Below are 101,246 nucleotides of genomic sequence, written 5' to 3' on the forward strand. Positions count from 1 at the left end.
ATTCATGTGTGTATACATAGACACATATATATGTAGTCAATCCTAAGGGAAATAAACCCTGAATGCTCATTGTAAGGACTGATGCTGAAGCTGAATCTTCACTATTTTGACCACCTGATGTGAAGAGCCGACTCATTGGAAAAGATCCTGATGCTGGGAAAGGTTGAAGGCAAAAGGAGAAGAGGGCAACAGATGATGAAACAGTTGGATGGCAGCACCGATTCAGTGAACATGAATTTGGGTGAACTCCAGGAGATGGTGAGGGACAGAGAGGCCTGGTTTGCTGCAGTCTGCGGGGTTGCAAAGAGTCAGACACAACTTATCGACTGGATAACAACAACAACAACAATAGAAAGCACATTTTCTTAACCCAGTCATCTGTTGATGGGTTCTTGGGTTGCTTCCATATCTTGGCTGTTGTAAATAATGCTGCATGAATTTTCTGGAATTACTGTTTTTATTTTTTCTGGATCTATACCCAGGAGTGAAATCGCTGGATCATGTGGTAGTTCTGTTTTTCACTTATTAAGGAACCTCTATGCTGTTTTCCATAGTGCCCGCACAGTGGTCTCGTACTAGCCAGGTAAGTTACTGAACCAGCCTGTGCTTTAGTTTCCTCATTTGTGAAATGAAGGTAATAATAGTATGAGTAATGTTATCCACGTATAGGGATGTGGGAAGGATCTTATGAGTTAACATTTATGAAATGCAAGAACAACCCCCGGCACATGGTAAGACCTTGAGTGTGCTAGCTAAATCCCTGCTTGACTGGGTCTGTGAAAGCAGGAGGTGTAGATCTTCCTTTCTTTTGTAACCCAGACCCTGGCCTGGTGGCTCCCTGTGATCCTCGCTGAGTGCTGCTGAGCGAATAGCCTGCCCAGGCGAGGAAGCAGGCGCCACGCCGTTAGGGGACATGTGCACGGCCCCCGGCGTGTCACACGGGCCTTGAGAGCTCTTAGGCTGGTATTGACCTGGTCACTCGTGCATGTGAAGTAGGTGGTAAGCTCTTCTCTGTGTACCTGGAGCAAACAAGGCTCAGTGCATTTAAATTCAACTTTTCAGATTGCCTTTTATGATATCTATAGAGCAGCATTTGCAGTTACAGAACACGTAAAAAAAAAAGTGAATGTAAGTGTAAACTTCTGATATTCTGTGATTTAGGGAATAACGGGTGTTATTTTTTCTCAAGTTTTATGTAATGTGAATGCATGCTCTGGAATAATGTGAACAAAAGTTGTAAATAAGCCTGAAGAGTATTTATTTCTAGGATAAGGTGTGATGGCAGTGTGTACCTTATCTTTCAAATGCTGGCAAAATGTGTGGTATTTCTAACAGTGCAAGTGTGAGATATTTCCTCACAGTATTTATTGGCCTGAGATGGTGTGAAACAGACCCATACTCATATTTGGAGCCCCGATTTAGAATCTTCAGTCCTCAAAGATGCTGCTGGGAGCAGGAGGGAGGTCAAGGAAGGGTTTGACTTCTTACACTCACAGTTAAGACTGTTTTGTCCTCCACCTGGAGGTGTCCACCCTGCCCTGGCTCCGGGTCCAGTTCTGATTTGAGGGGGAAGTTAAGGAACCCAGGTCCATTGCAAGCTAGCTCTGCTTTTGGACTCACTCTGATCTGGGTTCTGATTCCAGGTAAGGAAGCCAACTTGCTGATTGCCCTATCTATGTCAGGCTTCTACATGTTTTATCCGGTTTACTCTTTATAAAAAACATCACGTGTGATGAAACAGGTGCCTAGAGCGATTAAGTGACTCGACTTAACCAGGATTCAAAACCTGGTTCATGGTGGAAACAACCCAAATGCCCATCCACTGGTGAATGGATAAACAAAACATGGTATATCCTTGCAATGTGATGGTAGTCAGTCATTTAAATAAATGAAGTACTGATCCATGTTATGTATTAGTCAGGATTCTCCAAAGAAACGGAACCAATAGGATATGTATAAAATATACATTATATAATTAAATATATTAATATTGGTATACCTATGTACCTACATATCATCTACCAGTAGGAGATATATAAAATATATTAATATATCAATATATACTTAGGTCAGACAGAGAAGGAGAAACATTGTATGGCATCCCTTATACGCGGGATCTAAAAAGAAGTGGTAGAAATGAACTTACTTACAAAACAGAAACAGACGCACAGACTTAGAGAATGAGCTTACGGCTGCCAAGGGGAAGGGATAGTTAGTGACTTTGAAAAGGTTGTGTACACACGGCTGTATTTAAAATGAATAACCAACAAGGATCTATGGTATAGCGCATGGAACTCTGGTCAGTATTATATGCTACCCTGGATGGGAGGTGGGTTTGGGAGTGAATGGATACATGTGTATGGATGGCTGAGTCCCTTCGGTGTTCATCTGAAACTACCACAACTTTATTAATTGGCTATACCCCAATCCAAAATAAAAAGTTTGGAGAAAATATATAAATATATAAAATATATTAATATGTTATATATTCATGCTATGTTATCCCTACAAAATGGGGAAATAACTCACACGGTGATGGAGGTTAACAAGACCCAAGATCTGCAACCTGCAAGCCGATGCTCAGTGGAACCAAAATGGTATGGTTTTAAGTCCAAGTCCAAAGGCATGAGAACTTGGACAATCAATGGTGTAAGTTCCAGTCTAAGTCCAAGTTCAAAGACCAGCCTCCCTGCTTGACATCAGTCAGGCAGAGAGAGAGAGAGAGAGAGGGCAAATTTTCCCTTGCTCAGCCTTTTTGTTCTATTCAGCTCTTCGGTGGATTGGATAAGGCCCACCCATACTCTGCAGGGAAAGGGGCATGACTCAGTTCAGCAATTCAAATGTTCATCTCATCCAGAAACACTTTCACAGACACGCCCAGAAATAATGTTTCACCAAATATCTGGACCTCTTATAGCCCAGTCAAGTTGACACACGAAATTAACCATCACGGACTACTCCACAGATGAACCTTGAAACCATTATGCTAAGTGAAAGAAGCCAGACACAAAAGGTTACCATTTAAATTGTGTGATTCCATTTAAATGAAATGTCCAGAGCAGGCAAATCCAGAGAAAGAAGAAGTGGATTAGTGGCAGCCCAGGAACTGGTGGGGAGGTGGAATGCCAGTGACTCATTCGTGGGTATGGCGTTTCTGTTTCGTGCTAAGTCTCTTCAGTCATGTCTGACTCTGTGCAACCCCAGGGACTGTAGCCCGCCAGCCTCCTCTGTCCCTGGGATTCTCTAGGCAAGAACACTGGAGTGGGTTGCCATTTCCTACTCCGGGGGATCTTCCCGACCCAGGGATCGAACTCGTGTGTCTTACATCTCTCTGCACTGGCAGGCAGGTTCTTTACCTCTAGCGCCACATGGGAAGCCTAGGGTTTCTGCTCAGGGTGATGAAAATGTTCTGTAGCTAGACAGTAGTGATGGTTGCGTGGCACTGTTAAGGTAACGAATACTATTGAATTGTACACTTTAAATCAGTTAAACTGATAAATTTTATCAGTTTATGGCAGGTGATGTGTATCCTGCCATAATTTTAAAAACCTGCACACCTTGTTTCTCTCATACAACAGTGCTTCTCCTGTGTCCCTGATTCACAGCGAGTTCTCTGTGGAAAAGCTGCTCAGCCTTCTAGTCCCCCCGCAGCACCGGCTGTACTCTTTAGTGCCAGCCCCCCCACGTCTCGCCCCTCCAGGCCTCGCCCCTCCCCGCAAGGGCTGGGTTGGAGCTTTGCCCTCCAACAGGGGCGGGGGTGGGCGGGCGCATGACGTCACTCATTCCGACTTCCTGCCTGCTCGTAGGCGGGCTGCTCCTCCTTCGCTCTGCGATCCCGCCCGAAACCTGCTCCCTTCTAAGCGCTCATCTTCAGCCTGTCCTTGCAGGGCAGAGTTTCCGTGGCCGGTGCTGCCTGTCCCAGGGAACTGCTCAGGCTGAGCCGATTCAGATGCTTCCTCTGCCCCTCTGCCCCTCGTCTCACGCCCTTTCCCGCACAGACGCTGCCTTCCTCTCCTACCGTACCCCTGACTGCCCGTACCTGTCAAAGTGTCCCCAGCGTGACGATCAATCCTGTGTGGAAACTGGGTGAAGCCTACTCATTCTGGGCTTTCTTGCCCTTTCCCAGCTGGACCCATCTTCCCAGAAAACACGTGTCATCATACCCACTCCGCCCGTAATTACCCTTCCCAACATGTGCGTCTAAGGCAAGACAGTGTAGAAGGGAAGAAGCCACATAATATAAAACAGAGAAAAACTGAACATGGTAGGAGATTTGAGCCCAGAAAGAAAGAAGAAGAAACCATCACAAGGTCAGAGGAAAGTGGTAGGAGCCCCATAGAGTCTTCCGCCTCGTGAAATTGCACGGTGCAGCAGCCCCCACCCAAGGCCAGTCCCCTCCTGTGGGTGCCTAATGCCACTGAACCCTTTCTTCTTGCTGGCATGATCCACATGATCTTGTGTGGCCTCAAATGTCTTGAAGCAGGATTTTGGTTCCCGCCCAGAGACTGAAGTCAGGCTATGGGAGTGCGAGTGCTGAATCCTAACTGCTGGACCACACCAGGTACCAGCGCCCAATGACAGGCTCCGGCCTTTCGACCTTGCAGAAATGAACTCCCACAAAGACGGAAAGTAGTAAAACACGTAAAGTGTTACGAAGAAAAAGAGGACAGTATGTGTGTATAGACACAGGCAGACTCAGTGTCGCGCCCTCGTGGAAGTTTAAATCACTTACATGGGGCGTTTCTTCCAGATTTCCTTGGGCCGATCATCTTCCCTTGTCTGGTTCCGAGTTTGTACTTGGTTGACCTCAGGATCCTCTTACGTGTGCGTTCCCATCTCTCAGCCAAGGTGGATTCCAGCAAAGAGGCTTATGGGGTTGGCATCATTCACCATTTGACCTCCAAGGAGTTTTTCTGTGCATGTGTAGTTGGAATGATCTCCTTGACATCAAGAATGAGAAGTATCTTGTCTCTATTATTATTTGGCAGGGCTCAGCCCCTCCTGTTATCCTCCTGTTATCTTTCTCTTAGAGCGTCTATCCTTAGACGACAAACTCCAGCAGCTGAACCCGGAGCCTCTCTATCCCTGCCTCACACATTCCACCCCCTTGGCAGCCCGCTGTCACCGAGACACAGGGCCCAGCCTGCTCCTTCTCCGAATAAGCAGCCATGTTTCACTTCTGTGAATCTCCCAATGTCCCTGCCAGAGAGGGACGATGCCATTGGACACGTAAAGGGAAAAAGAGCCCTTTCCATCGTCCAGCTGCAAAGGCAACAGGCCACATCTGGGAGAGGCCTTGCAGCGGGGACAAAACCCTGAGCTCAGCCGGCTCCCTTGTGTGGGGGGTGGCTTAGAGCAACTCGGAGCCCTGTCAGTCCTCCTGGGGCAGGGAAAGGGGCCAGGGAAACAGGCCCTAAGCTTCAGTCTGGAAAAAAATCCATCTCCTGCTGATGGAGAGAAGCAAGTGATTTCCATCTCTCAATCCTATCAGGTACTGCATGCAGTAAAGACAGAGGAAAAAGACACAGGCCCTGTCCTGAGTGAGGATTTTGCTCTGGGCGTGGTGTGGGGCAGGGCAGGGAGGCAAGACCCAGCGTGGCTGTGGGTGACCCCTGCTATGCTCCGTGTGTGCTGGTGTAAGAAGTGGATTCAGAGGAGGCCAGCACCCCAGGGGCTGAGAAAGCTTCCTGGAGAGGGGAAGCCACACTCTGAGGAATGAGGGGGTGAAAAGGGGAGAGACATTCTGGGTGAGGCCCCTGTGACACAGTCAGGGGCCAAGGAGGGGAAGCCCGGCTGAAGCTGAGCACAGGAACGGCAGCAGGAGGATGGAAGGGAGGTGGTAGGACGTGGGGAGAGCTTGACGAGTGCGACCCAAGCCTAGTCTCTGCATCTCCAAACGACCGTGAGAAAACCGTGTTGTTCACAAGCATCGCTGAAGACACCGGTTTGGAAACCTAACCCAGCAACCAGCACTGTCTGGGACCTCCTGAAACGACAGTTCTGGGCTCGAAACAGGAAGAGAGGAGACAGGGCACAACCTTGGAAGCCTGAGGGCACAATGAACACTGCTGCTGCTGCTGCTGCTAAGTCGCTTCAGTCGTGTCCCACTCTGTGAGACCCCATAGACGGCAGCCCACCGGGCTCCCCTGTCCCTGGGATTCTCCAGGCAAGAACACTGGAGTGGGTTGCTATTTCCTTCTCCAATGCGTGAAAGTGAAAAGTGAAAGGGAAGTCGCTCAGTCGTGTCCAACTCTTCATGACCCCATGGACTGCAGCCTACCAGGCTCCTCTGTCCATGGGATTTTCCAGGCAAGAGTACTGGAGTGGGGTGCCATTGCCTTCTCCAACAACGTACAGTAGTTAGAATCAAATGGGTCCAAAATGGCAGACAAGTCAGCTTCCACTAGACCTTGACCCTCAGTATATACTCGTTGTGACACATCGGCAAGCTGAATGTCTTGACACCAGAGGTGCCATGACAGTTCCAAGACCATCAAAGACCAAAAAGTGGGCAGTGGCCCAGTTCCTAGTCATATCCATCCCTTCCCCAAAATAGTTGGAATAATTTGCCACTCATGAACCTATGAAATTACCCAGCCCATATGGCACAGTGGTAAAGAATCCACCCGCAATGCAAGAGACCCAGGAGGAGTGAGTTCAATCCCTGGTCCAGGAAGATCCCATGGAGTAGGAAATAGCAGCCCACTGCAGTATTTTCCAGTATTCTCCAGGCTGCAGTCCATGGGGTCGCACAGAGGCGGTCACGACTGAAGCAACTTAGCAGCAGTAGCAGCAGCCAGTATTCTTGCCTGGGAAATCCCATGGACAGAAGAGCCTGGTGGGCTACAACCCATGGGGTCGCAAAAGTCGGACACGACTTAATGACTAAACAACAATAACATGAAAACTAACCACACCACATTCTGAGGTTGTACTCGCCCTCTGCAACAGCCTCTGCAACACATTCTGTGGAGTGTGTTTCTCTCTGAATAAAACCACTCCTTACCTTTCACTTTGTCTCTCACTGAATTCTTTCTGCCACAAGATAGTAAGAACCTGAGCCTCACTGGGTCCTGAAAGCAGGTCTGTGACCTCAGTTGGAGGACCATGGGTTTGGACTGGGTTCCTGTCTTGGTCTTGTGAGTTCGAGTCCCAATCTGAGGTAAACGGTTTCAACCTGAGATACTTGGGCATTATCCCACAGGCTGTGTGGAGTCACAAGAGCTGGTGAACAGGAAAAGGATTTCAAAGCCCAGGCAGAAAGGGAATTATGAAGGATGTGAGAGGGGCTTGTGGAAGGTTAATCCTAGCCTTCTCTGACGGAGGCCACCGAGGACTGAGAACCCTGGTGGGAGACGCTGAAGTCCTAGAGCTACCGGGATGGGAAGCCTTCCAGTAACCTCTCAGATCCTGCTTGAGGCTATCAGATCACGCTGGAAACCTTCCCTGAAAACTCTCTCGAGCTCTCAGGAGGTAGGGGCTGCCAATCCCTAGTTCCTCAAAGTGAAAGCAGAATGCGTGGGTAGGATGGGAGAGACCCTCTCCTCCCTTCTCAGTCATCACTGTCAGCCGTTTTTCACTCCAGTGAAAATTTAGTAGGTATATTAAAATGCATCCAGGCACAATAAAACCTTGTTTGAAGTTTAAAATATAGCTTGTCAGATGAGTATTTAGTGGTGTGTTTTAATGTGCATAAGTGCAGACCAGAATTTCCTGTGTAGCCTAGGGTATACATTAGCGATTTCACGAGTGATCTACAGTCGCAGTGTCCATGGGCTGCTCAGGGGGCGGGACAGGGAGGAGAGGGGGCAAAAGAGCATGAAACTTTGGGACCTTTTTTCTTTATTCCCCTAAGTAGGGCCTTGAATTCCCAGGTGACTTTATAATGGAGTTTCCTCGTACTTATTGATTATTTTATCTTAAATTTTATTGAGAGAGAATTCATATAACATAAAATTAGCCCTTTTATGGTGGGTAATACAACGGCATTTAGCACAGGCACAGGGCTGTGCTCTCCGACCATCATCTGTTCCTAGCTCTGTAATGTTTTCATTACCCAGAAGGAAGCCCTGCATCCATTAAGCAGTCACCCCTCCTCTCCTCCTCCTTTCAGCCCCTGGCAACCAACCACTCAACTGCTTTCTGTCTCCATGGATTTACCTATTCCAGACCCTTCTATTTTTAAAATTTCTTATTAATTTTTGGCTTTTGTTTCTGTCATGATTCATAGAAGTGTTCATGTGTTTCTCTGGACCACAGGCTGTTTTGGAGGGATTCAGAGATTGCAGAATGGTAGCCAAGACATCAGGTTGTTGAAAGGAGAGGGACTGCAGGGAGGCTGCTACACAGGTAACGCTGTAGAAGCCAGTACAGGCAAGGCGGGAGGCAGTCCTACTGTCCTGCCAAACTTTTCCCAAGCGAGGCTATTAACCTTTTCGTGTGACCAGTGACTAACCCCTTGGCAGTCTGATGAAGCTCTTGGACTTCCTCTCAGGATGGTGATTTGGATAAAATAGAGCATAGAGGATTACAAAGGAAGCTAATTATACTGAGATTGTTATAAAATATTAAAGTATTTGGTGATCGTGTTTGTTTTTTTTTTTCCTCTCTCTGAATTTTTTTTTTAATTTTATTTTATTTTTAAATTTTACATAATTGTATTAGTTTTGCCAAATATCAAAATGAATCTGCCACAGGTATACATGTGTTCCCCATCCTGAACCCTCCTCCCTCCTCCCTCCCCATACCATCCCTCTGGGTCGTCCCAGTGCACTAGCCCCAAGCATCCAGTATCGAGTATCGAACCTGGACTGGCAACTCGTTTCTTACATGATATTTTACATGTTTCAATGTCATTCTCCCAAATCTTCCCACCCTCTCCCTCTCCCACAGAGTCCATAAGACTGTTCTATACATCAGTGTCTCTTTTGTTGTCTCGTACATCGGGTTATTGTTACCATCTTTCTAAATTCCATATATATGCATTAGTATACTGTATTGATGTTTTTCCTTCTGGCTTACTTCACTCTGTATAATAGGCTCCAGTTTCATCCACCTCATTAGAACTGATTCAAATGTATTCTTTTTAATGGCTGAGTAATACTCCATTGTGTATATGTACCACAGCTTTCTTATCCATTCATCTGCTGATGGACATCTAGGTTGCTTCCATGTCCTGGCTATTATAAACAGTGCTGCGATGAACATTGGGGTACACGTGTCTCTTTCCCTTCTGGTTTCCTCAGTGTGTATGCCCAGCAGTGGGATTGCTGGATCATAAGGCAGATCGTGTTTTATTTAATGCTTCTTTATTAACGTATTGAATAGGAGACCTAGTTGTGGGTCTAACCCACTCCAGTGTTCTTGAATGGAGAATCCGATGGATGGAGAAGCCTGGTAGGCTGCAGTCCATGGGGTCGCACAGAGTCGGACACGACTGAAGCGACTTAGCAGCAGCAGCAGCAGTGTGGGTCTAATAATACTGTAATCTTAAAGTAGGGAGAGGTGTAAATTATATTTGGAGATATCTGTAACACTATAAAGTGGTATGAAAATATATTGGTGGCGAAGTCACAGATATTGCTAATATTACTGTGATTTGTCACTTATATTCATAATGGAAAAGAACACGCATGGAAGCTAGGGGAAACAAAGTTATCATTTTTCCCCAACCAAGTTCATCCACTGATGTTGCTTAAGAATCCTTATTCTGGAGTCAACGGTTTCTAATCTATTTTCAGCCAGGGATGTCTTTGAGAATCTAACAAAAGCTATCTGTATGCCATCTCACCCTCCTGCAAATGCATTTATTAGTACAAAATTTACATCATGTACAAGTACATGTGCAAAAATTACATCATGTCTATGGACCTCCTGACACCCGTCCGTGGACCATTTCCAAGCCCGTGGACCCCAGGTTAAGATCGCCAGTTTTACATGCACCAACAGTTAAGGGCGCTGTATGACTTAGCATTTCCTGGCTGTAGATAACAGAAAGTGCCTGGAGCCAGGCAGTTCTAGAGGATGGCTGTAGCAGAAGCTTCTAGACAGTCTTATCTGCATTCCATATCTAGAATAAGTAGGTTCCATCTGGGGCCAGGCTTTTGACCCTCAATCATCATTCCAATGTCTGAGTGTCCTCGGCTGGGTTAGGAGCCCATTCCTGCGCTAGAGGAGAACTGGATACCTTGATCAAATACCTCAGCAGGCTGTCTCTGATGAGGAAGAAGCATTTCTCAGAAGGAATTTGAGGCACACACACACGAAAAAAAAAGAACAGAAAAAAAAAATTGCTGTGGATATGAGGCAGAAAAAAGAGAAAATAATTTTTTAAGTTCCATGAAAACCATAGACAGGTACTATTTTATTATTATAAGATACTTTCTGGGAACATTTTAATATTTCTGCAATCAGGATATAACTCTCAATATAAACACACATTGAAAGCACCCCAACTCTCCTCCCCACGCCCAGACAAGTAAACTGCTATTATATCAAATCTGTTTTGTGTCTTACAGCTGAGTCTTAGAACTGTGGCCTCACAGAGTCTTACAAGCTACATTTCCGGAAGCTTCAGAAAGTGCTCTTCATGATATTTTCTTTTAATCTCAGCTCTTCTAAAGCATACTTTATTTGTCTAGTTTGGCTCCTTTTTCATATCAGATGTTTACCATATGACTAAATGCCGAGATGAAGCCTGATTCAATTAAGCAGGTGTCCTCTGAAGAGCAGCTACGAGTCCAGCTCTTTTCTGGGCATTGTGAGCATCAGACAGGGAGAATAAAGCAGAGTCACCTGCTCTCTGAGAGCTTACAGCATAGGTGTGGAGGCTGCACACACACAGGAACCAGGTACAGCACTCATCTGGACTGCTAGCCTAAGTGATGCACACTTTGGTGTGCAGGTGCTCAGTCGTGTCCCCATGTTGCTCTGCGACCCCATGGACTAGAGCACACCAGGCCTCCCTGTCCTTCACCATCTCCTAGAGCTTACTCAAATTCAGGTCCATTGAGTTGGTGATGCCATCCAACCTTCTCATCCTCTGTTGTCCCCTTCTCCTCCTGCCTTCAGTCTTTCCCAGCATCAGGGTCTTTTCCAAGGAGTCAGCTCTTCACATCAGGTGGCTGAAGTATTGGAGTTTCAGCTTCAGCATCAATCCTTCCAATGAACACTCAGAATTGATCTCTTTTAGGATGAACTGGTTTGATTGCTTAGCAGTCCAAGGGACTCTCAAGAGTCTTTTCCAGCACCACAGTTTGAAACCATCAATTCTTTGGCTCTCAGCCTTCTTTATGGTTAGGTGAGCCTTTACGAGCTGCTGCTGGGAGTCAGGAGTTGAGAGAGCGGGGTACGGGTTGAGTAGCAAAGCACGACCCTGGGCATCCTGTCCTGGGTTTGTGCCTGTGTGCACACGGGGCTCTCTGGACTTCTCTCTGAAAGCAACGAGTCTTTGAGAAGTCACACTCCTTGTCTTGGTCATGATCCAAGAAACACAGAATCTTTGAGTAAGGAGGACCATGTGGCCCCTGGGCCCCTCACAGGCCCAACCCCCCATTTACCTCCCAGGTCTCTGCTTTAAGGTCACTTCCAGAAAGTTCCTCTCCACCCTCTCAATTTAGAGCTAAATTCTGTTATGAAATTTTCTCATAGTACCTTGTTCTTTTTCTTCAAAACACTTAAGATCATTTGTAATTACATGTTTATTTTTTTTTCTACTGGTCTGCAAGGTTTTCTAGGTAGGCAAAGGACTGTGTCTTTTTCCCTTGCCTCTCCATTCACAAAACTCAGTGCAGTGCCTGCACCTTTGAAGTGCTCAGGAAATACGTGCAGAGTAATTAGAGATTTAAGTATAGGCTACAAGCTTCCCTGGTGGCTCCGGTGATAAAGAATCCACCTGCAATGCAGGAGACCCAGGTTCAACCCCTTGGTGGGAAAGATCCCCCGAAGAAGGGAATGGCAACCTCCTCCAGTGTTCTTGCCTGGAGAATTCCATGGACACAGAAGGCTACAATCCACAAGGTCACATAGAATTGGACATGACTGAGTGATTTACACTTCAGAAACCATGTCAGTGTTTTCTGATAATGATGAGGTTCAGTTGAGGACAAGGGCACCGTTGACAAGAAACACCGTTTGATGTTAAAATTGTGCCAGACCAAAGGGACAGCTGGTATATGTGTCATTGATGCAGATCTTAAGGGTTATGAATCTGAGAGTTAAGGTAATTAAGAAACACTGCTTTCCGGTTTGGAATTGAAAACCTGTAGTGAGATACGACCTATATAAAGTGGAGAGGCTCCTGCTCTGTTGCATCTATGCCAACTGTTTCAACTGTTCTGCCTTTAACGGGACTCTGGGGAGTTGTGTGTTACTGTGGTCTTATTTTCCCGAGTAAAAAATTTAAAAAATGCCATGAAACCCTGAAAGGAATTAGACGACTACAGAGACAGGCAAGTTAATGAAACTCATTTCTCTTCAAACAGAAACTTAACATTTGCCAGCAGGGAGAAAGTTGTGAAGAAATGAAGTTGAGAGAATCGACTGGCATTCCCGGCTTGAGAGTTTGCTTTGGTTGTTGGCAGTGGGGTGGAGCAGGGATTCCTTTCCATTTTTTAGCTGAAGACTTAAACTTCAATAATCAGAGGCAGTGCGCATAAAGGTCTTGGTTGAACTTTTCATTACTGCTCCAATGTGTGTGTTAGTTACTCACGTCTGACTCTCTGCGACTGGATGTAGCCTGCCAGGCTCCTCTGTCCATGGGGATTTTCCAGGCAAAGATACTGGAGTGGGTTGCCATTTCCTCTTCCAGGGGATCTCCCCGACCCAGCCGGATCTCCTGCCTTGCAGGCAGATTCTTTACTGTCTGAGCCACCAGGGAGGCCCAATGTCTTTGTGCAAATGAAAGCAGAGATCCTGAAAGTTCCCTTTTATGGGATTTTACAGCTTTATAAAAATGAGCAAGCCTTCCTTTACTGTAGAATTGAGTAGGTATAATTTGGCTCAAAGTCTTTTTTTTTTAAATTTTAAAAAACTATGTATGTCTGATATTACTATCAGTGAGAAAAAAGACATTTTTATTGTAATACTTGATACTTGTACAGCAGTCTTCTCTGAGGGATTCAAATTCCAGCTAAGTGTATGACATGGGTAGGCTTGCTCCTGGTGGGAATGTGAATGTTTGGGACTTTATGCTACCCTTGAAAACACAAGAAGTTGGATATTTTCCTCTCGCAGCTTAGGGAAGATAAATTTCAGCCCCTTTTTAGTTCCAGAAGAGTCTTTCTGGATTGTCAGCTTCTGGGGATTTAATTTTGGATTTAATATTGGATTTAATTATAACACCAGTTGAGTCCCTGCAGAAGGAAGCATTGTTGAAGGTGTTAAGTGTTTGACCTCTGTATTCAGCTGGGCTTGGTCTCAAACGTGCTAGGTCTCAGTTTTCCTCTTTGTATGTGTGGGTTTTAAGTTGCTTCAGTCATGTCGCACTCTTTGTGACCCCATGGACTGCAACCTACCAGGCTCCTCTGTCCATGGGATTCTCCTGGCAAGAATACTGGATTGAGTTGCCATGCCTTCCTCCAAGGGATCTTCTCAACCCAGGGATCGAACCTGCATCTCTTGTGGCTCCTGCATTGCAGGTGGATTCTTTACTGCTGAGCCGCCTGGGAAGTACCCCCTTTGTAAGATTAAAACAACATCTTCTCTTAGGGTCAAGTAGCTTCCCTCTGGTGAACAGTGTTGGTGGCCTAAGAAGGACTCCCCCTGCCACAAGCACACACTTATGTGCGTGCACGCATATGTGTGGGCACACACATGTACACACACATACTCTGTCACTGACCAAACCCCAAGCCCAAAGTCTCAATCCTGAGTCACCCCCAGTTTCTTCCCGACCCACAGCCACAGACACAGTCCCTGGAGGGATGCCTCTTTAGGCTCCATATTCTAACCTGCTAATGTGTCTGCCACGTAGGTGAGAGAAAAGGAAGCAGAGGCGTGATTCAAACAGTAGCAGTTGAACGACTAATGGTGTATTGAGTCTGCTGAGCCTTTGCAGGGGTCACCCAGATCTCTGAGATTGTAAGGCAGTCACGTGCAAGGCTTTCAGATGGCATAGGCCTGTAACATTATGAAAATATTTAAGGGGAAAACTGAGACTGTCAACGTTCTGTTTTGCTAAAAAAAAAAAAACCCTAAGCCATCACGAGTATAATATTCACTGATATAAAAATGGGATGCATTTAGCTTTACATTGCTCTAACAAGATCTCATTTTGCTTCTGAGTAGCAGAAACCTCTCCACGGGTCTGCAGCCGTCAGCAATGAGCCTGGGATCCTGCTGTAGAGACGACACAGCTGGGCAGGGCCAGGCCCGAGGGAGCAGGTTTGTGACCAGGTGCTGAGCTGTGCTCCGGCGGCTGCAGCCAGGGCGCGCCCAGTCTTAGTTTTGAGGACTCGTGTCTGCAAGCACCCAGGCCTGCTGCTTTCCCCATACCTGCCCTTTCTTACTTCTCGGCTTTTAGCACTCATTCCCCAAGACTGACACAGGACTGCCCTGGTGGTCCAGGGGGTAGGAGTTCGCCTGCCATTTCACAGGGCATGGATTCAATCCCTGGTCTGGGAAGACCCCACATGCCGCGGACAGCTAAGCCTGTGAGCCCCAAATCCCGAGGCCTGGACACCCAGGGCCCATGCCCCAAAATGAGAGGAGCCCCCATGCTAAGGAGCCCGCACATTGCTTGATGCAACTAGAGAAAACCATCCATAGCAACTAAGACCCAGCATGGCCCAAAATAAAGAAATACAACTAAAAAAATAAAGACCGGCATAGTCCAGCACAACACAGCCCATCTCGGATGTGCAAGGTATCATTTCTTCCTTAACCCTGAGTGTGAATACGTGTCCTCCTCACAGGATCATGGACGGACCCAGCATGGTGTGTCTTCCACAAACCTACACCCACCACATTGTCTTTGTTTTTTTTTTCACCATTCCTATAAAACTAATGTCATATGGAATGAGTCAGAAGGGTCAAAGGCCTATATTATTCATTCACTGATTCGTTCATTTAATAAATTTTGACAGCCGATCATGCAGCAGGCTCTATGTCAAGTTACAGGGATACAGCAGTGGGCAAACAGCACAGTCCCTTCTCTCATGGGGGGAGAACATGACAAACAAACAAATATGTAATCATAAAATGTGATGAGCACAGTGAAATGTCAGGAGTGTCATGACAGAGTGTAAGAGATGCAGGAGGTAAGAGAAGCTTTCCTGAGAAAACAACAGCTGAGCCGAGGCCTGAGATAATGTAGTGGATGTCCACTGGTTTTGGTCACCTTTGGTTCACTTTCTCTTCTTTTGATGACAACACATGATGATTGTCTTTGGGGGCTTTCTTTATGGGAGTCCCATTCTTCTTGGGTTGGTGCTGGGATCAAGCTAGGTCATGTGACCAAGCCAGGTCAAGCTGGCTTTCATTCAGGGCTTGGACTCTGAGTGGAGTGACACAGGATGGAAGACAACGGGAGAGGGCAGGGCGTGCCGAGTGACAGCAGGGGCCAAAACGATGCCTCCGGAGGGCTGGCTGCACCAGGCTTCATGGGGCCAGGTGAAGGCTTTGGATTTTATCCTAAATGCAAAGGAAAGTTGTAAAGCTATTTTGAGCACAGGGAGGATATTTTTGGGAGCAACCAGTGTCACAGAGGAAAAACAACCCAACAAACAATCCAGTCCAGTAAACAGTGTTGAAGATCTTTGGTCTTCTCAGTTCTTCCCTAAGCTAGCTCCAGGACCCTGAGAATTTGTCAGGCTCTTCTCATCTCTAATCTCTCTGCGCCCCAGTGCCTTCATCTGCAAAATGAGGTAGGGGATTAGCTGATCTTTAATTTCCCTTCCTTCTCGAATGTTTCATGATCTACAGAGAAACCCTGTCAAATAGAATGAAGTGCTCATCATCAAGAAGTTTATAATCAAACGGGAGATACGAACACCCAACCTCTATAACCCCTGCTGTGTGCCAAGGAGCTATGTTTAAAGTGGTTTTTAAGCTGGTTTTGCCAGCTCATTGTCTTGTTGGCTGCAAAAGGATTTTAACCAGGCTCAGTAGTCATTCAATGCAGAACTTTGAGAGAAGGCATTACTTGAAGTGTGATACTCTGTTAAGCTGAGACATATTAACTTCAACTGAGTCCTCCATGACAGAAAACACCAGTGAGAGTATTGACTCTTGGCTGAATTTTGCCAAGACCTTGGAATTGTGGAAATGGCTGCGTGTGATATGTCTGCTGCTGCTCCGTAACTAAGTCACATCCAACTCTGCGGCTCCATGGACTGCAGCACGCCAGGCTTCCCTGATTTCACCGACTCCCGGAGCTTGCTAACTCATGTCCATTGGGTCGGTGATGCCACCTGACCATCTCGTCCTCTGTCACCCCCTTCTCCTCCTGTGTCATCTAGCAGTTTATCTATTGCTGCCAACACTCAGTGGCTTAAAGCAGCCACCATTTATTTCTCACAACTCTTCGGATGGCTGGGTCATTTTGGCTAGACTTGCCTGGGCTCAGTCATATGGCGGCATTCAGCGGGTGGGTTGGCTGGGGAACTGCTACAGCTGGGATGACAAGCCTTTCTCTGCCTTAGGCTTTCATTTTTGAGGAGGTTGGACCAGATTTTTTCACGTTCTTCACAGCATTTCAAGAAGACAAGGAGCGAGGCGCAAGTGCTCGTCAAACACCCCTCGTTTGCCGTGTCTGTGGATGTCCCAGGGGCCAAGCCCAGGCTTAACAGAGGAGGCTCAACACCAAGGACATGCATAAGGAGGTGAGAGTCATCAGAGGCCATTAGGGTGACTGTGTGAACTGTCCCTGTTAGATATGCATTGCAAGACGTACAAGTTTAACCTATATGGTGCTTTCACAAAGACACAGTGTTCATGTTATTACCAGTATAAGGAAGCATTTGGAGTCACCTTATTAAGGGACTGAATCCTACATCAAGTGGTTCTGCTTGCCTCATAAAATTATTCATTAATTTTTGCAGTGGCCTTGGAAAGTTATGTACATATTTAGAGGAAAATACCATTTACAATTATAATGAATTAAAGCAATCTTTACTGCAGTACCACTGCCTCAGTTGGGAACTAAGGCTTTCTAATTTCATATTAGCAGCATCTATGTCCTCCTAACCCCTCTGCCCATGGATGTGGGTGCCCTTCTTGTCAAGCAGACCTCAATCTCTTTTGAGGACAGGAATCCTACCTCACCTATGTTTCTTTCCGTCACTCTCCCAGAATGTATGACACTCAGTGGATGCTCCCTGAGCTGTGCTATGCTAGGCTCAGATGCTGAGTTGTGTCCAACTCTCTGCCACCCCATGGACTGTAGCCCACCAGGCTCCTCTGTCCATGGGATTCTCCAGGTAAGAATACTGGAGTGGGTTGCCATTTCCTGTCCTGACCCAGGGATTGAACCTGCGTCTCCTGCACTAGTAGGTAGATTCTTTACCACCAGCACCACCTAGGATGCTCCCTAAACGCTGGTTAAATAAACAAATCAACAGTTGCCTTTTAGTAAACACCTTTATGTTCCAGGCACTTCACTCAAAGATTGGATCACCCATCTCTCAATGCCACAGATGGGTCATTCTCCACAGTTTACAACTCAGGGGACTGAGGTACAGAAAACCCAAGGTGGACAGGCTGGGATTCCAGCCCAGTCTTGTCTGATGCAACTTCATTGCACCCGCTGCTGTTTTCCATGCAGAGCAGGAAGGAGACTGTCAAAAGTGCAAAGATGGCCTCCAGGTGTTGAGAGAGGGGCAATGAGGAAACAGTAGATGCTGTAGATTGCAGAAACCCTTAAGCATTCGCTGCCTTTACAAGAAAATAAACACTGTTCATTAAGAGACTGGCCACTAAAACCCAGGTGGAAAACCAGTAGGAGAGCCAGTTCTACAGGTCTTAAAAAAACCCAGTACCAATTAGTTAATTCTTGGGGGTGGGGAAGAGGAGAGACTGGAGAGGCCCTGTTGGGTAGGTGACAATTCCACACTCACAAGGGGTGTCCTCAGATGAAAAGGTGGCCGTTTACATTTTGCATATAGTTTTTATTACCTACTGGATCAGTAATAATAGTAACAGTAGCTACCTGTTAATGATCATAATAAGGGCTTCTACCACTTAGCTCTGCAGCATAGGTGGGTGGAGGGGCCGAGCAAGGCACTTCACATACAATGCAAGGTCTCAATGCTCACAACAGCCCTGGGAAGTAGGTTTTACTATTCTCAGTGTATAGACGAGGTAACCGCTCAGAGAGATTAGCTTTCCCAAGAGCTCCCAGCTTTTAAGTGGAAGATCTAAATCCTAAATCTGTTCGACTAAAAGCCGGGAGTAACTGGGCGGTGGGCCTTGTGCCGCTCCGTGCTGGTCTGAGGTCGGGAACTGTGAATCTTATTTATTTATGCAACGCTGAGCACGTGTCTGTGTGTGTAATTCACAAACGAAAAAACAAATCCAGGTCCGGGTATCTGTTCTCTGGAAGTTTAGAAGCCTGCGTGGTGGAGAGCTGCCAAAGTCTGCCCTCATTCATTCGCTCCTTGGATCCCGTAAGAAGTGTTTGTGGCGCACTTGGGTATTCCGGGCGGGGCGCTAAACTAGGAGAGGGGACGGCGAGCCGGCTGCTCCCCAGCCTGACTTGACTTTCTCCGGGGCAAGGGTTAGGGTTAAGGGAAGCAGAAACGGTATGGAGCCGGCTGGGGCGCGAGCCGCACCGGCGGCGGGGAGCGGGGGGGTCGGCGAGCGGCGGCTGGCCGGGGCGGGCGGGCGCCCGGAGGCGGGCTCCCCGAGGCGAGCCCGGGGCCTCCGGCGGAGCGTCTCGGAGCAGCGGCGGTGGAGAGCGGGGCGAGGGGCCGCGGCACGCGGGCGGGCGGCCGGGCCGGGCGGGCGCGTTAGGGTTAGGGAGGGAGGATTCGGCTTCCCGGCGGCAGAGGGCGCCTGGCGCTGCCGGCCGGGGCCGCGCGCCCGGGCGCCGGGAGGCGAGGCGGGGAGCGTGAGCGGCGGCCACCGCCACGTCTTCCCGGCAGCGGCAGCGCAGGCGGAGGTGAGCGGCGGCGCGGGCCGGGCCAGGCCGGGCGGGGGGCGGCGGCCCCGTGGTTCCCGCCGCGCCCGCCCCGCGCAGAGCCGGGCGGCTGCCGAGGCCCGGGCCCGGAGCGCGTCCCGAGCGCAACTCGTGCCGGCCGCGGGCGGGGGCCGCGGGGCCGCGCGTCTCTGCGCGGGGCCGGGGTCTCCGCGCTGCGGGCTGGAGCCGCGGCCGGGAAAGTTGGGGCAGACCGCGAGCCCCCGGGCCGGGCGGGAAGTGCGGGCGCGCGGCGGCCCCGGGGGACTGGGGCACGCGGGGCGCCGGAGGCGGCGGGCGCGGGTGTTCGGCGCGCGGAAAGGAAGGGGCGCGATCGGGGTCCCCGGCTGGAGTCCGCAGGTACCCGACGGGGCCCGTGGTGAGCAGGGGGAAGACAGGCCCGCGGGGGGCGCCGGGGGGGCGGGGGGCGGAGTGGAGCGGCGGTGGGCTTGCCCCCTCCCCCTTGCCGGGCGGACGCGGGGGAGGGGTCGGGCTCAGAGTTGGGGACGCCTCTGGGCGCCCGGAGACCCGGTGGGGAGTTCCTGGAACTGCTGGAGGAGGCGGCCGAGCCGCGCTTCCTCTACAGCCTGGGCCAAGTACCTCCCCTCCCCGTCTGCCAGACTCGCCTCCCCTACTGCGGCGCTGCTGTCTGGGAAGTTAACGAGGGACCCCCTGAGTGGATGGGATATTTAGGGGTCCCGTGGGCAGTAGGATTGGGCTGCATGCAATCATTAACCGTTGCCAGGAGAAGACGCAGCTCTGACCCCCTCTGACACCCACGCACCCACCCCCATTGCCCTCTCCAGCACCAGCCACGTCGGTATTCCTTGGGTTCGGCTACTGATCCGCAAAGCCTAGCAGCCTCTCTGTTCGCAGAGTCGTGGTCATCCTGAAGGGGCGTAAGACATGGCCTTTGATTCTCGGGCTGAGGCTGGCTATTTCAGAAACAAGTGGTTCTGCAGATGCTTTATTGGAATAATCTGTGTGGTGCCCCTTGACAGTGGAGATGACTCATGCTAGGTTTTTTTTTTCCTCCCCTTCAAATAAAATTTGTATTCAAGACACAAGCGCACTAGGTAATTTGCAACAGTGGTAGAGCTGGAGACCCACACTGTAGGCCTTGAGACCTTGTCCTAGTCCTAAATGTATTAGCAAGGATTATGGTCTCCAGTAATGGCATCACCAACTTGATGGGCCTGAGTTTGAGTAAGCTCAGGGAGTTGGTGATGGACAGGGAAGCCTGGTGTGCTGCAGTCCATGGGGTCGCAAAGAGTCGGACATGACTGAGGGACTGAACTGATGGCCTCCAACGCATCACTTCCCCTCTTTGGAACTCAGTTTCTTTATGTGTGAAATTCAGTATACAGAATGAGTTAGACAGTCTTAGGTGGCAGGAGTAGGTGTTTGAGGGACATCTTTTTCCTTGTGAACCTTGATCAGCCACACAAAGTCCACCTCAGCCTATTATAAAGAAATTAGGGTGGACTTAACACAGCTCAGAAGCAAGAGAGGCTGCATAAGGTAAAACAAAACCAACAACTAGTAATAATTGCTACTGGATTTGCCGTCAGGATACTGTTCTTATGCAGACAATTAGTGTATTGCCTGTTCAGCTATCATTATCATAAAGTTGTTAACTGTGCTTTAAAAAGTTATGTATGTCTCATCTGTGGACCTGAATTTTTTCTTTTGTTTGAATCTTCAAGCCTGGAGTGGATGAGCAGTGGATCCACTTGGAGCAGCCTTGCTCGAAGAATACCCCCAGGATCTCTCCTTGCTGTGGGTGAGTGCTCAGTCATGCCCGACTCTGTGACCCCATTCCGTACGAGAGGACCCCACCAGCCTCCTTGGTCCATAGGATTTTCTGGCAAGAATCCTGGAGTGGATTGCCATACCCTCCTCCAGGGGATCTTCCCGATCCAGAGATTGAACCTGGGTCCCATGCGCTGCAGGCTGATGCTTTACCGCTGAGCTCCCCGGAAGCCCCTCTCATTGCCATAGGACCGTAGGTTTCCTTCTGTCTGACTGATGCTGCCGTCTTTATGCCTCCACGCTTCTGTCATCTTTTCCGTTCTGACTTGAGAAATGGGGAACTGATTCCTGTTACATGTGGCATTTCTGAACCTCCCAGGTTTCAAGTGAGTAAAATTAATAGGCAAATAGTGCATTAGATACATTAAAAATAGCTCAAGGTAATAATGTGTCTGCTCCACCCCTATTCCCTAGACTCTGGACAATCTCTCAGTAGAAGTTCAGAGGCTCTTCCTGCCCATCCTGTTTTGGATGCTGAGAAGTTGGAATGCCATGGCTGGCATGGTGCTGGTGAGCGGGGAGGGGTGTGTGTGTGTGTGTGTGTGTGTGTTTTATCCTAACTGTCTTTCTGCTCTCTTCCATTAATAGCTTTCAAGTCCATATTGGGTTTGACCACGTCATTTTCAGTAATCCTTTTCTGTCAGTTTCTTGTATAAATTTTTACTTTAACTGAGAGCTATTAAATTAATAAAAATCCTGGTGCTAATAATAGTTGTCATTTGAGCCCCCACCATGTATCAGGCAGGACAAGATATGGTGGCTCAGCAGTAAAGAATCTGCCTGTGATGCAGGAGATGCAGCAGGGGTCGTGGGTTCGATCCCTGGTGGGGAAGATGCCCTGGAGGAGGGAATGACACCCACTCCAGTGCTCCTGCCTGGAGAATCCATGGACAGAGGGGCCTGTCAGGCTGCCGTCCGTGGGGTCACGAAGAGTCGGACACGACAGCATGCACGCATGCAATGTTCTATGATAGTGGAACAGTAATTCTTTTTTTTTAAACGTTTTATTTTGTTTTGGGATGTAGTGATTAACAACGTGGTGTAGTGTCAGGTGAACAGCAGAGGCGCTCAGCCGTGCGTATGCACGTACCCCTTCTCCCCCAGGCTCCTCGCCCATGGAAAAGTAATTCTTAACTGTTACTTACAGGATTGAGATATTAAATGAGATCTTATATGTGAAAAGCAACGTGTAAACTGTACAGTGCCCTCCAACCCGGGGCAGGTCGAGGACTCTGGAAGCATATGAGTCCATGACTCAGGAACCCAGTGTCTGATGGGCCTGGTGTACATGGTGAGCCTAATCCCTCTGAGCCTGATTTCCATGTGTGTAAAATGAAGATGATAATATCTGCCTTGCACTAAATGAGATGCACTTGTGAGTTGCAGCAGGTACTCAGTGATGGTTAGCATTCACCCCTTCCTCTCCCCTTGCCCATGGGCACTTGGAATAATGGGATTGATTAAGTCTTCCAGTAGGAACTGTCCTCCAGGGAAAAAGGCTTTAAAGTATGTTTTTGTACTTATAAATAATTCTTTTAGCTTTTGGCTTCCCACTGCACCCTCAACACACACAGTGAATATTCGGGGTCTTAGCATCATCTGAAAGGAGGGCATTGCTGGGACTGGCTCAGCCTTGTGAATCAACTATACTTCAAGTGAGAATTAAAAGAAAGGCGGGGCTTGAAGCAAACTAGAAGCCAGAAGGAACAGGTCTTTGGTAGGGGCTAAAGATGGATGTGGCTAGTTACCTTTTGTCCGTTTTGTGCAAAAAGGGAAAGAGACTGAATTTGGGGACTTCTGGCTGGAAGGAGGCATTGTTAGAGCTGTAGTATATGGTGGGAGGGGAAGGAAGCTATGGGCTGCGAGTGGATGGAAGAGGTGATTTTGATGGTAAAATCTGGACAGTTTGTCATGGGGGAATTCTCCGTTAGATGAGGATTTGGCTAAATATGGGACCAATTTCCATCAAGTCCTAAAGGAATCTCTTGTGGCACTTTGAAGTTTTTATGTTCCAGGCAGATTTTGACTGGTGGTGGTATCATCATAAATGAGTTTCCATAGTAAGTTGTATGTGGAAAATGAAATTAAATTCCAAGAGGGTGTTTGTTGTGACTGATGCCAGAATTTCTCTGAGAATTTTATTAAGATTCAGTCAGTCTATAAAAGTACTTCTTAGTTCTCTGAAGATATTAATTAAGAAACAATTTAAAAAAAAACCCAGAAATGTCTCCTTTGTGAGCTTTTGAAATGTAATCTTCCTAAATCTTTGGAAAAAATGAAGTCTAAGAAAAAGTCAAAAAGCTATATATTTTGAAAGCAGTTCCTCTGAAGTGATGTTTTTCTTCTTTTCCTGTCTGTTCCCTCCTCTCACATTATTTTGATAATGAGTTAATTTTGGTATCTTTCACATCTTGGGAGCCTAATTTTTATGTTTATGATCCTTCACCTTTAGATCTCGAATATGCCTTTTTTCTGACCTTGCCCATGTTCATTCGTTGTGAGGAAGCAGCACAGCGAGGTCGTGAAGAGAGGAGACTCTGGAGCCAGGTTGGGGACAGGGAGAGTCGTGGTCCTTCTTGGAGAGCTGGGGTGTCCTTTGCTGAATTCACAGAGGCTCTGGAGGTCAGTCGTGTTATCCCCCTGCTCAGATGAGGAGACGGCTCAGAAGCGCCTGCGTTCCTAGAGCTGGGGTGGGATGTTCGCCTGCGTGGCAGCCCAGATGTCTGTGAGTCCAGAGCCTGGAAGGCGGGGGTCAGGCCGCCCTGCCGGTGCTGGACTCCATCCTGGAGACGGGGCTGGGTTGGGGCTGTGTGGAGTCCGCAAGGGGCAGCAGAGGATTGAGGCCGTCAGGATAACTTGCCTGAGAGAGCGTGAGGGTTGGACTCACGGCGTTGAGGCTGGCAGGTGGTGGGGCATGGGGGGCGCTGGCCGTGGATGGTGTTCTGTCCTTAGACCGGGGCTTGAGATATGAGGGGCCAAGTCTCCGCTCTCCCCTCTGCCCCTCACGGCCAGTCTTGTGCCATAGGCGGGGTATTGATGCCATGTGCAGACTGAGGGCCTGAAACCACGGTGGCCTCCTGTGGTCTCTCAAGCTGGAGGAAGGTGCCGGGATAAGCCCCAACCCCTCCCTGTCTTCGCCCACCCCCCTGGCCTCCATTGCCACCTTTCCTGGAGCAGCTCGGGATGGAATTCATGTTCTCAGAGCCCAGTCCATGAGGGATGTGCAGGCTTGCATGTTCACACTTCAGGTGAAAGGATCACAGGGGAGAAGCCCCGTGGAGGCCGCCTCCCAGGGTGGGGTCCGCATCCTCCTGCTCCCGGGGGACCCAGCGGACTGTGCTGGCTGTGGGCCTCGCCTCTGACGGGTCCACCAGGGCTGACCCGTCTCTAGACGCGGGTGGCGGGTGGTCACCACACATCCGGGGCTGGTTGGTGGGCGGCAGTGGTGGGCAAGTTCTCAGGGTGGCCGGCCCTGCCCGGAGGTGAGCCCACCCCGCAAAGGGTGCAGCGCGGTGGGGAGCCGGGCCGTGCCTGGGGGAAACAGTGCCAAAGCCCAGGGGCGCGCGCCATGCCTGTGCTCTCGGGGCCTGCGTGTCCTCATCGTGCGGGGCCTGCCACCACGTCAGGAGTGCGCTGGCCCCGGGCCGTTCCCTTCGCCAGTGCCGGCATCCGTGCAAACTTGCCCAGGCTTCCCATTTTCCTTGCGTAAACACTTGGACTCTTCAGGTAGCTCCTGCTGAGCTCTTGCCTGTTGGCCAGGTCCTGGCTTTTCTTGGGTTGCATCCTCACTGTGAGGGGGCCGAGGGTCCTTGCTGGGCCTGCCTGCTCCTGGCTTCTGCAGGCAAGGTCTCGCCCTGGTGAGTCACGCACGGGACTCCACTGCCCCGCTGTGCGGGGGGCACCCCTTACCCCCAAGACGGGGCTTCTGTTCCTTGTCCTGAGGGTGGTCCCCTAGCCGTGGGCTGTTACAGTGCCCTGAGTGTTTAGTGCACTAACGGGGTACCTGTTCTAATGGGAGGGAAGCACCTGACCTGGGGGTGTCAGCTGTCAGCCTGCCTTCTGAACATCATGTCCTAAGCAAAGCCCCTCTCTTTTTCTTTTTGCTCTGTTTAGCTGTGTAATTGTGTGTTTGTTTTAGTTATTATTAGGAAGCAAACAAGGTCTTTATCAAATCTTTAAATTTACAGACATGTTACTAAGGACAAGCAGAAAGAGTAACTGTCTTTACCCAGCATATCACTGATTGATCTCTCCTTGTACCACATTGTTCTTGTTCTGTTGGCAGAACCCTCTGATGTGTGTTCCGGTTCAGTTTCAGTGTTGAATGTGAAGGGAGGCTTGACTGGTTGTTTGGAGGGAGTTGAATATGTGGACGCTGGGCTGCCAGCCTGGCTGTCCTTGGAGCTTCAGGAGCCTGGCAGGAAAGTGGCTCAGACGGTAAAGAATCCACCTGCAGTGCAGGAGACCTGGGTTTGATCCTGGGTTGGGAAGGTCCCCTGAGAAAGGAATGGCAGTGTGCTGGCCTGGAGAATCCCATGGACAGGAGCCTGGCGGGGCTATAGTCCGTGGGGCCGCAGAGTGTGACGCGACTTAATGACTGATACGTTCCCTGCTTTCCCTTTTTCTCCAGCTTCACTTGGGAGCAGCTCTGTTGCTGACAGTGGGTGACCGCCCCTCTGCTGTGGGAAAAGGAACTCTCCTTCACCCTGGTTCTCACTTTCTTCTTATCCCGTGGGGTTAGAGGGAGGCGAGTCTCAGAACAGTGGCTCCTGGAGCCCAGCGGCTTCCGGGGGGCAGCTGCAGCTCCCACAGCACTGCCGTCCACCCTGCCCTTCCTCCCCGTCGACCCTGATCCCATCTGTCTCTGTGGCTTAGAGATTGCACTTGAACTTCATTATTCATTCTTGGGAAAACCTTGGAGTATGGCCCCAAACTTGTTCAAATTGCAGAGGCAGCTTCACGCCAGAACACAAAACAACCCTGTTTTGGTGGTGGTGGTATTTTTCAATCAGATTGTTGCCTTTTTTCTAAGCGATACATGAATTTGTTACACTCTTGCACTCCACCCTCCCAATCACTTAGTGAAGTCCACAGCAGCAGATACAGAGTTCTCCTTCCCCTGGGACCCCCTCTTTCAAGGGCCCCTCCCTGCTAACTCCTCAGCCCTGACGATTGGAACGTCCATCAGCCTGTCCAGACCCAGAAACATACCGCTTTGTTTCTTCTGTAGGCATTAATTGGATTGCATCATATATATTGTTTCACCATTTTATCTTTTCGTATAATGGATCTTACAGATCTGTTCATGCATTCTTCTCTCTTTTACTTTGTCTAGAAAATGTTTGTAGATGTATCATAATTTATGAGTCAGTCCCCCGTTGATAGACATAATCTAACTCATTAGTTTTGCTATTATATCTTCATACATGCATACTGTTGTACACATGTGTGTATTTCTCTAGGAGTGGAATCAGTATGCCACAGGTTCTACATGTTTGAACTGTTACAGCGAATCCCCACGCTGCACTTTTGAGGGCTGGGCTGGTTTAAAGTACCAATAGATAATGAGGCCACCCCTTCCCCCTGGACTGCCATTCTGCTAGATGATAGAAATGGATAGTGTTTAGTAGGCATTTCACCATCGCTGGTGTGGCTATGAGACTCACTTGGCTTTCGGATCTTACTTTTGGGGGAGGCATCATAGTCCTGGAGGATGGGGACGCTGAGCCCCCAGGACCACGGCTCTGCTCAGGGTGCCCTGCAGACAGGGGTGGGGATGTGGCAGTGGGAGCAAGTGCTCCTGGTTTCACGTTCTGTCCACTTTGCCCAGAGGCTGGGCACTGTAATGGATCATTTTAATTCTGGCGTGACCTGCCAGAGTCTTTCTGCGAGCCTCTCCCCAAGGGGGCAAGTGCTTGTAAGCAGCGCGTTGATAGCAGTTCTGTTCTGCATAGCTGAGGCAGAGGTGCCAGGCCTGGGAGCTGAGCTAGGGAAGTGCACGCCAGAAAGTCAGGACAGCCTCTGTTCTGGGTGTGAAGCAGCACCCCGGCGTGAAGCAGCACCCCGCGGCGGGGCTGTCCCTGCAGCAGGCGGTGCCCCTCTGGCCCCTCCCGGCTCGCTTGGGAAGATAGTGATGGGTGGTCCCTGAGCAGCCTGGGTGGACAGAGGGCATGTCCTGAGGCCTCACCTGGCCTTTCCCTGTGGGCTGAGCTGCACAGTGGGCTCTGGGACGCTCTGACTTAATGACAGCATCCTGCACCTGCCGTTCAAAGAAGGCCAGGAGGCAGGAGTGATGGAGGTGCGGGTGGGGTGGGAGGAGGCTCCACTTCCAGCTCTCACTCTGTCGTCTATGGCTGTGTGATGTAAGTGAGGTTGTCTTTTCTCCTGGCCTCGATTTCCTCATCTATAAACCAGGAGTTATATCAGCACCCACCCACAGGGCTGTTGCGGGGATTCAGAGAGTCGTGTTTGTGAAGATCAGCACACTACTAGCATGCACTCAGCAACAGTAAGCAGCTACCACGTTCATTTGTGTTCTCCTTTCCTTAATGGTGGTTTAATCACTAGGTTGTGTCTGACTCTGCGACCCCATGGACTATATAGCCCACCAGGCTTCTCTATCTGTGGCAATTCTCCAGGCCAGAATACTGGGGTGGGTTGCCATTCCCTTCTCCAGGGGATCTTCCTGACCCAGGGGTCAAACCCAGGTCTCCCGCATTGCAGGCAGATTCTTTGCCAGCTGAGCCACCAGTGAAGCCCAAGAATACTGGAGTGGGTTGCCATTCCCTTCTCCAGGGGATCTTCCTGACCCAGGGGTCAAACCCAGGTCTCCTGCATTGCAAGCAGATTCTTTACATCTGAGCCACCTGGGAAGCCCCTTTCCTTAATAAGTGTTTCTAAATGAACAAACGAGTGTTGCCTTTGGTAAATATAGCAGTGCACATCGTCTGGTAATGTCGAGGAAGATACAGGCAGATCCAGGTCAGGCAGGGCTGTGGGAATGCTGTGGGGTGGAGGGTTCGGGGCTCTTTTCCTGCGCCAGCCCTGCCGTGAGGTGTCAGAGCAGAGGCCCCCCTGCTTAGGGTGACTGGGTCCTGCGGATCCTCTTACAGCCTCTCCGCTTTGTTTCAGAGGCTGAGCCCGGCTGTGAGAGGGGACATGCAGCTGTGAGCCTGGTGGCTCAGCGTGCAGGTGGGACGGGGCTCCGGGCTCGAGGCTTGGGGCTCTTTACCCTGTTCTCCATGCTGGGTAAATGGGCCACGTGCTGCCTCTTCTAGCTGCAGGAAAACAGAACCATGCAGTGTTCGGGGTGCCCTGCAGAGTCTGCCGTCTGCTGCTCCGGGCCCCTGTGAGCTGAGGTCGCTGCAGGGAGGGCCGGGAAGTGCAGCCCGCAGGTGGGGGGCTCTCGCTTCACCCCCTGCCTGGTTGCGCTCCCAACAGTGCTGGCCCTGGGGTGCCGTTTCCACGGGTCTCCTGCCCTGACCACGTGTGTGTGCAGTGCATGCGGGTGCGATGGCACGCTCTTCTGAAGTCCCTGCTATGTTTTCTGATGGTTTCTCCCAAACCAGAGAGGCCTGCCGGCTGCGTGTGGGCAGAGCTGTGCCCAGGGTTCCAGAGGACCCTGGCTGCCTGGGTCCAGGGGGCAGAAGGGAACCTTGGTCCTGAAAGCAGAACGTGCTGGGGGAGCCCCGTGTTTGCGGGGGAGGAACAGAGCCGCCTGCCCGGCAGGGACACAGGTGGGCTCGCAGACTGTGGGGCTTGCAGAACTCTGGGTACCGTGAGTCCAGGCGCTTGTGCGTGTGACAGGGTGTGATTATGGGGCGTGCAAGCACGAGTGCCCTGAGGTGTGAGCCGGACTTCAGAGCAGCACTGGGAGAGTGCCAGAGGCACCGCCCTGCATCAGCCGCTGGACGGCCATCCTCTGGCCCCTGGGCCTGAGAGGGCCTCGCGGAGGCAGCGTGGGAAGAGGGGCCTCACTTGCGTCTTCACCAGCAGGCCGGCTGGCTGCCCTCACTCTGCAGGCGAGGACACGGCCCTGGGGTGGCCTGGGCCAGGTTGTGGCCCTGCCCAGGGGACGCCTGGAGCCTGCGCTTCCTGCATTCCACTCCATGCGCGTGCTCACCAAGGGCTCGCGTGGCAGTGGCTTGCTCGGCGCCCGGAGGAGCTGAAGGTTGCTTCTCAAAGGAATGAGCGAGGTCTCGATTCAGTTCTGGTTCTGGCTCTTCTGTCTCTGAGTGGAGCTTGGACACCAGCCCCTCAGTTGTGCCCTCTGTAGGGTGGGTGCAGCACCCCACCCCCCTTCTAGGCTTATCTTCATTCACTCAGAACCTGTCCAGCAAATACATTTTTTCAGGTGGATGCTATTCCATGCGTTGGGTGTTTTACATCGAGCAAAAGACATCAAAATTCTTTTCTCTTGGGGCTTATTTTCTCGTGAGGGGCAGCAGACCATAAATAGCTGGTCACAGCCCATGGTCATCCCAGTTTCCTAGTGTGCTGCAGCAAAGGGCCGCAAACCAGATGGCTTAAACACCAGGCCTTGTTCTCTCGCTGTCCTGGGGCTCCCTTGCTTCCCCCGTTCCTGGGGGTGCCTGCGTCCTCTGCTCCCTGCCTCCGTCACCGCACGGCATCTTCCCTGTGTCTGTGGCCCCTCTTTCTTTGTGGGCCCCCTCCACGTGACCTCGCCTTAACCGTGTACATCCGAAGGCCCTCTCTCCAGAAGGGGTCACATGGTTTCAGGTGGCTGTGGGTTTGTGGGGACAGTGGTGGACCCAGAACAGTGTGTGAGGTGGGGATAGTTGCTGAAACATCACGGGAGCGCCTGGGGCAGGGGGTGGTGAGGCGCTGAAAGCGGGTCCAGGCAGGCCTTGCTGAGCAGTCGTGTCTGAGGGGCGTTGTAGTGTGGCGGGGACGTGGTCCGGCCAGGGGGCAGCTGCCACAGAGGCCTCGAGGTGGACACGTGCGCCTGCCAGGCTGGTGTGGGGGCGCGGAGGTGGAAGTCGTGTGTGTGTGTGTTTGGGGTGGGGGCCTTTTGCCCCCTTTGGGATAGGAGCCAGTGATGAGTCCACAAGCACAGCGAGAGCATCGCTGGCAGGTGGGCAGCCGGTTGAGGCTTTTCCGGGTTTAGGTGCCGCTGCAGCGCCGTGTTCAGGCACCAGGGTGTTTTGTGGCAGTTGTCTCTCTCTGCTCTATTGACCCTCGACCCACCGCCCTCTCCTGTGTGTCCTGCCTCCTCATAGATGCCTGTACATCACCCGCTCCCCACGCGGAAATCACAGGCAAGAAGAGAGAGCAGAGGAGGCCGGGGCGCGTCTTGCCGCCAGCCCGGCTCGGGGGGTGCCACCTGGCACGGTGCCCGCGCCCCAGCAGGCGTAGAAACTGCCGACTGAGGCTGGCGCGCCCAGGGCACTCAGGGCCCACATCCTTCCGTGGACCCCGTCACCATGAGAAGAGTGGAGTCAGCGCCTCAGGCCGCCTCCCTTGGCCTGCAGAGCGCCGGGCCGGGGACCCGGGTGGCGTCAGGGCACCCAGGCCCTCCCTGCCCCCAGCTCGTCGCTGGCACGCAGAGCTGTGCGCTGTCGTTCCTATTTGCTGTGAAAGCACTCGGGCCTGCATCCGAGCCCCGTCGTTGTTGGAAGGAAAGTGCCCCGGGCATGGCTGGCCGGCCTGGGCTGGTTTGGCCCGCGTGGCCCCTGGGGACTCATAACTATGGATTGCTTGGCGTCGGAGCTCCTTATCTGGCTCCCGTTTGATTTCCTCTCTGCGTCACCAGAGGAAAGGGCCTGGCACTGCTGCAATCCGGGCCTGGGAGGAGTGGGCCGCGGGTGGCCCTGCTTTGGGCTGTCTTCCAGGCCTCCTTCTGTGATGCTGGTGCAGGAGCAGCCGGTCCAGGAGGTGACCTGGGGCCACTGGCACTGCCAGCCCTCCGGGGAGCACCGCTTTAGGAGATAATTACGTGTAAGCAGAGATGGAAATAGAACTCCCCAGTGCCTGGAGCAGCTGCTCCTCTGTTGGATTTCAGGAATTGCCTTGGGGGTGCTGCTCGCTCCCTGCCCCTGCTTCCCAACAGAATACTCACCCGTCCAAAAGAAAGTGGGGGAAGGCCATGCCTCGCCCGGGACAGAACCTTTAAGTGTGTTTTGTGGGGTCATGGTTCCTTCTCTGGAGTTGGTCCTGGGGCTGCTTCCCCAGCCCAGCAGAAGAGCTTCCTTCTTTGCCGGGCGCTCCGGGAAGTTTTGGCCCACGTGGCGTCCCCAGGAGTTGGTGGAGTCTGGCCTCATTTCCGCATTTGAGGCAGAGAGGCCTTGCCCACGGACGGGAGCCAGGCAGAGCCCCAGGGTCTGGGTAAAACAAGCTCCTTGTCCTGTGCCCAGGCGCCACTGTCTCTGTGCTGACATGCTCCCAGTGTGTGCCTGCCTGGTTGTCTCTGGCTCTTTGTGACCTCGTGGACTGTAGCCTGCCAGGCTCCTCTGTCCATGGGATTCTCCAGGCAAGACTACTGGAGCGGGTTGCCATTTCCTTCTCTAGGGGATCTTTACCACCCAGGGATCGAACCTGCGCCTTCTGCGTCTCCTGCATTGGCAGGAGGATTCTTTAATGCTGAGCCACTGGGGATGTGCCCTAAGCACCTAGTAAATAAGGACTTGTTCGTACATACTGGATATTGGCCTTGATGGTTTCTTTTTGTTTTTTTTTTTCGTGTGTGTTTTTTTTAAACTGGGCATCTGTGAGCTACCTCAGGACCCTGAGAGCTCAGCCTTCTGGCCCGAAGTCGGGACTGGTCTCATCCCTGCAGCCTTGGGGCTGTCACTTGTCTCATGGGCCTGGGTGACTTCCTCTTTACCGGGGGCTGGATGGGATGGCTGTCATGCGTGTCTCCTTCCTGTGCCCCCGCAGCCTGCGGCACAGGCCCCAGGGTGACTTGCCTGCACGGCTCTCCTGTTACTGCAGGAGCTCCCGAGGGCGGGGACATGGTGCGCAGAGCTCCCATGGGCTCCCCCATGGCCCTTGTCTTGCTTGGCCAGACCCCGGGGTCTTGCTCTCTGGGTGAGCGTCGATGGGGAGGGAGGAACAGGTGGCCGGGTTTGACGGATACCTCCCTCCTGGCTTTGGGGGCAGGTGTCCCCAGCTGTTCAGCGTGAGCTCTGTGTTCCTGCCTCAAGTTTCATGCAACTTTTGATCCTTGCCCTGAACAAAGTCCCTTTATTTCTGGATGTAGAGAGAGTTGTTTCTGCAGTTTTTCAGAAAAGAATGGATCATGATGACAAAGTTGACTATATATTATATTCCAAATTTACAAAATATCTATGCTTTGGAGAAATACCATAAAGAATTTTATTTCAGTGGTTGCTTCTGGATTTTAGTATTAAAGGAGATTCTTTTTATCTTTTTGTTTTCAGCATTTTCCATGTTGAGCACATATTGCCCAGATAATAAAAGCTATTAATATTAAAATTACTATAAATAATAAATAGCTATTTATTATGCTTTAGTATGTGCTACACACATAAGAATTGCCATTAAACTTTTATTTAATCCTTGTTATGAACCTGTGAGGTTCTCTAACAATATAAATGCTAGCCCATTTTATTTTATTGTGGTGAAATATACAAAACTTACCTTTTTAACCATTTTTCAGTTCTGTGGCATGAAATATATTCACTGTGAGATCCTTTTTTTAAATTCCTTATTTTAGAAATGAGGAAGCTGAGATTTAGAGAAACAAAGATGCTTAAGGTCACAGAGAGTAAGGAGTCCCGGAAACAGGATGTAGACCCAGGGTGCTGGTACTCGGAGGTCTAGGATCTCTGGTTTGTGGCTGCTGGGTCTGCGATTACCTACCCTGCCCCGAGATCACCATTTGATTGCAGAAAGCAGTGTGTGTGTGTCTCTCCTTTGAAAGCTCTGGAGTTGGGTTTAGTGTGTTTACAGGCAGGTGGGCGGTCACCTGGCTTGGGGCACGAGTGGCTGACATAAGGGACACCGCGGTCGAGGATTTCTCTGCACCTGTTTGTAAAGCAGGTGGAAGTGTGTGTGTGGCCTGTGTGTCAGAGTTCTGTCTCCAGAAGGTTCTCAGTCGTAGGGGCTAGTGGGCTTGAGACCAGAGGGCTGGAGCTCAGATAGCTGGCTTTCCCAGGCCTGGGCATACTGTGCGAGTGATTTTAGAGAAAAGGCATTGAACTTGGAGTTAGAAGGTCTGTGCAGTAGACCTGGTTTTTACCATGGGGTAGACATGCTATGGCCTCAATTTCCTCATTTCTAAGCGGGCAATGAAAATGCTTGTTCTGCTTGCCTCGTGATCACAGAGGATTAAATGTCATGATGGGGTCAAAGTGCTAAACAAACTAAAGGGCTACCAAGTAAATTTCTGGGATGGGTATTTGAGAGCTCAGTCTGGGAGAGGAGTCTATGCTGCTGATGCTGGAGACCTGGGGAGGGTGGATTTGGAGGTGAAGACTAGCAGCTTTGCTTTGACTTGTTCTCTTTGGTTTTGGCCCTCAGCTTGCTTCCTCCACCGTTCCCTAGTTGGTTAAAGACAGTGTTCCATTGTCTGCCTCGTACTGTATGTTGGAATGCTCTGGGATTTTACTGGCTTCGACTCTGCCAAGGCCCTTGGATTCACTTCCCCGGTTCCCTGGTCTCCTGCCCCAAGGGTCACACGGCCCTAGTGAAATGAATTATAATAGAGGAGGTCTGTTTGGTAGCTACCTGGTGGTTGAAACTATGTAGCAGCTTTCCCTGGTCTTCTGTGCCTTTCTCATCTTTATAGCCAGCAAAGTCTGTCTCTTTGTAGTCCCTAATCTTGAGGAGCCAAGCGTGGGAGTGGGTGGGACCTGGAAGACTTGCTGGTGAGGCAGTGGTGGTGAATGCGGTGCTTGCTTCTCGCTGCACCAAGATGCTGTGAAATATCACGATAAAGAAGACAGGGTCTCAAGGAGCCCATTGTGTCCTGGAGAAGGTATCGATACTCTAGAAACAACTGTGAGGGTGATGGATAGGTAGCTTGAAAATGGACTGTCAAGAGAGATGGTAGCCTTTGTTTAAATGAATTAAAATTCATCATGGGAGCTGGTCAGAGGGGTGCATTGTCGTCATGACTTTGAGACTCTTTGCTTTTTAACAACTGTTTCAATCAGCTGTTTCTAAGCTAAGGTTTCTTTCTGGCCCCTTCCAAGATAATTTCTTGAGCCATCACTGTTTCAGTGCACGTTTTGAATTACAGGAAAGCTGGGGTGCTGTGCAGGGCCCTGCGGAAGTCAGCGGACCCGCCCGCCCCCCTGGGTCTGGCGTTGGGAATGGTACTGGAAGACTAAGTAGGTCACAGAGATCTATTTTGAACTGAGTGTGGCTGGGCTGCCTGGACGTTTAATTTCCGGATCAAATATTGTTGGGCTTGTTTGCCCAGGAGGTTGGCAGCGAGCACTCTCTGGTGGGTCGTGTGGTATATTTATAAAGTGTGAAGAGTCTGGAGGTAAGGAGACCTGCCAGCCACTTCTCCGTCTGGTAGGGGCGCCGGTGGTGGAGAGGTTTCAGAATCCTTCCAGAAGGCGAGGGAGTGTAGTTTTCCCCACCCCACAGCCTTGATTTTTCTGAAAATGGTCAGTCCTCATTAACTTCCTGAAATCTTTTTCTTTTAAAGAATGAGATCTAGTTATTACCCAGGGCTGGGTGGCTTCTGCTTATGTTAGTAAGAGCGGCTGGTTGACGATCAAGGCTTTTAGGTGTGTTGTTTCATTTACTCCTCACAACAACTTTGGAAATGGGGAATTACTGTCCCTGTTTTGTAAGGCGAGAATCAGGTGATGCCAACAGACCCGGTGTGTGAGTAGCAGCGCCAGAGATTTGAACCCAGGTCTTTCTGTTTTAGTTTCGTTAAAACCTTTAATTTTGTATTGGAGCATAGCTGATTAGCAGTGCTGTGATATTTTCAGGTGCACAGCAGCCCAGCTACAGTTGTACAAGTATCCGTTCTCCCCCAGGCTTCCTCCCGTTCCTGCTGCCGCATAACACTGAGTAGAGGAACCCAGGTCCGTCTGCCCAGTGTGGCCTCTTGCCTCACTCTACATGCTTTTGGGAGCCCATCTGGGAGCGGGGAGTCGGGTAGCAGCTCCTGGGCCTGTTCAGAGGCAGGAGTGACCTCTCCCCAGAGGGGAACAGGTGTGGGCGCTGGGGCGCCGGCCTCCCGACTCAGAGGTTCTGTGTGCAAATGGAGCCATGTTTCAGGCCAGCTCTCTGATCTGATGGACCACAGAATTGTGGGAATTTTGCTCTTTGTTCGCATTTTCTCCCCTTTCCCTCTTTTTTCTCTGGGTGTTCTTGCCTAAGGCCTTGGGTGAGTGCGGTGGGGTGGTGAGGTCTATGAAGAGACGCAGGTGGTGATGGAGTCATCTCCACCCATTCCTTGGGATGCAGGGCCTGTCCGCTTGGACATCCTTCTGTCCTCGGGACTCTGCTTTCCCTGCGTTTTTGGGGAGTAAACACAAGCTTTCGGGTGTGTGTTTGCCCGTCTCTCTCTGCAGTTCTTCTGCCTGAGCCTCTTGCAGAGCCCTGGCAGGCAGCCTGCTGCTTGAAGTGTCTGCGTCGCGGGCGTGTCGCACTTCTCAGGCGCTGTGCACAGGCTTGCCTCACAGTGAGCCACTGTTGACCCCCGCTCACAGACCGGTTCTTTTTCTTTTCTTTTTTTACAAATTTTATTTGTTTATTTACTGAGTGTACTCAGCCTCTGTTGCTGCGTGTGGCCTTCCTCGAGCTGCAGAGCTCTGGGGCTGCTCTCCAGGTGCAGCAGCCGTGGCTTCTCTTCTCTGGTTGCAGAGCATGGGCTCAATAGTTGAGGCATGCGGCTTAGGTGCTCTGCAGCATGAAGAATCTTCCCAGACCGGGGATCAAACACGAGTCAGCTGTATTGGCAGGCAGATTCTTAACCGCTGAATCACCAGGGATGTCCCTGGATGGGTTCTCAAGGGATGTCACAAACCTGAGACTTTAGGTTGCATACTGCATAGGCTTCTCTGATGTTTCAGACAAAACATCAGCAGGGGTATTAACTAAAACTCAGTTGTCTTCTGAGAGTGAACATGTGCCCCCTTCACGTGCTGCCCCCGCTGGCAAGGATTCTGTGGGGCCTGGGGGCCACGTCTGGGCCCATCTGAGTGTCCCTCCCAGTCACCTCCTGGCTTTTTACTCAACCTCTGCATCTGTGTTCCCTAAGCCGGGCATCATCATAATATCTGAAGGAGCTGAGCAGATGTAAACGAGACAGCGTACATGAAATCTCCCGGAACTCAACGAACAGGTTACTACTTTCTGTCTTTATTTTAAGCCAGCACGACTTGGAGAGATCACAGACCTTTAACTCGGGTGCAGAGGCCTGAGACGCTCCCACCGTCCCGAGAGCCTTAGTAACTGACCTTCCTGGTACACTCCCTTCTCCAAAGCGAGAGAGAGAGGATGGAGCATAAAGAGTCCTGCTTTAGCCAGGTATTTTCTAAGGTTTTTGGTTTGGGAGCTGGGTAGCTGACATTTGCTTCATTTGCTGGGACCAGAGCTCTCAGGGTATCCTTGTTAACCACATGGCCACTCTCAAGCGCCCAAGCCCAGTAGTTTAAAAAAATTAAGAAATGCCAAAATAGGATGTTGGAAACAGGTTTTTTGTTTTTTTTTTTAATTGAAGTGTGATATTTTGGGCTTCCCTGGTGGCTCAGACGGTAAAGCATCTGCCTGCAGTGCGGGAGACCTGGTTTCGATCCCTGGGTTGGGAAGAGCTCCTAGAGAAGGGCATGGCAACACCTCCAGTATTCTTGCCTGGAGAATCCCTGTGGACAGAGGAGCCTGGCGGCTGCAGTCCATGGGGTTGCAGAGTCAGACGCAACCAAGCACCTAAGCATATCACACACACCAGAGATTTACAATGTTGTTTTAGTTTCAGGTGTGCAGCCAAGTGATTCAGTTATATACATACACACATACATACAGCTTAAGATACTGAATGCAGTTCCTGTGATATACAGTCCTTGTGGGTTATCTATTTTATATATAGTAGTCTATATGTGTTCATCACAAGTTCCTAATTTATCTCTTCCTCCTCACCTTTCCTCTTTAGTAACCATAAGTTTTATTTGCAGTGTCTGTTTCTGTTTTGTAAATAAATTTATTTGTGTGATTTTTTAGATTCTGCATATAAGTGCTATCATATGGTATTTGTCCTTCTTTGTATGACTTACTTCGCTTAGGGTAATCTCTAGGCTCATCCATGTTGCTGCAAATGACATTATTTCATTCTTCTTTATGGCTGAGTAATATTCCACTGTGTATATATAACACGTCTTCTTATCCCTTCATCTGTCACGTTGCTCCCATGTCTTGGCTGTTGTCAACAGTGCCACTATGAATAGTGGGGTGCATGTATCTTTACAGTTTCCCTCTTTTCTGGATCTATGCCCAGCAGTGGGATTGCTGGGCCATGTGGTAACCCTCTTTTTAGATTTTTAATGAATCTTCATACTGAGAAACACGTATTTCAAGTATGCACATTGGACACATGAATACTTTTAGTACACACTTATACAGTGACTTATAATCTTAAGATGACTTTTAAAGTCTAACTTTGAGGCCTCTGGCCTCACCTTTCAGAAGACCTACTTAAGCATCCAGCAGATTCAGTCTTATTTTTGACCACCTCATAGGAGGCCTTTCATCCTACCCACCCTTCCTTCCTTTTGTAATTTTGATTCTGGACAAATATAGAGCAACTTCCAGAGGAACTGGAAAGGCAATCAGCGATTTTCCATCTTTTGAGATTCCAGTCTTATGATATTTGTCATGTGATGTTGAACAGGTGACCTTACTTCCAGCCTCAGGGAGCATACAGTCACATCAGGGAGGCAGCGCTGGAGTCATGACAGTCCTGCTTGCTGTTGCTGTGGGTATATCCAAGGATGGGCTTCCCCGGTGGCTTGGTAAAGAATCTGCCTGCAATGCCAGAGATGTGGGTTCGGCCCCTGGGTCAGGAAGATCCCCTGGAACAGGAAATGGCAACCAACTCCAGTATTCTTGCCTGGGAAATCCCATGGGCAGAGGAGCCTGGTGGGCTACAGTCCATGGGGTCACAAAGAGTTGCACACAACTTAGTGACTAAACAACAAGAGCAGACAAGGATGCTTTTCTTCCGGGCTTGAGACTTGGCTTGGAGGCGGTAGTTTCTGATTCTTAATACATTAGCAATTTGTGAGCTGTGGCTTTTTTCCTACTAAAAAAAGTCAGCTAGGATTAAGGAGTGGGCCTTCCAGCATGAGCTGCGCTCTCCCTGGATGCCTGGGTTTCAGTTACACCGCCTGGCCCAGTGGGTTATATGGTCACCTGTTTACCTGTCCATCTGCCCAGCTTGAGGGCGTGCTCCGAGGGCAGGGGCCTGGCCGAGGCCCCGTCATAGCTTAGGCACCTCATGTGTCATGCTTCCTATAGAAAACAGACCTTTCCTCCCTGAGAGGTGAGGTCTGAAGGCGGCCCTTGGCGTGGTGGAGGGGCCACAGGCCGGTCTGCAGCCGCAGAGCTGTCCGCGACCACCGGGGGGCGTCAGGCGCTGCGGGGCGGAGGCCAGGGTTGGGATTCGGGCCTGTCCCACAGGCTAAGCTTGGCCCCCTCCTGCCCGTGTCCTAGGCCTCCCGAGCAGCGGGGAGCAGCGGGGACCAGCTTCCGGGCAGGTGGCCTGCGACAAGCTCGGGGGTGAGTGGCGTTGGCTCCCAGTTTACAGGCCAGAATCTGGAGGACTCGGGCAGCGCGTGGGTGCGGGTCAGAGGACTCCAGGTGCAGGCCCTCAGCCACCCTGGTCACTGCTGTGTCCGTCCAGGGACGTGTGCAGCCGTGCGCATTGGAGTGACCTGGCAGCCTAAGAAACTTAAGCTAGATGTCAGGGCCAGCTTCCTGATTGTTTTTATTTATTTTTAAAGTTAGAGCTAAAATAGGGCATTCTGGAGCAGGGCTTTTCAAGCTACCATCCAGAATCTACAGTCACAGAGTCAAGTTAGTAGGTTGACACACTGAAAAAAAAAAAAGGGCTTCCCTGGCAGTGTAGTGGTTAAGACTGCACTCCCAATGCAGGGGGCACAGGTTTGATCCCTGGTTACGGAAGTAAGATCCCACATAAACCGTGTGTGTGGTACAACAACAACAAAAAAAGCCAAGGGACCTAAGAGCATGGCATTAAGAGATACAGACTACTATGTATAAAATTAATAAGCAACAAGGGTATATTGTGGAGTTTTCCTGATAGCTTAGCGGTAAAGAATCCACCTGCAGTGCCTGAGACACACGAGACAGGAGTTGGATCACTGGGTCGGGAAGACCCCCTGGAGGAGGGCATGGCAACCCACTCCAGTGTTCCTGCCTGGAGAATCCTGTGGACAGAGGAGCCTGGTGGGCAACAATCCATAGGATTGTAAAGGGTCCCACACAGCTGAGTGACTGAGCACACAAGGATATATTGTACAGCACAGAAAATATACCCAATATTTTATAATAATTTTCAATGGAATATAATTTATAAAAGTATTGAATCATTATGTTGTACACCTGAAATGACTGTAATATTGTAAACCAACTATACTCGAATTAAAAGAAAAGGAAAGAAGGTTAGGAAGTGTCAGCGCGTCACACGCAGTCAGGCTCCGTGTGTGTGCATGTGTCCCAGATGACAATGGAAATACACTGCTGACCGGAAATGCCCTAGAGATACAGGGATTTGTTTAGAGCCCTCTAGCTTAGACGGTCGAGTTCTTAAGGGCAGAGATGTTTTCTCTTCCTTTTATGCTCCCTTTATCCAGCTGGTTTGTCTGGGAGAACCGCTAGCATTTTCCCTTCAGACTGGAAGGGAGAACCTGCCCTGCGCTGTCTGAGGAGATGGCAGGGGGGCCTTCCTGGGCTTTGTGCACGAGGGAAGGGAGAGCCCCGCGGGGCGAGGGGGCCGAGGGCTGGGCGCTCACATCTGAGGGGAGGGAGAGCCCCACGGGGTGAGGGGGCCGAGGGCTGGGCGCTCACGTCTGAGGGACCTGGGTTGTGTGCGTGTGTGCGGCCCAGGGCAGCTCCCTTAGCCCTGCTGAGCTTCAGTGCCTCAGTCTTTAAAGCTGGCGGTAAGAGGGGCACCTCCTGCCGAGTGTGGGGGCATGAGAGGAGAGAGCTTGAGCCAGGGCCTTCACACAGCACTGGGCCTCTGATCGTGTGCAGGAAGCCTTCTCTGCTGCCCTCGTCTTTGTGATGCACATTGAGGATTGTGATTCACGGGGCCTGCAGCAGGTGGCCCTCCTGGAGCTGCAGTTCTGGGACGGGTGTAGATCGTGGAGGGACTGGAAGCCCGAGCCTGCGGTTTGGTTGTGCGGGGAAAGGTTGTGGTGTGGCGCTGGGGCAGGTGTCTGCAGGGAGACATTCTGGTTCTGCAGCTTACAGAGCAAAGCATCTCCATGTACGATGAGATGGCACTCTCACTGTGGTATCTGAGAAGATAAATGGCATTTCTTACAAAAGTCAGATGCTTTTTATTTAATCAAAAAGCATCAGTTTCATTTAATGTCATTTTTTACATTTTGACAATTTTCAAAAATAACTGTTTTCTAAAACTAAACGTAGCCACGCTTATGATTAAACTGGTGATTCTGTGATGTTTTTAGTGGAAGTGCCAAGATCTGGTAAACACTGATTTCTGAAATCACCAACCGGGCCTGGCAGCAACACTATCCAGTCAGAATTAGCTCTGTGAAAATAAATATGGAACTTGTTGAAAGTGCAAGATGCCAGACAAAATCCCAAAGGGACGTGTTTTGGCTCCAGCCTCTAATTTTTCAGGTCTGAGTCTAATCAGTTCTGTTGTCTGGGCTGGAGAGTCTTAAGCCTTCTCACCAAAGTTAAAATATTTTTGTTCTTTATATCCCTTAGTACAGATTGTTTTTTTGTTTGTTTGTTTTTAATCTTGAATGGCAAGGTGATAAGACAATAAAAACTACCCAGTGATAAGAAGTTTCTGGTGTACATTTTAGTTAAAAATGTGACTTCCTCCCTTGTTTGGAGGCAGTCAAATATTAATATAAGTGTCAAGAGCATGGATTTCAGCTAGACCTAGGTTTCCATCCTTCATGTGCTGCTTTTTTCCCTCTTATTTACTTTTCCTAGCTGTACTGAGGCATAATTAACAAATAAAAAGTGTATATTTTTAAGGAGTACCACGAGATGATTTGATGTACATACACATTGTGAAATGATTATCGCAATCAAGTAAATTAACACATGCGTCACCTCACACAGTCACCACTTCTGTTGTGTGTGGTGAGAACACTGAGGGTCTACCTCGTAGCAAATTAGGCATTCGGTATTATTAACTGTCGTCTCCATGTTGCACATTACACCCTAGAATGTATTCATCTCATGACTGAATGTTTGTTCTCTCTGACCATCATCTCCCTGACCCCCACCCCAGCCTCCACCATTCTGTTCTGCGCTTCTCCATGGGTTTTGACTTTTTTAGATTCCACGTATCAGTGAGATCCTGCTGTGATTTATCCGTTTTTCTGTGTCAGGTTTCTTTCACTTAGCGTAATGCTTTCCAGGTTCATCCATGCTGTTGCACATCTCCCTTTGCTTCTACCAGTAGCTGTGTGACTTTGGGCCAGTAGCTTAACCTCTCTGCACCTCACGTGTGAAATGGGCTAATAATAGTACTGCACGTGCGCTAAGTCACTTCAGTCCTGTCCCAACTCTTTGTGGCCCTGTGGACCGTAACCCTCTAGGCTCCTCTGTCATGGGATTCTCCAGGCAAGAACCCTGGAGTGGGTTGCCATTTCCTCCTCCAGGGGATCTTCACGACCCAGGGATTGCACTAGGGTCTCTTATGTCTCCTGTCTTGGCAGGCATGTTCTTTGCCACTGGCACCACCTAAGTACTGCTGCTGCTGCTGCTAAGTCACTTCAGTCGTGTCCGACTCTGTACAGCCCCAGAGATGGCAGCCCACCAGGCTCCCCTGTCCCTGGGATTCTCCAGGCAAGTACACTGGAGTGGGTTGCCATTTCCTTCTCCAATGCATGAAAGTGAAAAGTGAAAGTGAAGTCGCTCAGTTGTGTCTGATTCTTGGTGACCCCATGGACTGCAGCCTACCAGGCTCCTCCATCCATGGGATTTTCCAGGCAAGAACACTGGAGTGGGTTGCCATGTCCTCCTCCAGGGGGTCTTCACGACCCAGGGATCGTACCGGGGTCTCTTATGTCTCCTGTCTTGGCAGGCATGTTCTTTGCCACTGGCACCACCTAAGTACTGCTACTGTCCTATAAGTTTGTTGAGGATTGATTGAATGGGATAATATATGTAAAGCCCTCATTGTAATGTTTGCTTGTAAGTTCTTCAGCACCAGCACCAGCACCACCATCATCAATACTGTTTAGTGGAAGGCCTTCCAGGAGACCAGGCCTGGCTTTGCCGTTGTTAACAGTCAGTCCTGGATATGTTGCTGAATCTCTCCAAACCTCAGTATTGTTTTCTCTAAAACAAAGGAGGGGCACAGACGTCATACACTTCTAGGTCTAATACTCCGCTTTGCAGCCAGGCGTTCTGTTTTTTCTCGGGCCTGAGTGACGTGATGCTGGGTGCCAGGAGAATCCCACTTTATCAAGGACCTGTAGCTCTCTGTCCTGATAACCTTTGTTTTTTTTTCACCTAGATTTTATATTATTCTCAGTGTATGTCTGTTTCCCTCTCCTCTGTCAAATGAGTCCTTGTGCTTTTCTATACTCTTTCCCACGTATTCAGACCGTAGGTCTGCCTGGTAGGTGGGAGTTAAGTCTCGACCTTCCAGAAGCTCACACATAAGGGATGTTACAGGTAAGGGCATGTGTGTGCGTTTGTGTGTGTGTGCTGGCATGCGTGCTCAGTCATGTCCAACACTTTGGGACCCTAAGGACTGTAGCCACAAGGCTTGTCTGTCCCTGGAATATTCCAGGCAAGAATCAAACCCGTGTCTCTTGCTTCTCCTGCATTGGCAGGAGGATTCTTTACCACTAGCGCCACCCGGGAAGCCCACTTTGCTGTTGGCTTTTAAGTCACGTCTGTATTTGTCTTTATCACGTTCCCCAGTCCAAGCACCGGGCCTGTCTGTATCTGAAGCGACCAGGCAGAGCCACTCGTGAGAAAGGAATGACTTTTTTTGATTCATAATAAGCTCCCTTTCGCTTTGTTTCCTTCCTGGCCTTGGTTCTGGTTTGAACTTTAAAGGGCTTGCTAGAGCTAATCTGGGAGTACTTCTGCCTTTGGCACATGCATCTTTGCTAGACTCTGCTTTGGCCCCCCGCTGGTGTTTCAGGTGTGTCTGTGGGGAGCCACGCACAGCGAGCTGACTGGGTTGCGGTTTATGGACCCCCTGCCCCCGAGCGCCGCTGGCGCCCCTGCCTGTCTCCTGGCTCGCCGCCGTCCCCGTCACGCTGGAGTTTTGCTTGTGTCAGAAGAGTCGGTTTCTCATTTGTGGTTAGCTCACTCTGCCTTCAGCGAGCTATTTTCTTCTTCACTTAATTTAAAGGTGTCGACGTGGCCTCTTCTGGTGCAGCCCCTCCACGTTTCCGTCTTGCCACTGGCCATCCTGCTAAAGCGTTGGTGGTGATCAGCTGCATGAAAGCCGGTGAGGCAGGTGCAGAGAGGCTGCGTCTGTGCCCTGGGCCGCTCGCGGCTCGCTCTGAACAACAAGAATTACATATCTTAGCTTTCTCCTGCTAGTGTTCTTAGCCTTTTAAGAAGAAGTATACTGTTTCGGTTCCTTGTGCCCAGACTTCAGCTTATTGAAAGAAGGGGTGAGACTAGATAAACTTTTTTTTTTTAACTTCTTTGATCTCACTGAGGTTTTGCATTTTGCTTTCAGTATCCTTCTGGCTTTTCTTTGTAGCATTTCCTATTTTCAAGACATGTTAAAGAGATCCTTAAAAGTTAAACATAGCATTACCATGTTGTTGTTTAATCACTAAGTTGTGTTTGACTCTTGCGACCCCATGGACTGTAGCCCACCAGGCTCCTCTGTCCATGGGATTCTCCAGGCAAGAGTACTGGAGTGGGTTTCCATTTCCTTCTCCAGGGGATCTTCCTGACCCAGGGGTCAAACTCGCATCTCCTGCACTGCAGGCAGATTCCTTCTCATCTGAGCCACCAGGGAAGCGCCCAGTAAATACCAGCGTTTGTCTCTGGTCTGTGGAGAGAGACAATGAAGTGGCCATAGCTTAGGAAGAGAAGCAAGATGCTGGAAGCAGAGAAGTGGGGGTGATTCCAGTGATCCAGGTTTAGGTTAGACCACTGAGAAAAGGATCAAAAGCTCCCACTTCTTGGATTGCTTTTAGAAGTCATCATAACCCCGTGCAGCCAGTGGAACCAGCTACAGCAAAGAATATTTATGAAGCAGCATTGAGGGTGAGAGCTGTGTTTAATGAAGAAGAAGGAAACCCCCGGCGGGCTGCAGGGCCCCCGCCCCTCCACTTCCTTCCCTCCCACGGGCCCTGCCTTCTGTGTTGGCCCTTTAGTCTCTTCAGAGAGTTGGGCCCTTGCCTTCATCTTGGTTGACTTCTGATTTCTGCTTCCTTCCTGAGAAGCAGGGCCTTTAGTTGTCACCTGAGCAGAGAGGAGTGAAAAGTCGTAGACCCAAGGAGAGACCTTTCACTCAGCTGTAGGGAGTCAGAAGGGAGCTGGGAGGCAGGCCTGGCTCTCGTTGATGAAGAAACATGGTTTCTGTTTCATCCTAGTACAAAACTGTGGTGTGGAGATCTCTCAGTTCAGTTCAGTTCAGCCACTCAGTCGTGTCCAACTCTGTGACCCCATGAACCGCAGCATGCCAGGCCTCCCTGTCCATCACCAACTGCCGGAGTCCACCCAAACCCATGTCCATTGAGTCGGTGATGCCATCCAACCATCTCATCCTCTTCTCGTCCCCTTCTCTTCCCACCTTCAATCTTATCCAGCATCAGGGTCTTTTCAAATGAGTTTCAGTTCTTCACATCAGGTGGCCACACACTGTTGGAGTTTCAGCTTCAACATCAGTCCTTCTAGTGAACACTCAGGACTGATCTCCCTTAGGATGGACTGGTTAAATCTCCTTGCAGTCCAAGGGACTCTCAAAAGTCTTCTCCAATACCACAGTTCAGAAGTGTCAATTCTTCGGAGATGTCTAGTTTTAGAATATTCCGTGGATGTAAAAGGGTGCATTGATTTATCTGAATTCTGTTTGCACTAAGCATCTTTACTGCACAATTAGCGCCTTATTCTACACTGGCTGTTCTTTACTGTTATTGCTTTACAATTTAGTGCCCAAATAATGTCAGCTGTGGTGTAGAATGAGTGGGATTACTGGACTTGGGATCTGAAGGGCAGTGGCTTAGCAGTTGTGTGTGCAGGGTCTCTGAATACTTATGTTTATGCTGTTATTTCGTCTGCCTTAAACAAGCCTTCCTCCTTTGTTGGAGACTGGTGGACCCTTCCTGTTTTTCTGGGGAAGCACCTTTCCTCTGTCTGAACTTGGGACCTGCCAGGAGTGGTTCTTGATCTGTCCCTGTGCTGTAAGTAGACCCTTGACCTACTTGGGCCAGGCAGGGCTCCCCTTGAATCTTTTTTTTTTTTTTTTTAGTAAAAGGGAAGAATTTATTATGAAGCCCCAGGTATCTCACTCCAAGGCAGTAATTGCAGTCGTGTGGGCTTGCCTGGTAGCTCAGATGGTAAAGAATCTGCCTGCTATAATATGGATGACCTGGGTTCGATCTCTGGGTCAGGAGGATCCCCTGGAGGAGGGCCTGGCAACCCCCTCCAGTATTCTTGTCTGGAGAATCCCCATGGACAGAGGTGCCTGGCGGGCTACGATCCATGGGGTCACACAGGGTTGGACGTGACTGAGCGACTACCACACTAACAGTAGGATGTTAAAATGGTTTTCTTTTCCTGCCTCTGTTTATCCGGAGCTGCCAGTGTGGGGCTGTTCTGTACCATTGCAAACTTGAGGCAGCCTCCTGTGTGGAAATTACAAGGGGAAAGCATGACTTTTGGACCCCTCAGCCAGGTCAGAGAGATGAAGGGGAGGGCTTCAGACGTGGAGAGGATGTGATGATGGGACGCCTCTGGGGGCCATCCATCCCCCTGTCCCCCACCCAGCACAGTGCTGGGGAGCAGGGAGGCATTTCAGACTCACCCCCCTGGCATCCCGAACTCCAGGCCCCAGAGCCTTTCCGTCTGAGGTGGTGGGCGGGGACGCGGGCTCCGCAGTGCCGGCTTCCTGTCTGCAGAGTAAGTCTGGGCCGTCCAGGGCGGGAGGACGCTGCAGGGTAGGGGCTGGGGGGGACTGGGAGCCCTGCTGCCCGGGGCGTCTTCTTTCTCCTGTGACCCTGCTGCTCAGAGCGCTTTCTTTTGTAGCTTATAACCAGGTCCTGAGTCACAGGAACTGTGACCGTCGGGGACTCACTGAACGTCTTAGTCTTGTTTTGTTCTCACCCCATGGTTACTGAGATGCTCAGATGAAGTCATGTATGTTGGGGAGTTGGGCAGACTGAAACACAGCAGATATGGAAGCTGTTGTGCGTTTTGTGACTGTTTTATTAACGACCTGACACTAATAATTTGATTAGTCTGAGCGTAGTTACTTAGTTTAATTAAACATTCTTTAAAAAAATTTTTTTTAATTTAAAAAATATATTTTTTAGCCATGCTGTGAGGCTTGTGGGATCCTAGTTCCCCAATCGGGGATCAAACCTAGGCCCCGTTCAGTGGAAGCATGGAGTCCTAACCATGACCCTCAGGGAATTCCCTAAACGTTCTTTCAGAAACAAGTGAGGCCATTAGCACATTCCTTTTTTTTTTTAAGTGATAGAGTTAAAAATAAGCTTGACTTGACCTATGTGCTGGTAGGAGATGAATGAATGAGTCTTGATAAACTGTGGCTTTCTCAAGCCTAAAAAAGCTTTCTGTGAGTTGAGCCCTGCTTAGGTCTTTGGTGAGTATTGACTGTGGACTCCATATCAGATGGGCTGTTCTCCAGCCCCTGTGCCAGGGAAAAAGAGGGCAGAAAATTCAGAGTGATTGTGTTTATTTGACTTTGGAGTTAAGTAGCCTTAGGTCTGAATTCCAGTGTTGCCACTTATCAACTCTGTTGTCTCTTTGAGCTTCAATCTTGTCATCTGTAAAATGGAAATAATAATCCCTACCCTGCAGATTGAAGATTGCAGGAGATGCTGCATTTAAGGTCCTTAGTTGTGCATTGTATATGGTAGGTGCTTAATAAATATAGCTGTTACTATTAGAATGACAGCTTTAGTAATGGTTGCAACTAAAGGGGGTAAGACTAGAAAATCTGAATCTGAATTTGCACTCCAGTACTCTTGCCTGGAAAATCCCATGGACGGAGGAGCCTGGTAGGCTGCAGTCCATGAGGTCGCTAAGCGTCAGACATGACTGAGCTACCTCACTTTCACTTTTCACTTTCATGCATTGGAGAAGGAAATGGCAACCTGCTCCAGTATTCTTGCCTGGAGAATCCCAGGGATGGTGGAGCCTGGTGGGCTGCCATCTATGGGGTCGCACAGAGTCAGACACGACTGCAGCGACTTAGCAGCAGCATCAGCAAACGTAATCAGTATAAAAACCAGTCAATCAACGGCTATTGGGTGCCTCGTCTGTGCAAAGGATGGGGGTGTTTGCATAAGAAGGTGTGTATTACCATTCCAGCTGGTTGGGGGAACGAGTCACATACATGTAAGAAAAATAGGTAACCTCCAAGGAGCTGGGCTTTGGAGGATGGCAGAGGATCGGAAACAGAGGCATGCCTGAGAAGGCCTCGAGCTGATGGAAAAATACAGCAAGGGGAGTGAAGAGACGAATCCAACATCCAGGGTGACCTTGGAAGAGGTCGAATGACATACACACGTTACGCCCCATCTTTCCAGTTTTATTTTTCCTATGTCTTCCTGATTCTCTCCCTGACCTGCTTAATACCTCCCATCATTATGATGAAGATCCACACCCATCTCGCATTGCGGAGTTTTCACAGTTTTTTGCAGGTTCCTTTTGTCTGTGAATTTGTTGGCCCACATCCTCAAGTGACCACAAATTCTGGCAGGTTCTGTTTGTCTGTCCCATCTGCTGTACCTTATCTTAGTGTCCTGAACTGTAAGTGGCCTTTTTTGGGGGTTTTTATCATGTTGAATCACTGAATTGAGCACCTCCCAGAGGCAGTGGGCTGGGCCGTGTGCTGGGGAGGCCTGGGAAATAGAAAGATGCATGACCCAGGGTGGTCCCTGCCCCGAAGCAGCTCGCTTAGTGGAGGAGGCAGATGGGCAGACGGACTCTAATTGAGTGTGTTAGTGCTTGATGCTGGGCGGACAAGGAGGGACGTTTGGCAGGGGCCCTGGGTCCCCAGGTCCTCCATCACTCACTGTTCGTGGGCGAGTTCACAGAGGCTGTCCACCTCCACAGCACAGTTTGGAAAAACGCATTCTGCATCCATAGCTGTGGTTCTGGTGTGAGATCTCTCCGCCTGGTTCCCTGCTTGGTGGACTGTGAAGGCCCCCTTTTTCCCCTCACCCTGTCTCCTGGCAGGAGGTTTAGACCCAGTGTCTCCTCTCTCCCTCCCCTCCCGCAGACCCACTCCTGCTCCCCGCCCTGGGGCTCCCCATCTCAAACAGCAACATCGCAACATTGCGGTAGGAATGAGGACCCCTCTGGGGCTGAGAGTGGGCTCTTGTCTAACACCTGGAAATGAATTTTCCCAGGAGACACACATGCTGACAAGGCAAGAGGCTTCATTTGGAAGGGGCGCCCGGGGAGGCAGGAGGATTGCTCCGCCATGTGGCGTGCAGGCTCGGGCTTGATGGTGCTGGTGAGTTTCCCCCTGTCTCTGGCCAGCCCTTCTGACTCAGGGTGGTTCCTCCTGTCGCACGTGGTGTTGAGCCAAGGTGGATGCCAGCAAGGAGGATTCTGGGAGATTGGAGACTGGCTTCTCCTCTCTCCTTTTGACTTCCTCAAAGTCTTTTGTTTGGTCGTAGCTTGTTAGTTGGAGAAGGCAATGGCACCCCACTCCAGTACTCTTGCCTGGAGAATTCCATGGACGGAGGAGGCTGCAGTCCATGTGGTCGCTCAGAGTTGGACACGACTGAGTGACTTCACTTTTGCTTTTCACTTTCATGCATTAGAGAAGGAAATGGCAGCCCACTCCAGTGTTCTTGCCTGGAGAATCCCAGGGACGGGGGAGCCTGGTGGGCTGCCATCTATGGGGTCACACAGAGTTGGACATGACTGAAGCGACTTAGCAGCAGCAGCAGCAGCTTGTTAGGACCTGCTGTTTAAGATAACTCCTGCAAGTGGTCACTGTGGTGTCTGGCCAGGGTGGGTGTCGGCTTTCCCCCAACAACGTCATCATCCCAGAGGACTGAGTCATCTGACACCCCCTCCCCTGTAACCAGTCACCCCAAAACTATCAGCTCTGTCTCCTCCATTACCATTACCCAGGTCCAAGCCCTCGTCTCCAGCTGGAGGTCAGGACCCCGGTAACGGGGTTCCGAAGTTAATCCAGAGGGTCTCTGCCAATATTAAAAAAGAAGAAAAGATAGAATGGGAGGAAGGCATGAGAGTGGAATACACATAGTCAGGTTGAGTTTTATGAAAGTTGTGTATAGTAAGAGTTTTACAGAGAAAGGTTGACGCCATGAAGCACTTTACACACGTTGACGTATTTCTCCACAACAACTGAAGTCATGGTGTCGTTTTTCCTGTCTTTGACTTACAGGGGAGGAACTGGACTGCAGGAAGTGGAGAAACTGACCAGGGTCAGACTGGAAGCCTGCATCTCAGAGACGCTGCGTGTGTGTGTGTGTGTGTGTGCGCGCGCACTTGCTGGGTTGCCAAGTAAAGTGTCTTTCTCACTCTGCAGGTTGTGGTGAAAACAGAAGTTGGGCAGTTTCTGTTTGACAGACATCTGAACCTGTTCTCTTGTCCTCTCCCCCCATCCGACCTGCATCCTTGCAGCCTGGATGCTCCTGGTCTCTGTCACAGGGTCCAGCACTTTTGGGAGGGTGCTCAGTCTGTGTGGTCACAGGGCCTGTGAAGCCTGATCCTGCTGAGCTCCTCATCTCGGAGGCTTTGAGAGAACAGAACTCCCCACCTGGCAGAAGAGAAAACTGAGGCCCAGGAAGTTTGAGAAACTTGGCAACCTCTTCTGTTCTCAGAGCATGCCGTTCGCATTTTCCTTACAGCTAGCCTATGGATGTTTGTGGGGTTTAGGTTTTCTTCTTGTTGTCTTTTTTGTTTGCAGCACTGCAGGATCTTCCCCAGCCAGAAACCAAACTTGTGCCCCCGGAGTCTTAATTACTGGACTTCACTGGACTGCCTGGAAAGTTCCTTGATTTTTGTTTTTGATTTAGAAAATAATGATTATAAGCTCCTTGAGAGCAAATTCTAACAGTTGTCTTGTCTGGTGGTCTGGGTTTTTGACTGGCGTGATCCGTCTTTTCCTGGGCGAGACTCTGGTCGTCCAGTTAAGGATCCCTGGCCTCTGCCTGTGCGGGACTCTGCAGGAGTCTCCTTCCTTGTTGAGTGCTTCGTGCCCACTCCCCCAGCAGCTCCCCGGCCCCCGCCCCACCCTGGAGTGGATGGAGCCCACGATCTGGAAATAGGAGCTGATTTCCTCCCAGCTTTTGAGTTGGGAAGACTTCTGTCTGTCTTCTCTGGGCTGCATTCATTTCCCCTCTTTACTGCTGCGGCTTACTGCTCTTTACTGCTCATTTATTTTTACTTTTCAGCCTTGCCCAAAGTGCACCTTGATTTTGGTATCTTTAGATCTTTAAAGCCCTGTACTGTTACTGATGATTTCCTTCACTTTGCAGAATTCTAGTTGGTTGCATGTCTATTTTGCGTGACCTTGCTTCTTTCCCTTCTGTTGTTAAATTTTAATACTTTTCTGTTCCTCCTCTTTTATAGGAATTTGTATTTCATGTTTTTTTAGATTGTAGTAATGGACCTTCAGTGTCCTGCAGTCTGCCTTCCCATCAGACTGACTGGCGTTTAGAATTGTATGTTCATCGAGTAGGGGTCAGCTCTATGGTGTCCTTGCTCTTTCTTTGGCAGGCACGTCTGTTGCATCCTCTTGGTGCTCCCCACTCCTGCTGGCTCTTGTCAGATCAGCCCTGACCCCTCACCACAGTGGGGGCCACTGCGGGCCCTCCGGCGGCCTCTTCACCGTCCCCTTCCCTCCCCCCACAACCAGCAGCTCTCTAACTTTTCATTTCAGGACCCCTTTTAAAACTCTTAAAAGCTAGTGAGATCCCCAAAGAGCTTTTAGTTATGTGGGTTGTCTCTAGCAGTACTTATAATATTAGAAATTGAAGTTGAAAAGATTTTAAAGTGTTTATTTAAATTAGCTTAAATATAGCAGTAATAAACCCATTACATAATACAGATAACACTCTTAATGAAAAATAACTGTTTCCAAAGCAGGAAATGAAGGGCAACATTGTTTTGCTTCTTTCCAGATAACTTTATTGCCTGCCTTAATGGGAGACAGCTGGACTCTCATCAATGGTTTACCTTCATTCTGTTGTAGTGTGTTGTGTGTGTGTGTTTTAAAAATTAGAAAAATTAATTTTTGGCTGTGCTGGGTCTTCATTGCTCTGTGGCTTTTCTCTAGTTGCGGGGGCCTCACTTCGTTGCAGCGCACAGGCTGCTCATTGCGGTGGTCTCTCCTGTTGCCGAGCACAGGCTGCAGGGCACATGGCCCGGAAGGGGAGGTTCCCGCCCTCTGGGGCGCAGGCTCGGCCGCTGTGGCGCTTGGGCTTTGTTGCTCTGCAGCACGTGGGATCCTCCCAGATCGGGGATCCAACCCGTGTCTCCTGCATTGGCAGGTGGATTTCTCTCCAGTAAGCCACCACGGAAGCCCTGTTGTGTTTTATGTATGAAGAAAATACAGCCTTACCTGGATATAGTTGGAAAAGGGAGGAATGTTTTAACAACCTATTCAGTTAGTTGTGGATAGTCTTTGAAACTACATCAGAGCTTGACAAGTGGTAGTTTCTTCAAGGTTTGTTGCAGCATAGAGTCTGAAATCTTATATCAAAGAGTCTCTCATATTCTGTTACATTAAAATCTTTTGGTCTGTCTTGCATTTGAAAAGATCTTTTATGCATTTTGCAACATCATGCATGAGTCATTTGGATAACATCACATTAGTTGCTGTCACTACCGCTCTCCTCTGAAAAGCCTTAAAGTATTGAAAGACTCTAGAGCTCATAGTGGCCAATAGAGTTTTTCCAAATTTTAATTTTTGCTTGAAAGCTCAGATTTTTCTTTAGTAACAAATACTGTCAGTTTTCCTTGAACTAACAAGCTCCCTTTATTCATTCTAAAAACACCCAGATCTGAGTCACTGTAGCTTTTCTGTCAGTCATTCTTTCAAGTTAAATGGCATTCAGTGGAAGAGCGGCCAGTTCGGCTTGCCGCTCGGTTGTATGAGTGCCTTTTCCTGCCAAGAACCACCACACTTGGGCTTGTAGCAGAAGTGCTGTGTGTGCTTCTCGTTTTGTCACGGGATAGTAAAAAGATACGTACTCAAGGTTAATATTTAGTGGAATTAATAACTTTTAATGCTTCCTTTAGTATATTCTTAGATGAAATTGATCTTTTTTTTTTTTTTTTTAAACTGTGAGAGTGTGGTGGTGGAGATTACAGTGACGGCTATCACAGTCAGATGCCACTGCCTTATTACTGGCCAAGGCTCCAGCCATTTTCCCCACCATTGTTTTTGCACCGTCAGTGCAAATGTCACACAACTGAAGATAGTTTTGGCCTGGCAGCACCCCCAGAGAGGGTCTTGGACCATATTTTGAAAACCACTGGATAAGACCAATGTGTGCACAAAACCTCTGCACATTGGACACTCGTGCTTCTCATCTGCCTGGAAAACCTTCTCCCTTCCTATGAGTGTGTGCAAATACACACACTTATACATATATACGTGTATGTAGCTATATGTGCATGTCTCTGTCACTTCAGTTAATATTGGTTCTACTCATCACGTGTTCATGGGTCTCTTCCAGTAGACAGTAGGCCGTGAGCCAGGTTTCACATTTATCTTAGGTGGTGATAGCACCAAGTATCATTCCTATTAAATATTAACTTGTTTAATGTTGCCTGTCTTCATCACCCTTATATTGTTTTTGTTTCCAGGGCTTAATAAATGTTTTTTGAACCAACAAAGAATTGGGTTACTGTTTTCCCAGGGTTTTCTTAGAATGTTGGTTCTCTTATATCAGCAAGTATTAATTAAGCATGAAAGGGCATCTGTGGTTAAGTTGATTTGGGAAGTTCAAAATGTGTTTAATTGAAGGCTTTCATGTATTCTTCATTGTATGATGTGCACTGTGAATTTTTAAGTGGGATGCGAGGCTACAGAATGTACTATTTCTCACCAGTTGAATAACACATGAAACTTTTCTTGGCATGTCTCACAGGATTAGCTTCCTTGGAATTTTCTTTAGGAGATAATTGTGTAAACTGCCTTTTTGAGTTTTTACAGATTAGTAAATTGATTACACATGTTTATTCATGCGTTAATTTATACCTTGTATTTAGTACTTCTTAAGGCTAGACACTGGTAGATTTAGGCATTCAATGGCTAGCAAAAAGAAAAAATACTTTGAGAAAATATTAATACACTACTGTGTGGAGTAGATGGTCAAGTGGGAGATTCAATTATCATCAACTGATCCCTGCAAATTACAAGTGTTATGTTGATGGTGTGTTGGAAGGTACAGTTATCTCTTGGTACCCCTGGGAGATTGGTCTCAGGACTCTTGCAGATACCAGAATCCCCAGATGCTCAAGTTTCTTGCATAAAATGACTTAGTATTTGCATAAAACCTGTGTATGTCTTCCCGTATACTTTAAATCTATAGATTATTTATAGCACCTTCCCATATACTCTAAATCTTCTGTAGATCCTGTGTAAATAGTCATATGTGTGCTTGGTTGCTCAGTCATGTCCGACTCTTTGTGACCTCATGGACTGTGGCTCGCCAGGCTCCTCTGTCCATGGAGTTCTCCAGGCAAGAATACTGGAGTGGGTTGCTATGCCCTCCTCCAGGGGATCTTCCCAACCCAGGGATTGAACCCAGGTCTCTTGCACTGCAGGTGGATTCTTTACCATCTGAGCCATCAGGGAAGCCCAGATAGTCATAAATACAATGTAAATGCTATGTAAATAGTTGCCAGTATGTGGCAAATTTGTTTTGCTTTTTGGGACATTTTTGAAATTTCTTTTTTCTAATATTTTCCATCTGCAGTTGGTTGAATCCGTGGATGTAGAACCTGCAGAGACAGAGGGCGGATGGTCCATAGTGCTAAAGCATTTGCTTTTTGTTTTTCTCCTTCTCAAACCTCCACCGGGCCTGTTCAGGCTTCCCTGTCTGCATTTTGCTGCTGCTGGCGTTCTTGGGATCCAGAAGGCTGATGAAGAGGCTCCGTAATGATGGGGCCTCACCTGGCCGTGTCATTGGAGGGGATGGCATGTTGGAGACTGGGCCTTTAGAAATGTGAGCCAACTTCCTCTTAGAGCCTGGCATGTAGTAGCTTCGTGTATGTTGATTGGCTGAACAGTCAGTGAATAAGAGTGCTCAGAGACTAAAGGATAAACTCCACACTGTGATCCCATCAACCCCGTGCCTGAGCTTGCTCCACCATAACAGGGTGGGCTGAATAAAGCCATGTACCTGCTTTTCACGCCCCTCAGCTCTGACCTGGCCTGTGTTGTAGGGAACCAGTGACTCTCCAACCTTCTCTGCCATGCAAAACAAAACATGAAGCACGCCCTCCTTTCTGTGTTGATCCAGTTCTGACCATACCTTGGGAGAAGATGTTAACACACTCTTGATATGAAAGTATTTAATCAAAGGATATGATGTTGATACAGTGAAATTGGCCTTTGGTCCTCTGACTTCCTGGACAGATGATAGCAGGAGGGTTTTGCAACAGAATGGGCTTGGAGTCCAGACTTCAGTAAGATTAAGTGCGTGTTTAGTGTGATGTTTTGCTCTGTGAAGTCACCCATAGAGAAGGCAAACATTCCATGTTTAGTAACCAGTCCTCTTGGTTCTTGGTGTGTGGCCCATGCCAGTTTGGGCTGCTTGGGCTCTGGGAACGAGTGGACTTCTCCCAGTGCTCCCCCCTCCCCACCACCTCGTGTGGATGGATAGATAGGAAATCATGCACCCACTCAGACTGTCCTCTTCTTTCCAAGCCTGAAACTTCTTTAGCCACGTCATGGTCCTGCCAGAGTCTGAAAACTGGTAGGCTTTAGAGAGGCCGAAGGTCGGCTAGAGTCTCTTAGGAGATGAAATGCACCCGGGTGATTGGTTTCTTCAGGTGTTGCTCTGAGACCAAATTAGGAAAATCCTCAGGGAGTTTTCTTGATTTTTTTTTTTTTTTTCATTTTTTTGATTGAGTTAGAGTTGCAGAAGTATCATGAGTTGCTAATTAAAAAAGTTTTTTTTCATTTCTTTGTAAAAGAAATTCACATTAATTGTAGAAATTTGGAAAAATATCAAAAGACATAATGCTGAAAATTACCCATAATTTCTAGTATTCAGAGATAATCACTACAAAACGTTTTGTTGTATTTGCATGCATTTTATATGCATAATTAAGATCATTGTGTATAAATTTTGATTTCCCCTTTTCCCATTTAGCATATTTTATCTTGCATTGAGAGCACTACAGCATGGGAACTTGTGTTAGTTTCCTCTGGCTGCAGATTTCCACAAACTGGATGGCTTAAGACCATGGAAATGGATTCCTTCAGTTCTGGGGGCCAGAAGTCTGAGCCGGGCCTGAGGTGGGTGCGCCCCCTGGAGGCTCTTCGAGGGAGGGCACCCCTCAACCCTCAGTTTCTGGTGTCTGCTGGCGTTCCTCCGTGTGGCCCCCTCTCTCCAACGTCTGCCTCTGTTTTCATCTGCCTTTCCTGTGTGTGTGTGTGTGTGTGTGAGAAATCTCCCTCTGCCTCTCTTGTGAGAGCATTTGGGAGGGCATCTAGGGCCCGCCTGATGATCAAGGATGTCTCTCCATCTTAAGATTCTTCACCGGCAAGAGGTGCCATTTCTACCCAAGATAGCATTTACAGGTTCCAGACTTAGAACCTGTTATATTTGGGGACCATTATTCAGACTGTCAGAGGATTTAAGAGCATAGACTTTTGAGCCAGACTGGGTGGGCTCAAAACCCCGTGTGGTCTCTTACTAGCAGGGTGATCTTGAGCAAGTGTCTGAAGTATTGGTGCCTCCATTTACTGATCTGTAAAGCGGGAATAGTAACCTTAGCAACTTGAGGATTAAGAGGGTTAGTATTTCTAAAGCACCTGGTAAGCTTAGGACAGTGTTTGACCCATGTAAAGATTAGCTGTTGCTATTGTAGTTGGTATTTTTATTAGAAATTCTCTGTAAGATGTCCTTTTCATGGCTACATAAAACTTTATTCACAAACCTATCGTAATTTGTCTAGTCATTTTCTTTCATTGACTATTAACTTTATTTCCAGTTTTTTTTTTAATCTCATTTAAAACATTGCCATGGATACCTTTGAGCATTAAGTTTTGTCCCCATTTCAGATTCATTTCCTAGGGTAGAATTCTGAAAATGGAATTATAGTATCAGAGGGTGTATATAGTTTTAAACCATTTAATAAGAATTTGCCAAATTACTTCCAGAAAGATTTTGCCTTTCATACTCCTAGTTGAATGATGAGAGTAGCCACTTTGCTATGGCCATACCTGGATTGAGTGTTGTCATTTAAACATCCTCAGGTATTTTGACATGGTCTGCCCTTTAAGGCTGAAATGTGACATGGAAAAGGACTCAGAATTGTAGTTTCTTTGACAAGGAATGCTCCTGCAAGGCAAGCAAGCTTCTAATGAGAAATGAAACCCTTGCTTTGTCAGATTTCCAGGTGCCTCTTCCATCCTGTTATGAAGCCTGGATCTGGGTGTTTTAAAAGTTATAGGGCAGGATGTTGCTGGGGAGCAAATGTTAGTAGTAGGACAGTGCTACGGCCACAAGGATTCTAATCAAACAGTTTTGTTTCTGTTCTCAAACTTGGACATTGACTATTCTGAGCATTGATGGGGTGAGGGAGGTACCCTTGAACAACAGCAGCAGCAACAGATGATGAATTTAATCCCTTTACAGCTAAAGCCGTTTGAGGGCAGGAGGAGGGTAGAGAGGAGTGGCCCCTGCACTGCCTGCTGGTGGGGGGCCTGCCCCCATGCCCCGGCCTCCTGTCAGCCTCCTTTCCTTTCCTGGTGGTTCCAGGCTGATCTCACCTGGGCTCCTGGGCTGTAGCGGAGGAGCCAGGGTCCCAGCAGAGCAAAAGGCAGGGCAGTGGTTTTCTCTTCCAGTTGTGAACTGGTATGAGTGTACCGTGCGCACTATGTAACAACTGGTCGCACACGAATTCCACAGTATCTGAACCAGTTCATGGGGTTGCAGAGTTAGACATGACTGAGCGCGCGCACACACACGCACACACACACACACACACACACACATCTTGGGTTATCTGGGTGTGTGACTGTGTGCTCAGTCATGTCTGATTCTTTGCAACCCAATGGACTGTAGCCCACCAGGCTTCTCTGTCAGTGGAATTTTCCAGGCAAGAGTACTGGAGTGGGTTTCTATTTCCTTTTCCAGAGGATCTTCCTGACCCAGGAATTGAACCTGTGTCTCTTGTGTCTCCTGCTTTGGCAGATGAGTTCTTTACCACTGCAACACCTGGGAATATTAGGTTATATCTAGGTGGGCCCTAAATGTGACCACAGGTGTCCTTAGAGAGGAAGAGAGCGATTTTACACACGTGCACACACGAGAAGGCACTGAAATGAAAGAGTGATGTGGCCACGAGCCTAGGAATGCCAGCAGTCACCAGCAGCTGAAAGAGGCAAGGAACGGACTCTCCTCTAGAGTCTGGAGGGGATATGGCTGTAACACCTTGATTTCAGGCTTCTGGCCCCTAGAACTGTGAGAGAATAAATTTCTGTTGTGCTATGCTGCTCAGTTTGTGGTAATTTTTTTTTATGCATTTGCAGGAAACTCATACAAAAGTCTGTGCTCTGTTCAGCAAGACAGTCCCCCTGATCATGTGCTTGGCTGTGTAGCAGTGTCATAAGCACTAAAAGCTTTTGAACTGCTCTTAATTTCTGTACTTGGCTTGTTGTGAACCAGCAGCAGAGAGGTCTGGTCTGCAGACCACCCTCTGAGGGCCATGAGTCCTGTCTCCCTCCCTGGTTTTGTGGACAAGGAAACAAGTCCAGAGAGGAGAAGGTGGGGCTGAGATTAGAGCAGGTGCCTCTGCTGTTCGGAACGGGCGGATGGGGATGGACGCCGGCCTCCTGGGCGCCAGGTCTGGGGTGAGCAGACAGGATCGCTGCCCTTCAGCCTGCTTTGCATGCCACCTGGTGTCCCTGTCGCTGTTCTGTACCCCACAGAGTGAACGCTGGTGCTCCATTGAACCCCTGGAGCTCCGAGCTGCCTAGAAGACCCAGAAGCCAGGAGATGCTCATGAAGCCCTCGCTGCAGCTAATGAGCCAACAGCAGCAGGCAAAGTACCCTGTCAAGGGTAAAGCTCACGGCTACTGTCCACTTAGTTTCCAGCTGACTGCTTTCATCTTTGTGCTTTGGGTTGTACTTTCCCTCCATAGCCCAGTTTTAACATTCTACATTTTCAGAGTGCTAATTATTCTCTCAGAGAATGGGATTAGCCTGTAGTCATCTTGACTCTTACGCTGCTTGAATAAAGTTCATCCAACTTAACTTGGGGCTTCCCAAGTGGTACTGCGGTAAAGAATGTGCCTGCCAGTGCAGGAGATGCCGGTTTGATCCTTGGGTCAGGAAGACCCCCTAGAGTAAGAATTGGAAACTCACTCCAGTAATCTTGCCTGGGAAATCCCATGGACAGAGGAGTCTGGTGGGTTACAGTTCATGGGGTTGCAAAGAGTTAGACATGACTGAGTGACTAAGTATGCATGCAATTTAACTTGGCATTCAGACCCCCTGAAAAACCATCTACCTTCTAGCCCTGCCTCCTAGCCCTCACTTTCATAGCCATTATCTTTAAACTTCATGAAAATCTTACCCCCTAATAGAGGGATTAGAAGGGTTTAGAGTCTTGAAGCCCTACAGTAGGTGATTTCATGGTTGATCTACTGAGGAACCAATGGAGAATTAGGTCAAGGGGATAGTGGGCATAAATGTTTCAAGAGCTTAGCGAAACAAATGTTCATGTTTACTAAAATAGACTCTAAAAATAGCACAAATAGCTAGTACTGGCCACTAGTATGTGAACTGAGTCATCTGGTCTACCATCTGGCTCAGCTGAACCACAGATGCCTGTAGCCACGAGTAAACTAGGCAAGAACAGAAAAAAAACCACCCCACTGAGCCCAGCACTAATTGCTGACCCACCAACCATGAGTAAATAAAATGTTTATTAAGACCAAAAAAAGGCCAGCATAGTAAATCAAGACTTATCTTTAAGTTATTTCACTTCTCATTGTAGTATTGATAGGCATTATATGGTTACTCAATTATTCCTCATGTGCTGTAGACACTTTCAGAGTTTCTCATGTTTATATTTTCATTGAAATTCTTTTTTATTTTGTTATGGGTAATACCCATATTAGGAGCCCTCTCTCCCCAGTATCCGGGTCTCCGTCTTAGTATTGAATACCGCTGAGATTTTATGACTTATTTGCTGGTTCTCCTCTCTGGGTTTCCCACCTCTCTCTCTTCCTCTCCTCTCAGATATTATGGGACGGTAGCGGAGAGGCCCAGGTCACTGTCTCTCTTTTATTTTTCCTTCGTTTCAGAAGTCTTTATTTCATCACCCTCTACTTGTGTGTGTGTGTGTGTGGGTGTTTTTTAGTCCTAACCCTGGATCTTGTAGTTTTAAATAAGTAACTTTTGGTTGCAAGGAAAAGAAATGGTCTCTTTCCAGCGTAAGTCAGCAGAGGGTCTGTTGCAGGAACCTCAGGAGTGCAGGGAACAGCCTGACCGTGCTGGGGGCTGGAGAGGCAGGCTCCTGGGTCCTGCCGGATGTGAGGGAGGGAGGGGCGTGGCCGGAGGAGTGCTGGTGCGGAGCAGCTGGGGGAGCCACGCAACCGCCGTCTCAGCGGGGACTTGGTGGAGGTGTCACAGGAGGCCTGCAGAAAGCAAACCAACCAAGCCTATTATACCTCTTCTTCTGATTTCTCAACAGGAATAATCCAAATCACCTTTCCTGGAAGTCAGTTTGCTGAAACTACTGAAGCCAGCAGTTCTTGGAAGTTGAAGAAAAGGTAAATAGAAGCAAGTTCGTGTCTGCTAAAGTCGTCTTAAGAGGGAAACCCAGGTTTGGAGGGTCCCTGTTGTTTCTCAGACATACCCAGCTCTGTGTGTAGCATTTTACCTTCCTCTGCCCGGCCACGCCCTAGGTTACCTTCACCAGTGGCGGCCGCCTTGGAAACGAGGGCTTTCGCCTCTGGCTGGTGTGGTTTCTCCTGCCTTTGAACCCCCACTGTACTGCGTTCTTACTGACCTGTATCCCGGGGGGCACTGTCTGCCCCTCCTCTCTGTCCTCCCACAGCCGTGTGGGATGTGGGGGCTGCTTTCTGTGACCCTCACCCCACTGTAGCACTTCCATACTGGATTATAGTTACCTGTTGGCGTGCTTCCCCCAGTCGCTTCCGTAAGATGTATCTGAACTGTGCCTCAGACGTAGAAGATGCCTCCATGAACGCTGATTGGATGAGCAGCGGTCACCTCGTGTGTGGATTCCTACGTACCTCCACCATTCCACCGATACAGGGCCTGTGCTATAAATCGATTTTATTCTTTGAGCATTCATCAGAGATTTTTAATCTCTAGTTGCTTTTTGTGTTTTGGCTGTTGGGGAAGTGAAGCAAAGCTTTCATATCTAGTTTTTATTTTTCATGGGCACTTTGGTTCCACATTGAGCTGTGATTCAGAAGCTTGAGGGGAAGGGAGGTGATGGGCAGGTCAGGGAACCAGTGACCTTGGAAGCTGGCTCCCCACCCCACTCTGCCTTGCTGTGGGTGGTGTTGAATGGGATTGCACGAGGTGGGGTTTGGTCATGCTGTGTCTGTCGCCCTCTTGTGTGCTGGATGGCAGACCCCTCCTCCACCCACCCACCCATCCATCTATTCATCCATATGATCCTCCAGACTGCCTTAATCAACAGAGTTGCATCTGAGCCCACCTCCCTGCTCCTAACTTTTTTTTTTTTTTTTTGCTATAAATTATTGTCAGTAGATTCCTTTTCTTACCTGCTTTTACTGAATCTGCTGAATATCCCAAAGATGTTCCTTATTTATTTTATCTGTTTTGTTGGTCACAATCCTCTTAAGAGGACTCATTCCAGCCTTTCCTACCTGACAGTAACCAGCAGTTGTCTGCTACATTTGATGAGTTCTTCCCCTTTCAGAAAGTGCTTCTGTGCACACCACCAGAGTTCCTTCTCCCACCAATCCTAGGAAATAGGCAGGGGCAAATGGTAACTTCCCATTCCTGGAAACTCAGAGTACTAGATATTCCATGTGAGGGCCATTGCCAGTGTGAACAGCGTCTGGTTTTTCTCTCCCTGGCACCATCTTGCTAGTTCTCCTTGGAAGCCGCTTCTGTCACAAAGCCAGGGGGCCCTTTTCACCCATGTCAGTGTCCTTTCGGGAGGGAGCCTTGACCTGTTGACCAGAGATGCTGTCTGATGCTGGTGTTGCCTCTACCCGTAGCCTGGTCTGATCCTGGTGTTAACTCTACCCCCAGCCAGGCCACTTTCTTAAAAAAAGTAGATCTCTTCTTCCTGAGAGCTTCCAGTCAGTCTCATGAGTTTTATTTTTTGTTCAGGCTTATTTAAATGCAGGAAATTGAGTTAGTTTACATGAATACTGTGCTGTCTTACTCTGGGAGCACAGGAAGACGCTAACAGGGATTGGGGCAGCCTAATCTGGCTGTCTCTAATGATCTTCCTGCCTCCCCTCTAAATAACTGCAAATGTGGCCTGCATCAAGGAGGCAGAGCACAGTGCTTTATTGCCGTGTGTGATTATTTAGTTAAATGTGTTTTTTTTTTTTTTAAGAAATGGCTCAACTTTTAATTGGAAAACAGAATGTCGAATGGCCTTTTGATTTGTCCTTTGGTGGCAAAACTGGAAAAATAGATCTATCCTGATAGGAAACCAGGTGCTGGTCCCGAAGAAGGCATATTAACTCCAGAGCAGGATGTGAACTCAGAGTCACTGTTTCCCTAAAACAGGCCAAATACAGAGTCATTGTTTCCCTAAAACAGGCCATCTACTCTGGGCTTTTTCTTGTGAGACCTTCTTCTGCAGCTGTACCACCTTCGATTGATGTTTCCCTGGGCAGGTTCTATTTGGAATCCCCCAAACAGGGCAGTATCCCCAGTGATGTAACTGTCAGGACACAGGGTGAGCGAGATGCTGAGACCCTTCTGCCTAGACGCCTTGAAAATGTCAGTGTCAGGAAATCAGCACACCTGTTACGATGACTGTAACTGAAAAAAATACCAGGCTGTATACTTCACTTCGGGCTTCCCTGGAGGCTCAGATGGTAAAGAATTTGCCTGCAATGTGGGAGACCTGGGTTTGATCCCTGTGTCAGGAAAATCCCCTGGAAGAGGGCATGGCAACCCACTCTAGTATTCTTGCTTGGAGAATCCCACGGACAGAGGAGCCTGGTGGGCTACAGTCCATGGGGTCACAAAGAGTTGGACAGGACTGAAGTGACTTAGCACGCGCACACACACACACACACACGCTCTACTTAACACTGTGCTGTGATGCAAAGCCCATTTTGTCGTTAACAGGACTGTTTTCTTAGCCACAAAGCTGCCGTCTGCTTTACTGAAGGTCATCTTAGAAGCAGCTTGCACGTGTCCTGGCTGTTTGGCCACATGAGCTCCCCGTGAGGTGCACCCCACCTTGAGCTGGCACAGAGGTGGACATGTGAGCGCCCTGAGAGGAGGGCGCGGGTGATCGTTTGTGAAGTCTGCCCCAGGCTTCCATTACTGCATCCTCTGTGCTTCACACTCTTTTTGTATCTTTTTAAAAAAAATCATTTATTTTTTAATTGAAGGATAATGGCTTTACAGAATTTTGCTGTTTTCTGTCAAACCTCAACCGTAGGTATACATATATCCCCTCCCTTTTGAAACTCCCAATCCCTCCCCATCCCACCCCTCTAGGTTGATACAGAGCCCTTGTTTGAGTTCCCTGAGACACACAGCAAATTCCCATTGGCTATCTATTTTACATATGGTAATGGAAGTTTCCATGTTACTCTTTCCATGTATCTCACCCTCTCCCCATGTGCATACATCTATTCTCTATGTCTGTTTCTCCTTTCCTGCCCTGCAGATAAATTCTTCAGTACCATTTTTCTAGATTCCGTATATATGTGTTATAATATGATATTTCTTTCTTTTTTTTCTGGCTCACTTCACTCTGTATAATAGGTTCTAGGTTCATCCACCTCACCAGAATGGACTCAAATGCATTCCTTTTCATGGCTGAGTAATACTCTATCGTGTATGTGTACCACAGCCTCTTTCTGCATTCATCTGTCAGTGCACATCTAGGTTGCTTCCATGCTCTAGCTATTATAAACAGTGCTGCAGTGAACAATGGGATACATGTGTCTTTTTCAATTTTGGTTTCCTCAGGGTATATGCCTAGGATTGGGATTGCTGGGTCATATGGTGGTTTTGCTCCTAGATTTTTAAGGAATTTCCATACTGTCTTCCATAGTGGCTATATTAATTTACATTCCCACCAACAATGCAGGAATGTTCCCTTTCCGCCACACCCTCTCCAGCATTTATTGTTTGTAGACTTTTTGAGGAGAAGGCACTGGCGACCCATTCCAGTACTCTTACCTGGAAAATCCCGTGGATGGAGGAGCCTGGTAAGCTGTAGTCCATGGGGTCGTTAAGAGTCGGACACGACTGAGACTTCACTTTCACTTTCATGCAAACCCACTCCAGTGTTCTTGCCTGGAGAATCCCAGGGACAGAGGAACCTGGTGGGCTGCCATCTATGGGGTGGCACAGAGTTGGACACGACTGATGCGACTTAGCAGCAGCAGCAGCAGCACACTTTTTGCTGATGGTCACTCTGACCGGTGTGAGGTGATCAGTTCAGTTCAGTCACTCAGTCGTGTCTGACTCTTTGCAACCCCACGGACTGCAGCACACCAGGCCTCCCTGTCCATCACCAACGCCTGGAGTTTACTCAAACTCATGTCCATTGTGTTGGTGATGCCATCCAACCATCTTATCCTCTGTCGTCCCCTTCTCCTGCCTTCAATCTTTCCCAGCATCAGGGTCTTTTCAAATGAGTTAGTTCTACGCATCAGATGGCCAAAGTATTGGAGTTTCAGCTTCAACATCAGTCCTTCCAGTGAATAGGCAGGTCTGATTTCCTTTACGATTGACTGGTTTGATTGCCTTGCAGTCCAAGGGACTCTCAAGAGTCTTCTCCAACACCACAGTTCAAAAGCATTTCTTTGGTGCTCAGCTTTCTTTATAGTCCGGCTCTCATATCCATACATGACCACTGGAAAAACCATAGCTTTGACTAGATGTACGTTTGTTGTGTGGTATGAGGTGATATCTCATTGTAGTTTTGATTTGCATTTTTCTAATAATGAGTGATATTGAACATCTTTTCATGTATCTGTTAGCCATCTGTATGTCATCTTTGGAGAAATGTCTGTTTAGGTCTTTTACCCATTTTTTGATTGATTGTTTTTCTGGTATGGAGGCGTATGAACTGCTTGCATATTTTGGAGATTAATCCTTTGTCAGTTGTTTAATTTGCTGTTATTTTCTCCCATTCTGAAAGCTGTCTTTTCGCCTTGCCTATAGTCTCCTTTGCTGTGCAAAAGCTTTTAAGTTTAATCAAGTCCCACTTGTTTACTTTTATTTTTATTTCTGCTACTCTAGGATGTGGGTCATAGAGGATCTTGCTTTGATTTATGTCATTGAGTGCCCTGCCTATGTTTTCCTCTAAGAGTTTTAGTTTCTGGTCTTACATTTAGGTCTTTAATCCATTTTGAGTTTATCTTTGTGTATGATGTTATGAAGTGTTCTAATTTCATTCTTTTACATGCGGCTGTCCAGTTTTCCCAGCACCATTTATTGAATAGGCTGTCTTTGCCCCATTGTATATTCTTGCCTCCTTTATCAAACATAAGGTGCCCATAGGTGCACGGGGTTATTTCTGGGCTTTCTATCTTATTCATTGGTCTGTGTTTCTCTTTTTGTGCCAGTACCATACTGTCTTGATGACTATAGCTTTGTACTATAATCTGAAGTCAGGAAGGTTGATTTCTCCAGCTCCATTCTTCTTTCTCAAGATGGCTTTGGCTATTTGGGGTCTTTTGTGTTTCCATATGAATTGTAAAATTTTTTGTTCTAGTTCTGTGAAAAATGCCCTTGGTAATTTCATAGGGATCGCACTGAATCTGTAGATTGCATTTGGTAGTATAATCATTTTCACAATATTGTTTCTTTCTACCCAGGAACATGGAATATCTCTCCATTTGTTTATGTCATCTTTGATTTCTTTCATTAGTGTCTTATAATTTTCTGGGTACAGTTCTTTTGTCTCCTTAGGTAAGTTTGTTCCTAGATATTTAATTTTTTTTGTTGCAATGGTGAATGGGATTGATTCCTTAATTTCTCTTACTGATTTTTCATTGTTATATACAGAAATGGAAGTGATTTCCATGTATTGATTTTGTATCCTGCAACTTTACTAAATTTACTGATTAGTTCTAGTAATTTTTTGATAGTATCTTTAGGGTTTTCTGTGTACAGTATATGTCATCTGCAAACAGTGAGAGCTTTACTTCTTTTCTGATCTGGATTCCTTTTATTTCTTTTTCTTCTCTGATTGCTTTAGCTAGGAATTCCAGAACTATGTTGAATCACAGTGGTGAAAGTGGACACCCTTGTCTTGTTCCTGATCTTAGGGGTAATGCTTTCAGTTTTTCACCATTGAGAATAATGTTTGCTGTAGGCTTATTAAATATGACCTTTACTATGTTGAGGTAGGTTCCTTCTATGCCCATTTTTTGAAGAGTTTTAATCATAAATGGGTGCTGAATTTTGTCAAAGGCTTTTTCTGCATCTATTGAGATGATCATATGGTTTTTATCTTTCAATTTGTTAATATGGTATATCACATTGATTGATTTCCATATATTGAAGAATCCTTTCATCCCTGGAATAAACCCAACTTGATCATGGTGTATCAGCTTTTTGATGTGTTGCTGAATTCTGTTTGCTAAAATTTTGTTGAGGATTTTTGCATCTATGTTTATCAGTGATATTGGCCCATAGTTTTCTTTTTTTGTGTTGTCTCTGTCTCATTTTGGTGTCAGGCTGATGGTGGCCTTGTAGAATGAATTTGGAAGTGTTCTTCCTCTGCAATTTTTTGAAAGAGTTTTAGAAGGATAGGCATTAGCTCTTCTCTAAATGTTTGATAGAATCCTCCTGTGAAGCCATTTGGTCGTGGGCTTTTGTTTTCGGGGAGATTTTTGATCACAGCTTCAATTTCAGTGCTTGTAATTGGGTTGTTCATGATTTCTATTTCTTCCTGGTTCAGTCTTAGAAGATTGAACTTTTCTAAGAATCTGTCCTTTTCTTCCAGGTTATCCATTTATTGCCATATAGTCATTCATAATAGTCTATTGTAATCCTTTTTATTTTGGCATTGTCTGTTGTAACTTCTCCTTTTCATTTCTAATTTTGTTGAATTGATTCTTCTTTTTTTCTTGATGAGTCTGGCTAAAGGCTTGTCAATTTTGTTTATTTATTAATCTTTAGTATTTCTTTCATTTCTTTTTCATTAATTTCTGCTTGGATCTTTATGATTTCTTTCCTTCTACTAATTTTGGGTTTTTTTTTGTTGTTGTTGTTCTTTTTCCAGTTGTTTTAGGTGTAAAGTTAGGTTGTCTATTCGATGTTTTTCTTGTTTCTTGAGGTAGGATTGATTTGCTATAAACTTCCCTCTTTGAACTGCTTTTGCTGCATCCCATAGTTTTTGAGTTGTCATGTTTTCATTGTCATTTGTTTCTAGAAATTTTTTTATTTCCCTTTTGATTTCTTCAGTAACCTGTTAGTTATTTAGGAACGTGTTGTTTAATCGCCATGTGTTTCTGTATCTTACAGGTTTTTTCTTGTAGTTTACATCTAGTCTCATAGCATTGTGGTCGGAGAAGATGCCTGATACAATTTCAGTTTTCTTCAATTCACTGAGGTTTGATTTGTGATCCAAGATGTGGTCTATCCTGAAGAACAGTGCACTTGTGCACTATTATCCATGTGCACTTGAGAAGAAGGTGTATTCTGCATTTTGATGGAATGCCCTAAAGATATCAGTGAGATCCACCTCATCTAATGTATCATTTAAGACTTGTGTTTCCGTATTAATTTTCTGTTTCAATGATCTGTCCATTGGTGTGAGCGGGGTCTCACGGTGTCTCCTACTAAAGTCTCCTCTACTTTTTTTGTGTTACTGTCAATTTCTCCTTTTATGTCTGTTAGTGTTTGACTTATGTATTGAGGTGCTCCTTTGTTGGGTGCATAGATATTTACAATTGTTATGTCTTCCTCTTGGATTTATCCCTTGATCATTATGAGTGTCCTTCCTTATTTCTTGTAATATTCTTTATTTTAAGGTCTATTTTTTCTGATATGAGGATTGCTACTCAAGCTTTCTTTTACTTCCTATTTGCATGGAATATATTTTTCCATCCTCTCACTTACAGTCTATATGTGTCTTGAGGTCTGAAGTGGGTTTCTTGTAGACAGCGTATATATGGGTCTTGTTTTTGTATCCCTTCAGCCAGTCTGTGTCTTTTGGTTGGAGCATTTAATCCATTTACATTTAAAGTAATTATTGATATATATATATATTTTTTTTCTCTTGCCATTTTCTTAATTGTTTGGGATTGATTTTGTAGATCTTTTTTCTTCTGTTGTATTTATTGACTATATAAGTCCCTTTAACATTTGTTGTAAACCTGGTTTGGTAGTACTGAATTCTGCTAACTTGCTTGTCTGAGAAGCTTTTTATTTCTTCATTAATTTCGAATGAGATCCTTGCCAGGTACAGTAATCTTGGTTGTAGACTTTTCCCTTTCAGTACTTTAAATATTTCCTGCCATTCCCTTCTGGCCTGTACAGTTTCTGCTGAAAGATCAGCTGTTAAGCATATAGGGTGTCCCTTGTATGTTACTTGTTGCATCTCCCTTGCTGCTTTTAATATTCTTTCTTTGTGTTTAGTCTGTTAGTTTGATTAGCATGTATCTTGATCATGTTTCTCCTTGGGCTTATCCTGTATGGGACTCTGCGCCTCTTGGACTTGATTGACTATTTCCTTTTCCATCTTGGGGAAATTTTCAACTGTAATCTCTTCAAAAATTTTCTCATACCCTTTCTTTTTCTCTTCTTCTTCTGGGACCCCTATAATTTGAATGTTGGTTCATTTGATACTGTTTCAGGGGTCTGAGAGACTGTCCTTAGTTCTTTTCATTCTTTTTACTTTAGTCTGCTCTTCAGAAGTTATTTCCACCATTTTATCTTCCAGCTCACTGATTCGTTCTTCTGCTTCAGATATCCCGCCATGGAGTCCTTCTAGAGTATTTTTAATTTCAGTAATTGTGGCGTTTGTCTCTGTATGTTTCTTCTTTAATTCTTTTATGTCTTTGTTAATTGATTGTTGTACTTTCTCCATTTTATTTTCCGGGTTTTCGATCATCTTTATTGTCATTATTCTGAATTCTTTTTCAGGTAGTTCGCCTACTTCCTCCTCATTTATTTGGACGGCTATTTTTCTGGTGTGTTCCTTCATTGTGTAGCACTTCTTTGCCTTTTCACTGTTTATTCTTTCTTTTTTTAACTTACTGCATTTGCGGTCTCCTTTTCCCAGGCTTCAGGGTTGAATTCTTTCTTCTTTTTGGTTTCTGCCCTCCTAAGGTTGGTCCAGTGATTTGTGTAAGCTTTGTCTGAGGTGAGGTTTGTGCTGAGTTTTTTGTTTGTTTGTTTTTCCTCTGATGGGCAAGGCTGAGTGAGGTGGTACTTTTCTGCTGATGACTGGGTTTGTATTTTTGTTTTGTTTGTTGTTTAGATGAGGCGTCCTGCACAGGGTGCTGCTGGTGGGTGGGTGATGCCAGGTCTTGTATGCAAGTGGTTTCCTTTGTGTGAGTTCTCAGTATTTGATACTCCCTAGGGTTAGCTCTCTGGTAATCTAGGATCTTGGAGTCAGTGCTCCCACTCAAAGGCTCAGGGCTTGATCTCTGGTCGGGAACAAAGATTCTACAAGTGGTTTGTTATGGCATTAAGTGAGATTAAAACAAATACCCTAAAACAAGAAACCAAAGATGAACCCTGGGGAAATGGCAGTTACAAAATCAGGGAACAATAATTAAAATAATGGAATATACACATATACATAGACACCCATCAACAAATCAAAATAGTCTATCAAAAATAAAGTACAATAGACTGACCTGGTGAACAAAGAAAATAAAAAATTATATTTATGAGTTAAGAACAAAACTACCTAAGCACAAACTGGAAAACAAAACTGAAGCAAGGTGCCATGTGGGAAATAAAGTGATAAAAACAAAACTAACAAATTTGTTGAGAGGAATGGAAAGAAAGAAAAGAAAGAATAGATATGCAAAGTTAAACAGAGGTAGATAAATAAGATTTATATACATTAAAGATTAACTCCAAGGGGTAAAGAACATTAGGAAAAGCAAACAAAGGAATAAATGTAGAAAAATAAAATAGGTTTAAAAAATTAAAAATTAATAAAAGTGGGAAAAAAAGGAAGAATATTGAAAAAAAAAAAAAAGGATAACTCCACAGAACCACAAAAGCCCAATGTAAAGGCAGAGGTTTATACCAAAGATAAAAAATGTGACTTAGGAAAAAAAAGCTCAAAAGCTTAATTAGATTTCATAGTGCCAATAAAATTGACAACTACAGCAGAGGAGGGAAAAAAGGAAAAAAATCCAAAATAATCTATAGAACAAGTCAAAACATAAGAATAATAAATGTTTTTCTTGAGTCACTGCTGTCAGAGTTCTTTCCCTCGCTGGGAGTCACAGCCCACCTCACCTCCCTATGATGCCCTCCAGCACTCTGCTGATCTCTGGACCTGCTGTGTGGGCAGCTCAGAGTCTAATCTGGCCCTACTCCTGTGTGTTCTTGCCTCCAGTGTCCACAGCTATCAGAACTAGTGCGTTTTCTTTTGTGGGAGCTCTCAATGGCCTTTATGTATTCCATAGACACAGAGAGGGGTTGTGGCAGCACCAGGTACTCAGGGGGGTTGGCGGCTAGGGCAGCAGGAAATACAGTGCTCTAGAAGGGTATGGTGACCAGTATCGGACAGTACGCTCCAGTGTTCTTGCCTGGAGAACCCCCTGACAGAGAAGCCTGGCAGGCCACAGTCCACAGGGCTGCAAAGCATTGGACATGACTGATGTGACCCTGCACGCATATACGAAAGACTTCTTTTGCCTCTGGCAGCTCTGCCCCAGTGAGGGTTGAGCATGAAGGTGGTGCAGCTGCTTGGCTTGTGGGGACTCTGGTGGCATCAAGTGTGCAGGGACACGGATTGCCTCTGCTGCAGGAGTTATGGCCCTATCAGAGTCTTTTTTCCAGCCTCTTATATCTCTTTATCCATAGCTCCAGCCATTCAAGCACTTAGAGGGCTTCCTTGACTGGGGTCCTTTTCTGTTGTTTAGTGCATCAGACACATAGAGGGGCCCCCTGCCTGGGGTCCTACTCTGTAGATCAGTGCATCAGTCATTTAAAGGGGCACCCTGAGAGGGATCCTACCCTGTAGTTCAGTGTATCAGGCGTTTGATGGGCCAGCCTCTCTATTGTTCTCCTACAGATGCTGGTGTGTGGGGAGAGAGGCCATGGTGATGGCTCCAGTCCCTATGCGTACTCAGCAGTATCACCTTGCTTCCATGGTGCCTGGCTTTCCTCCACCTGCATTTCCCACCACGATTTCCTCCCTCACATGCCCTGATCTGTCTGTCTGCAGTCAACAGCAGCCCTCTACCTGGGATTGCTCCACGATCCCTAAACTCCAGCTCCCAGCTGCTGCGCCTTCTAGGGGACCTGCCTCCTTGTCCAGGGTGTGCATGCCTGTGGCAAGGACTGTCTGATTCTCATTCCACTTAGGGCTGCCACAGGTCAGCTGTTTCACTCTCAGCCTTAAATGTTTCTCCTCTGACTCAGACAGTTGCCCCAATGTGGGGATTGACCCCTGCTTCAGTTCCTCCACCTGCCAAGGGCAGGTCCAGTCCTACTAACACTCCTGTTTTTCCCCTAGTTCCTTCGTCCTACTGAGTTTTGCATGGGTCTACATATTCTTTCCGCTGGTCAGGTCCTCCTGTCCACTCTCAGCTGGTGTTCTGCACGCACTTCTGTGTCAGAAGGTGTGTTCCTGATGCATCCATGGAGAGAGATGTACTCCACGTCACCTACTCCTCCACCATCTTGTTCTCTCCTCTGCGTATACCTTTGATAGGAGTTAGTGAACTTGGCTGTCTCATGGGCCCCTCCAGCTTAAGTGGTCCCAATTTTAACTCTTGGTCCCCTTCTGCCACAGCCCCTTTCCAGCCTTCCCTTCCCCCCATCTCATTAAGGAGCACAACTGTTAGCTCACTTTCTCAGTCCAGAAACGGGAGTCATCTGTTATCCCTTACTTTCCTCTTCCTCCAAATTGCCGAGTCCGAGTGGTGCTTCCGAAGCAGGTCTTGAATTCATCTGCTACCTTTCTTCGTGTGTTTCCCAGGTTGGTGACGTCGTTGTTTGCCTGGGTCACTGCAAAGGCCCTTGAACTGGTTGCCTGCTTCTACTTTTCTACCATTTTGCTCACCATGTTGGAGCCAGGGGATCTTTAGCAATGCTTGTCTCATCATTCACTTCTTTCTCAAAGCTTCAGTGACCTCATCCCACACTGGGATGGAGCCCAGGCACCTAGCAGGGCCCGTGGAGGGGACTGCGAAGTCTGGGCCCTGGGCCTGGCTGGAGAGGCCACAGCATTGTTGGCGTTGCATTGAAGTAGCTCGTGAGATGCTTTGCCCTTTCACTTTTGACTTCCTGAGCAGATCGAAGTGACTCTGCTTTTCCTAGTGCAATAAAATACCTGCTGGCTGGCTAAAGTACACTTAGGGTGGATACAGAGTTCTGGGAGACGGTGAGTGCTTTGTTCCTCAAACCCCAGCATATCAGCCCTATCAACGCTTAGAACACAGAGGTGGACCACTATTTCATTTGAAGCCTTGATAAGTAAATAATCAATACGTAGTTAACAAAAATTCTAAAACCTAATATTGTGCTATTCTCCAAGTGCTCCTCCCCCAAATATTTTCACATAAAAATGTGCACAACGTTTTAGCTCAGGAAATCACGAATGAAACTTGGTTCCAGGCCAGTAGAAGAAAAGACTGACTTTCTACAAGGGAAAAAAAGAGACAGACAAAATACCAGTACACAGCTTTTCTTTTTATACACATTTCTCCTATTATGATGCCTCCTTGCTTTCTTCCCTTTCACCTTTGAACTTTGCTTGTGTGTGTGTGTGTGTGTGTGTGTGTGTGTGTGTAGCCACCTGAAAAGTGGGTTCTGCCTGAGTCCATTGACACTCTCCATTCTCCTCAAGCCTTTCAATCAAGGTAATGGGAATTACTGAAATTCCAGCTTTATTTTTGGTGCACTTTGGCCTCAAATTAGGACAACTTTTCTGTGACCTTGAGTTTGGAATTTTTTCTAGTACCAGTTGGATGAATACTGTGATGAGCTGTAAGCAAAGATTATAACATAATGGGAATAGCAGACGAGGGCTCTTAGTGCAGCGTGGTGATAGCTGGGGTGCAGTTTGTCCCCAGATGTCATGGGAGCACAGAGATGAGCCCCCCACTCACCTCAGGGATTGGGGAGTCATGAAATGCTTTCAGGAGTGTGTGACCCTTGAGCTGGGTCTTGAAGGAGGAATTTGCCAACTGGAAGGGTGGCTGGGAGAAAAGAGGTGTATGAGGGTATTTCAGATAACTGCATGAGTGGAGGCCTGGGAGGTCAGCAAGGGGGTGGCATGCCCAGAGGGCTCAAGGAGGATGAATAGCCACGGTGGTTAGAGGCATGGACTGGGCTGGGGGCTGAAAGGTGGGCAAGGGTTAGGTCATTCTACAGAATGTCCCCATGGAGCTTTACACAAGGAAGATCCTGGAGGTTTGATTTTACAGTAGGGATTCTATAGTCTGGGTCTTTACTTAAAAGGCTTCTCCTGAATGGCAGTGATCTGATTCAGACATGCAGTTTCTTTCAGCGGTTCCTAAGGGTGTGGGTCTCAGAATTCCACAGACTTCCAAGCTGAAGGTATGACTGCAGGCTATCTACTTGTGATCACAAGGACGTCATTAAAAGCTACCGAAATGTGATTGGTGTTAAGTTGCAGTCTGACCTCCGTGTCCTTAGGTTCTCTATTGGTAACTCTAATCAGCCTTGGATCAAAAATATTTGAGAAAAAAAAATTCCAGAAAGTTCCAAAAAGCAAAAGTTGAATTTGTCACATACAACAACTATTTACATATCATTTACATTATGTTAGGTATTACAAGGAATCTAAAGATGATTTAAAGTATATGGGAGGCTGTGCCATAGTTTACATGCAAATACTATGCCATTTTATACCAGGGACTTGGGTGCACATTGAAGACGGGGGTTCTGGAACCAACCCCCTGCAGGTCCTGAGGGATGACTGTCCTGCCTGCTGGAGTTTCTGGATGAGTCTGTCTCGTCCTTCACTTGGAGTCTAGTTCCTCACCATATGAGCAGTCATGCGTTACAGGTTCCCATAGAGCATGAACTTACACAGGCTGTAGAATTTCCCATGGATTTTTGCAAACAACACTGTAATAAGAGTGTACTATTGCCAGCATCTTGAATTTGTGACATTTTTTAATTGGTAGAAATCTAGATGTTTAATTATCAATCACTGATAGCTTGGCTTTCTCATTATTAGTTGGTTGATTGTTTACCTTAAAGTGTGAAGTGGTGCCCGTTTACACCAGGAATGTGTTTTGGCTTATCAGTTTCCAACAGTTCAGTTCGGTTAAGTCGCTCAGTCATGTCCGACTCTTTGTGACCCCATGGACTGCAGCACGCCAGGCCTCCCTGTCCATCACCAACTCCTGGAGTTTACTCAGACTCATGCCCATTGAGTCGGTGATGCCATAGACTTTAACACATGCATGCGACTTAAACGAGTCATCCGTGTGAAAAAGTGAAAGTGTTAGTTGGTTGCTCAGCCATGTCCGACTTTTTGCAATTCCATGCCCTGTTGCCTGCCAGGCTCCTCTGTCCATGGAATTCTCTAGGCAAGAATACTAGAGTGGATAGCCATTCCCTTCTCCAGGACATCTTCCCGACCAAGGGATCAAACTGGGTGATGTGCCTTGCAGGCAGAGTCTTTACTGTCTGAGCTACCAGGGAATGAGTCATCCATACCTTAAATGTGTACATCTCCTGCATTTGCTTCTATAGTGATTCTTCACAACTACTACTGCATATGTTTTGCTCAGAAGGGGAAAGTGTGTGGAGGGGGTCCACACCCAGCCATGGGCAGTGATTTTAGAGAAATTTAGTAATGTTTGTACTACTTAGGGCTTGAGAAAATAGCAAGGCAAGGCAGGGAAACACAGGTTAGGCTGTTGCAAAAATCTGCATGCACCAGACAAGGGCCTGACCTACTGGTAGTGGGGATGGAGCAGGAGAATGTGTTGAGAGATGTTTAGGAAAAGGGATTAGTAGGTCTGTTTTGCCAAAAGTTTTACTTTCCTTTTAGGTTCAAAGGATTCATTAACAAAAGAAACCACTCGTTACATACATAAACAATTTCAGTTTTTTGTAGAAGATTATTTGACTTAATTCCAATATGCATTCCTTAAAAGAAAAGAAATAGAAACAATAGAAATAGCAGCATAAACATCACCAAATTGGGCCCACCTATATCCAGACTTCAGCAGTGCTGGAAAGGCCTTCATTAACAGCAGTCTGGGGTCAGCAATTGGGAAAGGGTTCCTAGGTGGTGTGTCATCCCGTGGGTGACATTTAAAATTGCAGTTTTGTGGGCTCCTGCTTGTAAATCACAGGCTTCAAACTGATGTCATCATCAGTTTGCATGCAAAAACTCAGCTCTGGCTTTACACTGTAACCATTTTACAATGATCATTTCAGTTTGTGAGTCATAGGATTTTGTTAGACCCTGGGGGACTGGCCAGACCTCCAGAGACTCAAAAATTCTGAGACCCACTCCCTTTCTTATCTGAAGTGTTGCCTGACTTGCTGTGTTTGCAGGCAGGCAGGGAATTTGGGCAGTGTCCAGGCAGGTCAGAGGCCTGCTCTCCTGCTTTGAGGCCTGAACAAGACTTCCTCCGTTTTAATTTCCCTAACGTAGGTCTTGGGGGATAATTTGATACAAGGAATTGGGGGAAGGGAAGGCATCCAAAAACTCCCCAAACTTCTGCCTTGGGTGACATTAGTAAGAGGAACAGGTTTAGACCATTCTCTAAATGCTTACTGAACTTCTGGTAGGGGAGGTGGACAAAAGTGACGAACTCTTTAAAAAGGAAAAAGAGTGGAGCAAAGAAGGGCTATTTTAAAGGTGTAGACGTAGGCAAAAGGACACCTGATTTTGACCAAGGGGCTCAGACAGGCTTTCTCATCTGTGTGTGAGTAAAGCTGGCCGAGATGAGAAGCTGTGAGCATGAGAGCATGTGGGCTTTTTCTGTCACCATGTCAGGGGTGCTGGATGCCACCCGGGGGACCGGGCAGTGTTGCTGCTGGGTAAATTCTACACAGCATATTGGTTTACTGATGCCTTTTGCAGGATATTTGGACTTTGTCAGTGGTCAGGGCCTGCAGTGAAGTACAGACAACAGGCTTGGAGACCTCGCTGTGGGCCTGTAGTGTCCGCTTTGGTGTGATCTTCTGGCCTTCTCTACTCCTCCTCTCGCTCACCAGCCATCAGGCGCCCATGGGCCCACATTGTGGTGCTGCAAAGGTGCCATCTGTTCAGGCCCTCCTGCCCTGGTTCTGCTCAAGTCTCACTCCCGCCTCTCCTTGAGGCCTCTGCTGTCTAATCAGATACAGGCCCCTGTAACGCTGTTAGTATTACGGTGTGCCGTCTGCTGTCACCTTCTGCTGCTTTGTCTTTCTTCACAGCACTTCACTCCTCGACATGCTGTGTATTGATTTGTCTCTCGTCTGTCTGCCTTTCCTGGAATGTGTGTTCCATCAGAGCTGAAACTTTGTGTTGTTCGTGATTCCGTCTCCACTGCCAGGACAGTGCCTCATGCATCCAGGTGAATCAGTGACTGTCGAGATGGACTGGTCAGTTCATCTGTCTGTATGTGTAGACGAGCAGGGCCTGGCATGCAGTAGGTGCCTGCTAAGTGCTTGATGGAAGGAACTGGTGAGTGAGTGACTCTATGTGTCATTGGCTACTCCCCAGCACTTAGGTGCCCAGCGAGTGTCTGTTGAAAAGATGAGTGGTCTAGAGAGCTTGCCCATTTCTTTCTGAGGCTTGCCATCTGTGGGGTCAGCCCCAGTGACTGAGTTTGAGAAGGGAAAAAAAAAAAAAGAGAACGGCTCAGGCATGCAGTCTTGGGTGCATGTGGTTGCAGTTGTTCTTTGCATCTGATATTTCAGTCAATACCTCACTCTCTCTATGTCTGCCATCAGCCAGGTGCTGCAATTAACTTGCTGTGATTTAGCATAGAGATGAATTTTTCCTTTTGAAGATGCCCCAAACAACTGGTGCTGGTGATACGTTGGTTGTCAATGAAGCTCATGCCTAAGAGAACATGAGGACGGTGTCCCATGTCTAGGAGAGAAGGGCTGGTAGCCCGCGCCTGGCTACAGAGTGTGAGGAAGCCAGAGGCATTCTGGCAGACTTGGGGTTCCACATGCCCAAGGTGCTGCCCATCATGTGGGCAGGGCCTTGGGGTGAGTGTGGGTCCTGTTTTACCCAAAGGTTTGAGGGAAACAACATTTAAAGAACATTGCACAGGACTGGGGAAACAGACTCTTGGAGGGCACAAACAAAACCTTGTGTGCACCAGGACCCAGAGACTCGACAGAGACTGAGCCAGAACTGTGTTTGAGTGTCTCTTGTGGAGGTATGGGTCAGCAGTGGACTGCCACAGGGGCTCTGTGTGCAGCAGACCTGGGTCATACAGCCTGTGACATAAGCCCTCTTGGAGGAGGTCACCATTAACCCCACCATAGAGCCACCAGAACTTACACAGGACTGGGGAAACAAACTCTTGGCGGGCACAAACAATACCTTGTGTGCACCAGGACCCAGGAGAAGGGAGCAGTGACCCCACAAGAGACTGAGCCAGACTCGCCTGTGAGTGTCCAGGAGTCTCTGGTGGAGGCACGGTCGGCAGTGGCCTGGTGCAGGGTCAGGGACTGAGTGCAGCAGTGCATGTACAGGACCTTTTGAAGGAGGTCATTATCTTCATTTTCTCCACCATAGTTGGCCTCAGGTCAAACAACAGGGAGGGAACACAGCCCTGCCCATCAACAGAAAATTGGATTAAAGATTTACTGAGCATGGCTCCACCCATCAGAAGAAGACCCAGTTTCCCCATCAGTCTCTCCCGTCAGGAAGTTTCCATAAGCCTCTTATCCTTATTCATCAGAGGGCAGGAAGAATGAAAACCACAATCACAGAAAACTAATCAAACTGATCACATGGACCACAGCCTTGTCTAATTCAATGAAACCATGAGCCATGCCTTGTAGGGCCACCCAAGACAGACAGGTCATGATAGAGAGTTCTGACAAAATGTGGTCCACTGGAGAAGGGAATGGCAAACCACTTCAGTACTCCTGTCTTGTGAACCCCATGAACAGTATGAAAAGGCAAAAAGGTATGACATTGAAGGATGAGCTCCCCAGGTTGGTAGGTGCTCAATAAGTTACTGGAGAAGAGTGGAGCAATAACTCCAGAAAGAATGAAGAGACAGAGCCAAAGCAACAACATCACCCAGTTGTGGATGTGACTGGTGATGGAAGTAAAGTCTGATGCTGTAAAGAGCAATATTGCATAGAAACCTGGAATGTTAGGTCCATGAATCAAGGTAAATTGGAAGTGGTCAAACAGGAGATGACGAGTGAACATCGACATTTTAGGAATCAGTGAACTAAGATGGACTGGAATGGGTGAATTTAACTCAGATGACCACTATATCTATTACTGTGGGCAAGAATCCCTTAGAAGAAATGGAGTTGCCCTCATAGTTAACAAAAGAGTTCAAAATGCAGTACTTGGATGCAATCTCAAAAACAAGAGAATGGTCTCTGTTCATTTCCAAGGCAAACCATTCAATATTACAGTAATCCAAGTCTATATAAACGCTGAAGAAGCTGAAGCTGAACAGTTCTATGAAGACCTACAAGACCTTCTAGAACTAACACCCAAAAGAGATGTCCTTTTCATTATAGGGGACTGGAATGCAAAAGTAGGAAGTCAAGAGATACCTGGAGTAACAAGCAAATTTGGCCTTGGAGTACAGAATGAAGCGGGGCAAAGGCCAACAGAGTTCTGCCAAGAAAACGTACTGGTCATAGCAAACACCCTCTTCCAACAACACAAGAGAAGACCCTACACATGGACATCACCAGATGGTTAACACTGAAATCAGACTAATTATATTCTTTGCAGCTAAAGATGGAGAAGCTCTACACAGTCAGCAAAACAAGACCAGGAGCTGCCTGTGGCTCAGAATATGAACTCCTTATTGCCAAATTCAGACTGAAATTGAAGAAAGTAGGGAAAACCACTAGACCTTTCAGCTATGACCTAAATCAAATCCCTTACGATTATACAGTGGAAGTGACAAATAGATTCAAGTGATTAGATCTGATAGACAGAGTGCCTGAAGAACTATGGATGGAGGTTCATGACATTGTACAGGAGACAGGGATCAAGACCATCCCCAAGAGAAAGAAATGCAAAAAGGCAAAATGATTGACTGAGGAGGCCTTACAAATAGCTGTGAAATGAAGAGAAGAGAAAAGCAAAGGAGAAAAGGAAAGATATACCCATCTGAATGTAGAGTTCCAAAGAATAGCAAGGAGAGATAAGAAAGCCTTCCTCAGTGATCAGTGCAAAGAAATAGAGGAAAACAATAGAATGGGAAAGACTAGAGATCTCAAGAAAATTAGAGATACCAAGGGAACATTTCATGCAAAGATTGGCACAATAAAGGACAGAAATGGTATGGACCTAACAGAAGCTATTAAGAAGAGGTGGCAAGAATACACAGCAGAACTGTACAAACAAGATCTTCATGACCCAGATGATCATGATGGTGTGATCACTGACCTAGAGCCAGACATCCTGGAATGTGAAGTCAAGTGGGCCTTAGGAAGCATCACTACAAACAAAGCTAGTGGCAGTGATGGAATTCCGGTTGACTTATTTCAAATCCATGCCAGCAAATTTGGAAAACTCAGCAGTGGCCACAGTACTGTTACAGGTCAGTTTTCATTCCAGTCCCAAAGAAAGGCAATGCCAAAGAATGTTCAAACTACACACACACATACACACACACAATTGCACTCATCTCACATGCTAGTAAAGTAATGCTCAAAATCCTCTAAGCCAGGGGTATGTGAACCATGAACTTCCAGATGTTCAAGGTGGATTTAGAAAAGGCAGAGGAATCAGAGGTCAAATTGCCAACATCCATTGGATCATAGAAAAAAGCAAGAGAGTTCCAGAAAAACATCTGCTTTGTTGACTATGCCTAAGCCTTTGACTGTGTGGATCACAACAAACTGTGGAAAATTCTTGAAGAGATTGGAATACCAGACCACCTTACCTGCCTCCTGAGAAATCTGTATGTAGGTCAAGAAGCAACAGTTAGAACTGGACATGCAACAGACTGGTTCCAAATTGGGAAAGGAGTATGTCAAGGCTGTTTATTGTCATCCTGTTTATTTAACTTATACACAGAGTACATCATGCGAAATACTGGGCTGGATGAAGCATAAGCTGGAATCAAGATTACTGGGAGAAATATCAATAACCTCAGATATGCAGATGACACCACCCTTATGGCAGAAAGCGAAGAAGAACTAAAGAGCCTCTTGATGAAAGTAAAAGAGGAGAGTGGAAAAGTTGGCTTAAAACTCAGCATTCAGAAAACTAAGATCATGGCATTCGGTCCCATCACTTTATGGCAAATAGATGGGGAAACAACGGAAACAGTGACAGACTTTATTTTTTGGGGCTCAAAAATCACTGTAGATGGTGACTGCAGCCATGAAATTAAAAGACGCTCGCTCCTTGGAAGAAAAGCTATGACCAAACTAGACAACATATTAAAAAGCAGAGACATCACCTTGCAGACACAGGTCGGTCCAGTCAAAGCTATCGTTTTTCCAGTGGTCATGTATGGATGTGAGATTTGGACTACAAAGAAAGCTGAATGCCGAAGAATTGATGCTCTTGATCTGTGGTGTTGGAGAAGAGTCTTGAGAGTCCCTTGGACTGCAAGGAGATCCAACCAGTCCATCCTAAAGGAAATCAGTCCTGAATATACATTGGAAGGGCTGATGCTGAAGCTGAAGCTCCAGTACTTTGGCCACCTGATGAGAAGAATGGACTTCTTGGAAAAGACCCTGATGCTGGGAAAGATTGAAGGTGGGAGGAGAAGGGGATGACAGAGGATGAGATGGTTGGATGACATCACCGACTCAATGGACATGCGTTTGAGCACACTTCCGGAGTTTGTGATGGACAGGGAAGTCTGGCCTGCTGCGGTCCATGGGGTTGCAAAGAGTCAGACATGACTAAGCGACTGAACTGAACTGAAAACAGAAAATGGCTCTTTGCTGGAGGGGAATTCAAATAGCTTAGTGGTTACAGCGGGGTTCTGAAGCTAGACTGGGTGCATTTGAATCTGTCCCACCACTTCCTTGCTTCATGGTCCTGGGCGAGTTACATTGACTTTCAAGACCTCATTTCTCAGGACATCCCTGGTGGTCCAGTGGATATGACTCTGAGCTCCCAGTGCTCAGGTTCCCAATGACCCAGGTTCTCCAGAAATTAGATCCTACACGTCCCAACTAAGAGTTCACATGCTACAGCTAAGTTCACATGCTGCAGCTAACTATTTTGCATGCCACATCAAAGATCAAAGAACCCGTGTGCCACAACTAAAACCCGGCACAGCCAAATTAAAAAAAGAAACGAAAACCTTCCTTGCCTGTAAGGTGAGAGCCTGGGACACTGAGAGCCCCCTTAGCACAGTGCCACGCACATCCCAAGTGAACAGCAAGGGCTAATATCATATATAATTGCTTGACATTTTCAAATAAAAGAGGAGACAATGACAATTTTAGTCTTGCATTGGCTTTGCCTCCAGGAATGATTCTCCACCCCTCTCTGCCATGTTTGAGATGGAAAAGTTAGAGAAACACTGCCTTAAAAAAATAGACATGCAGTGCAGTGCATGTAATTGGCTGGTACGATTATCTTCGGGAATTTTCCTGCAACCTCGTCTTAGTTTTCACCTGTCACAGAGCTGAGCTCTCATTACCAAAGTGATAAATTAGTGGTGCTTACTTTCAGTACCTAGTATCTAAGAGTACCTAGTTGAATAGCAGATGAGGTTCAGGGAACCTGCAGGTTTGAATCAAGAATTGCCACTTAAGGAATGACAATACCTGGAAGAGCCTGTAACTTCACATGTGTTTCTTCCATTTCATTCTCATAAGACCTGTTATTCATCAAGGTGAAAAAGGCTGTCAGGCTGTTTCTGTGACTTCTTCTGGGAATGAGATTGAAACATTTACCAGCCCTTCCTGGTCTCCATTCAGTGTTTTTTTTGACTGCAAGTCATTTTCTATGGATTGAAGTGGCATTTTCCCTAATGAAACAAAATATGAAATATCAGAGCATGCTGACCATAATAAGGTTGCATTGGTGTTCAGTCGCTAAGTCGTGTCCAATATCAACCGTAAAACTTTGGTTTTAATTTGTGTGGTGTGTGCTGCTGTTAACTGTATTTCTTTCCGGGCATCTTAACCATTTCAAAAGTTACTGTTTCAGACCCTCTTACAGGACTTTCACATTCCTTTGCTTCTGCTTAGTTGTCTCCTTTGCCCTTTCTGTGGTTGAGTTTGCTTCAGGTCAAGCAGTTAAAACAAATTGCTGTGCTTGAAGTTGCTGATCACTGTAAATTTAACTCTGACTTGTCTTCGAAGGAGGGCAGTGGGCCGTCGCGGTTCAGTGATGAGATCCATCAGCGGCTGGGCATCCGTCACTTTGCCTGCCTCGTGACTACCCGCCGTCTTTCCCCTGCCCCTGTGAGGTGCCTCCATTCCTGTACTTGCTTGGGCCACAGAACCTTGAGTCGTTGTGTTGTTTCACGCTCCATTTCCAGTCTGCTGGCGAGTTGTGTTGGCACTCCCTTCAGAAAGCACTCAGTGCCCAGCTGCTCTTCAGCACACCTGCCCCTCCAGGGGCCAAGCCACCACGTCCCTCCTGAGTGATTCACTGGCATCTGCACCGCTTTCCTGGCCTCGGCCCTGGCCCCCCACAGCCAGCAGCCCAGCGTTGCTCTTCTCAACACAGGCAGAGCCAACCAGTGACTCCAGTCTTGCTTCAGTCACTTTCTCGCCTCCTGGAGTCTCTGGTCCAGTGTCACTTTCTCAGGAAGCTTCCTTGATTGATTTCTCTAAATTTGCGGCCTCTGTTTCCCTCATTTTTATTTTCTCTAAAGCATGTAGCATCATCTGACACATAGTCTATTCATTCGTGGGTTGTCCATCTCCCATGTTCCTGTAAACTACCTACCATGTCTCCTGACATAGATGCTCAAAAAATATTTGAATGCTAGGAATTTTTATCCCTGTTTTAGATACAGTCATTGAAGGTGTAAGAGATTAAAGGCTCCTTGCCCAGACCCTACAAGTGCCAGGGTGGGAGTTAAAACCCAGACCTGAAGTTGCTATGTACACTCCTCTTTCTTGTTAAAATGGGCAGTAGTAGATAAGATTCAGAGTTGCCGCGCCAGGAGACAGGTTCTGCACAGAAAGCACTTGGCAGGAAGGCTCCTCATCCCGCTTATTGACAGCCCTAGCTTTTCACGTCTGTGTTATTCAGCAACCCACCCCAAGGTTCTTTTAGTGTTCTGGACTTTTATTTAGGAGTCGCTGACCCCGCTATTACCTATTTTACCCCACCCAATTTCCTGTTTTCTTCTTTTTCTAGCCTTGATGAGAGAAGCGTGGGCGCAGGTTGGCGTCTGTCAGTGTCTGTCTATCTGTCTGCTCCTCCCGCGGGCCGTCGAGCTCCTGGCCCGAGGCCGTGGGCAGCGGGTCGCTGCAGCCTGGGGGGCTGTCTTGTGCGTTTGTGTCTGCACCCTCTGGAGACACCCATGTCAGCCGCACGTGCAGGCGGGTGTCAGGACTCCCAGCCTGTTTTCCGGGAGACCAGCCGGCCCCCTGCCCCTTTTAGCCGGCAGGCAGGAGCGGGATCATCACTGGCCCCTTGTGGCTAAATCTGAGGATTGAAAGTGAAGCAGGCTCCCCTGATGAGCCGCTTACGTTTCCCTGCACTCAGGGCGGCTTCCCTGGGTTCGTGGCTGGGAGCACGGAGCAGGTCGGCCTCCTGATGCTGCACGTTCGGATGATGCAGCCAGAAGAGCTGGTGAGGTCCCGCGCCCCCTGCACACACAACCTTTTTGGTGGTGGTGGGTTAGTCGCTCAGTTGTGTCTGACTCTTGGCTCATTGGTCCATGGGATTCTCCAGGCAAGAATTAGTGGAGTGGGCTGTCATTTCCTTCTCCAGGGGGTCTTCCTGACCCAGGGATCGACCTGGCGTCTCCTGCATTGCAGAGGGATTCTTTACCACCGAGCCACCAGGGAAGCCCACCCCCTCTTCTGTGCTGTTTGAAAGTGAAAATGAAGTTGCTCAGTCCTGTCCAACTCTTTGTGACCCCATGAACTGTAGCCTACCAGGCTCCTCCCTCCATGGGATTCTCCAGGCAAGAGTACTGGAGTGGGTTGCCATTTTCATTCTCCAGGGGATCTTCTTTTGTTTGCTTTCCTGATTTGGAAAAGCCTGCAGCATTTTCTCCATGAGCACCTCACGCTCACTGCCTTTTCTGGAGACAGGAGGTCCAGGGGCTTTGAACCGGTGGACAGCACGGAGGTGGACGGCAGTCTCTGGCCATCACCCTGGGAGTGGTCTCCCCGGGGCTGCCCCCCATCCTGGTTTCTGTACTCCCGTCTGGTGTGGGGAAGAGGGCTGCAGCCCACAGCCCCTCCACATGGTCACCCGGACATGCTGCTCCTAGCAGGCGCCCCTCAAACGGCTGGGGACATCCCGGGGGCCTTTCCGGCCGCCTAACCCATGGTGAGTCCAAGCAGCAGGCAGTGTGTCTTTAAACCCAGGACAGCAGCCCAGCCTGCGGGGGGTGTGCAGGATACCGTCCAGGACTCGGGGCAGGTCGGGAACAGGCTTTACCCACTGCCAAGTGAGGCAGGCCATGGAAGGCCTGGCTCCCGCTCACCCTGCCCACTCTGCACAGCCTCCCTTGGGGGCTGACAGGCAGGAGCCCGTGTGGACCCTTGACCCTGTGCCCTGTCACTCCATGTGCTTCTAACGGATGGCCTGGCTGCCTGGAGGCAGCTGTGGGACTGGAGCAGGCAGAGGTGGGGCAGAATCCCAGATGCACTCTGACCTGGCTCTTTTCTGAACCTCAGTTCCCTTGTCTGCAAAGTGGGATATAGGTTTGTGTATTTGTAGAGGGATTTAGTGGGGCCTCCCAGGTGGCTCAGTGGTAAAGTATCCGACTGCAATGCAGGAGACCCAGGTTCGATCCCTGGGTCAGGAAGATCCCCTGGAGAAGGAAATGGCAGCCCACTCCAGTGTTCTTGCCTGGAGAATCCCATGGACAGAGGATACTAGCAGACTACAGTCCATGGGGTCTCAAAGAGTCAGACACAACTTAGCAACGGAGCATACATACATGCAGAGGGATTTAGTGCAGTAGTCCAACAGGAAGTGAGTCTTCAGGATGTGATAGGTGACGTTCTTAATTGTGGGGTGACTGAGAGGCACTGTGGGGTCATGCAAAGAGGATGCATGGACTTGGAATTAAGTCCAAGTTCAAATCCTCAGTCCATTCTTTCATTCAGTGTTTAGTGATGATGCTTTTCAAATTGTGGTGCTAGAGAAGATTCTTTAGAGTCCCTTGGACTTCAAGGAGATCAAACCGGTCACTCCTAAAGGAAATCAACCCTGAATATTGATTGCAAGGACAGATCCCGAAGCTGAAGGTTCAATACTTTGGCCACCTGATGGAAAGAGCTGACTCACTGGAAAAGACCCTGATGCTGGGAACCATTGAGGGCAGGAGGAGAAGAGGGTGAGATGGCTGGATGACATCACCGACTCAATGGACATGAGTTTGAGCAAACTCTGGGAGATGGTGAAGGACAGGAAAGCCTGGCATGTGCTGCAGTCTGTGGGGTCACAAAGAGTCATAACTTAGTGACTGAACACACACACACACACACACACACACACATATTATGGGATTTACACTGAGATTGAGACCATGTTGGTTAGTCTTTGATGTGGGCAAATCACCATACTTGCTGAATCTCAGTTTCTTCATATAAAATGGGAGTGAGGATACCAGCCTTGTGTTGAGAATGAGACGAGCATTCTAAGTGGCAGCTAGCTGCTTGGCCATTTTCTGCTATAACTTTTCTCCTCTCCTGAAGCGTTTTCTGCTGTAGCTCCGTGGTTAGTGTGTAAGATGACTGCTCGGATTAACTCTTCCACCTCTGATGTTCAACCCGGAGATGCTCGTCTGAGCACCTGTTATGTGAGAGGCATCCCGCCAGCCTAGGGCAAGTGCATGGTCCTGTGGGAGCATCAGAGGCCCAGCTGCTTAGGTGGCGGCCACGGATCAGTGCTGCAATAAAGGCATACACTGAGTGCTGAGCTGGTGCCAAGGAGGGAGTGCTGAAGGCTGGGCATAGGGTGTGACCATGGATGAGTCACCGAGGGGATGCCAGTGCACGGGGAAGAGCATGAGAATTACGCAGGGGGAGGGCACCTGACAGAGCTCCGGCGTGGGCGTGACCATGGAGTGTGTGGGGTGTGTGCTCAGGTGTGTTGGTAGCTGTGGGTCACGTGAGGTGTGAGGAGGCTGGAGAGATCCACTGGGGCTGGACTGTGAGGGGTCTAAAGTCCTCGCCATTGTGAGTTAAGCCTGGATGTGGGAACTTCTCAGGGGCTGAACCTGGTGCTTATTTGCATGGGGCAGGTACAGGACTGTTCAGTTAAAGTGCCATGTGAGCCACTCATGGAATCTGACATTTTCCAGTAGCCCACATTAAGACACTAAGAAGAAAACAGGTGAAATAACTTTAATAATATACTGTATTGGACCTAGTATCTCCAAAGTCTATCATTTCTTGTAATTAATATAGAAGATATTAATGAGACATTTTACATTCTTTCTTTTAGTACTGAATCTTCAATCTCTGGTGTGTATTTCAAATATTTCAAACTACAGTACAGCTCAGTTTGAACTGCACCATGTCTCAGGGCTCGTAGCTAGCTTGCATGTGACTCTAGCTGCCATACTGGGCAGTGCAGGTCTAGCCTGTCTGGGATACGGGAGCTGGGCATGGTCTCTGTGATTCTGAACCTTCCCTCAGTTGCCATGCCAGCCTACTTCTCCCATTAAACCTCTGGGAAAACATGCCCAACAGCAGATTGGTGTCTGGTGGTTTTCAGCAGGGAAGAGAGAAAAACTGGGGGATTCTGTCATGCAGGTTCATTGCATGGTTCAAAACCAAAAAAGGGGCAGAATTCCCTGGTGTCTCCCTCCTCACCTGCATCTGCACTGCACAAACGTCCCTGGAGACTGAGTTACTCTGTACTAGTTTATCGAGCATCCAGTTTGGCCTGTTAATCAATACTTCCGTCTTTGTCTTTTTTTTTCAGTAACTCCACAAAACAGGTTTTCTTGTCCCATTTTACAGAGGAAAGCCCAAGAGAGATTAAATACATTGCCCAGGGTTGTTTAACTAGACAGGGCACAGCTGAGGCTCAAACCTGCTATCAAACCCACGTTCTAACTTCTGGTCCTGACTGTTTCCCTCATAAATTCTAAGGCTGTTATGCACATTATGATCTCTAAGTTGGAAGAAATATACATAAAGATTTTAATAAGCATGTGTATGCACACATGTGTACACACACACATGCACACTATGGCTATGGTTTTTCTGGTAGTCATGTATGGATGTGAAAGTTGGACTGTAAAGGAGGCTGGTCAAAGAATTGATGCTTTTGACTCTTGAGAGTCCCTTGGACAGCAAGATCAAACCAGTCAATCCTAAAGGAAATCAACCCTGAATATTCATTGGAAGGACTGATCCTGAAGCTCCAATACTTTGACCACCTGATGCAAAGAGCTGACTCATTGGAAAAGACCCTGGTGCTGGGAAAGATTGAGGGCAGGAGGAGAAGGGGGTGAGATGGTTGGATGATATCACTGACTCAATGGATATAAGTTTGAGCAAGCTCTGGGAGATGGTGAAGGACAGGGAGGCCTGCTGTGCTGAAGTCCATGGGGTCGCAGAGTCAGACACAACTTAGACACAACTTCAGTCTTAGTGACTGAACAAAAATATAGCAAAAAGACTGGAAAGCTTAGCAAAAAATCATAAAATGAGTCAAAACTAAAGGATGTGTTTCCTCCTCTTCTCTACTCTCCTCCTTTCTATCCACACACTGGGGACCAGTTGGAATGTTCCAGTGCTGACCAGTTGCTATGGGCCTGTTGGCGGGGGAGGGGCATCGGTGGAACTCCAGTGTTTGTGAAGTCTTCCATTTCCTTGGTAGGGGAACTTGAGACAGCGGGGTGGCCAGAGGGGAGCAGTCACAGTTGGGCTCTAAAGCTAGAACTCAGCTAGTGGCCTCGATCCGGCCTGGGCTGCTTGCTGGGAAAGAGCCAGACTGCACCTCCTGAGCTGCTGCTTCTACTTTCTCTCTGATGGAGGCTGGTGAGCAGTGATGTGGCCGCAAAGCGGGTAAAGGGCTGGGAAGGTCCATGGGGGAGGCACCAGAGGATGGTGAGGAGTCGGGCTTCAGGGTCAGACCGCTGTGGGTTTGACTTAGGACTCCGCCACTCCCTCATTTTGGTCTCCTCGTTTGTAAAACTGGAGCAATCGTTTTAGCCAGGGCTCCTTCATTAGAGGCCACAGTGACCCACTGGAAATAACTCAAGTTCAAAGAGATGTCTATGCTAGGATTCAGAAGCGTGTGTACACAGGTCGGCTCGGGAGCCTGTGACGAGCAGGCCCTTGCAGGCTGTGCTGGAGAGACAGCAGCGGACCCGCTCCCCAGCTCTCAGGAGCCCCCGCGCCCCAGCTCATGTCTGCAGTGCGGCCTCCTCCGCCGTCTGCTGCTGCGCATGGCCTCAGGTTGCTTCCCCAGCGCCTGCCCCTGCAGGGTTTTCCAGCTTCAGTGTCCATTCAGGTTTCTTAGTTTAGACTTCTGAAATAGAGGCGGATTGGCCCAACTTCCTTTCCGGGCAGAGCCACACATTTCAAAGGTTCTGGCAGGCCTGGAGGAGCCAGCCCAGGACTGGCTGGCTGGCCACCCCCACCGGCCCCCCGTCCAGCTGGCTGCGGCCAGAGTGGGTGAGCTGGTCCTCAGCCTGCCGGGGGCTGGGCATGGACACAGAGGACGCAGGGGGGTTGGCCGTGCAGGCTGGTGTTTCCCTTCTCGGCTTGACTTGTCCCTCTCCCCTGCCTCCTCTTCCCTCTCCCCTGCCTCCCAGCTCCTGAGAAGGGGAAAGCCTCTCATCCCCGCCAGGCCGTTCAGACCTGCCCCCTCCTGAACCCGTCATCTTTGTCTTGCCTCCCACTGGATCCCAACTCCTGCCTTTGCTTCTCTCAAAGGCGGAGCTGTCCTTCTATGCTCTCAGCCTTCTGAAGATACCCCTCCTTTTCTCCAGCCTTGAGGTTTTCTCCCTTCTGTGGGAACCCTCATACATCCTCCCGTTTCTATCTGGGCCCCCCAGGGGCTTCCTGCAGAGCTTCAGACCAGCTGTCTGTCCAAGGAGCAGGCACAGTGCTGGGGTGTGAGTCTCTGGTCACAAGTCCTCACAGGACTGAGGAGTTTGTGATGGGGTGTTGATCAGCTGTGCACTGCAAACACTTTAGTTCAGCTGACATTTTTTTTACGGTGAAACTTTCTCGATGAAGGAGGCAATGTGTCATTTACAGTCGGGCACAGCTTCTGTCTGCTCAGGGACAGTGTGTGACCTCTCCTGTAATAGCCACAGCCTGGGCGCTCCCCTCCCGCCCCCTAAATGAAGTTCCTCGCGGCAGCTTCCTGAGTCACCAGGTCCAGAGGCTCCTGCTTTACAGCATGCTCTTCTCGACTCTTGGTCCCCAGGGCTCCACAGTCTTTTCTTCACTTGCCTCTTATCCACAGGCTCCCCTGCCCCCCAAACTCCCCACTCCCACAGACACACACACAGACACACACACACGCGCGCACACACACACACACAGACACATATACACGCACACATGCACACATTCCCTGTGCTCTCTTGTCAGATGCTTGGGCCAGGCCCTCTTCTGCATCTGCCTTGTCCTTGCTGACTCATGTCCTCAATCGCTGGTGACTTCCAATACAGACTGTCAGCCCAGACCAGACTCTAGACTCATGTCCTCCTCAGTTCCTCAGTGTCTTCATGCTGATATCTGACGAGCCTCCTCATGTGTGGATAGGTGCAAGCAGAGCACTGATGGCCTTTCTCAAATCTAGCCCCATTTCCCGTGATTCCCCTTTACCTCAACGAGGGTGATCAGCATCCACCCTTGAGCAGATGCTCAAGCTCCAAACCCGAGGTCTTCCCCATGACTCTCTTTCCCTCTCGTGTCATGTCTGTCATTAGGTCCTGTTCGTTGTATCAAACGTGTCTTCCTTGGTGGCTCAGATGGTAAAGAACCTGCCTGCAATGCAGGAGACCCAGGTTTGATCCCTGGGTCGGGAAGATCCCCTGAAGAAGGGAATGGATACCCACTCCAGTATTTTTGCCTGGAGAATTCCATGGACAGTGGAGCCTGGGGGCTACAGTCCATGGGGTTGCAAAGAGCTGGACCCTTCTGAGCAACTTTCACTTTTACCCTCGTCTTTATCACTACTGGTTGTCCCCACCATGTCTGAGCCACCCTTGTCCCTCCCTGGCCAGCGCTAAGCACCTTCCTCTTCATCCCCCTATACCCAAGTCTCCACGGACCAGCCTGAAGAGCTTTTGAAAGCCTGCGCCTCCCCATGTGCAGCCCTCATGCTGCTCTGAGAGTGAAGCCTGACCCCTAGCCGTGGTCCAGCAGCCCCTGGGTGGCCTGGCCTTGGTGCCATCTCCACGTCCCCTTTGGGCTCTGTCCACTCGCTCTGCCTGCCGCCCTTCCCCAGGCTTTGTCCCACTGGACTCTTCCTCCTCCCCTCGGATGTCAGCTCAGAGGCGTTTCTCCTCCCTCCCCACCGCCCCCTCTTCGGCCGAAGGAGCGCTCGGGGCTGTGTTTCAGGCCCATGGCAGGGAGGCCACCACTGAGTCTGTGTTTGTCCTCTAAGTCCTGGCCAGACCTGCACTGTCCCCAGGAATGAGGCTTTTTTAAGCCTTGGGGAACTTCTGACACTGAGGCTTTGTGAAGCCCCAAACCATTCAGCCCGCAAGTGATCTGTCCTGAGTTTGAACCCAGGTTAGCCTGCCAGTTCTCTGAAAGATTTGAAAAGGAGGGTTTGTAAAAGGAGAGTTTGTAAAGCCAGGGGCTCCTACACCTGTCAGGTCCTAAAAAGTAGTGGCCTGTTGGTAGAGGGCTCCTAGTCTCTTACCACTCCTCTTGTCCCAGACCCCAGTATCTTTTGTATTATCCATGGTCAGGCAGAGTTTCTCAAAGTGCAAGAGGGCTGATGTTACTGTAGCCGGATGACATGATGCCAGCCAACAGCAAACAGTAAATGTTCCGGGCAGCCCCATTTAGGCAAACGTGTGATTTCCATCAGGCTTTGGAAAATAGCCATTATTCCTTTCTTAAGAAAGTTGTCCTTTCCCAGCTGGGAACTCACATTCCATGTCCTGCCACTTCACACATTCCTTTAGGTGTAGATGTCATCTTCCTCACCAGGATGGTGACAGGACCCCGGCTGCCCTGGGTGAAAACTGAGAACACGGCACTGTGGTGCAAAAGCCTCTGTTAGAGGAGTACTGGTGCCCGCTGCTCCTCTGCCTCTGAAAGGGCCTGACTCCTACCAGGGCCTGGGAGGTTTCGGTGGGCATTTGTCTCTTTTATTTCCCTGCCCAGTACTCACCCTCTGCTCCTTCACTGTGATCAGAGAACATTCGCCTGGCTTGTGGAGGTTGGATGGCTGGGCTGCGGGTGTACTGGGCTTCCGGCTGTCTGGTCATGCACATGTGGTGACACAGGAAAGCTGGGCCCTGGGGGGGTCCTCCGGAGCAGTGACAGCGGCCTGTCTGGTCTGCCTCACCCCCCCACCCCGCCCGGCTCCAGGCGGCGGCCAGGCTGCGCTCCAGCCTGAGGCCGCCTTGAGACCCGAGGTGTCAGTGGGCTCCCGGGATGGCCGCTGGCTCCGGAGTGCTCAGTCGTGTCCGATTCTGCAATCCCACGGACTGCAGCCCGCCAGGCTCCTCAGTCCATGGGACTTCCCAGACAAGAATACTGGAGTGGGCTGCCATTTCCTCCTCCAGGGGATCTTCCTGACCCAGGGATCGGAATCCCTGTCTCCGGCATTGCAGGCGGGTTCTTTACCACTGAGCCACCAGGGAAGCCCCTTGTCATACTGTTTCCTTGATCCCGTGCGGTGCCCAAGGCCACGGCCTAAACTTCTCAATTTAAGTCGGCCACAGCCTGTTTCTGTTGCTTTAAACTCGGGATGGGACTTGCACGGAGTTACGCCCTGGTTTCCCTCCTTCCCTGGCGCCCGGCAGCACCGCTGCACCCTCGGAGCGCCTCCTCGCAGCACAGACTTTACAGACGTTCGATGAGTGGGCGGCGGGGCCCTGGGCTCAGCCGGTCTCCCGTTATGTCTGTGCCAGCTCTCCACTCCACCTGCAGCCCAGGGTGCACCCCTGGCGCATGCTCTCTGTGCGCACAGGCTGAGGGTGCCACACCTTCCTCAGCCCCGCAAGCCAGAGCCTGGCACGTAGGAGGTGTGGGTGGGCGGGTGAGGGAACCCACGGAGAGCCAGAGGCAGCGGTGCCCGGGCTCTCTGCAGCCCCATTGAGGCGGCCCTGGTCAGGGAAGCCGTGGGCGGTCCGGCGCTGGGCTTGGCTGGGGAGATGGTGGGTTTAGAATGAGGTAAGTACGTGGAGCGTTGGGCGGGAGAAGGGTGCCCCGCACCCGCTGAGTGGAGGTGGCAGTCAGCGCTCTCTTCATACCACGAAAGCACTGGTGTCCATCTGTGCCCGGCCCGGCCGGCCGCCATGGGGCTGAGAAGCCCTGTCTCACTGCCCAGGAAATCCCTGGCCTGTCCCCACTGCCCGCTGCCCGGAGGCATGGCCAGGCCTCTTCTGTCCTTCCCCCTGGGCCTCGACTTGCAGATCCTCCTCCTGGTTTAGCGTTTGCCTTTCACTCTGGACTCCTTTTCCCTTTGCCTCCGTTGGTTCTTGACCGTGGTTCTCTCTCAGGAGATCCGGCGCCTTGACCTGAGGGGTGTGGCCCTCCCGTCGGAACCGGCTCCAGACGCGCCCTCCTAGCAGCCCAGGAAGATGCGGCAGCTCAAGGGGAAGCCCAAGAAGGAGACGTCCCGGGACAAGAAGGAGCGGAAGCAGGCCATGCAGGAGGCGCGGCGGCAGATCACCACGGTGGTGCTGCCCACGCTGGCCGTGGTGGTGCTGCTCATCGTGGTGTTCGTGTACGTGGCCACGCGCCCCGCCAGCACCGAGTGAGGGCGCAGACGAGTGGCTTCCGTGCGCAGGGTTTCCTGAGCTCTGAGCAGGGGCCCCCTGTCTTCTCTGGTCTGTGACTTGATTAAAGTTTCTCCACTTTTCTCGGGAAGGGAATAGGGAGCGTTTTATCACTGAATGTGCCATACACCTTACGGTCCACTTCATGTGCCTTTCAGACTTCAAAGCCGTGTGTGTGTGTGTGTGTGTGTGTGTGTGTGTGTGGTGTGTGGTGTGTGTTTCTCTCCTCTAATCAATATGTCGACAGCTTCACCTGGTGAGAGGAGGAATCTCTGGGTCACGGATCAGTTGGGATCAGTGCTTCTTACCCCATCTCTGTCGCTTTGAACATGACTCTTTCCTACACGTGTTCACGATTTCCGAAGGGACTGTAATTCTCTGTGCTTCATGTGATTTGAAATATGTCGACTCAAAAGTGAAATATTTATTTTTTGAATAAAGGAGATAATAGCCTTAAACTGGACGTTTGTCTTGTTTTGCCAGGAGGTGGTCTTTGCTCTTCGGGGACCTCAAAAAGGTGTTGTCTGTCTGTGGGGGTCCTCCTCCTGGCTAGGCAGCGTCTCTCTGGCCTCCAGTCCCCTGGGCTTTGTCCACCTTGCCCTTCATTCCCCACTGTGAATCACTTTCAATAAAATCATGCTATTTGACTGGCTCATTTTAAGACTGAGACAATCTCAAGAGGGCCAGAAAGGAGGTCTTTACAGTGAACTAAGAGTTGTCCACAAGCGCTTTAGACACCGGTGAGCAAAGAGCACCACAGACCTGGACGTGGAGGTCCAGCTCAGGCTTTGTTCTGTCCTTCAGAAGGACCGGCAGGCACAGTCCAGTTGAGTTTTGGGTGCAGGCTGGAAGGGCTGCTTCGTTGTATTCCACGGGCATCGTTTGCCACCCTGCCTGCTGGATGCAGCAGGCCCCTTTCTAAAGTCAGATGCGTGGCAGCTGTTCCAAGGGTGTCTGTTCCATGATCACTGCTGACTGGGGGAGGTTTGTGGGGAAAGGAGCACTTGTTTAATCTCGCGGGCTGCGTGACTTGCTCCCCTGACTGTGAAGGCGTGTTCTGGCGACATGCAGCCTCTTGGAGCGAGTCTCTCAGAAGACGAAGCAGCTGCTGGAAGGAAGGGCTCCAGCTGAAGCTCTGTGTGCCTCAGAGGGAGACCTGTGCCATGGCCCTGGAAAAAGAGTTGCTGAAGTCTTTATCAAGTGCAGAGGCTGCTGGCATCAAGTTCCTCTTAGGTTTCCCTTTTCCTCCCCTTTTCTGGTTGTTAAGGCAGCCTCGGAGCTTGTTGGTCTGGGGACACCTGGAGGCAGTCGCCCCCAGGACACTCACTGGGGCAGGAGTCAGGGGCAGGGCCTCCCCCATGGCGGCCTCAGGCCAGGGCCTGCCAGGCTCCACGCCCACCCAGAGTGGTCCTACAAAGCCCATGGAGGGCAGCCTGTCTGCTCCTGAAGGAAGCCAGGCTGTGCTGGGTCCTTGCCTGCCGCTCAGAGCTGGGGACGTCCCAACCCCTGGAGCTCGGTCTTCCCGTCTGTAAGAGGCAGTCCAGGTACTCTCTGGCAAGGGGCCTCTGGAGGAAACAAGGGTTTAGAGCCAGCCAGGGTCTTTATGTTGGCTTTGCCACCAGAACCCCTCTGAGTCCACTTCCTCCTGTAAAAGTGGAGCTTATCTAGCCTCATAGGATTGCTGAGGGAGGAATCAACTGAAATAGTGTATTTGTGATACCAAGTCTTAACGCCTGGGACCCAGTAGTTACTTGTAGTAATTGACAGCATTTGACATGTATATGTGTAATGTGGGTCACATATGTGTGCACATGTTATTTTCCATGTATTCACTGATTTCTCATACAGCCCTAGTAGGTAGGCACTGTTAGTGATTGATTTCACAGATGAGGAAACTGAGGTGCTGGTTTGATCCCTGGTTGGGAAAGTAAGCTCACACACTCCTCGGGGCCCAAAAAACAAAACATAAAACAGAAGCAATATTGTGACAAACTCAATAAAGACAAAAATGGTCCACATAAAGTCCAGGCAATATGGCTCCAAAGTCTATCCTCTTCATTGTGAAGATCTAGTGTGTGTGTGTGTGTGTGTGTGTGTGTGTGTGTGTGCGCGCGTGTGCTTAGTTGCTCAGTTGTGTTCAACTCTGCAACCCCATGGACTGTAGCCCACCAGGCTCCTCTGTCCATGGGATTCTCCAGGTAAGAATACTGGAGTGGGTTGCCGTTTCCTCCTCCAGGGGATCTTCCCGATCCAAGGATTGAACCCACGTCTTTTGCGTCTCTCACATTGGCAGGCGGATTCTTTACTACTGCATCACCTGGGGAGCCCTGTGAAGATCTATTACCTCTTAATAAACACCAATTTCGTCCTCTCCACTCTCCCAGCCTAAAGCTTTCCTGCCCCAAACGTGTGCACAGTCTTAATGCCATATTTGGACCAACAGGCTGTTGTGATGCAGCTTTATCCACTGAGTGTCTGATACCTGCTCAATCTCTCACCCTCATGGTGGTGGAAGAGAAAACCTGTTCCACAGGCTCCTCGTGAAAGCGTCTTAGTGCTCGTGCTTAGGACATTCCGGGGGCGATGTGAGAAGAGTGTGAGGCTTCAGAAGCAAGGACTGAGTCCTCCCCTACCCCCTTGCTACCAGATTACCTCAGTCGTCCACGACGTGAGCTGCAGCTGCCCACTGCATCAGGCAGGGTCATGTTACTACTGATGCAGAGGGTGTTGAGGGGATGCATGGGAACGGAAAGGGGCATGACACTGGGCCTCAGACAGTAGATGCTCAGTAAACAGCCCTTTCCTTCCTTCTTGTCAGTGTGCTCAAACCCCAGGGCATGCCTGGAGGCCGGCCTCCCGGGCACCGCATGTCACCCTGGCAACAGAGCCTCCAGGTACTTCTGGCTCTTCCGTTCACCCACTGCTTCCTTCTTTACTGTCCGTCCGGAGGCCTGGTGGACTGGTCCTGGGTTCTCAGTGGAGGCACTTACCAGGTGGGCTTGGTGAAAGTGGGCTGAGAATGGACTTCTGGAAGTGAACACAGCTTTGATGTGAGCCCTGTCCTGGCAGGAATGAAACGCCAATTTACTCGGGACTTGCTGGGTGGAACTGAACAGTTCTCAGGGTAAACGGTACTCTCCTGTGGAGGCACTGGGTAATGATTTGAGACACAGCTTCTTAAATATGCCCAGTTATTCAACAGCTTCGAAGGCAAGTTGAATGGTTTATTAGGAGTTTCACAGAAAGTCGTGCTGTGGTTCTTCAGCAGGATCTGGGGCTCTTGGTTTTCGGAATCCTCATTTCTGAGCCTAAGGTTTCTCGAAGAGCAAATTCCAAAAGAGGAATCAGGTTAGAAACAGGAATAGAGGCCATTGTTAGGGACTCCCCTGGTGGTCCAGTGGTTAAGATTCCTTGCTTCCAGGGCAGGGGCCTTGGATTTGGTCCCTTTTCGGGGAACTAAGATCCCACATGCCACATGGTGCAGCCAAAATAAACCCCCAAAGACCACTGTCGTTGGTTTGAAAGGTATTACTGGATGTGTTTTAAGAAAGTTGTACCAAGATGTGTCTGTGTATCTGCTGGTTCTAAAGTCGCCCCTTTAATTCCTGCCCAGTTGGTTCAAAGATAGAGCGGCACATGCCGTCTTCCCTCCTGCATCCTTCATGAGCCATCAGGAAGGAAACAGGAGGCGAGACTCATCTGTAAGATGGAGATGGTTTTTAACACCTTCTTCAGGGTTGTTTAGGACGGTGAAAGAGATGGTTGTTGTCGTCCTTTCCCCGAAAGGATCTTAACATCATTATTTACTTGCTAGAGGCAGAGAAAGAAGGATATCTCTTGAAATTATGGCTCTTAGATTTCATTTTGGAAGTCTGCCATCACATACACGTGTGTGGATGTATGTGTTTGTGTGTGTGCATGAATATGTTTATCTTTTATAGCTGCATATTAAAAATGCCCCCAATGCTTAGTCACCTGAAGATGTTTGTTTTGCTTCTTTTTTTTTAGATTTTTTTGATGCGGACCATTTTGAAAGTCTGTATCGAATTTGTTACAATATTGCTTCTGTTTTTTGTGTTTTGGACATTTTGGCTGTGAGGTCTGTGGGGTCTCAGCTCCCCGACCAGGGATCGAACCCTGCCACCGCCGCCCCCCTGCCCCCAGCCCCGCTGGCACTGGAAGGCAGAGTCACAACCTTAGGACTTCCAGGGAAGTCCCTATCTGCTTTACTTTGAATACTTTTTTTTAGGAACCAAGTTTAATTCTATGTTCTCTACAGTATTTGCCACAGACTTGCTTAAACATTAAAAACGAGATATAGAATCTTTGGATCAAGGAAATAGATGAGTAGCTTCCTCCGATCCTTCTGGAATATCTGTACTAGGTTGCGTAGGTGCTAGCGCATACTCTGAAGTCCTGTCCCACCTGCTCCATGCTTCAAAGACCAGGGAGGCACAGCTGTGAACCTGTGTCCTGCCTCACACTCTGTTAGGCCTCTTTGTGTCTTGCAGTAGCCAGGCTATCCTCTGTTGTTCTGAGTATTTGCTCATTACTCTACAAGGCAAATGTTTCTGACTTCAGTGTATTCCAGCTGGGTCGTCCGTATTATCTCCCCAGCTGCCAGGTCTGTGGAAAGGAGCCAGTCTTTTCAAAAAGCTTTTAATCTCCTGAGCTGTTGAGTAATAACTTCAGGAAGGTAGACCAGAGGGAACTTGGGCGCTCAGTGACGCCATGGTTAAGGGTCTATGCTTCCTTTGCTCACTTCCCCGTTGTATAGAAGGCTGTCTGTCTTTGAACCCTCCCAGGAAGGAAACCTCTCCAGCCTGTGACTGTTCCTTTTCTGATTGGAACAAAGCACAGCTAGCTACGTGGATCACAGCCACTCTTTCAGAGAGCACAGTGAGCTTTCTGGGGTTAGGCCCAACTCCCAAGGCATCACCTTCTTTGGACTGGAACAAATTAAGAAGTCCATGATGAGCTCCTCCTGCAAGGCCCTCCACCTGGAGTTACGTCTACCTCTAACTGTATTACAGCTTCCTTGAAGGTCTTACCACCTAGTTCCTTCACCTAGATTCTCCAGAGACATTGAAATGCCCTGCCAGGTTTGGTTTTCAAAGATGTAGTAATATCCACAAAAGACATATTTAAAGCCAAAGTATATTAAAGACTGACAAGTAAAAAGATGGAAAAAATACATGTCAACAGATTGAACAAAAGCCATGATGGTAATTTTAACATTAGCAAAACAGTTACAAGATCATATGCTGTAAGGGGCAAAGAGTGTCATATATTATTAGTAACAAATGGTATTATGATCATGGATATGTATGTTGCTGCCCATATAGCATCAAAATATATAAAGCAAGTGACTACAATCGACTAGAAAGAGATCAACAGTTTTAGTTGGAGATTTTAAGTGGATAGATAAAAAGCTGAAGAAACAAAGATACAGATTTGAATTACAATATTAACAAACTTAATCTAGTAGATAAATATAGAGCTTTTCATCCGAGAGAGAATAAACAGTTTTTAAGAGCACGCATGGGACAGAAATAAGAATTAGCTTAAAAATTTTCAAATTCGATGAAAAAGAGACTCAGAAATTCAAGAATTATAACAATTTAAAGCAAGATTAAACACAAAGAAGACCACACTTAGACATCTCAAGCTCAGATTTGTAATAAGGTAGCTGTTGAAAGGTAAGAGAGTATAAAATTTTTTTTGAATGATCATAGCACATACGTAAACAAAGGAAACAGTCATATATAGGAAGTTATTTTACAACATCAGTGGAAAGACCATGTGTCATGTAAAATATGATGAAAAAAGCAAGACCCAACAGCTGTCATGTCTGTAAATGTAAATGGTCTTTAATGTAATGGTCTTTAATGATACACTTAAAGAAAAAGACTCGAACTGGATTGTAAGGAAAATCCAAGTATATGCTATATAAAAAAAGATACACCTTGAAGTGATTCAGAACACCTGATGGGCAAAAAGTATGATATATCAATGATACACGTGGAAATAATGCCATTCAAGGAGTGCCGAGAAGAACATTTACAGCTTTAAATACTTATATCTATAATCATGAAAAAAATGACATTGTCAGAGAAACAAAACGGAGGCAGTGTTTACAACCTCACTGTTCCAGGTGTATGGTAGCGAAAACCTAAGAGAAAGGACACATGGTGATGAAGTGTATAATTGACAATGAAGATACAAAATTATAGACATGTATAAAATCACATCTTCCTCATCAAAAATTACAGGAACTACAAAGGGTGGTAGAAGCCTTTAGTATTAATAAGTGGAGAATGGTGAATTAGTTCACCATTTTCAGCTCATGACAGGGGAAGTAAATAAAAAATAAGGATTAGAAGACCCAAACCACACAAGTAAAGTAAAAGTAAAGTGTCATATCTGACTCTTTGTGACCCCGTGGACTGTAGCCAGCAGGCTCCTCTGTCCATGGGATTTTCCAGGCAAGAGTACTGGAGTGGGTTGCCATTTCCTTCTCCAGGGGATCTTCCCGACCCAGGGATCGAATCCTGGTCTCCAGCATTGCAGACAGACGCTTTACCATCTGAGCCGCCAGGGAAGCCCAAACCACGTAATAAAATATAAATAAATCTGACTTATATCAAATTCTGTCTCTAAAAACAGAGGCTGCCTTTTCAAGTTCCAGAAACATTTACAAAATTTCTGTATGTCTGTCTGCTTCCTGTAAATGATGAGCTCTGAAATGAGAGGGTGACCAGTAAACAGTTCTGAACAAATGGGAGAACAGAGTGCACAAGAGGGAAAAATATAAACGGTCGATAAGGCCACGAGGGGAAAGGCGTATCTTCATAAACAGAGGTGTTCCTGTTCAAATAATAAAAGAATACTGTTTTACCTGTCAAACTGGCAAAACACAAAAGATAACATGCTCTAAATCCTTGCTTTGTATATATAAATGCATACCCAGATACTGTGTCAACTCTGCGAAATGTCAAGCAGAACAGATAACACGGATGGTTCTTCTCTGTTCCTGATCCTCTCACGCAAGCATCCAAGGTGAGCCCTGCCCCCGCGGAGACGTACTGGCTGCATTAGGTCCGGTTCTCACTGCCCCTTTCCTTCATCAGGGGGCCCCAGGCAGGGCGGCGTGTTCCCCCGTAGGCTCACAGCTGCGGGTGTGTGTGCTTAGCTGCTGTCGTGTCTGACTCTTTGTGACCCCATGGGCTGTAGCCCACCCGTTTCCTCTGTCCATGGGATTCTCCAGGCAAGAACACTGGAGCAGGTTGCCATTTTCTATTGCAGGGGATCTTCCCAACCCTGGGACTGAACCTGAGTCTCCTGTGTCTCCTGCATTGCAGGTGGATTCTTTGCCTGCTGAGCCACTGGGGAAGCCCAGGCCCTCCGCTGGGGACCACCCGTATCTGAAGAGCCCCCAGGAACTCCCTGCTGAGCTGCCCTCCCCAGCACGTGGAGTCTGGAGCTCTGCCCCAAGGGAGTGTGTCCCCTGTGCTGGCACTTAGCCTAGTACTGACATGTCAGGCTGCTACATGGAACTCAGAGCACATTTTCACAAAGCAATAAAGGTGCGTATTTGACGGTCAGATTTCCAGACCACTCCACAAAAAAACTATTTGAATTTCAGAAACTTAGAGCCAAAAGACCCATCTATAGAAATTACTGGTTCAATCTCCTGCCTCCTCTTGGAACACCCTGATCCATTCTGTATCTACGATTAGGAGAGCGTATAGCTGGGGAGGATGGGACTCCAATCCTGGGATAATATTGACAAAACAAAAAGCAGGAGAAAAAGGATTTTGAAGAAGATACTACGTCCAAATACTTCCTCCTTCAAGTTAGGCTTAGGATTTGACTTCCCGCCTTCTGGCCTAACCATCTTCGGTGAAGAGAACTAATCTCAGCTATATCTAGAATGATCATTTGAGTCCATGTTCTTGACATAACTATGGGGCTGGAGGCCAAGAATGATGACAAACCAAGACAGCAATTCACACACACACACACACACACACACACACACACACACACACACACACACAGTGATGACAAACCCAGATGTCATGTTAAACCCTTCCTGCCATTTTAATTCCTCATGTGTTGGCAGATGATGATGATTTAAATGAAGACCTCTGGTTA

At 48.3% G+C, this 101,246-nt stretch overlaps 1 protein-coding gene across 1 annotated transcript; it reads left to right on the forward strand.

The window, feature by feature from the left end:
- The first annotated feature begins 18,739 nt into the window (after nt 1–18,739).
- Nucleotides 18,740–93,547, forward strand: LOC106700684 (spidroin-1). The gene is made up of 7 exons (XM_070365008.1): nt 18,740–19,471; nt 20,818–20,894; nt 21,195–21,249; nt 21,338–21,433; nt 41,815–41,944; nt 60,194–60,272; nt 92,811–93,547. Exons 1-5 carry the CDS (start codon nt 18,740–18,742, stop codon nt 41,863–41,865), a joined length of 1,011 nt encoding a protein of 336 aa, XP_070221109.1. The 3' UTR covers nt 41,866–41,944; nt 60,194–60,272; nt 92,811–93,547.
- The last annotated feature ends 7,699 nt before the right edge of the window (nt 93,548–101,246 follow it).

Source organism: Bos mutus, chromosome 29 (assembly GCF_027580195.1).
Source record: "Bos mutus isolate GX-2022 chromosome 29, NWIPB_WYAK_1.1, whole genome shotgun sequence".
In the NCBI taxonomy this organism is placed as follows: Eukaryota; Metazoa; Chordata; class Mammalia; order Artiodactyla; family Bovidae; genus Bos; species Bos mutus.

Excerpts from the sequence above, each read along its gene's own strand:
- LOC106700684 (XM_070365008.1), top strand. The coding sequence starts at position 18,740 with ATGGAGCCGGCTGGGGCGCGAGCCGCACCGGCGGCGGGGAGCGGGGGG. Across the intron at positions 19,472-20,817 it reads TCCCCGGCTGGAGTCCGCAG|CCTGGAGTGGATGAGCAGTG; the intron begins GTACCCGACGGG and ends TGAATCTTCAAG. Across the intron at positions 21,250-21,337 it reads CTGAACCTCCCAGGTTTCAA|ACTCTGGACAATCTCTCAGT; the intron begins GTGAGTAAAATT and ends CCTATTCCCTAG.